Source organism: Perognathus longimembris, unplaced genomic scaffold (assembly GCF_023159225.1).
Source record: "Perognathus longimembris pacificus isolate PPM17 unplaced genomic scaffold, ASM2315922v1 HiC_scaffold_200, whole genome shotgun sequence".
Classification (NCBI taxonomy): Eukaryota; Metazoa; Chordata; class Mammalia; order Rodentia; family Heteromyidae; genus Perognathus; species Perognathus longimembris.
Window position 1 is genome coordinate 7,705 of NW_025957057.1, and position 144,179 is coordinate 151,883.

Consider the following 144,179-nt stretch of genomic DNA (forward strand, 5'->3'; position numbering starts at 1 on the left):
CCAGACTTTGATTCCTCAGTACCAAATACAGAGAAGAAGTCAGAAGTGGTGCTGTGGCTCAAGTGGTAGAGTGTTAGTCTTGAGAAAAATAAGCCAGGGACAGTACTCAGGCCTTGAGTTCAGCCCCAGGACTAACAAAAAACCAAAACAAACAAAAAACACAACAGGAACTGGATAAATGTCACTGCTATGGGGAATACCTCTCCTTTTTCTTCCAGTGTGAGTAACTGAAGGGCAGCGACATCAGATGTCATCCTGCTACCTGCTGTGGAGCTCTCTAAAAGACCATTATAAAGGGTTGTACTCAGTATATAAGTCCAAACTACTAGAACAGCTTGTGGTCATTAGATAATTGTTCCAGGAGGACTACTGGTCATCTCTTTGGCAGACATTGCTTTTCCTTTGAGTAGCCATGATGCACCCTGGAGCACAGTTTGCTCCAAGATTTATCTGAATCTGGATGTGTGGAGGTGTGAAATGATCCTAATGTACATGGCAAGCACCTTAGATTGAGGAATAGACAAATGTCAGGCAACTGTCATCTGCAGTGAAGGAATCCCTTCTCCGTAGGCATACACATTACACAACTGCTAACTCCAAAGTCAGGAGAAACTGAGTATGGAATATTCCCTCTATACATTTTTCTCTTTACATATTCCAAATGGCATGTTTCTGGTTTCATCGGAGGCCCAGATTTGGCCATCTTCTCCAAGTTGTCATTGTACAACTTTGAAATTTAATCCTTGCAGAATATCCTGAATCTACACATACTCCAATGAATAACTTGCTGTTTTCTCTATTAGTGGACTTTCCTCTGTCAAGCAGAGTAATGATCCCTAGAGAGTCAATATTTGGGAATGTGGATGAAGATGGACAACAAAATACATGAGGTGGTTCAGATGGACAGGAAAACATTCACATGGGCTGTTTCCTTGACATTTGCCTTTGAACTACTGCATAAAGCCCATAACTGCAAGTTCTCAAGAAGGAGATATAAGCAGGAGGGCATGTGCATACCCAGATTCTTCTGGCACATAGCTAGAGACTTTTGAGCACTTAGTGGACTTCTGAAAATGAACAGTCAATACAGTCTAGGAAATGTTGGTGGCTATGTTTGTGAGAATATGCAGCTGAATATCAATATGTTATCCCTTTTTCCTGGTCAACCTGGCACCTTTTCACACCCTCCCCTGGTCAACCTGACACCTCCTCAAAATGATTTTTCCTGTGTTCCACTGGTACAATGGAGTCCTAACACAATGATGTCAAGCTCTACTTCCAATCCATAACAACAAATATTAATGAACAGCAAAAAGAATTTATGTCCATTTATTTCACTTGATAAGGCAATGACATATAGTCAGATTCACTCTGGCATTGTGGCAACATGAAATTCTTCCTATGCTTTTCCTGTGAGAACCAACAAGATGATTATTGTACATGGCAGATTCTGGAAAATCATTTCTTGAGAGGGGTGTGCTCTCTTATTTTTTCCTTTTTTAAAAATTAATATATTTTCAGGGATACACAGAAGGGCTACAGTTTCATACATAAGGTCATAAGTATATTTACTTTATTAAAAAATTGTCACTTATAAGTACATTTGTTATTCAACTTGAAACCTATCACACAACATATCACATTCAAATTTTTCTGTGGTCATTATTATTCACTAAACACTAAATTCTAAGGGCATCCATTGATTCAGCTTTATTTTCAGACAATAATAATTATATTTGGATATTAGTGTTAAGGGATGTGCTCTGTTTTTCATACCTAGAGTCAGCATTTATTCTGGTGAGGGGCCATTCCCCACATATATATATATATATATACATATATATATTTATATATATATATGTTTTCATATGTACATATATATGGGGTGGAATGTTTATCTACTGACATACACACATGTGTGTACCTGTACACATGCATACATAATGAAACAAGTTTCTGACCATATATGTATGTACATAAGAATATATGTTATCTGTGCTAGTGTGCGTTTTCTCAATGGATTTGGAACACAGGACTAATGAAATTATTGGTAGTATACTATAGGGAATGGGTGAAGCCCATGGGAAAGTGAGTCATTTGACCTGAGTTAGGACAAAAAGGCAAATAAGAAGCAAAGTCATTGCACCCCACATATCTTACTTCTTTGAGCCTTAAATCACTAGGGCACTCAGAAGTTCTGTTTTTAAGTGCCTATTCCTGTTTGTGGAAGGAATAAATACCCATCACATCGGCTTATCCACTATGGCCAGAGGAAGTGAAGAAGGTGGATTTCAGTATTTTTCTCCTGGATAACCTGGAAAAATATCTGTTTTCCTCCTGAACATTATTTCATTATTTTGGAGAATATGTAATTGAGCCATAGGTTCTGGATAATGATCTGGAAAGAAAAGCTAGAAAGCACAGATGAGGTGCTTGCTTCATGTTCCATGACTGATAAAACCAAAACATATCATAAACAATCCAGATAGAAACTGGAAATTTGTGGACATTTGAACAGTTGAAAAATCTCTGCACATTTAAGCAGTTGAATTCCTGCCAACTGCTGGAAATGTTGCATACACATTTCACACACCATGCATGGCATTCCTCTAGATCCAGCCTTTCCCTGTCACTGTGAGCTTGGGTAGGTTCATTGTATTCATGGCAGAAAGACAGGGCTTGATGTCAAGTTTGAACGATAGGTCTGCCAAGGTCTTAAGTGCTCTATGAAAAACACACTGCGTAGGAGCAGATTAACTCAGGACTACCTCACCTCTACTTCAGTATTGGCATGAATTGATAATGCAGGTAAGGCCTTACCTGCATAACGCTTGTGCCCTTGTGGTAAGGGTAGATGCTGAAAAGGAATCCCAGAAAAATTTTACAACACAATACATGTAGGCAAATACTAATTTTCCAATTTCCCTGAGCACAACATAGTTTTCTGAAAGTTGCCTCTTGACACAAGGCAATTTTACAAGGCCAGGGAAGAGATGTGATGGGTCACCACTGCAGAAACTCTGGTATTCCTATAGTTTTCTGCATTTAAATTCACTAGTGCAATTAGAGAAGAGAAACTTTGATAATTCTCCTTATGGGTTTCACAGGGAGAAAAGAGAGATCAAAGTCATACACGTAATGGCTACATGAACTGTAGCTTTGCAGAACACCCTTACCATGATAGAAATTCTGTTTAGAATTCCGTTCTCTAAAAGGTAAGAATCAACGTAAGGGGAACCTTTTGGGTGAGATAAGTTTCCCATCTACTCAGTCTATTCTTCCTCTCTTCAGATATCTTGTAATGATTCCTTAGGGAGATCCATCATGGACTGACACAAAATTTCCATATTTTTAATAAACCAATCTGCAGGGATTGAGCAGGTCTTTGTATGGTATCCAGGTCTGAAATGGAAGACAATAAGCAACTCACTGTTCCCATAGTTGCTGTAATTCCTCACAAGACATGACAGTTATGAATCCATATATTATATCCCCATCAGCAATAAGAATTTTCAGATTGGAAGTGGTCATGGATGCAGGATTTTCTGAGAAAGGATGATTGAGGAGCACACACCTTGGTGAAAAAGATCCCCTGGTGTTGGGGTTTTTTCTCTGACCCGGCTCGGATGCTTATTTCTTTCTCTCTTGTTACCCTCCGTATCGTCCTCCTCCCCTAACCCTCGGCCCTGCAGGTAAGTTAGGGTGAGACGTAGGGGTCACTCCGGCCTGGTGTGCGCGTGACCTACGTGGTAATGTGGCCGCTATCCTTCCCTGGGAGCTAGCGTACATAGACCACGGAGTTGGCTTCTGAGAGCGAACTAACTTTATTGAGAGAAGGACAAGGGGAGATGATTCTGAAGGAAGGGGGTTGGCCAGGATTCCGATAGGCCAAGAGCTGTCACTTGACCTCCAAGGGCTATTGTCACTCTGAGCGCACCGAACCAGGGCGGGGCTGGTAGGCGCCGGGCTGGCTGCCGGCTGAGTCGGGGGGCTTTTTAAGCCCAACCGGTTTCTCCGGATTCCAATGTAGAGAGGGTAGAAGGGCCACATTCCCCAGCTGGGGGAGGTGCATCAAGCCCCTTCCATCTAGGGGGGAAGATGGACCCCAACACCCTGGGATCTGCTTATGAGTATTCATACATACACTCATCAATGCCTTCAGGAATAAAGGCAGGAAAACAAGGTAAAGGCCAGACAGGTAATCTCACAAGGATCTCTTTGCTTTGAGAAGGTAGCGCCTGGCTATTCACAAAGTGAGGAAAGTGCGAATACTTTGATGGTTTCTCAATACTGGTAATGACATGGACCTGGATGTGAACATGTTTCATGGTCAACCCTTATGCATCCAGATTCTGATCACACATAGCTTTCCTAAGAAGGAAGATATTTTCAAAGGAATGAACAAATAATTGATTTGTTCTGTCCTTTCTACCTATTTCACACACACACACACACACACACACAAACACACACACAGAATTCCCAACAAAGTCCAATGTATTTATAAATAGGTATGTCACATTACATGTCACAGAAATACCAAGAACCTATTACATTATTCTGCACTATCATTTTTAACTTTACCTTTATGTATTCCCATATGTCAATGCTATGATTTTGTTTGCCCGTGTGTGTGTGTATTTCTTTCAGTAAATTTTAACATTTAGCCAACTCCTTCCAATGTCAGTTTCATGTCTCACATGGAGTCTTTGATCTATTTTACAAAGTGACAGATAGGAATGCAGTTACAGATGAGTATCGAATTTTCCCATAGTCATTTATTGAAAAGGGTGTCCTTTCTCCATACTATATTTTTGATTCCCTGTCAAATTTTAGATAACTGTAGTTGGGTGCATTTATACTAGAGTGTTCTATTCTGTTCTACTGGTCTCTGGGCCTACTTTTCTCCATTGTTGTGTTATGATTTTTTTTAAACTTAAGCTCTGTAGTTCCCACACTACTTCTGCCTTTCTTTTTTTTTTTTTTTTTTTTTTTTTTTGGCCAGTCCTGGGCCTTGGACTCAGGGCCTGAGCACTGTCCCTGGCTTCTTCCCGCTCAAGGCTAGCACTCCGCCACTTGAGCCACAGCGCCGCTTCTGGCCGTTTTCTGTATATGTGGTGCTGGGGAATCGAACCTAGGGCCTCGTGTATCCGAGGCAGGCACTATTGCCACTAGGCTATATCCCCAGCCCATTTCTGCCTTTCTTAACCTTCAGAGTTTTTTTTTTGAATTTTCAGGTAAACTTTTATGATTCCATGTGAATTTTACCATTAATATTTCTAAATCTCTGAGAATGATATTGGAGTGTTGATGAATATGTTACTAATGGGAATAGCAGAAGACTTTTATGAGCTCTAAATGAATTAGGTGTTAGAAGTTACATGGTGGTATCAGCTAACATCATAACAAAAAAGGCAAAGAAAATTATCAGTCTAATCTGAAATATGTCAATAATTCTCATTTACCCTATTGTTATTCAATAGTGTCCTCAAAGTCATAGCCAAAGGCACTAAACAAGAGGAAAAAGTAACTTTCCTCAGGAACTAGAAAGATGTCAGGTCATCAAAGTTTGCAGGAATCTGGTTTTATATTGCAACAGGTAGAATAATCATCCTGAATACTTTTACAACAGCAAAAAGAAATGCAATAAATTTTCAGAATGACATTCCGGGAAGGCAACAGTAATTGTCTCCAACAGCAAGCTGGACAGATCATATCATGATTGCAAATTCCTTGTACACTCAAGGCACCTTCCGCTGCTCTGGTGATGACCACACAGCCATTCCATTGATAAAATAGCTGTGTAGACCAGAAATATACAATGAGAAATCCTGTTCCAGCTTGAGCTGTTGTGGTCAGACAACTCTGAAGAATGCAGATTGGTAGCACTACCTCTATAACCCAAGCTTTCATCTTCTCTTCTCAAAACAAGTAAACAGTGGAATGAGGCACATTATTTCTTGAAGGAAGTCAAAGGACAAAATTCTCTGCATTAACTCAAACAGAACCCCAAGTGAAGATCTACTCCTGTGGAAGTGTATCACATCCTACTTATGTTTCCTTGTTGGTAGCTTACTTCTAGCCCTTAATCTAGACCATGAGACCTCCAGAAAAACTGGGAAACATAGATGATGGAGGTGAAGAAGGGAGGTTTAAAATATCCCTTTTGTCCATTGTATTTGGGTACAGCATTGTGCTATATAAAGAAAAGAACTGGACCAATTCAGGGACATGATTCCTTACTTTTGGTGTGTCTCCATGGCCCCATCATTTGAGTAGAGATACTGTTTTCTGCAAAGCACGCAGTGAGTGTTCTTGGAATACCTTACACGGAGATTCTCCTAGCATTTAAATAACCTTATATATTTTTTGCTGTAGTTGTGGTTCCCTTGAGAGTCTGTCCCATTTGAGGAACAACACACAGAGGAGAAAAATTAGTGTCCACATGGAATTATCCAAAGCAGGGGTGCCAAGCATTACCTACCTATGAGTAATTGTCATCCAGAACTCTTTCTACAGTTTCCCTTGGGGCACCACAACCCGGGTGCAACCAGCAGACAGTATGGAAGGGAAATGAAGCATTCTCTATGCAGTGATATTCCATACCCGTATCTATATTTAATATCACCATGGAAGGTGAGGAATATGTTTAATCGGCCGACAGAATTCAATAGCCTCTTGCTAGAGTGCAGTTTCCTAGGTGCAGGCTTGGTTACAGATCACAAGATACTCTCCAAGAGGCAGTAAGCAGGATTTCAGAAAGCAGTAAGATAAATTCACACAGGCCTCTGTCCTATCTTTACACAAGATTACTGCAGGAAGTCAAACATGCAGTACTCAATGTGTTTAATCAATCAGAAGATAAGCAATTACAAAACCATCCGTTTTCCACTGTCTTGAGGCATTGTCCATGGACAGTACACACTCAGCTTTCCTGGACATAGTCATAGTTCTCATGAGGCTATCTCATTCCTACCCCAGGGTGTTCAGGAAAGGGAGAGGTATTACCTTCATGGACACTCGGGTGTGCCATCACCACACACTTGCTTCTTCTACTCTGCCTCAGTTCCCCCATCTCTCTTTTGCCTCAGGTTTACTGTGGGTTTCAAGTGATATCACTCAGCTTGACTTGTGATAGAGGGCACAGGCAGGAAAGGACTAAGGGGACATATGAGCCACTAGAATTCTCCAAGCGTGGTAATGAAGGTGGAGAGGGGGAATGGACATAGGCCCCACAGGCAAAGGCTGCAAGTGGAAAGTGTTCACGGTGTGGAGAGGAAGTGAGAGTGGGTTGGGGTAGCATGGGAAGCAAGGCCTGGGACCCAATTTCTGATGGTGGCTACAGAGAGGATAAAGGGTGGCTGGGAGCCCTCTGGTTTGTTAGCAGAGGGCAGAAGAAGGGGAGGCTGGGAGCTGCCCAGGGATGGAAGGGTGGAGAACCTGTGGGGCAACAAATCCATCCCTCCCCTGGGGACCACCTGGGGAGAGGGCAACAGGATATAATAGGGCAGCTGTTCCAAAAGGAGAGGGAGAGACCTGGAAAGGAAGGCTGCAAGACAAGCCAGCAAGAGGGGCACAGCAGTGCCCTTCCCTCTGCAGGCTGGAGGTGAGGCCAGCCCTGTGGACAGAAGAGCCCAGTCCCAGCCTGAGGTTCAGCGCAGAAGCCCAAGAGCAGGTCTGTGGAGCTCCAATATGTTTGGGGAGCACCAAGGCCTGCGGAAGGTCTACTCCAAAAGCAGAGCCCAGAGACCAATGGAAAAGAGAGGGCTGCAGAAAGCCAAGAAGCCTGCTAAACAAAGACCTATTAAAGCACTAAGGGGCATTCAGAAAGGAGAGGTCTGTGGAGAGGAAGAGAGAAAGAAAACAAAAACAAATGTCACACCATTGGTTCCTGCATCTGTGCCTAGTTCTGTGGTAGCCCAGGAAAAGGCAGTTGCAGGCTAACTAATAAAACTCCTTTGTCCCCTTTAATGTTGCCTCCCAGGTCATTTTTAGGGGAGAGGAAGGAAAGGACAGGGAAAAGAAGAAGGGAAGATCATAGGGAGCTGGGGCTCCACCCTAGGAAGGTAAGAGAGGTCAAGGGAGGGGGAGGAGAGCGAGAGGACAAAATGCATCCTGAGAAGGGACTGGAGGAGAGAAATGGAATTTCGGAGTCATCTTGGAACGTTTCAAGCCAGTAGGTGGGTGGGAAGGGTATTAGAATCCCCAGGTCGGTGAGGATGGGAGGAGAGGGTAAGGATGAGAACTGTCCTGGGAAAGTATGCCAGGCCACTGGGAAGTTGGGAGCCCTCATGGGAAGACAGAGGACAGGAGGGGAGAAGAACAGAGTTCTGGGAGCCTTCCATGGTGTGGAGGTGATGGAGAGGCTGGGAGCAGCATAGGGAAAGAAGGGAAGCCTGGGAATCCCCCCAGGAATGATGGGCAGTGGGTTTCTTGGATCTACTGGGGTGTGGAGGGATATGGAGATTGTGAGAAACCCTGGGAAGCAAGGAGAAGAGGTGGGGTGGAGGCTGTCTGGGAGGGCCTCTCTCCTCTTGGCTGGGGAAGAAAGGGGGAAATATTCAGGGTAGGCTTGAGAAGGGAGTGAAGCTGAATGCACAGGGGTATTTGACTTGTCTTCCAGGTCTTGGGTGCAGAGGATGAGGGCACCCTCCGTGTGGATAGCGATTCCCTGGGGCAGCCTGGGTGCCAAGGGAGGGTGCTGGCCGGGGAAGGCATGGGATGTGGCAAGGGAGGGATGGGCACATGGGCCACCTCCATCACAGGAGATCCTGGCAAGGGGGAGGGGTGGACTCTGGAGGATGCACAGCGCTGGGTGGCAAGAGTGTGGTGCCTGGCCACATGTGGGCTCTGCAAGATCATGACACATGAGGAAGCAGATACCCGTCCATCTGCTCGGATTGGCTTCTGTCCAGCCTCATTGGCTCCCGTACAGCCTCCATTGCCTTCTGTGTCTTACAAGCACGCTGTCCATCAGACAGAAGCATTAACTGCCTTGGTCTTGGGAGAGCTGAGGACTTTCAGCCTGGATTGGCAGTCCAAGTGGGAAAAGAGTCACAGCCATGGTCCAAGAGCATTTCCAGTCTCCCCCCACCTTGTTTGCTCTTAGCACCATGCCAAAGAATAAAGGTAATGCTGCTAGCTCCAGACCATGACTCTGAAGTCTGGCGTCCGGGTCTTTAGACCCCTTCTTACGACAGACAATTCTTCCTTCCTGCTGGCAAATGTTTGTGACCCAGGGCCTTATAGAGGTCCGGAGCGCAAGCCGGTTTCCCAGTTAGGTAGTTAGGGTGCGGTTGATGTCCTCTTTTGGGTGTCTCCTGGAGAAGCACGTGGATGGGTTTGGCCTCCTCCTGGGGCCCGACTGCTCATTAGGCAGCTTGGGGCGATCTCCTTCGGAGCCTCCTGGGCATGGGTCCTGGGGGGCCGGGCCTTGCTGGCACTCTTCTGGAACTCATTCTCAACCTTCAGCCCTGCTGTAGGGCTTCACCTCATATGCTGAAATGTCTTTCTCTAGATGGTTAAGAGTATAGTTGAAAACTCCTATTGGAACCATGGGTGGGACCATAAATGGAGTTTTCCTGTCCATGTTCATCTCTAGCGACTTTTTCTGATGTCAGCCCTTCATGGAGTACAGTAAGGTTTTCACATTCAGAGGACTTGTTGCACACTTCCCCAAGATTCCCCTTGCTTTCCCACCAGTGGGTGTTGTCCGACTCAAAAACATCGTCGTTTTTGTGCACTGACATGTCTACAGATTAGATTTAAGCATTTCTAAGACTAAACGCCTGACCTCTGTCCCTGAAAGCAGTGACATGGGAAAGCAATGATGTTCTGCCTGTAGACGGACAGACCTAAGGCGTTGTCTTTAAATATCGTCATACTTTCTAGAACAAACCCATGCACTTAAATAGAGAAAAAGGTTTTACTTTTTTTACCGGCAGAATCACATTTCATTCTTCCTCTCAGAGCTGTGTCCCCCTTTTTGGTATTTGACAGCTGGTTGCAGAAATAACTCCTGTTAAGGCAATGCCTCCCACCCATAGTGCTCTTGGTTCAATGCCTCCTCATACACACTGCAGAATCCAGAAGGCATGCCACTGTGCTGTTTACACAACCAGATTGCAAATTAAAGTTATACTTATGGCACATAATAAAATGAATGCCTGCTACTGTAAACTAACAATTATGCTCTAGTCTTTGTATACACAGTCCAAATCATTTCCTATTTCTTTCTTTACATAGATCCCTCCTGAATTTTTTCCTAAATGGCGTAATATAGTTTGGAGAACATTATCTAATTTTCCCATTTACTTTCACTAATTAGGATTAGGGGGCTGGGGATATAGCCTAGTGGCAAGAGTGCCTGCCTCGGATACACGAGGCCCTAGGTTCGATTCCCCAACACCACATATACAGAAAACGGCCAGAAGCGGCGCTGTGGCTCAAGTGGCGGAGTGCTAGCCTTGAGCGGGAAGAAGCCAGGGACAGTGCTCAGGCCCTGAGTCCAAGGCCCAGGACTGGCCAAAAAAAAAAAAAAAAAAAAAGGATTAGGAGGTAATAAAAACAGGTGAAAATGTAAGAATGAGAATGAATCTCAGAAGAGAGAGTTGCAATTGTGTCGGGAGCTGAGCTAGCAGCTAAGTTCATCCTGACCTCTGGCTGTGCCAATGTCACCAAGATGTCGGGAGCCAAACTTGCAGCTAGATTCATTCTTACTTCTGGCTGTGCTGTTATCGCTAGGATGTACCAGATGCAAGGACCTTTGCTCACGGCCACTATCTGGAATTGCTTTGCCATTGTCTGCACCTTGCTATGTCCGCTGGAGTAGATTCCTATGTTAATCTACCTTTTCCTGTGTTTACTATAATCAAATGTTTGTGAACTTCAAAGCCCCTGTGTGTTCTTAAATTTTAACAACCCTATGCTATTCTCTGGTTCCAAAACTGCATATAAGCTGGAAGTTAAGAATAAACTGTTGCTGCAGTCTTGAGGTTCAACCTTACGGCTGCAGACCTCCCGTACCCCATCTTTGTCTCTTGTCTTTTTTCTCTTGCCTTATTTTTCCTTTTCCTTATCCCCGCCGCCCCTCAGTCAGGATTCCTGTTTCCCTGCCAGCTGGCCCAGCAGGCAATTGAAAGAACAAGGCAAGTTAAGTAGGACTTAGAATTAGCTTCATTTATTAATGGTATTTTTCTTGATATTCATGTCAACTTTCAGTTTTAGCCTAAAATAAATTATAAAAATAGAGTACTCCCTTATTGGGAATAATTAGTACAGGTTTAGGCAAGTCATAGAAGAGCATCACAAGAGCCCAATAGCTATACCCTTATGATCACCTAAGATAATGCTGAGTGAAATGAACTCCATGTTATGGAGACAATTGTTATATCACAGTTGTAACTACTTTCAACGTCCCATGTGTATTTGTAGCTTCTATTATTGATGATATTCTTGTATCACCTTCCTGTGGTTTTACCTACAGTATCTCTGTAATCTTATCTGAGTACATTGGAAACCACGTATACTGGTATTAGAACTAGGAAATTGGAAAGGAATACCAAAATTGAGAGACACAGGGTAAAAAAAAAACCAAACAACTACAAAAGCAATACTTTCAAAACTGTTTAGTGTAAGTGAACTGAACACCTCATGGGGGGGAAGAGAAAAGAGGAAGAGGGGGGAATATGAGGGACGAGGTAACAAACAGTACAAGAAATGTATCCAATGCCTAACGTATGAAACTGTAACCTCTCTGTACATCAGTTTGATAATAAAAATTTGAAAGACAACAACAACAAAGGATGATTATTGAATTTACATAGATCAAGGCACTGGTTAACAAAATAGTGTGTATATGTATGTGGGATGTTTGTGCATTTCTTTGAAGATTCATTGATTTAGGTTTAGAGTGTGAAATAGCAAAATTACACAATATTGAATGGTAACCATCAGAGAGTATGACATAGTTCCTAGCATGGGTGCCTTATAATCAAATATATTGGCTGAGATCTCAACTGCAGTTCTTTCCTGCTAGATGACAGTGAGTATATGCTTCAGCTACAAAAGCTGTCATTTGTTGCTGCACTAGATTTACCTCCCCTGGTTTGGGGATGTTAAGTTTGCTCCCTTATCAGTGCTCCCCTTTTCACCCTCTCTTCTGGGCACCTGACCAGCGGGCAGCCAAGGTGGAGCAAAGGGACACAGGCTAGCCTCAGGTGCACATGGCTGAACGAGATCCCCTTTTCCTCCCTCCTTACCCACCAAGGAAGCCAGGCACAGACGGATCTCGGAGACGCTTCGGAGAGGAATCCAATTTAATCGGGAGGGGCTCACAGTAATATAGTAGTGATGATGAGTATTGAGCCTGAGCTGGCGATAGGCTGGCGAGCTTGTTCATCCAAGAGAAGCTCCCAAGGACCTCCCTCATGGGCTAACGTCACATCCCATAGTACTGCCCTCTGGGCAAAGCCCACAAAAAGAGAGCACAGGTGCTCACTGGCACGAGGTGGGGGATGGTCTCAAAGCTACCCCATCTGGTTCCGGACCCAGAAGGAGATAGGGGTGGCTCGCTTCCCCACTGTCCCAGGGCTGGAGGAAGGGCGGTGTCTCGGGAGCCCTCTCCTCGCCCTTCTACCATTAAGGCCAAGATGAATCCCCAACAATTTATCCTTTCGGAGCTAGTTGATATGGATACGGTGGATATTGACTGAGAACAGGGATGTGACAAGGTGATCCCTTACCGAGGAAATTTGGCCTTGATTTGATCAAACAATGGTTGATGATGTATTGATCAAATATTCCTTGAGAGATGCTGGCTTTACTACTATTACTAAATGTTTTATCTAAAGGTCTTCTCTAAATCAGCTAACGTATTAAATGAAATAAATTTATGGTGTACATTTCATTTCAAAATCCTGATCAAACTTGCAAATATTATACATAAAACATGCATTCTATAACTGCTAGTGTGAGCACAACTCCATTTTTTTTTTTTTTTTTTTGGCCAGTACTAGGCCGGGAACGCAGGGCCTGAGCACTGCCCCTGGCTTCTTTTTGCTCAAGGCCAGCACTCTGCCACTTGAGCCATAGCGCCCTTTCTGGCCATTTTCTGTATATGTGGTGCTGAGGAATCGACCCCAGGGACCTCATGTATACAAGTCAAGCACTCTTGCCACTAGGCCATATCACCAGCCCCACAACTCCATTTTGATCAAGAAAAAAGGGAAGATAACCTGGGAAAAGGTTTGTGAGACATTGACTCACACAGTGGTATGGTGGCATATGACTCACGTATTTATGATGCTTACAAACAATACTTGAAATTTTACTTTTTCTCAGCCTTGTTCATTTCCTCGTGGTTCTTGGCTACACTTGTTAAGTTAATGGAGGAGATAGAGTATTTTGTTTTAAGTATGTATCCTGGTTTAGAGGCAGTTAGAAAAACTGGAGATCACACATGTTTAAATTTTCAAACTGCATCCTAGAGGATGTAGTTATCAAGATGCTTATCCAGAGGCACTGAGTTTAAAGAAATTTTGTATAAAGTAGCAGTTAATAAATTTGTATAAATCACCATGCCATTTTTCTATCCACCAAAATGCATCCTGATATTTATATGTGATCTTTTTTTGTGTACATATGGCAGACTTGGGCCTTGAACTCAACATCTGTGTGCTGTTTCTGAACTTTTGTGCTCAAGGCTAATGCTCTCCCACTTGAGTCACAGGTCTCCTTATGGCTTGTTTTTGGTGCTTACCCCGAAATGAGTCTCAGGGACAAAACAACCATAAACCACAGCAAAAGCATTGCTAATTTCTGTGGCTCTCTTGTGTCACCCAGTGGAAAACGAGGTCATAACTTCCTAGCAATAGCTTAGCACTCTGGGAAACAAACTCTGCCGCTGCAATCTTGTGGACATGAGCAGGAGTCTGCTCTGGAGCCATTCCCCTGTCAACTTCCTCTGTTGTGAGTGTGTGTTGAGAATATTGCTGTTGTTTCAGTTATTTTGCCAGGCAGTCTTACACTGGTGAGCTGGTAGATCATAACTGGGATGAAAAACACAGCAAGAGGTACGCCTGCCCCCCTGCAGATCTGCAGCTGAGCTGGATGTAGGAGTTTCTAAATGTTAAAATAAAATAAAAAGCAGAGAGTAGCTCCTAGCGAGCTGAAAACGCACCTCTGCAAACAGACTGGGAGAAAGCACGGTTCCCAGACAGACTGACTAGGAACACCCAGTTACAGAGAACAACCAACTCCTACCTGAAAACCACAGCAACTACATAAACTAGCTTGGATGGAGGGTGACAGCAGACTCCCACCTGCAAATTATAAGACACTTAATCCAGCAAAGGCACAGATAAACTGACCAACCCAAGGAAAGCAGGGGAAACCAGGACATGAAAGACACAAGGAAGACTTCTTTTTAACTATTATAACCTCAATTTTTGTCTATTTTTCATCATTTTTATTTCTTCCTATATTGAATTTTTAATCATTTTTTTACCTTGGTTCTCACTTCCCAACTTTTTCTTTCTTTTTCTTCTGTCTCCTCTTACATTTTCATTTATCATTCTTTTTTTCATATGATTTTCCTTTTAATTCAGATATTTTATTTCTTTAAATTCTGCTATTTATTCCTCATCCTTAGTTACATGGACAACAGTACTAACTAGGCTTCCATTCCTATTAGATACTGACCAAATTCACCCTCAGCATACCAGAAACCTCTGCTTCTCACAATTAGAACACTCAAATTTAGTAGTATTCTTCTATAGCTACATAGGTCTTCATTTGTTTGTCTTTTTGTTTTTATTGCCTTTTTGACTGTAACCTTTTTGTTTTTACTGTTGCTTTATGGCTGTTTTTTGGTTAATGTTTTTTCTGTTTTATTCTTTTCCACTTTTTCATTACACTTCATTAAAATCTAAATCCCTCTGTTCCTTTTACTCCCTTCATTATGCTGCTCTTAACTTCTCATCCTAAATTTACTTCTAGCACCTTCATAGTCCATTGCTCCCTGGTTTTTGTTCAATTTGAGTGAGTCAAAAGGCTTCAGAACAATCCTATCAATTCAGATAGAACATAAGAAAAATAAGAAAAGACTTCTTGATGGTTATAACTCTATATAATCCAACTGCTAAATACAGGGATAAGGATTGGTTTTTTCCCTAAAATAGTTGTCTGCACGGACACTACATCTGTTTCTACATACCGAAAAGGAGCAAGGGAATTTGCCTATCTATGATTGTTTACCTCTAAGATCTATACTATAGGATCTGATCAAGTTTCGTTCAGGTCTTAAATCATGTTCTGGTGTGCTTTGGGATTTGCTTTCCTACCCAAATGGGCAGAAAAACACAAGAAAAATGGAAATCAATCAGGGAATCTCAACTCACCACTCAAAATAAGAGGAAATAGAGCAGTCAATCAAATTCCTAGAGCCCTCAAGATGCTCTACAAACTCTGCTATAGAAATGATAAATGAAAAGTATGAATTGCTTCAGACAAGTATTCTAGAGCATGAGGAGGCAAACCAAAGAGCAGGAGGAGCCTAACCAAAGATTAATATGTGAATCAGGTGAAGCCAAGCAAAAATTAATAGAGGAACTCGTGTCTTCCACAAACAGAAAGCTAAACAAACTCCAACAGAAGGAAAAGGATTCCTATGAAAGGAGAGCTACTCAGCTAAAGGAATGCGAGACAGCACTCAACCAAGTTAATGAAGAAGACCATATAGGATGTAAAAGACAAACCACAGCAGAGTGATGAAAGCCATGAAGAATGTCCAGTCAGAAGGAAGGGAGATGGAAAACATAGAAGAGAGCCTACAGAGCAGACTGGATGATGCGGAGGATCCAAACTCAGGTATTTAGGACAGTCTAGATTTTATGGAGAAAAAGTAATACAAACAAGAAAGCAAGACAGACTGCTTCAGGGACTCCAATATGCAATGAAGAAGCCCAATTTAAGGCTCCCCTGCATACTTTCAAAGAGATCCTGCATAGGAAACGATTTGAAACTTCTGCATAGGGAACCATTTGTTTCCCAAGAACCAGATGCTGGTGCCTGGCAGCAAAGCACTCTTGGGACTACCTGTAGCATCAACCAATACAGGCAGCAGGTCCTGGCCAGCAACTTAAACCATGATGGTTTGCCCTCCCTAAAGGAGCCTCTGAGGAAAGCAAAGGGAACATTGATGCAAAGTACTAAAAACTACTAGGACTTCACAAGTGCTACAGGTAAGTCCAGGTGCCATTCGACCTGAATTCATTAAACTGTATTGAGCGTTTCATTTAATAATTGTTACTGACCTGGAGGTGCCAGGAGCTGGCAAGGTGTGAGCAAAGGCACCACCTCCGTTGACTCCAACCCTCAGGACTGCATATGTTTGCCCATTTGTCTTGGGGAAGGGATTTGATCAACTTCTGGGCCTGGGGGCTTGTCGGGGAAGGCATGGAAGACAAGGATTGGTAGAAATAGAATGAGGAAGGATCTGCTGTCTGTACTTTACCCAGCAGTGGATCCTAGGAGAGCATTATGCAAACTTATGAGAAATATAGAAGGTGTATGAAACTAAAGGGTTTGCTGAAATAAACAGAGTTGTGTCATCAGCCTCTCTGTGTCTCCTGCATCCCTTGCCGCTTGGAATCCTTGTTCAAGCTATGGCTGACGCGCAGCAACTGTTGCCCGAACAGGGACCAGAGGAAATCATTGGAAGGACTTCTCGCACAGAGAAGCAAGCAGGTAAAGGGACCAAGAAGTGTAGTAGCGGTGGGAGGGTGGGGGGGCTGAAGTGAAGGAAATAGAAAGAGAAAAAGAATAAGAAAAAGAAAAAAGGAAGGAGATGTAAAATGAGTGCGAAACACGAGTGTTTCTGAGGGCACATAGGACCATCCTGAGGAAAAAGCTGTAAGATTAGTTCAAAGGGGCTAGAGGAAGTTTTTGGGGTTGTACAGAATCTCTGCCCCTGGTTCCTGGAGGAGGGAACAGTGGACTTGGGGTATGGCAAAAGTTATCCAAGAATTAAAAAAAAACAGATAAAAATTAGAGTAAAACATGACATTTTCTGTTTGGAAAATGATTAGAAAGAGTCTGGATACTGATCATCAGACTGAAATTGCTTCTATAAAATTATTGTCTGAGAAGAACAATAAACCCTCTGTGTATCAATGGCAGAGGAACAGGGATGTCCATCAGAGTGTGAGAGTGTTAGAAGTATAAAAATTCTGTGTTAGTCTTTTGACACTCTGTAACAAAGACAAAGACCCTCCAGGGCACCGACCCTTCCCCATGCCCAGCTCTGTGATAAATGGGGAAGGTAAATGCCCACTGCTCCTAATTCAGACTCCTCCAACTATGTCTGCAGTTCAAAAGGCTATATTGACTGCAACGGAGCAGAGGGAGGGGATTTCCAACTTTTTCCTGTCTTAGAAAACAAAGGCAACCAGTAGTATGGTAATCCACGTTTTAAGGAATTGAAAGAAATTACGAGTTCTACTACGAAATATGGGGCAACTGCTCCTTTCACGTTATCCTTGATTGATAGTTTGGCTCACCAGACATTGTGCCCAGAGGATTGGAAGACAATTGCTCAGGCTTGCCTCAATGGGGGATATTATTTGTTATAGACTGCAGAATGGACGGAAAGTTCTGATGAGGTGGCAAAATACAATAACCGCAGCAACATATCTCTAGCCTATGACATGCTGGTGGTTGCAGGTAGATATTCTGATGTTCAACAACAAATTAATTGCCCAGAAATTGCTTATGGACAAATTAATGAATGTCCAACTAAATCCTGCAGGAAGCTTCCTACTTCTGGGGCAAGGACAGATAAGTTATTTGAGATCAGACAGGGGCTAAATGATAGTTTGTCAAGCCTTTGCCTCATGGGACAGCAGGGTTGGTGTTGAGCAGGTCCAGCTTGACTATGAAAGGAATGATTGTTTATCCAGGTGTTATTGATAATGATTATATGGGAGAAATTAAAATTATGGCTGAACATCTGGCTTCTGTTTTGTGTTGTCTTCTTTGTTATGTGCTATTTGGTTTTAGTGCATTTATTGTCTTCTGCTTTCAGCTTCCCTGTGCTAAGTCAATTTCCATGTTTTTCTTTCTTTTCAACTGGCCTTCTTTGTTTTGCTTTACTCATTCTTCCTGTTGACCAGTACTGGTGCCTGCCTTTGCCTACCAATTCATGTCTCTTCATCTCACATTCATGATGAAGCATGAGAGACCAATTTCCTATATGAATTTGTATTTCCATACATTTATAAACTCAAAGTACTCTACTAGTAGGAAGTGGTAGAAACTAGAAGTTTAGGCCTAAAGGAAAGAATTTTGTGACTGGAGATATGCCCATGAGGAAATTTTATGTTCTTCACTAGCCACATAGAAACACACATTTATCTCCTCTCTCTCTCTCTTTCTCTCTCTCTCTCTCCTTCTGTGTATGTATGTCCTAATATTTTGTCCTTGCAGGCCACATGAATATCTTATCTTGACCAATGGCTTCTCCATTATCCCATTAGGATGTTCTTTTTCACCACAGGCCTATAAACAATGAGGACAGTGAACCATGGCCTGGTCTATGCATCCCACTCTTCAACAACATGACTGAAGTCAGCAGCAGGACAATAATTGGTTCCTCTTGACCAGACAAGGAGTTTTCATTCATCATATAACCTTTCTCAGTTGGTTTTGCAGACAAATATTAAGTTATTGCATTCATGTTTGGTATTCTGAAAAGATTGAGGGGTACTATTCCAGTTATTCCAGATATGAATTCAGATAATCTGTAGACACTTACAATCTTGAAACATTTTTTCTCTATCATGATGAAATTTCTTTGTCTTGTCTAGTGGCTCTGACTATGCCATCTGTGACAATATGTATGAAAGTGGGAATGATTGACATGTTCCAGATTACAGAATGAAAGCCTTTTGTTTTCCTTATTATGAGGTTAGGTAGTGGTTTAATACAACCAGACACATTTTACCACCATGAAATAAATGTCCAGCAACACTTTATTGAGTGTCTTAAAAAATCCTGTACATTGGCTGGGAAAATCCCCAGTGGTAGATTGCTTGCCTGGTATTTATGAAACCACAACAATAGAAAAACCCAGAAGTGGCACTATTGCTCAAGTGGTAGAGTGCTAGTAGCCTTGAGCACGAAGAAGTCAGGGACAGTGCTCAGGCCCTGAGTTTACGCACCAGGACTGGCAAAAAGAAGAAAAGGAAGAAAAAATCCTATGCATATGCAGAAACTAATCAGACAACTTTCCTACATCTACTGAAGGACAATGGGCATTAGAGTATCTTTGAGCATTATAAAACAGGATTAAAGGGAATGTTAGCACTTTGCTGTCAGGATAAAACACAACTTAGCGGAAACTAGATCCAGATGAGTCTGCAGCTACCAACCACTGTAAATACAGTGTGCATCAATCCATACTGGACATCAACGACATAGGGCATGCAATAACAGTCAAAACGACACAGGATTCAAGCCAGATGGAGGCAATAGCAGTGGCAGGCCCATGTGCAACATTTGATGAGTGTTTGGCTAATATTCTTCACTACTGTAGTTGCAAGGAATCACTAGGTTGTTACACTCATTCATGCACACAAACATGCATAGTCATACATGCATCAAGAACACTGGTAATACCAGAGAGGTTTACACACCTCCATGAAAATGTGTCCTTCTGGTTGACTCTACACACTATACTGTGCTTTGACACAGAAAAATATTCTGACAGCAAAGTCAAAGACACATACAAATATCCAAAAAATCTGCAAACCAACATTTGGTACCTGAGCTCAGAATATGTCCAATGTGCTGCAGGCATGGAAGCATATTACCAAAGCACATAAATGGCACAAAAATCTTCACCATAACTTTCCATACACATCCACACTCAGAGAATAGTTAAGATTTACCTAAAGTCATGTGGGAATGTTATCTCTAGTATGGGAATCTGAAATCGCTAAGATTAATGAGAACACAATACAAGAGAAAAGACTCTGCTGCTAATTGCTATTGTTGCATTGAGGTGTACCATCAGCAAAATTGGGATAGAACGTGCGATTATTTTAAGAGCATACATGCATGGGAATATGCTTGGTTCTACAGGTTTTTGTGATGTTTGTGATGGACATTCAGTTTATGTAGATGATCTGAAATTTCACAAGGGCACTAAGGTTAAAACCAAAAAGCAAAAGTATTTATAAATTGGAATATCTCTAGAAAAATGTGTAGAAATTACTTAACAGAAAGGGAATAGGGAGTGAAAGTATACAGGAAACTATCCATGTTTGAGTAATCTATACTATGAACAAATTTAAATCACATGCTAATCCTATGAGGCAAAAAGTAAGAAAGCCAGTGAAGGAGGGCAGGGATTCCCCTTAGGTCCAGGAATTTTTGTAAGTTATGAAACAAATGCCAGAGGTCTTTATACTGTGTCCTGGGTGGTGTTAATTTCCTGTGACCGTATTCAGCAGCCACAGGTGTTGTAGGCAGAAAGGCAGGAGCCATTGACCACACAGAAAAACAACTGAAGTCGAATATAAAGGAGCTGTTGGAGCCCATGAACAGGACACGCAGCAGAAAGAATGACAAAAAGATCATACCAATGAGCAGCCTTAGGAAACCAAGCTGGAACAATCAAGGTGTTATGTATGAAAATCCTTGAATGGAACTCAGCGAGTGAATGCCCAGCTCACGAGTGCCTAAGGATGTCTACTGATAAGGCTGGCATCCAAGTCCCCATTGCACCTGAAGCACACGGAGGCCACCATGTTGGGAATTACTGGTGTGTGGGCCCTGGATAGAACAAAATGTATACTTCAGGATGCAGGAGACAAGGAAGATGAGGTGTCTCCAAAGATCGCAAGATGAGAACAGGCCATTATAACAAAAACATGGAAACAAAAACTTATGTGGGTCTTACTGGCCCCTACCATATGCAGTATGTGTAGTGATAAAGGTTCTGTTAGCAAAGCAGATAAGGAAGAGCCACAACAAACCCTCATTAAGAGCATATATTGGATGCACATGTGTCCTATGGGGCGAATTGCAAGGAAAAATAGTATGCTTAGCCAGAACACGTTACAAATTCACACCAGTTCAACAAAGCAAGGTGGTCAAGTCTGGGGGTCTCATTGCCCACTGCTAGTGTCAACTGCAATACATGAGTTCCTAAGTATGTTGGCTATAATAAACATTTAAAAATGTGTGACCAGGTCATGTCTCTGTGGCACAGTGTGACCCTAGGCTAATTTCACAGTATCCTTGTATTACCCACAGGGATAAATATGTCCAGCCACGATGTAGGAGCAGAACACACTTTGCGCCCCTGTGCAGAGCCATCACAGGAAGTCCTGGTAAGCATCTGGAGTCATAGGGGATTCATTTTCTTCCTAAGGCCAACAGAGAGTATATTAGAGATGTCTCTGTATCTGAATAAGAGCCAAATCCAAAGAGCACTAGAGTGGGAAGGGTACAGTTCCCAACCATCCCGCGATACTCCTGACATATTATCATTCCTGTGAAGAGTATTTGCAGACTCTCCTATAGCATCTGTGAGTAGGGAAATCTCCTTGGCCATCCTCACTGGCTCGCAAAACCTCAGGGAATGAGTGAATTTTGTACAGGGTCACATCTAGAGGTTAATGCTGCATCCAAGCATGCAGGTTTTCTCAGAATAACTAGGAAATTTTTCTTTTGCTTCCTTGCCAGCCTGGAAAGAAGAATATTTGGTCCATCACTCCAGTACAATGATTCTACATTTACCTTTTGGCACAGTTACAAACTTCCAGAGATTAGTGATGCCTAGAGAATCAGCTCTTTGTCATGGACAACAAGTGTTTCCCCAGCCACAAAGTGTGCTTTGAAAGGTCATTTGGTTTGGCAGGGAATGTGATCCTACTATCATTACTTCCTTCACCTTGTAGTTTGTTTCTGGTATTATTCTACAGTTTCTTCTGGGAGTATGAGAATGTAGACACCATGTACTTACAGCATTTTATACCATCGATACAATCTTCACAAGTTCTCTTGGCAGCACTCATGGAGACTGAAATTCTGATCTCGGGTCTCTTTGTGAATCACCAATAATAAGGTTGGTGTTCATACCTTAACAGTTGGGGTATCTAAAGCATCCCCTGATCTGAACACCCATCTGAGATCACCAGGGTGCCACAGCACTACTAAAGAAGGGATGAAAACAGAAAAAGGAATGAAACAGTGAGGTGGGGAAGAAGCCAGAGGTGGAACATGACCAGCCCTGTTGATCTCATAAACAGGACATATCAGGCCATATGACAGAAAGAATAGATATGAACACAGGGACACTGTAATGTAACATGGTTGGCATAAGGAAGCATGGCCAGCGTGAGTAAGGAGACTGGTATTGGGAAAGAGACAAACACAAACCTTTATGGACTTACTCTTTATTGCCATTACACCCATACTGCCTGTTCCCCTATCCACTCTTACCTGTCTCACCTAGGTCATTCTTACTCCTCACAGGTATACAAGGCATTGTTTGCAGTTCTTACTTATTTCTGAAATGATAATAAAAATCTTCATTGAAGATCTGTATAACTCCAGAGGCTGTTGATGCCATGAAGGAAACAGAGACAGTGCTCTATGTAGCCCGGAAATGTTTCAGGACATACATGTGTATTTCAGACACTAGAGAGAATGGAGAATGAGGAAGGAGGCTAAGCTTCTGGAGCATACTATCCAACTATGGGAGAACTCTACAGATAACACTGAGGTGGAGCAATTGGTATAACTTCACATAAGCAATGTTGATTTTAGGTTCAAGTGCAATAGGTGGAATTTAGGGCCTAGCCTGAAATGTCTCTCCAATGTCAACAACCTCCACCCTCCTTAACTACTGTCACCAACCTTGCCAATTCTTTCCTAAAAGGGGAAAAATGTGTGTTCTAATGCTGAGCTTCAGCTGGAGATATGTCTCCCTCTTCTCATTAAACTGTAGAGGCAGACTCTCCAACTGACTTTTAGAAACAATCATTGCAAACTCACAAACAGAACCGAGTTGTTTATTTTCCCATTCAAATCCTACATATATTTGCACAGAGTCAGACACACATGACCATGTGGATTTGTCCTGAATTATCAGTTCACATTTAATCACCTGTCTGGCTCTCTGCATCCTGTCTTAGTACCTGAAGTGAGTTCCAGGGTTTTTCTGTGTTGACCTAGCTTGTCTCCTAATTCTAAAGTAGTGCTTGTGATGAACACATGTCCCAATGAATTTAGGCAAAGTTTGATGCTCCAGCATCTTCCAGTCAAAGTCCAGAATTACCCTAAGGAACACGAAAAATACATATTCATTACAAGTATATAATATAAAGTTGTTTTGATACTTCTGGATGCTGGTTAAGACACACTAATTCCCTTCTAAGTCTAGATCTTCTGATCTCAAGTCTCCAGTCCATGAGTTAAAGTCCATTGTCTATCACCCCTTCCCCACTATCATGTCGAGGATTACACAAGAAATCTCACAAGTCATGATTTACCACAAGCAATACTATTCAGAGACAATGGAGGAAATAAATTTGGGAGAGCCAAAACTTAGGAGATGGGAGGAGGGTAAGAAATGGGTTTACCTCTCTTGGAACTCTGAGAAGGACAGGGTATTAAAGATTCAGCTTGGCATCTATCTGAGTGTCTCTGTATGTTACCCATGCTTCAGCAGAATTAGTTCAGCCTTAACCAGTTTTGCACAGCTGTCCTTCCAATTTGTTGTCTCTTCCAGAGGCCCTGGAGGAACTGTGTTTGGCCATCCTCTTTTAGTCACAAGCCTCAAATGTACAGGTGTGAAGTTAGCATTGAGGTACCTAACAAGATGGACAGCATGTACTAGCTACCCACCTATATATCCTTCCTCTTTACCCCCTCTTCATGTGCTTTCATCATCTTGTAGTAGTACAATGGATTGAGCCACAGGTCTTTTCTGATGATCTGGTAAAGTAAGTAGGTAAGGTAAGTAGGTAAGCTCAAGGTTCACACTCAGCACTCAGCAAGCCAGTGAACCAACCAACGTCACAGATGGCTTGCTTTGGCCTTTTGTAGTACCTCAGTGATCCTGTTTGAGCCTGCAAAATTGTGGTTTGTAAACCAGTTGAAGAAGTTTGGGCTCTTGTTGTGGTTTCTGTGACTGTCAGCTTCAATTTTATAATCCTGACGCCACTGAATGGGAGTGGAATGGCACAACCTATACCCTGCAAGAAGACATGATAAAAGAATCCAAGTCCTGTTGGCCATTATCAATTCACAAACTCCAAAAAACACACTGTGAGCAAATTCTTACCAGTGATATCCACGAGGAATTCCTTAACAACCACTGCATTCTGGAAGTATGGGTTATTTCTAAAGTAAAAGGTGATTTTGCAGGAACTCTTGGGATGCCTGAGTTCTTGTACCTACCAGAAGAAAAGGTAGAAAGCTAAAAGCCCTTTACAAGTAACCGGCAAGTTCCTGTTTGGAAGTGAGTTCTGTTCGTGACACTGTATAGCCCACCAAGATAAATGCCTTGGGTACTCACTTCCAAATTGATCATGTAGCTAAGCATGTCTTCATCTTGGTCACTGATCATTGCTGACAGCTGGGGATGGTTCACAAACTGCCTGGGTCAAAGAGCCTTCAGATGCTGTGGATGTGCTAGGTATAACCACTTGCATTGAAAGCAGCAAGTGATGTGTGAGGCTAGTGTCTTCCTAGGTACTCCAAACTGCATCTTATTCTAGGCCAAGGAATATCCTAAATAATAAGGTAAGCTTAGGATTTGCAAATTGAAGACGACCTGAAAGTGAGCTCTGTTGTATTCTGTTCTCTGAGTGATGGGGGCCAGATTTTACAATCTCTTTGTCTTATGTCTTCTTTCCCACCTCTTACTGACCATGGCGTAACTCACACCCCTTTCCCATAGCACCATTACAAAACTCTTCTCCAATTAGCAGCCTATGTGGCAACTTCCTTGTGCTACTCATTGTTTCTATGACTCATTGTCCCTACAACTCCTGCCTATACCAATCTCTAGCCTAGATTATCCATAGTCCTCTTCTCTAGGGACCCTAGCAGTGTGATGTTCCAGATCCTGTGAATGCAAATGCCTCATAAAAGGTCCACTACTCGAAAACACAGGCTGCAAGGCAGTAACAAGTAAGATGCCTAAGGATACAGTTTGGGCCCAGAAGCCAGGGATGCCCCGGATGTTGCTGCTTCTGGAATCCAGGAGAGTCTTTTGCCTCTTGCTCAGATTCTGTTTTAGGCGTTCATGAGCCTTGGTGGCTTGGTTATTCACTGGTCCCAGATCTAACTGAAGAGCCTGCAATTCCTTCAGTGGTGGCTGTTGAGAAATAGGTTTACCGTTGGCTAACCATTGCTTCCTCCGTGCTTGTGATACAAATTGTCTGAAAGGTGCCTCTAAATCACCCCCACCAGCTTTTTTGTCTCCTACTCAGCCATTTTATTCTCCTGCTGCACCGGCCCCACAGCCTTGCTGTCCAACAGTGGCAGCACAGCCGACTCTCCAGTGCTCCATGTAGTCTCCACGTGCCCTGTACCTTTCACAGGGATCCTTAGCCTGGCCCAACTGGACCTCCATGAGCAGCACGCAGGTTCTCAGAAGGCGTTAGCAATGCAGCAGTTTGCCGTGCATTGCCTTCCCGGAGTCTGTGCATTCCCATTCCCGAGGGCAACCTCTCCTCTACCCGTGGGACTTGCCCACTCTCCTTCCCTTCTGCCTATTCTGCCTCCTTTTCCAGTGCCCTTGCTTCTCCCTCCCTGTGTGCCAGCCGGGGAAACCATCTCCCCTCCCGTGAGCCATTGTTCCTCTTACCTCCCTCTCTTCCACCCCACGAGCCTACTCCCCTTCTCTCGTAGCACATGCCCCCCCTCATCCTGGCATGGTCACTTCCTTCTTGGCCTGCTCTGCCCCCATACCCCTACCCTAGGTGCCAAGGGCTTTCTCTTCTTGCCTGCCACGACCTTTTGCCCCCCATCCTCCTCTATCCTCTCGGCTAGCCTCCCCCTCCCCGGACACTGGCCCCCTCCCCATCCTCCATTCCCTGTGCCCATATTCTCTCACCGCTGGCCCGCCGCCTCCCCACAGGAAGCGCCCCCTAGATTACCTCTTCCGCAGAGGGAGGAGTCCCACATTCCCTTCTACTCGCCATGTCGTCCTGCTCGTCCTCAACCCAAGCTTGCTCCTGCAGAGCCACAAAGCAGCTCGGCCTCGAGGAACCCCCCAACCACGGACTGTGCTGGAGTAGGGACAATCGCCCTGCACCGGAAAGCAATTAGCTACTTCCGCCTGGGTCGTGCTCCCAGCCAAGTCACGGATGGCACCTAGTTCCGTGTCATTCCTCCAGAGGCGGAAGTTGAAGGGGTGCCAGGTGCGGTGGGTCCCCCTGTAATCCTAGCTACCCCGGAATCCTGGCCCGGATGGCGGGCGATTGAAACCCCGGTGGGAAAGCAAACGCCGCTCCTGAGACCACTGGCAGTAAACGACTCCCAAAACACCCCTAGGTGACCAGCTTTGATCCAAAGACCGCGGGGACACCCCTGGGCCCTGGGTTCAATCCCCAGGGTAGACGCAGGAAAGAGAAAAATCAACAGCAGGGAAAGAAAAGGGAGTAGAGGGAAGGGGAAGAAAGAGTGGGCACAAGACGTGGGAACACTGACCCTGGGGAGAAACTTGGAGCAGACTACAGATTGGAATTTAATTAATAGTGCGGATACATTGTTACTTCTTAGTTGGGTGACTGCATCCCGGTTGTATAACCATACATTATCAAAACCTGAATGTAGGGCCTAACTCAGCATCATTTATACTCAGGGCAAAGCCTTGTGTGTTAAGGGCACCTATTATCCTGTGACATACAGACTCATTTCAGATCCCAAGTACAAGGCCAGGAAATTCTCAGCCAATCTCTGCCTCCCTGTCTCCCTTCCTCTCTCTCTCCTTTCCTCCCTCTCTCTCTCCTTCCTTCTCTCTCTCCCTGCCGCTCTCTCACCCTCCTTCACTCTCTCCCTAACCCTTCCCTCTCTTTCTCTATCCCTCTCTCCTCCTCTTTCTCCCCATTGACAACTAAATCATTTCTTCACACTGCCATATTGTAAACAAATTGAAAAGTATAGGCAAATAGGAGTCCTTGCATTCTACTCAAGAGCCAAACTTCATTTGAGATTGGCTCACATTTCAGGCACTGTGTCACCTTGGTCACTTTGAAGGTGTGTTCTCAATTTAGGTCCAGCCTGTCTGGGCTTTTATGGCCCTTCCTATGCTTTCCCTGTGGCTGGAGATGACTGGTACATTTCCAATGAGTTGACAGAATAGATAACCACTACTTTCCTCGGTTAATTGAAATATTTTTACCCACATCTATTACCCTCAAGTAGAAAGAAAGGAAACCAAAATATTCTAAAGTCCACTGTGAGGTAAATACATAATGAAACTGATTTATATTTTTAATGACTAAGAAAGAGACACATGCAAATTGACAAGCAAGGGTTATTAAACATCCATGAAGAAATTTGAACTCTGGCAGCAGTGGCAGCAGAGCACCACCACTGCCCTGGCAAAGTCCCCGGTTCTCCACTCACCTCCAGTGCTCATTGGTGACTAGGAGAGGAAACCTTCAGCCCACAGGCAGCAGACAGACGCGGACTGCGGAAAAGTCCAACAATCCAGGGAAAACATTTTTGCCCCTCATGTCACTGTGACTGATTTCAGTTCCCTAGGTATTATGTATATATTTATTGGAACTAGGAAGGGAAGGGGAACATCAAAATGGAGACACAAAGAAACAATGAACAAACACCACAGCAGTAGTTACAAAATTATATGCTATAACTCCATGTACCACTCATGTGAGATGGGAAAGGGGAGTGGGATGGTTGGGAAAAAATGAGGAAGAGGTAATAATTTTATAAGAAATGTACTCCCTGCCTTACATGTGAAACTGTAACCCCTTTGCACATCACTTGGACAGTAAATAAGTTAATAAATAAAAATAGATTAATTTTTTTTCTCAGTCTGGGATCTGAACTCAGTGCAGGGTGCTGTCCCTGAGCTTTTGTGTGCAGGGCTATTATTCTTGCCAATGTGTTATTTATTAACTTTTTGACTTGAACATTAGACCAAAGGGCCTTGTGGACATTTCTGCCTCAGCTGGCTTCAAGACATAATCGTCAGACCTCAGGTTCCTGAGTAGCTAGGATTACAGGAATGAGCTACCTAGCCCAGCTAAAGTATTAAAACAGTTTAAGAATTTTTCTCTCTATCCATCTTGTTTCTCCTTCTGTATATTTGTGCTGGTGTTGTTGCATGAGCTCAGGTCCTATGTTTAGATTCTCACACTTTGGGTTCTAAAGCAAGTATTGTGTAACCCACGGCCTGTGGCTCACATAATGCTAGAGATCAGCAGAACACTGTTGTCAAAGGCACAGCCATATGGACAGTAACAGAGAGCATCACAGATATTGGGGACTTTGTCTCACAGTGCAACATGTGACCAGGGCACTCAGGTAAAGTGTCTTCTCTGGGACTTACTGCATGGAGCCCCCAGTTCTGAGGGTGGCAGTTGGGTCTCCGTAAGTGGTGCTTCTGGCCATGGAGCATCAGATGACTCTTCATTCTGTACAGGTAGCTGCTCAGGTAAGAAGCTAGAAAGCTGCCCCAGAAAAACGCTCTCAGGATGGGCCTGAATTGAACTTGAGCAGCGCTTCTGGGCCAACAGCCAGGTATCCAGCCGGGTGTGTGCCTAGGTAACATTCCCAGGTAGGTCTCCATGAGCCCTCAGCTGTTAGCAAACATCAGTCTCCTTCCCAGAACCAGGATGGCAGCTCCGTCTTCAGCATGACCAGGTACCTGTCCAGGTTGCTGCTCATTTTGCTGACCATAAGATAGAGCATTGTGATAGGTAATCTGGAGTATGGGTAGGACAATTAAGCCTCCCAATGAGGAAATCTGTGCCTGTGACCAGACAACGACTCCAGTGATGGATGGTTCCCAGGATCCCAGCCAGAGTGTGGGTTCTGGGAAATAGACTGAGTATTGGCCATGCAGGTTCATCTACATGGATCTGCTGCACAAAGCCAGCTTTTGTTGTCTGTGGAGAACATCATGGGGTGCAGAGGAAACCAGATGGCCCCATGCTCAACCACAAAAACAAGCTGGTGACCCAGTGCCCAAAGCACACACACAACCCGTGCATTAAATAAGTAAAATCTTAGGTCCATGGGCACCCATGTCCTACACGCTATTTCAGGAGTATTGTGCATGAATGCTAGCACACTGTTGTGCACCAGGAGGCCCACATCGATAAGCAGGCTCAGGAACACCAAGAATACATATGGACAATAGAAGGACCACATGCACCAAGAAATGCATGTGAATCAGGAGGAACATACAAACACTGAGGCTCACATGAACTAGGACATACCTGCCCACCAGAGGTGTAAAACCTGCCAGCAGTCTCTCTTGGACCACGATGGGGATGCACAGCTATATTGGCATATGTCAGATGATATGCAGAGGCACCAATAGGCTGGTGTGTACTAGAAGGTATTTCATTTCAGGAAATGCATGCATAATAGTAGTTTCACTGAGTACCTATGACACATTTGCAGCGGAAAGCTCATGCACATCAGCAGGTTCACATGCATTAGGAGGCTCATATGCACCAGCAGAGACAATTCCAGTGGGCATGCACAACAAGTGTCCTCCATGCATCAGACACACAGGATGAGGAAGTTTTTGTGCACAAAGAGGACCATAGGAAAGCAGGTGAATGCACACAAAAAGCCCTCCCCTGCTATCCAAAGCACACATGGAGGAGGCTAACATGCACCATCTGGTGGACATGACTGAATGCCCTGAATTACCAGCAGAATTACCAGCATCCCTGTACAGGACATGTACCACCAGGCACATGTACATCAGCATACCAGTCTGGGCAGCCTAAGTTGCCGAAACCACACACAACATGGACCATGCACCATAGAAATAGGAAGGAAGCAAAACTGTTTATAGGTCAGGAGTATGTGGTACAGAATCTATGGGAACTGATGCTACTGGCCTCTGTCCCCCAGATTCACGGAACAATATGGGGATCTGCATGACTCTGTGTACCTCAATTTTCAGCACAAAAAGTAAACTGGACTGCCCTAAATAACAACACACAAGCACAATAAAAACAAAATATCAGATGCATGCCCACAGAAATGGAAAGCACATTTGCAGCAGCATGCCTGCACAAAGGAGCAGGTGTACAGAGAATAGCATTCACACACACAATCCAAGGTACTTGTGCACCAGAAAGCAAACTAATGGACACAAGGAGGACCTCGAGTCACATTTAACAGCCAACACGTGGACACGTGCAGGAGCAGACACATACAAACAACATGCACAAGAACACCGTTGAACAGCTGAGTGTCACGTTTACCAAACACATATTGGCAGGGGCACAGGCACCAAGAATCTCATGTGCACCAACCGGTTAAGCTGAATGAGTAGGTGTATGCACACCAGAGGGCCTTTGCATTCTATTAGATGCATGGAATTTAGTTGGCACATGGACTGCAGTTGCCCACGTGCTTCAGTGGGCACACACGCACCAGAAATTTCTCACACACTGTCAAGTGCATAAACTGCATAAGGCAAAAGAAGTCTAGGTGGTGCATGATTAAAGTAGGATCGTATATACCAATAAGCATACGTACAAATGGAAACAGCTGGATTGTGAGGAAGCACGACCCTGCCTATGTGTTTCAACAGGCCCCCAAGCACAATGGCATGGATACACTTAGAAAGAAAGCCAACATACTGTAGGCCAAGCCTGTGGAGTGTAGGATGTGCAGGATTCTTTTCCCTGCAGTACTGGGTAGGCTTGGCGTCCACCCTGTGGACACTTATGGCACAGCAAGTGTGCCGCATATATCGAAGGCTTCTGCACAAAACATAAACAGGACTGCCCTAATACCAGCTAAACGCCACCCCCTCCATGCACACGGACTAAAGGAATATAAATAAATGAAAATTAGATGAAAACCCACACTCAAACAAAAAGTTAAACTATCATGTGCATGAACACCAGCAAGCTATGTACACCATGAGGCCCACAAACAACAGCATGCCTTCTTGCACACAGAGGCCCATGACATGAGGATATACACGTGAATGTGTACAAGAAGGCCCACATACACTAGGAGGCCAATCCTTACCCAACGATGCATAAATAGGTGCATGTGCAGCATTCTGTACATGCACACCAGCATGGACCACAGTAGGGCGCAAATTCTAGCAGTAACACCTGTAAGTTTATATGGAGCAGCATGCACAACAATAGGTGAACATGATTCAAAAAGTGTTTACAGAAACTGGTTACAGAGTGCTTACAGAAACTTGGAATTCAATTCCAGGGCACAAATGATTTAGTGCTTGAATCAAACATGAATCCCTCTTTCCTTTGTTCATTTTGAAGGTAGATTTTGAATTTAGACCAGGCTGGTCCAGGCTGTTACCTCCCTGCTTATGCTTTCGTTGTGGCTGGAGATGACTGGTGTATTCCAATGCACCCAGCCATTGTTCTTCTCTGGATCCTGGAGAATAGGTACCCACACTTTACTCAGTCTTTAATTGGAATATTGTCTCAGGAACTTTCATGTCCACACTGGGCATGAAACTTCTTCCTTCATCTCTGCCTCTCAAGTAGCAGAGGGTCCTGACAGGGTCTCAGGACCATGCTGATATGACCACACTCCTACAGTCCCTGTGGGGCCCAGAGTTTACCCCCAAGCTTGGCATCAAGATCCATGTTTCTGAACAGGAGCTGCAGAGCACTTATGCCTCTATTGGAGAAAATGTTTCTACATTTGTCTGGAAGTCATCATGCTACCTGTTCCCTGTCTTGTCTAAGTCTCCTTGTGTGTCTCTGCCATTTATGGTGCTCTGTGACCCTATGGCAAAGATTTTCTCACACACATTTCACTTGAGTCCCCTTCTTCTATATATTATAGGAATGTATAGTGTATGCAACTAAGAATCTAGTTTGGTGGAGGAAAACTGTGATTGTTATCGTCTTTCTTTGTAAATTTCCTGAGAACTGACATTCCATCACTTGACTCTGAAGTTGCATACTGACTCAAACCTAGAACACCCCATTTTTAGCGTTTCAAGTGCTGGAATTAAATTAATTGTGCAGACCTCTCTAGCATATTCTTTGCTTTTCATATGGGTATTTCCTACTGAGGACTCCTTTCCTGTGCTTTTCCTTGATTTTTTTTTTTCTGAGAAGGAAAATAACATGTTTCTCATAGGGCTTTTTTTCCTCTTGATTCTTTGCTTGCTGTATGTCATCACAGATCACTCCCCTATTCCTATCTGCATATCTTCCTCAAATTTGCTCTTCTGTATCCTACACACATGGTAATATTCTCCATCTCATTTTTCAATGCTATATCCTTCTTTCCCTATCATTATGTATAATGGAACCTCCTCCCTTTCTTTTTTTTGGCTTTTCTTATCACTTATTCTTTTCTCTGACCTTCATACTTTCAATATTTCCTCTTCCAATCATCTATTCCTCTGATATTCCTTCCTCTGTTACTTCAATACATACATCTTCAGCTGTTTCCTTTTCTATATATTTTGACTGAGCAATTATTCATATTCATTCTTTAATTCTGCTCTTCTTCTACTCTACCTTTGTCATCAGAAATTTTCCCATCTAACCTATTCCAATTTTTGACTTGTGTATTCTGTAAATTTGTTTGTAAATCTTCCCATTCCCATAGCCTTGTCTCATTTCTTTCTTAACTTACTCTGTCTTGTTATTTTGTAAATTTCTCTTTCAAGGTCTCCCATCGTGTTATTCTATCCTTTATGTATTTCGGCTATTTTTCCTTCTCTATATGCTGACTCCAGTCAAAACACCTAGGATTTATCATCTGAATCTTAATTCTAAGTGTTTCTGTTCACTACTGTTAAATGTATTAACACTTTCTGTGCAATGTGTTCCTTGGCTTTTCTCACAATCCCTGGCAACATTCATCTGCCTTTTGTGTCTCCCAGTTCCATTAAAAAGTTAAACCACATCAGTGAAATTGTACAGGATTTTTCCTATGTGTGTTTTTTATGTAGTAAAATAGCACCAGTTGGAAATTCACAGACAAGCAGATACACACTCTCTATTGACTTTGTCCATGCCATTATTCTTGGTATAGGAAGTTCCTTCCCTGGTTAGGCCGCGTAGTATCCCACTGTAAGTATACAATCTATTTGATGTGTTCTTGAGTACTTGCATTGTTTTGTCCTCCTCACAACTTTGAATAATTCTACATGATTTTTTCATCTGTGTTCTTTAGAGCCCCAGAGTTGCCATCTGTTTGTGATTCTGACAGGTAACCATCTCTTGCACTTCTTTTGGTTGGCTGTTTTCTCTTTGCTCTTGATTCTTTTCAAGAATGTCTGTCTTTAGATCTCCCTTACACCCTACCAGCCCCACTTTCGGGCACTAACCAAAAGATCACAAGCAAGACCACACAAAAGCCACCAGCACAACTATTTTTGTCACAGCACAATTTGTCATTACTGAAATAGGGAACAAAACCAGATTCCCCTCAGCTGATGTCCGTGGATCAAGGAATTGTGGTGCATATACACAATGGAATTCTATGCATCTATCAGAAATAATGATATTGCTGCACTCATATTGAACTGGAAGGACTTAGAAAAAAATCATACTAAGTGAACTAACCCATATCTAAAGAAACATAAACCCAATGGTTTCCCTCATAGGGCATGATTGGTATATATGTGATAGACATAACAGAAGAGCACACAGCACAATAGCTATGCCCTATGAATGCATAAGATAATGTTAAATGAAATGAACTCCGTGTTATGGAAATAAGTGGTATATGAAAAGCTCATGGTGACCCTTCCAAGTCCAGTTATGCTCCCTGGGTTCAAAATGTACCATAATTACTTTGAAGAACTTGAAAAGAGCAAGAAGGTGGTAAAACGCTGGGCTCTTTTTCAAGATTTGAGGCCTGTGGTGAAGTCTAGTTTTTCAGTGTGTTTGCATATAATTTGGGTGGGTAACAGGTTTCTTCCCAAGAGAAGTCTTCCTCCTCTGACTCTTCCATTGCCAACAGGATGATGACTGTAACCTTTATGTGGATTACATTTTGGCTGCATCCAGCCTCCATGCAGGGAAGTATGACATTTCCCCAGCACACTGGCCTAAGGTGAAGGCAGTTCACATCCCATCTTGCCAACTTTGGGTTTCCCACATTTTATGCCTCCCGCAGACCCTGTCCCCTCTGAACACAATCTCTGATGGTTCTGATTTTTCTCACACAGCAAGCTGATTTCAAGGGAAACATTGACTTTTTATTTTTCAAACCAGTTTTGAATATTTCTCTGTAGTAGGAAAATGCTGAATTATTTGAACCAACATATTAACTGTTAAGCCGGTGAACAAAGGAACTAGTCTGAATAAATGGAAAAGTGAAGTAAAGCTTTATTTTGTGCCAAGCATCAAGAAACAACTGATAGGCCGGCCAGGGCTACTCCTGAGTAGTAGCGTGCTGACCCAATCTCTTACAGGTTAATTTTATAGGGAAATCCCACAAAGCACAGGGCTAGGCCTGACCTTTGGTCACAATTGGCTCATACTAGGAGAATTTCACCAAGGCTCTGTTTGCTGTCACTTAGTTGACTGTTAATTAGTTTAGAAATTACCTATTTTTACTCTGCAGTGAAGAGCCAGCCCAGTTGTCAGCCAGCTCTGCCCAGGACAATGCCCCCTGCCCAGGTGAGAGGCATGTTCTGGGCCTCGGCCCCGCTAGAGGTGCCTGCCCTGCTCACCGGAATTCCTAAATTAAAAAGCAAAATCGGCAAGGAGCTATCGGCGGCATGGATCTGCCAAATGGGAGAACTAACTTCCCGAGACAGATAATCGGTCCCATTTAGATGCCCATTCCCAGCTCGAAACAGAGCTGAATTTCATACCCAGCTCTCCCCAGAAGGCTGCCCATCCCAGGATGGTGGAACCTCCCCAAGACTCAGCGCAGTATACCAGGCCAGAGTCGCCCAGCCCTGCTGAGTCCATAGCCTATTCAAAGCCAGGCGCTAAAGGCAGTGGCCCCACAGCAGACAGGAGGAGCCAAGGCTTCCGAGACCGCTCACATCCCCAACTACAGAGCATGCTCAAGATTTATCTGCAACCTATGGGAACCACAGAGACCGAAGATTGCACCAACAGGTGAGGAGGGTCAGAAAAGATCCACCCCTACAAACTGAAGGCACGTCAAACCAGCCAAGTGGCAAAAGAGACTGCAGACCATCTCAAGGAAACCAAAAGCAGTAGAAAGTCCATCCAAACAAGGAAGACTTTTTTTTTGTCCTAAAAGATTTGTAGGCTTTCATTTTTATTTTTTTTCTTATATTTACATTTCTGAAACATCATTGGTTTGTTTTTGTTTCTCATTTTCACCTGTTGCTTCTATCATTTTGTTGGTGTTGTTGTAGTTGATCATTTTTTTCTTCTTTCTTTTTCTGGTTTTCCTTTTTCTTTTATTGTTTAAATAACTTTTCTCAGTTATGTGCATCTGTCTTCCAGGATTCTCTCTTTATTTCTCTGTTTGTATTCTCTTTCTTTAAAAATTACTTTCCTATGAATAACATCTCCAATCTTTACTGCTAATTCTCCCCTGTCTACCATTTTAACCTTGTTGTTTCTACTCTCCTCCACATTTCCACATCACTTAAACTAAACCAAAATCATCACCCCCCAATACATTTTACTCTAGTTTCTTTATTACATCTAACTTACCCTCCTGACTTAATACTAGGTCCTCCAGATCCCATTGACGCCTGGTTATTGGATCGAGGGTATCCCTGCTTAATTCGAGTGAAACAAAGTGGTTCATAGAGAAAGCCAGTACAAAAGGAACTTCATATAAGAACAAGAATTGCTCATAGGGTTGTAACAGTAAATAAGTAACTACTGAATACAGGGCTCAGGATTGGTTGTTATATTGAAATTGTAGTCTTTAGGAATGCCTAATCTAGTTTTATACACAGGGTTGAAAGGTATGTGTATTTAATTGTGAACTTCAAAGATTTACCCAATTGTGCCTGGTAAGGTCTGCTTGGGTCTTAAACGGTGCTCACAGTTGCCGGTAGACTGGCATTCCCAATCCAATTGGGCAGAAGGAACACAAGAAGAATGGCAAACAATGAAGTCTTAGCCCCCACTCAAAGCAAGCAGGAAGCAGAGCAGTCAATTAAAGACATAGAAGAGAACCCCCAAAATTCTCTACAAAGTCTACTGATAAACATGGTAAATGAAAAGTTTGAATCTCTTCAGTCAATTATTCTAGAGCGTGAGGAGGCAAAGCAAAAATTAATGTAGAATGTCACAGTATCCACAAACAGAAAGATAAATGAACTTCAAGAGCTACCCATCATAAAAATGTGAGAGACAACACTAAAACCAAATTAATAAAGTTAATGAAGTAAAGAAGTCTATACTGGGCCTAAGAAATGACATGGAAATTATCAGGAAAGACCAGTCAGAACAAAAAGAGATTCGAAATCAAGGAGCTAGCCTACAGTCCCGAATAACCAAAGCAGAGGATAAAATCTCAGGAGCTGAAGATTCCCTAGAATCTTCAGAAAGATCAAATATCAATACAAATCCAGTCCAATCAACAAAACAGATCACTACAGATCACTGCAGGAGATTGAAGACACGATCAGGAAGCCCAATTTAAGGATAATAGGTATTGGGGAAAACTTGGAGAAAGAAGTTAGTGGGATAGGCAACCTATTTAACAGAATATTAGTTGAAAACTTCCCAAATATCCAGAAGGAAAGGCCTATACAGACACAAGAAGCATTTAGAACCTCAAACCGAGCGGACCAGAATAGGACATCCCACCGACACATTGTGATCAAAACAGGATCAGTAGAGTCAAAGGAAAGAATCCTTAAAGCTGTTAGGCAGACGAAAACAATCACATATAAATGAAAAGCAATCAGAATTACCCCAGGCTTTTCAGCAGAGACCATGAAAACAAGGAGAGCCTGGAATGAGGGCTACCAAACACAAAATAAAGATAACCACCGACCAAGGATACTGTACCCAGCCAAATTCTCATTCATAGCCGAAGGTCAAATAAAAGTCTTCCATAGTACGGAAAAACTGAAACAATATATCTCCACCAAACCAGCTTTGCAAAAAATCCTTAAAGATGTACTATACAGGGAAAATAATCAAGATCCCAATACAGACAGAGAAATGCACCCTAAATAGTAAACATCACATCAAGAAATGGGAAGACACAGCTTTCAACAAGATAGTGACAATGAAAGGAACAAACGATCATCTCCAATTCTAACTCTCAACATTAATGGACTTTATCCTCCAATCAAACAACATAGGCTCATAAGTTGGATCAAAAATCAAGATCCATCTTTGTGCTGCCTCCAAGAGACACATCTATCCAGCAAAAGTAAACATCTTCTAAGAGTGAAAGGCTGGAAACTAATCTATCAAGCAAATGGCCCCCATAAGCAGGCTGGAGTTGCAATCCTACTTTCAGAGAAAATTGATTTCAAAATAAAAAAGGTAAGAAGAGAGAAAGAAAGTTACTACATACTAGTAAATTGATATCTCCTACAGGAAGATATAACCATTCAAAATATCTACAATTAGGCAAGAAGGAAATATAAAGGGGATCCAAAAAGGAAAAGATGAAGTTAAACTTTCTCTCTTCGCAGATGATATGATCCATGATCCTATACCTAAAGAATCCCATAGATTCTAACCCCAAGCTCCTAGAGCTCATCCAAAACTTTGGCAGAGTTGCAGGGTATAAAATAAATCCTCAAGAATCAACGGCCTTTCTCTGTGCTAATGACCTGAAGACCAACGCGGAAATCAGGAAAGCAACTCCTTTTGCAATAGCCCCCCAAAACAAAAAATACCTAGAAATAACCTTAACCAAAGAAGTGAAAGACCTCTTTGAGGAGAATTTTAAAAGCTTGAGAAACGAAATTACGTCCGAACTAAGGAAATGGAAAAACTTCCTATGCTCCTGGAACGGGAGGATTAATATAATGAAAATGGCAATATTGCCAAAGGCTATCTACAACTTCAAGGCAATACCCATTAATATCCCAACACCACTTTTTAATGAAATAGAAGAAGCAATCCAGAAATTCATATGGAACAATAAAAGACCTACTGTAGCAAAAACAATCCTAATCAGAAAGAACAGTGCTGGAGGAATTACAATACCCAACTTCAAGCTGTATTATAAAGCTATAGTAATAAAAAAAAAAAAAAAACCTTGGTATTGGCACCGAACTGCCCTGAAGACCAATGGAACAGAATTGAAGACCCAGAAATGAACCCACAGAACTATGCCTACTTAATCTTTGATAAAGGGGCTAAAACAATAGTTTGGAAGAAAGATAGCCTCTTTAACAAATGGTGATGGCAAAAGTGGCTCAACACATGCAACAAACTAAAACTAGATCCTTATATATCACCCTGCACCAAAATCAATTCTAAATGGACTAAAGACGTCGAAACAAATCAGACACCCTGAAAACACTAAAGGAAGGACTAGGAGAAACACTTGGGCTCCTTGGCGCAGGACGGTACTTCCTTTACAAAGTCCCAGAAAGGCTACAAATCAAAGAAAGGTTGGGCAAATGAGACTGCATCAAACTGCAGAGCTTCTGCACGGCAAAGTTCACAGCTCACAAGATAAACAGAAAGCGCACAGACTGGGAGAAGATCTTTACCGGCCATTTAACAGACAAAGGCCTCATATCTCAAATAAATGCAGAACTAAAAAACTTACCTTCCTCCAAAACAAAACCGCAAAGAACCAATAGCCCCCTCATCAAGTGGGCTAAAGATTTACAAAGAGGCTTCTCTGATGAGGATTTGAGAATGGCCAAGAGACATATGCAAAAGTGCTCTACATCACTGGCCATAAAAGAAATGCAAATCAAAGCAACATAGAGCTTTCATCTCACCCCAGGAAGAATGTCATATATCAAGAAAACTAACAATAGCAATTGTTGGAGGGGATGTGGCCAAAAGGGAACCCTACTTCATTGTTGGTGGGAATGTAAACTGGGTCAGCCACTCTGGCAAGCAGTATGGAGATTCCACAGAAGGCGAAATATAGAGCTCGCCCACGACCCAGCAGCCCCAAAAGACCAAACAAAATCACATTAAGGCCACCAGCACAACAATGTTCATCACAGCCCAATTTGTCATAGCTAGAATGTGGAACCAACCCAGATGCCCCTCAGTAGACGAATGGATCAGGAAAATGTGGTACATATACGCAATGGAATTGTATGCCTGTTTCAGAAAGAATGACATTGTCCCATGTGTAAGGAAATGGAAGGACTTGGAAAAACCATTATACTAAGTGAAGTGAGCCAGACCCAAAGAAACATGGAGTCTATGGTCTCCCTTATTGGGAATAATTAGTACAGGTTTAGGCAAGTCATAGCAGAGGATCACAAGAGCCCAATAGCTATACCCTTATGAACACATAAGATGATGCTAAGTGAAATGAACTCCATGTTACAGAAATGATTGTTATATCACAGTTGTAACTACTTTCAACGTCCCTACCATATCTGCACCTTTGATTGTTGATGATGTTCTCGTATCACCTTCCTGTGGTTGTACCTACAGTATCTCTGTAATCTTATCTGAGTACAATGGAAACCACGTATACTGGCATTAGAACTAGGAAATTGGAAAGGAATACCAAAATTGAGAGACACAGGGTAAAAAAATAAACCAACTACAAAAGCAATACTTGCAAAACTGTTTGGTGTAAGTAAACTGATCACCTCATGGTGGGGAAGGGAAGAGAGAAAGGGGGAAAGTATGAGGGACAAGGTAACAAACAACTCAAGAAATGTAACCAATGCCTAACGTATGAAACTGTAACCACTCTGTATATCATTTTGATAATAAAAATTTGAAAAACAACAACAACAAAGGATGATTATTGAATTTGCATATATCAAGGCACTGGTTAACAAAATAGTGTGTATATGTATGAGGGACGTTTGTGTATTTCTTTGAAGATTCATTGATTTAGGTTTAGAGTGTGAAATAGCAAAATTACACAATATTGAATGGTAACCATCGGAGAGTATGGCGTAGTTCCTAGCACGGGTGACTTATAATCAAATATATTGGCTGAGATCTCAACTGCAGTTCTTTGCTGCTAGATGACAGTGAGTATATGCTTCAGCTACAAAAGCTGTCATTTGTTGCTGCACTAGATTTACCCCCCATTCCCGTGTGGGGAGCTTGCTCCCTTATCAGTGCTCCCCTTTTCACCCTCTCCTCTGGGCTCCTGACCAGCGGCCAGCCAAGGTGGAGCAAAGGGACACGGGCTAGCCTAAGGTGCACGTGGCTGAACGAGATCCCCTTGTCCTCCCTCCTTACCCACCAAGGAAGCCAGGTGCAGACGGATCTCGGAAATGCTTCAGAGAGCAATCCAATTTAATCGGGAGGGGCTCAGTAATATAGTAGTGATGAAAAGGATTGAGCCTGAGCTGGCGATAGGCTGGCGAGCTTGTCCATCCAAGGGCAGCTCCCAAGGACCTCCCTCATGGACTAGTGTCATTTCCCATAGTACTGTCCTCTGCAAAGAGCCCGCAAAAGGAGAGCACAGGTGCTCACTGGAACGAGGTGGGGGATGGTCTCAAAGCTACCCATTCTGGTTCCAGACCCAGAAGGAGATAGGTGTGGTTCACTTCCACACTGTCTCAGGGCTGGAGGAAGGGCGGCGTCTCGGGAGCGCTCTCCTCTCCCTTCCCCCCATAAGGCCAAGATGAATCCCCAACAATTTGTCCTTTCAGATCTAGTTGATATGGATAGGTTAGACATTGACTGAGATCAGGGATGTGACAAGGTGATCCCTTACCGAGGAAATTTGGCCTTGATTTGATCAAACAATGGTTGATGATCTATTGATCAAATATTCTTTGAGAGATGCTAGCTTTACTACTATTACTAAATGTTTTATCTAAAGGTCTTCTCTAAATCAGCTAACGTATTAAATGAAATAAATTTATGGTGTACTTTTCATTTCAAAATCCTGATCAAACTTGCAAATATTATACATGAAACATGCCTTCTACAATTGCTAGTATGAGCACAACTCCATTTTAGTTTTTTTTTTTTTGGGGGGGCCAATACTAGGCTGTGAACACAGGGCCTGAGCACTGCCCCTGGCTTCTTTTTGCTCAAGGCTAGCACTCTGCCACTGGAGCCATAGCGACCCTTCTGGCCATTTTCTGTATATGTCGTGCTGAGGAATTGACCCTAGGGCCTCATGTATACAAGGCAAGCACTCTTGCCACTAGGCCATATACCCAGCCCCCACAACTCCATTTTGATCAAGAAAAAAGTGGAAGATAACCTGGGAAAAGGTTTGTGAGACATTGACTCACATACTGGTGTGGTGGCATATGACTCACGTACTTATGATGCTTACAAACAATACTTGAAAATTTGCTTTTTCTCAGCCTTGTTCATTTCCTCGTGGTTCTTGGCTACACTTGTTAAGTTATTGGAGGAGATAGAGTATTTTGTTGTAAGTATCTGTTCTGGTTAGAGACAGTTAGAAAAACTGGAGATCACACATGTTTAAAATTTCAAACTGCATCCTAAAGGATGTAGTTATCAAGATGCTTATCCAGAGGCACTGAGTTTAAAGAAATTTTGTATAAAGTAGCAGTTAATAAATTTGTATAAATCACCATGCCATTTTTCTATCCACTAAAATGCATCCTGATATTTATTTGTGATCTTTTTTTGTGTACATCAGGCAGACTTGGGGCTTGAATTCAACATCTGTGTGGTGTTTCTGAACTTTTGTGCTCAAGGCTAATGCTCTCCCACTTGAGCCACAGCTCTCCTTATGGCTTGTTTTTGGTGCTTACCCTGAAATGAGTCTCAGGGACAAAACAACCATAAACCACAGCAAAAGCATTGCTAATTTCTTTGGCTCTCTTGTGTCACCCAGTGGAAAACGAGGTCATAACTTCCTAACAATAGCTTAGCACTCTGGGAAACAAACTCTGCCGCTGCAATCTTGTGGACATGAGCAGGAGTCTGCTCTGGATCAATTCTCCTTCAACTTCCTCTGTTGTGAGTTTGTGTTGAGCTTTATTGCTGTTGTTTCAGTTATTTTGCCAGGCAGTCTTACACTGGTGAGCTGGTAGATCATAACTGGGATGAAAAACACAGCAAGAGGTAGGCCTGCCCCCCTGCAGATCTACAGCTGAGCTGGATGTAGGAGTTCCTAAAAGATAAAAATAAAATAAAAAGCAGAGAGAAGCTCTTAGCGAGCCGAAAACGCACCTCTGCAAACAGACTGGGAGAAAGCACGGTTCCCAGACAGACTGACTAGCAACACCCAGTTACAGAGAAAAACCAACTCCTACCTGAAAACCAGAGTAACTACCTAAACTACCTTGGATGGAGGGTGCAGCAGACCCACCACCTGCAAACTATAACACACTTATGCAAACTTATGAGAAATATAGATGTATGAAACTAAAGGGTTTGTGATATAAACAGAGTTGTGTCATCAGCCTCTCTGTGTCTCCTTCATCATCAATCCCCTTGCCACTTGGAATCCTTGTTCACCCTGTGGCTGATGCGTGGCACGGCAACTGTTGCCCAAACAGGGACCAGAGGAAATCATCGGAAGTACTTCTCCCACAGAGAAGCAGGAAGGTAAAGGGACCAAGAAGTGTAGTAGCAGTGGTGGGGGGCAGGGGCGCTGAAGTGAAGGAAATAGAAAGAGAAAAAGAATAAGAAAAAGAAAAAAGGAAGGAGATGTAAAATGAGTGCGAAACACGAGTGTTTCTGAGGGCACATAGGACCATCCTGAGGAAAAAGAGCTGTAAGATTAGTTCAAAGGGGCTAGAGGAAGTTGTACAGAATCTCTGCCCCTGGTTCCTGGAGGAGGGAACAGTGGACTTGGGGTATGGCAAAAGTTTAGCCAATAATTTAAAAAAAACACAGATAAATATTACAGGAAAACATTGACATTTTCTGTTTGGAAAATGATTAGAAAGAGTCTGGATACTGATCACCAGATTGAAATTGTTTCTATAAAATTATTGTGTGAGAAGAACAATAAACAAACCCTCTGTGTATCAATGGCAGAGGAACAGGGCTGTCCATCAGAGTGTGAGAGTGTTAGAAGTATAAAAATTCAGTGTTAGTCTTTTGACACTCTGTGTAACAAAGACAAAGACCCTCCTGGGCACCAAGCCATGCCCAGCCCTGTGATAAATGGGGAAGGTAAATGCCCACTGCTCCTAATTCAGACTCCTCCACCTATGTCTGCAGGTCAAAAGGCTATATTGACTGCAACGGAGAAGAGGGAGGGTATTTCCAACTTTTTCCTGTCTTAGAAAACGAAACCAACCGGTAATATGGTATTTCACGTTTTAAGGAATTGAAAGAAATTATGAGTTCTACTATGATATATGGGGCAACTGCTCCTTTCACGTTATCCTTGATTGATAGTTTAGCTCACCAGACATTGTGCCCAGAGGATTGGAAGACAATTGCTCAGGCTTGCCTCAATGGGGGATATTATTTGTTATAGACTGCAGAATGGATGGAAAGGTCTGATGAGGTGGCAAAATACAATAACCGCAGCAACATATCTCTAGCCTATGACATGCTGGTGGTTGCAGGTAGATATTCTGATGTTCAACAACAAATTAATTGCCCAGAAATTGCTTATGGAAAATTAATGAATGTGCAAATAAAGCCTGTAGGAAGCTTCCTACTAATGGGGCAAGGACAGGTAAGTTATTTAAGATCAGACAGGGGCTAAATGATAGTTTGTCAAGCCTTTGCCTCATGGGACAGTAGGGTTGGTGTTGAGCAGGTCCAGCTGGACTATGAAAGGCATGGTTGTTTATCCAGGTGTTATTGCTAATGATTACATGGGAGAAATTAAAATTATGGCTGAACATCTGGTTTCTGTTTTGTGTTGTCTTCTTTGTTATGTGCTATTTGGTTTTAGTGCATTTATTGTCTTCTGCTTTCAGCTTCCCTGTGCCCTCTAAGTCAATTTCCATGTTTCTCTTTCTTTTCAACTGGCCTTCTTTGTTTTGCTTTACTCATTCTTCCTGTTGACCAGTACTGGTGCCTGCCTTTGCCTACCAATTCATGTCTCTTCATCTCACCTTCATGATGAAGCATGAGAGCCCAATTTCCTATATGAATTTGTATTTCCATACATTTATAAATCAAAGTACTCTACTAGTAGGAAGTGGTAGAAACTATAAGTTCAGGCCTAACTGAAAGAATTTTGGGAGTGGAGATGTGCCCATGAGGAGATTTTATGTTCTTGACTAGCCACATAGAAACACACATTTATCTCCTCTCTCTCTCCCTTTCTGTGTATGTATCTCCTAATATTTTGTCCTTGCAGGCCACATGAATATCTTATCTTGACAAATGGCTTCTCCATTATCCTTTAGGATGTTCTTTTTCACCACAGACCTATAAAAAGCGAGGACAATGAACCATGGCCTGGTCTATGCATCCCACTCTTCAAAAACATGACTGAAGTCAGCAGCAGGACAATAATTGGTTCCTCTTGACCAGACAAGGAGTTTTCATTCATCATATAACCTTTCTCAGTTGGTTTTGCAGACAAATATTAAGTTATTGCATTCATGTTTGGTATTCTGAAAAGATTGAGGGGGATTATTCCAGTTATTCCAGATATGAATTCAGATAATCTGTAGACACTTACAACCTTGAAAAAATTGTTTCTCTCTCATGATGAAATTTCTTTGTCTTGTCTAGTGAGCATGAGGCAATAGCAGTGGCAGGCCCATGTGCAACATTTGATGAGTGTTTGGCTAACATTCTTCACTACTGTAGTTGCAAGGAATCACTCGGTTGTTACACTCATTCATACACACAAACATGCATAGTCATACACGCATCAAGAACACTGGTAATACCAGAGAGGTTTACACACCTCCATGAAAATGTGTCCTACTGGTTGACTCTACACACTATACTGTGCTTTGACACAGAAAAATATTCTGACAGCAAAGTCAAAGACACATACAAATATTCAAAAAATCTGCAAACCAACATTTGGTACCTGAGCTCAGAATACGTCCCATATGCTGCAGACATGGAAGCGTATTACCAAAGCACATAAATGGCACAAAAATCTTCACCATAACTTTCCATACACATCCACACTCAGAGAATAGTTAAGATTTACATAAAGTCATGTGGGAATATTAACTCTAGTATGGGATTCTGAAATCGCTAAGATAAATGAGAGCACAATACAAGAGAAAAGACTCTGCTGCTAATTGCTATTGTTGCATTGAGGTGTACCATCAGCAAAATTGGGATAGAACGTGCGATTATTTTAAGAGCATACATGCATGGAAATATGCTTGGTTCTACAGGTTTTTGTGATGTTTGTGATGGACATTCAGTTTATGTAGATGATCTGAAATTTCACAAGGGCACTAAGGTTAAAACCAAACAGCAAAAGTATTTATAAATTGGAATATCTCTGGGAAAATGTGTAGAAATCACTTAACAGAAAGAGAATAAGGACTGAAAGTATACAGGAAACTATCCATGTTTGAGTAATCTATACTAGGAACAAATTTAAATCACATGCTAATCCCATGATCCAAAAAGCAAGAAAGCCAATGGAGGAGGGCAGGGATTCCCCTTAGGTCCAGTAATTTTTGTAAGTTATGAAACAAATGCCAGAGGCCTTTATACTGTGTCATGTGTGGTGTTAATTTCCTGTGACCATATTCAGCAGCCACAGGTGTTGTAGGCAGAAAGGCAGGAGCCATTGACCACACAGAAAACCAACTGAAGCCGAATTTAAAGGAGCTGTTGGAGCCCATGAACAGGACACACAGCAGAAAGAATGACAAAAAGACCATACCAATGAGCAGCCTTAGGAGACCAAGCTGGAACAATCAAGGTGTTATGTATGAAAATCCTTGAACGGAACTCAGCGAGTGAATGCCCAGCTTATGACTGCCTAAGGATGTCTACTGATAAGGCTGGCATCCAAGTCCCCATTGCACCTGAAGCACACGGAGGCCACCATGTTGGGAATTACTGGTGTGTGGGCCCTGGATAGAACAAAATGTATACTTCAGGATGCAGGAGACAAGGAAGATGAGGTGTCTCCAAAGATCGCAAGATGAGATCAGGCCATTATAAGAAAAACATGGAAACAAAAACTTGTGTGGGTCTTACTGGCCCCTACCATATGCAGTATGTGCAGTGATGACGGTTCTGTTAGCAAAGCAGATAAGGAAGAGCCACAACAAACCCTCATTAAGAGCATATATTGGATGCACATGTGTCCTATGGGGCGAATTGCAAGGACAAATAGTACGCTTAGCCAGAAGACCTAACAAATTCACACCAGTTCATCAAAGCAAGGTGGTCAAGTCTGGGGGTCACATTGCCCACTGCTAGTGTCAACTGCAATACATGAGTTCCTAAGTATGTTGGCTATAATAAACATTTAAAAATGTGTGACCAGGTTATGTCTCTGTGGCACAGTGTGACCCTAGGCTAATTTCACAGTATCCTTGTATTACCCACAGGGATAAATATGTCCAGCCATGATGTAGGAGCAGAACACACTTTGCGCCCCTGTGCAGAGCCATCACAGGAAGTCCTGGTAAACATCTGGATTCATAGGGATTCATTTTCTTCCTAAGGCCAACAGAGATTATATTAGTGATGTCTCTGTATCTGAATAAGAGCCAAAGCCGAAGAGCACTAGAGTGGGAAGGGTACAGTTCCCAATTATCCCGCGATACTCCTGACTTACTATCCTTCCTCTGAAGAGTATTTGCAGACTCTCTTATAGCATCTGTGAGTAGGGAAATCTCCTTGGCCATCCTCACTGGCTCGCAAAACCTCAGGGAATGAGTGAATTTTGTACAGGGTCACATCTAGAGGTTAATGCTGCATCCAAGCATGCAGGTTTTCTCAGAATAACTAGGAAAATTTTCTTTTGCTACCTTGCCAGCCTGGAAAGCAGAATATTAGGTCCATCACTCCAGGACAATGATTCTACATTTACCTTTTGCCACCGTTACAAACTTCCAGAGATTAGTGATGCCTAGAGAATCAGCTCTTTGTCATGGACAACAAGTGTTTCCCCAGCCACAAAGTGTGCTTTGAAAGGTCATTTGGTTTGGTAGGGAATGTGATCCTACTATCACTACTTCCTTCACCTTGTAGTTTGTTTCTGGTATTATTCTACAGTTTCTTCTGGGAGTCTGAGAATGTAGACACCATGTACCTATAGCATTTTATACCATCGATACAATCTTCACAAGTTCTCTTGGAAGCACTCATGGAGACTGAAATTCTCATCTCGGGTCTCTCTGTGAATCATCACTAATGAGGTTGGTGTTCATACCTTAACAGTTGGGGTACCGGATCTAAAGCATCCCCTGATCTGAACACCCATCTGAGATCACCAGGGTGCCACAGCACTACTAAAGTAGGGAAGAAAACAGAAAAAGGAATGAAACAGTGAGGTGGGGAAGAAGCCAGAGGTGGAACATGACCAGCCTGTTGATCTCAGAAACAGGAGGTATCAGGCCATATGACAGAAAGAATAGATATGAGCACAGGGACACTGTAATGTAACATGGCTGGCATGAGGAAGCATGGCCAGCATGAGTAAGGAGACTGGTATTGGGAAAGAGACAAACACAAACCTTTATAGCCTTACTCTTTATTGCCATTACACCCATACTGCCTGTTCCCCTATCCACTCTTGCCTGTCTCACCTAGGTCATTCTTACTCCTCACAGGTATACAAGGCATTGTTTGCAGTTCTTACTTATTTCTGAAATGATAATACAAATCTTCATTGAAGATCTGAATAACTCCAGAGGCTGTTGATGCCATGAAGGAAACAGGGACAGTGCTCTATGTAGCCCTGAAATGTTTCAGGACGTACATGTGTATTTCAGACAGTAGAGAGAATGGAGAGTGGGGAAGGAGGCTAAGCTTCTGGACCATACTATCCAACTATGGGAGAACCTCTACAGATAACATTGAGGTGGAGCAATTGGCATAACTTCACATAAGCAATGTTGATTTTAGGTTCAAGTGCAATAGGCAGAATTCGGGGCCTAGCCTGAAATGTCTCTCCAATGTCAACAACCTCCACCCTCCTTAACTACTGTCACCAACCTTGCCAATTCTTTCCTAAAAGGGGAAAAAAGTGTGTTCTAATGCTGAGCTTCAGCTGGAGATATGTCTCCCTCCTCTCATTAAACTGTAGAGGCAGACTCTCCAACTGACTTTTAGAAACAATCATTGCAAACTCACAAACAGAACCGAGTTGTTTATTTTCCCATTCAAATCCTACATATATTTGCACAGAGTCAGACACATATGACCGTGTGGATTTGTCCCGAATTATCAATTCACATTTTATCACCTGTCTGGCCCTCTGCATCCTGTCTTAGTACCTGAAGTGAGTTCCAGGGTTTTTCTGTGTTGACCTAGCTTGTCTCCTAATTCTAAAGTAGTGCTTGTGATGAACACATGTCCCAATGAATTTAGGTAAAGTTGGATGCTCCATCATCTTCCAGTCAAAGTCCAGAATTACCCTAAGGAACACGAAAAATACATACTGATTACAAGTATATAATATAAAGTTGTTTTGATACTTCTGGATGCTGGCTAAGACACAATAACTCCCTTCTAACTCTAGATCTTCTGATCTCAAGTCTCCAGTCCATGAGGTAAAGTCCATTCTCTATCACCCCTTCCCCACTATCATGTCGAGGATTACACAAGAAATCTCACAAGTCATGATTTACCACAAGCAAAATTATTCGACAATGGTGGAAATAAATTTGGGAGAGCCAAAACTTAGGAGATGGGAAGAGGGTAAGAAATGGGTTTACTTCTCTTGGAACTCTGAGAAGGACAGGGTATTAAAGATTCAGCTTGGCATCTACCTGAGTGTCTCTGTACGTTACCCATGCTTCAGCAGAATTAGTTCAGCCTTAACCAGTTTTGCACAGCTGTCCTTCCAATTTGTTGTCTCTTCCAGAGGCCCTGGAGGAACTGCGTTTGGCCATCCTCTTTTAGTCACAAGCCTCAAATGTACAGGTGTGAAGTTAGCATTTAGGTACCTGACAAGATGGACAGCATGTACTAGCTACCCACCTATATATCCTTCCTCTTTACCCCCTCTTCATGTGCTTTCATCATCTTGTAGTAGTGCAATGGATTGAGCCACAGGTCTTTTCTGATGATCTGGTAAAGTAAGTAGGTAAGGTAAGTAGGTAAGGCAATTAGCTCAAGGTTCACACTCAGCACTCAGCAAGCCAGTGAACCAACCAACGTCACAGATGGCTTGCTTTGGCCTTTTGTAGTACCTCAGTGATCCTGTTTGAGCCTGCAAAATTGTGGTCTGTAAACCAGTTGAAGAAGTTTGGGCTCTTGTTATGGTTTCTGTGACTGTCAGCTTCAATTTTATAATCCTGACGCCACAGAATGGGAGTGGAATGGCACAACCTATATCCTGCAAGAAGACATGATAAGAGAATCCAAGTCCTGTTGGCCATTATCAATTCACAAACTCCAAAAAACACACTGTGAGCAAATTCTTACCAGTGATATCCACGACGAATTCCTTAACAACCACTGCATTCTGGAAGTATGGGTTATTTCTAAAGTAAAAGGTGATTTTGCAGGAACTCTTGGGATGCCTGAGTTCTTGTACCTACCAGAAGAAAAGGTAGAAAGCTAAAAGCCCTTTACAGGTAACCGGCAAGTTCCTGTTTGGAAGTGAGTTCTGTTCGTGACACTGTATAGCCCACCAAGATAAATGCCTTGGGTACTCACTTCCAAATTGATCATGTAGCTAAGCATGTCTTCATCTTGGTCACTGATCATTGCTGACAGCTGGGGATGGTTCACAAACTGCCTGGGTCAAGGAGCCTTCAGATGCTGTGGATGTGCTAGGTATAACCACTTGCATTGAAAGCAGCAAGTGATGTGTGAGGCTAGTGTCTTCCTAGGTACTCCAATCTCCATCTTATTCTAGGCCAAGGAATATCCTAAATAATAAGGTAAGCTTAGGATTTGCAAATTGAAGACGACCTGAACTGAGCTCTGTTGTATTCTGTTCTCTGAGTGATGGGGGCCAGATTTTACAATCTCTTTGTCTAAATGTCTTCTTTCCCACCTCTTACTGACCGTGGCGTAACTCACACCCCTTTCCCATAGCACCATTACAAAACTCTTCTCCAATTAGCAGCCTATGTGGCAACTTCCTTGTGCTACTCATTGTTTCTATGACTCATTGTCCCTACAACTCCTGCCTATACCAATCTCTAGCCTAGATTATCCATAGTCCTCTTCTCTAGGGACCCTAGCAGTGTGATGTTCCAGATCCTGTGCATGCAAATGCCTCATAAAAGGTCCACTACTCGAAAACACAGGCTGCAAGGCAGTAACAAGTAAGATGCCTAAGGATACAGTTTGGGCCCAGAAGCCAGGGATGCCCCGGATGTTGCTGCTTCTGGAATCCAGGAGAGTCTTTTGCCTCTTGCTCAGATTCTGTTTTAGGCGTTCATGAGCCTTGGTGGCTTGGTTATTCACTGGTCCCAGATCTAACTGAAGAGCCTGCAATTCCTTCAGTGGTGGCTGTTGAGAAATAGGTTTACCGTTGGCTAACCATTGCTTCCTCCGTGCTTGTGATACAAATTGTCTGAAAGGTGCCTCTAAATCACCCCCACCAGCTTTTTTGTCTCCTACTCAGCCATTTTATTCTCCTGCTGCACCGGCCCCACAGCCTTGCTGTCCAACAGTGGCAGCACAGCCGACTCTCCAGTGCTCCATGTAGTCTCCACGTGCCTGTACCTTTCACAGGGATCCTTAGCCTGGCCCAACTGGACCTCCATGAGCAGCACGCAGGTTCTCAGAAGGCGTTAGCAATGCAGCAGTTTGCCGTGCATTGCCTTCCCGGAGTCTGTGCATTCCCATTCCCGAGGGCAACCTCTCCTCTACCCGTGGGACTTGCCCACTCTCCTTCCCTTCTGCCTATTCTGCCTCCTTTTCCAGTGCCCTTGCTTCTCCCTCCCTGTGTGCCATCCCGGGAAACCATCTCCCCTCCCTGTGAGCCATTGTTCTGCTTACCTCCCTCTCTTCCACCCCACGAGCCTACTCCACCCCTTCTCTCGTAGCACATGCCCCCCCTCATCCTGGCATGGTCACTTCTTTCTTGGCCTGCTCTGCACCCATAACCCTACCCTGGGTGCCAAGGGCTTTCTCTTCTTGCCTGCCACGAGCTTTTCCCCCCGTCCTCCTCTATCCTCTAGGCTAGGCCTCCCCTCCCCGGAACTCGGCTCCCTCCCCCTCCTCCATTCCATTGCCAATATTCTCTCACCACTGGCCCGCCGCCTCCCCACAGGAAGCGCCCCCTAGATTACCTCTTCCGCAGGTGGAGGAGTCCCACATTCCTGTCTACTCGCCATGTCGTCCTGCTCGTCCTCACCCAAGCTTGCTCCTGCAGAGAGCCACAAAGCAGCTCGGCCTCGGGAACCGCCCAACCACGGACTGTGCTGGGGGCGGGACAAGCGCCCTGCACCGGAAAGCAATTAGCTACTTCCGCCTGGGTCGGGCTCCCAGCCAAGACATGGATGGCACCTAGTTCCGCGTCATTCCTCCAGAGGCGGAAGTTGAAGGGGTGCCAGGTGCGGTGGGTCCGCCTGTAATCCTAGCTACCCCGGAAGCCTGGCCCGGATGGCGGGCGATTGAAGCCCGGCGGGAAAGCAAAGTCCGCTCCTGACACCATCGGCAGTAAACGACTCCCAAAACACCCTAGGTGACCAGCTTTGATCCAAAGACCGCGGGGACACCCCTGGGCCCTGGGTTCAAACCCCTGGACAGACGCAGGAAAGAGAAAAATCAACGGCAGGGAAAGAAAAGGGAGTGGAGGGAAGGGGAAGAAAGAGTGGGCACGAGACGTGGGAACACTGACCCTGGGGAGAAAGCTGGAGCAGACTACAGATTGGCAATTTACTTAATAGTGCGGATACATTGTTACTTCTTAGTTGGGTGACTGCATCCCGGTTGTATAACCATACATTATCAGAACCTGAATGAAGGGCCTAACTCAGCATCATTGATACTCAGGGCAAAGCCTTGTGTGTTAAGGGCACCTATTATCCTGTGACATACAGACTCATTTCAGATCCCAAGTACAAGGCCAGGAAATTCTCAGCCAATCTCTGCCTCCCTGTCTCCCTTCCTCTCTCTCTCTCCTTTCCTCCCTCTCTCTCTCCTTCCTTCTCTCTCTCCCTGCCGCTCTCTCACCCTCCTTCACTCTCTCCCTAACCCTTCCCTCTCTTTCTCTATCCCTCTCTCCCCCCTATTTCTCCCCCTTGACAACTAAATCATTTCTTCACACTGCCATATTGTAAACAAATTGAAAAACATAGGCGAATAGGAGTCCTTGCATTCTACTCAAGACCCAAACTTCATTTGAGATTGGCTCACATTTCAGGCACTGTGTCACCTTGGTCACTTTGAAGGTGTGTTCTCAATTTAGGTCCAGCCTGTCTGGGCTTTTATGGCCCTTCCTATGCTTTCCCTGTGGCTGGAGATGACTGGTACATTTCCAATGAGTTGACAGAATAGATAACCACTACTTTCCTCGGTTAATTGAAATATTTTTACCCACATCTATTACCCTCAAGTAGAAAGAAAGGAAACCAAAATATTCTAAAGTCCACTGTGAGGTAAATACATAATGAAACTGATTTATATTTTTAATGACTAAGAAAGAGACACATGCAAATTGACAAGCAAGGGTTATTAAACATCCATGAAGAAATTTGAACTCTGGCAGCAGTGGCAGCAGAGCACCACCACTGCCCTGGCAAAGTCCCCGGTTCTCCACTCACCTCCAGTGCTCATTGGTGACTAGGAGAGGAAACCTTCAGCCCACAGGCAGCAGACAGACGCGGACTGCGGAAAAGTCCAACAATCCAGAGAAAACATTTTTGCCCCTCATGTCACTGTGACTGATTTCAGTTCCCTAGGTATTATGTATATATTTATTGGAACTAGGAAGGGAAGGGGAACATCAAAATGGAGACACAAAGAAACAATGAACAAACACCACAGCAGTAGTTACAAAATTATATGCTATAACTCCATGTACCACTCATGTGAGATGGGAAAGGGGAGTGGGATGGTTGGGAAAAAATGAGGAAGAGGTAATAATTTTATAAGAAATGTACTCCCTGCCTTACATGTGAAACTGTAACCCCTTTGCACATCACTTGGACAATAAATAAGTTAATAAATAAAAATAGATTAATTTTTTTTCTCAGTCTGGGATCTGAACTCAGTGCAGGGTGCTGTCCCTGAGCTTTTGTGTGCAGGGCTATTATTCTTGCCAATGTGTTATTTATTAACTTTTTGACTTGAACATTAGACCAAAGGGCCTTGTGGACATTTCTGCCTCAGCTGGCTTCAAGACATAATCGTCAGACCTCAGGTTCCTGAGTAGCTAGGATTACAGGAATGAGCTATCTAGCCCAGCTAAAGTATTAAAACAGTTTAAGAATTTTTCTCTCTATCCATCTTGTTTCTCCTTCTGTATATTTGTGCTGGTGTTGTTGCATGAGCTCAGGTCCTATGTTTAGATTCTCACACTTTGGGTTCTAAAGCAAGTATTGTGTAACCCACGGCCTGTGGCTCACATAATGCTAGAGATCAGCAGAACACTGTTGTCAAAGGCACAGCCATATGGACAGTAACAGAGAGCATCACAGATATTGGGGACTTTGTCTCACAGTGCAACATGTGACCAGGGCACTCAGGTAAAGTGTCTTCTCTGGGACTTACTGCATGGAGCCCCCAGTTCTGAGGGTGGCAGTTGGGTCTCCGTAAGTGGTGCTTCTGGCCATGGAGCATCAGATGACTCTTCATTCTGTACAGGTAGCTGCTCAGGTAAGAAGCTAGAAAGCTGCCCCAGAAAAACGCTCTCAGGATGGGCCTGAATTGAACTTGAGCAGCGCTTCTGGGCCAACAGCCAGGTATCCAGCCGGGTGTGTGCCTAGGTAACATTCCCAGGTAGGTCTCCATGAGCCCTCAGCTGTTAGCAAACATCAGTCTCCTTCCCAGAACCAGGATGGCAGCTCCGTCTTCAGCATGACCAGGTACCTGTCCAGGTTGCTGCTCATTTTGCTGACCATAAGATAGAGCATTGTGATAGGTAATCTGGAGTATGGGTAGGACAATTAAGCCTCCCAATGAGGAAATCTGTGCCTGTGACCAGACAACGACTCCAGTGATGGATGGTTCCCAGGATCCCAGCCAGAGTGTGGGTTCTGGGAAATAGACAGAGTATTGGCCATGCAGGTTCATCTACATGGATCTGCTGCACAAAGCCAGCTTTTGTTGTCTGTGGAGAACATCATGGGGTGCAGAGGAAACCAGATGGCCCCATGCTCAACCACAAAAACAAGCTGGTGACCCAGTGCCCAAAGCACACACACAACCCGTGCATTAAATAAGTAAAATCTTAGGTCCATGGGCACCCATGTCCTACACGCTATTTCAGGAGTATTGTGCATGAATGCTAGCACACTGTTGTGCACCAGGAGGCCCACATCGATAAGCAGGCTCAGGAACACCAAGAATACATATGGACAATAGAAGGACCACATGCACCAAGAAATGCATGTGAGTCAGGAGGAACATACAAACACTGAGGCTCACATGAACTAGGACATACCTGCCCACCAGAGGTCTAAAACTGCCAGCAGTCTCTCTTGGACCAGGATGGGAATGCACAGCTATATTGGCATATGTCAGATGATATGCAGAGGCACCAATAGGCTGGTGTGTACTAGAAGGTATTTCATTTCAGGAAATGCATGCATAATAGTAGTTTCACTGAGTACCTATGAAACATTTGCAGCGGAAGGCTCATGCACATCAGCAGGTGCACATGCATTAGGAGGCTCATATGCACCAGCAGAGACAACTCCAGTGGGCATGCACAACAAATGTCCTCCATGAATCAGACACACAGGATGAGGAAGTTTCTGTGCACAAAGAGGACCATAGCAAAGCTGGTGGATGCACAAAAGAAGCCCTCCCCTGCTATCCAAAGCACACATGGAGGAGGCTAACATGCACCATCTGGTGGACATGCCGGAATGCCCTGAATTACCAGCAGATTTACCAGCATCCCTGTACAGGACATGTACGACCAGGCACATATACATCAGCATACCAGTCTGGGCAGCCTAAGTTGCCGAAACCACACACAACATGGACCATGCACCATAGGAATAGGAAGGAAGCAAAACTGTTTATAGGGCAGGAGTATGTGGTACAGAATCCATGGGACCTGATGCTACTGGCCTCTGTCCCCCAGATTCACGGAACAATATGGGGATCAGCATGACTCTGTGTACCTCAATTTTCAGCACAATAAGTAAACTGGACTGCCCTAAATAACAACACACAAGCACAATAAAAAACAAAATATCAGATGCATGCCCAACAGAAATGGAAAGCACATTTGCAGCAGCATGCCTGCACAAAGGAGCAGGTGCACAGAGAATAGCATTCACACACACAATCCAAGGTACTTGTGCACCAGAAAGCAAACTAATGGACACAAGGAGGACCTCGAGTCACATTTAACAGCCAACACATGAACACGTGCAGGAGCAGACACATACAAAGAACATGCACTAGAACACCGTTGAAAAGCTGAGGGTCACGTTTACCAAACACATACTGGCAGGGGCACAGGCACTAAGAATCTCATGTGCACCAACCGGTTAAGCTGAATGAGTAGGTGTATGCACACCAGAGGGCCATTGCATTCTATTAGATGCATGGAATTTAGGTGGCACATGCACAGCAGTTGCCCACATGCTTCAGTGGTCACATACGCACCAGAAATTTCTCACACACTGTCAAGTGCACATACTGCATAAGGCAAAAGAAGTCTAGGTGGTGCATGATTAAAGTAGGATCGTATATACCAATAAGCATACATACAAATAGAAGCAGCTGGCCTGTGAGGATGCACGACCCTGCCTATGTGTTTCCACAGGTCCCCAAGCACAATGGCATGGGTACACTTAGAAAGAAAGCCAATATATTGTAGGCCAAGCCTGTGCAGTGTAGGATGTGCAGGATTCTTTGTCCTGCAGTACTGGGTAGGCTTGGCCTCCACCCTGTGGACACATATGGCACAGCAAGTGTGCCACATATATCGAAGGCTTCTGCAAAAACATGAACAGGACTGCCCTAATACCAGCTAAGTGCCCCAACTCCATGCACACGGACTAAAGGAATATAAATAAATGAAAATTAGATGAAAACCCACACTCAAACAAAAAGTTAAACTATCATGTGCATGAACACCAGCAAGCTATGTACACCATGAGGCCCACAAACAACAGCATGCCTTCTTGCACACAGAGGCCCATGACATGAGGATATACACGTGAATGTGTACAAGAAGGCCCACATGCACTAGGAGGCCAATCCTTACCCAAAGATGCATTAATAGGTGCATGTGCAGCATTCTGTACATGCACACCAGCATGGACCACAGTAGGGCGCAAATTCTAGCAATAATACCTGTAAGTTTATATAGAGCAGCATGCACAACAATAGGTGTACATGATTCAAAAAGTGTGTTTACGGAAACTGGTTACAGAGTGGTTACAGAAACTTGGAATTCAACTCCAGGGCACAAATGATTTAGTGCTTGAATCAAACATGAAGCCCTCTTTCCTTTGTTCATTTTGAAGGTAGATTTTGAATTTAGACCTGGCTGGTTCAGGCTGTTACCTCCCTGCTTATGCTTTCGTTGTGGCTGGAGATGACTGGTGTATTCCAATGCACCCAGCCATTGTCCTTCTCTGGATCCTGGAGAATAGGTGCCCACACTTTACTCAGTCTTTAATTGGAATATTGTCTCAGGAACTTTCATGTCCATCCTGGGCATGAAACTTCTTCCCTCTTCTCTGCCTCTCAAGTAGCAAAGGGTCCTGACATGGTCTCGGGACTATGCTGATATGACCATACTCCTACAGTTCCTGTGGGTCCCAGAATTTACCCCCAAGCTTGGCAACAAGATCCATGTTTCTGAACAGGAGCTGCAGAGCACTTGTGCCTCTATTGGAGAAAATGTTTCTACATTTGTCTGGAAGTCATCATGCTACCTGTTCCCTGTCTTGTCTAAGTCTCCTTGTGAGTCTCTGCCATTTATGGTGCTCTGTGACCCTATGGCAAAGATTTTCTCACACACATTTCACTTAGGTCCCCTTCTTCTATATATTGTAGGAATGTATAATGTATGAAAATAAGAATCAAGTTTGGTGCAGGAAAACTGTGATTGTTATCGTCTTTCTTTGTAAATTTCCTGATAACTGATATTCCATCACTTGATTCTGAAGATGCATACTGACTCAAACCTAGAACACCCCATATTTAGGGTTTCAAATGCTGGAATTAAATTAATTGTGCAGACTTCTCTAGCATATTCTTTGCTTTTCATATGGGTATTGCCTACTGAGAACTCCTTTCTTGTGTTTTTCCTTGATTTTTTTTCTGAGAAGGAAAATAACATGTTTTCTCATAGGGCTTTTTTTCCTCTTGATTCTTTGCTTGGTGTATGTCATCACAGATCACTCCCCTATTGCTATCTGCATATCTTCCTCAAATTTGCTCTTCTGTATCCTACACACATGGTAATATTCTCCATCTCATGTTTCAATGCTATATCCCTCTTTCCATATCATTATATATAATGGTACCTCCTCCCTTTCTTTTTTTGTCTTTTCTTATCTCCTATTCTTTTCTCTGACCTTCATACTTTCAATATTTCCTCTTCCAATTATCTATTCCTCTGATATTCCTTGCTCTGTTACTTCAATACATACATCTTCAGCTGTTTCCTTTTCTATATATTTTCACTGAGCAATTATTCATATTCATTCCTTAATTCTGCTCTTCTTCTACTCTACCTTTGTCATCAGAAATTTTCCCATCTAACCTATTCCAATTTTTGACTTGTGTATTCTGTAAATTTGTTTGTAAATCTTCCCATTCCCATAGCCTTGTCTCATTTCTTTCTTAACTTACTCTGTCTTGTTATTTTGTAAATTTCTCTTTCAAGGTCTCCCATCGTGTTATTCTATCCTTTATGTATTTCGGCTATTTTTCCTTCTCTATATGCTGACTCCAGTCAAAACACCTAGGATTTATCATCTGAATCTTAATTCTAAGTGTTTCTGTTCACTACTGTTAAATGTATTAACACTTTCTGTGCAATGTGTTCCTTGGCTTTTCTCACAATCCCTGGCAACATGCATCTGCCTCATGTGTCTGCCAGTTCCATTAAAAAGTTATACCACGTCACTGAAACTGTAGAGGATTTTTCCTATGTGTGTCTTTTATGTAGCAAAATAGCACCAGTTGTAAATTCACAGACAAGCAGATACACACTCTCTTTTGACTTTGTCCATGCCATTATTCTTGGTATAGGAAGTTCCTTCCCTGGTTAGGCCGCGTAGTATCCCACTGTAAGTATACAATCTATTTGATGTGTTCTTGAGTACTTGCATTGTTTTGTCCTCCTCACAACTTTGAATAATTCTACATGATTTTTTTCATCTGTGTTCTTTAGAGCCCCAGAGGTGCCATCTGTTTGTGATTCTGACAAGTGGCAAAATAGACTGCAGAACATCACAAGGAAACCAAAGGCAGTAGAAAGTCCATCCAAACAAGGAACACTTTTCTTTTGTCTCAAAAGATTTGTAGGCTTTCATTTTTATTTTTTTCTTATATTTACATTTCTGAAACATCATTGGTTTGTTTTTGTTTCTCATTTTCACCTGTTGCTTCTATCATTTTGTTGGTGTTGTTGTAGTTGATCATTTACTTCTTCTTTCTTTCTCTGTTTCTTTTTTCTGTTTTTCCTTTTTATTTTATTTTTTAAATAACTTTTCTCCGTTATGTGCATCTTTCTTCCAGTATTCTCTCTTTATTTCTCTCTATGTATTCTCTTTCTTTAAAAATTACTTTCCTATGAATAACATCTCCACTCTTTACTGCTAACTCTCCACTGTCTACCAATTTAACCTTGTTGTTTATACTGATTCTACTCTCCTCCACATTTCCACATCACTTAAACTAAACCAAAATCATCACCCCCCCCATACATTTTACTCTAGTTTCTTTATTACCTCTAACTTGCTCTCCTGACTTACTACTAGGTCCTCCAGATCCCATTGACGCCTGGTTATTGGATCGAGGGTATCCCCGGTTAATTCGAGTGAAACAAAGTGGTTCATAGAGAAAGCCAGTACAAAAAGAACTTCATGGGCTGGGGATATAGCCTAGTGGAAGAGTGCCTGCCTCGGATACACGAGGCCCTAGGTGCGATTGCCAGCACCACATATACAGAAAACGGCAAGAAGCGGCGCTGTGGCTCAAGTGGCAGAGTGCTAGCCTTGAGCGGGAAGAAGCCAGGGACAGTGCTCAGGCCCTGAGTCCAAGGCCCAGGACTGGCCAAAAAAAAAAAAAGAACTTCATATAAGAACAAGAATTTCTCATAGGGTTGTAACAGTAAATAAGTAACTACTGAATACAGGGCTCAGGATTGGTTGTTATATTGAAATTGTAGTCTTTAGGAATGCCTAATCTAATTTTATACACAGGTATAAAAGGTATGTGTATTTAATTGTGAACTTCAAAGATTTACACAACTGTGCCTGGTAAGGTCTGCTTTGGGTCTTAAACAGTGCTCACAGTTGCTAGTAGACTGGCATTCCCAATCCAATTCGGCAGAAGGAACACAAGAAAAATGGCAAACAATGAAGTCTTAGCCCCCACTCAAAGCAAGCAGGAAGCAGAGCAGTCAATTAAAGACATAGAAGAGAACCCCCAAAATTCTCTACAAAGTCTACTGATAAACATGATAAATGAAAAGTTTGAATCTCTTCAGTCAATTATTCTAGAGCGTGAGGAGGCAAAGCAAAAATTAATGGAGAATGTCATGGTATCCGCAAATAGAAAGATAAATGAACTTTAAGAGCTACCCATCTTAAAGATGTGAGAGACAACACTAAAACCAAATTAATGAAGTTAATAACGTAAAGAAGTCCATACAGGACCTAAGAAATGACATGGAAATTATCAGGAAAGACCAGTCAGAACAAAAAGAGATTCAAATCAAGTAGCTAGCCTACAGTCCCGAATAACCAAAGCAGAGGATCAAATCTCAGGAGCTGAAGATTCCCTAGAATCTATGGAGAAAGATCAAAATCAATACAAGTCCAGTCCAATCAACAAAACAGATCACAACAGATCACTACAGGAGATTGAAGACATGATCAGGAAGCCCAATTTAAGGATAGTAGGTATTGGGGAAAACTTGGAGAAAGAAGTTAGTGGAATAGTTAACCTATTTAACAGAATATTAGCTGAAAACTTCCCAAATATCCAGAATGAAAGGCCTATACAGATACAAGAAGCATTTAGAACCCCAATCCGAGCAGACCAGAATAGGACATGCCACCGACACATTGTGATCAAAACAGGTTCAGTAGAGTCAAAGGAAAGAATCCTGAAAGCTGTTAGGGAGACGAAAACAATCACATATAAATGAAAAGCCATCAGAATTACCCCAGGCTTCTCAGCAGAAACCACGAAAGCAAGGAGAGCCTGGAATGAGGTATAGCAGACACAAAATAAAAATGACCACAGACCAAGGATACTGTACCCAGCCAAATTCTCATTCATAGCCGAAGGTCAAATAAAAGTCTTCCATAGTAAGGAAAAACTGAAACAATATATCTCCACCAAACCAGCTTTGCAAAAACTCCTTAAAGATGTACTATAAAGGGAAAATAATCAAGATCTCAATACAGACAGAGAAATGCACCCTAAATAGTAAACATCAGATCAAGAAATGGGAAGACACATCTTTTAACAAGATAGTGACAATGAAAGGAACAAACAATCATCTCTCAATTCTAACTCTCAACATTAATGGACTTTATCCTCCAATCAAACAACATAGACTCATAAGTTGGATCAAAAATCAAGATCCATCTTTGTGCTGCCTCCAAGAGACATATCTATCCAGCAAAAGTAAACATCTTCTAAGAGTGAAAGGCTGGAAACTAATCTATCAAGCAAAATGGCCCCCATAAGCAGGCTGGAGTTGCAATCCTACTATCAGAGAAAATTGATTTCAAATTAAAAAAGGTAAGAAGAGACAAAGAAAGTTACTACATACTAGTAAAGGGATATCTCCTACAGGAAGATATAACCATTCTAAATATCTACAATTAGGCAAGAAGGAAATATAAAGGGGATCCAAAAAGGAAAAGATGAAGTTAAACTTTCTCTCTTTGCAGATGATATGATCCATGATCCTATACCTAAAGAATCCCATAGATTCTACCCCAAGCTACTAGAGCTGATCCAAAACTTTGGCAGAGTTGCAGGGTATAAAATAAATCCTCAAGAATCAACGGCCTTTCTCTGCGCTAATGACCTGAAAACCTAGGCGGAAATCAGGAAAGCAACTACTTTTGCAATAGCCCCCCAAAACATAAAATACCTAGAAATAACCTTAACCAAAGAAGTGAAAGACCTCTTTGAGGAGAATTTTAAAAGCTTGAAAAACGAAATTACGTCCAAACTAAGGAAATGGAAAAACCTCCCATGCTCCTGGATTGGGAGGATTAATATAATCAAAATGGCAATATTGCCAAAGGCTATCGACAAATTCAAGGCAATACCCATTAATATCCCAACACCATTTTTTTAATGAAATAGAGGAAGCAATCCAGAAATTTATATGGAAACATAAAAGACCTACAATAGCACAAACAATCCTAATCAGAAAGAACAGTGCTGGAGGAATTACAATACCCAACTTCCAGTTGTATTATAAAGCTATAGTAATGAAAAAAAGCTTGGTATTGGCACCGAACTGCCCTGAAGACCAATGGTACAGAATTGAAGACCCAGAAATGAACCCACAGAACTATGCCTACTTAATCTTTGATAAAGGGGCTAAAACAATAGTTTGGAAGAAAGATAGCCTCTTTAACAAATGGTGATGGCAAAAGTGGCTCAACACATGCAACAAACTAAAACTAGATCCTTATATATCACCCTGCACCAAAATCAATTCTAAATGGACTAAAGACGTCGAAACAAATCAGACACCCTGAAAACACTAAAGGAAGGACTAGGAGAAACACTTGGGCTCCTTGGCGCAGGACGGTACTTCCTTTACAAAGTCCCAGAAAGGCTACAAATCAAAGAAAGGTTGGGCAAATGAGACTGCATCAAACTGCAGAGCTTCTGCACGGCAAAGTTCATAGCTCACAAGATAAACAGAAAGCGCACAGACTGGGAGAAGATCTTTACCGGCCATTTAACAGACAAAGGCCTCATATCTCAAATAAATGCAGAACTAAAAAACTTACCTTCCTCCAAAACAAAACCGCAAAGAACCAATAGCCCCCTCATCAAGTGGGCTAAAGATTTACAAAGAGGCTTCTCTGATGAGGATTTGAGAATGGCCAAGAGACATATGAAAAAGTGCTCTACATCACTGGCCATAAAAGAAATGCAAATCAAAGCAAAATAGAGATTCCATCTCACCCCAGTAAGAATGTCATATATCAAGAAAACTAACAATAACAATTGTTGGAGGGGATGTGGCCAAAAGGGAACCCTACTTCATTGTTGGTGGGAATGTAAACTGGGTCAGCCACTCGGGCAAGCAGTATGGAGATTCCTCAGAAGGCGAAATATAGAGCTCCCCCATGACCCAGCAGCAACAAAAGACCAAACAAAAATCCAAAAGACCACAAACAAAATCACATTAAGGCCACCAGCACAACAATGTTCATCACAGCGCAATTTGTCATAGCTAGACTCTGGAACCAACCCAGATGCCCCTCAGTAGACGATTGGATCAGGAAAATGTGGGTACATATACGCAATGGAATTGTATGCCTGCATCAGAAAGAATGACATTGTCCCATTAGTAAGGAAATGGAAGGACTTGGAAAAATCATTATACTAAGTGAAGTGAGCCAGACCCAAAGAAACATGGACGCTATGGTCTCCCTTATTGGGAATAATTAATACAGGTTTAGGCAAGTCATAGCGAGGATCACAAGACCCCAATAGCTATACCCTTATGAACACATAAGATGATGGTAAGTGAAATGAAGTCCATGTTACGGAAACGATTGTTATATCACAGTTGTAACTACTTTAAACGTCCCATCTGTAACTGCACCTTTGATTATTGATGATGTTGTTGTATCACCTTCCTGTGGTTGTACCTACAGTATCTCTGTAATCTTATCTGAGTACATTGGAAACCACATATTCTGGCATTAGAACTAGGAAATTGGAAAGTAATACCAAAATTGAGAGACACAGGGTAAAAATAACCAAACAACTACAAAAGCAATACTTGCAAAACTGTTTGGCATAAGTGAACTGATGACCTCATGGGGGGGAAAGGAAAGGAGAAGAGGGGGAAGTATGAAGGACAAGGTAACAAACAGTACAAGAAATGTATCCAATGCCTAACGTATGAAACTGTAACCACTCTGTACATCCGTTTGATAATAAAAATTTGAAAAACAACAACAACAAAGGATGATTATTGAATTTACATAGATCAAGGCACTGGTTAACAAAATAGTGTGTATATGTATATGGGATGTTTTGTGTATTTCTTTGAAGATTCATTGATTTAGGTTTAGAGTGTGAAATAGCAAAATTACACAATATTGAATGGTAACCATCGGAGAGTATAGCGTAGTTCCTACCACGGGTGCCTTATAATCAAATATATTGGCTGAGATCTCAACTGCAGTTCTTTCCTGCTAGATGACAGTGAGTATATGCTTCAGCTACAAAAGCTATCACTTGTTGCTGCACTAGATTTACCTCCCCTGGTTTGGGGAGCTTGCTCCCTTATCAGTGCTCCCCTTTTCACCCTCTCCTCTGGGCTCCTGACCAGGGGCAGCCAAGGTGGAGCAAAGGGACACTGGCTAGCCTAAGGTGCATATGGCTAAATGAGATCTCCTTTTCCTCCCTCCTTACCCACCAAGGAAGCCAGGTGCAGACGGATCTCGGAAACGCTTCAGAGAGCAATCCAATTTAATCGGGTGGGGCTCACAGTAATATAGTAGTGATGATGAGGATTGAGCCTCAGCTGGCGATAGGCTGGCGAGCTTGTCCAACCAAGGGCAGCTCCCAAAGACCTCCCTCATGGACTAGTGTCACTTCCCATAGCACTGCCCTCTGCGCAAAGTCCGCAAAAGGAGAGCACACGTGCTCACTGGCACGAGGTGGGGGATGGTCTCAAAGCTACCCATTCTGGTTCCAGACCCAGAAGGAGATAGGTGTGGCTCACTTCCACACTGTCCCAGGGCTGGAGGAAGGGTGGCGTCTCGGGAGCGCTCTCCTCACCTTTCCCCCCTTAGGCCAAGATGAATCCCCAATAATTTGTCCTTTTGGAGCTAGTTGATATGGATAGTGTGCATATTGACTGAGATCAGGGATGTGACAAGGTGATCCCTTACCGAGGAAATTTGGCCTTGATTTGATCAAACAATGGTTGATGATCTATTAATCAAATATTCTTTGAGAGATGCTAGCTTTACTACTATTACTAAATGTTTTATCTAAAGGTCTTCTCTAAATCAGCTAACGTATTAAATGAAATAAATTTATGGTGTACTTTTCATTTCAAAATCCTGATCAAACTTGCAAATATTATTCATGAAACATGCCTTCTATAATTGCTAGTATGAGCACAACTCCATTTTAGTTGTTTTTTTTTTTTTTTTTTTTTTTTTTTTGGCCAGTACTAGGCTGTGAAAGCAGGGCCTGAGCACTGCCCCTGGCTTCCTTTTGCTCAAGGCTAGCACTCTGCCACTTGAGCCATAGCACCCCTTCTGGCCATTTTCTGTATGTGTGGTGATGGGGAATTGACCCCAGGGCCCCATGTATACAAGGCAAGCACTCTTGCCACTAGGCCATATACCCAGCCCCCACAACTCCATTTTGATCAAGAAAAAAGTAGAATATATCCTGGGAAAATGTTTGTGAGACATTGACTCATACAGTGGTGTGGTGGCATATGACTCACGTATTTATGATGCTTACAAACAATACTTGAAAATTTGCTTTTTCTCAGCCTTGTTCATTTCCTCGTGGTTCCTGCCTTCACTTGTTAAATTAATGGAGGAGATAGAGGATTTTGTTGTAAGTATGTGTCCTGGTTAGAGACAGTCAGAAAAACTGGAGATCACACATGTTTAAAATTTCAAACTGCATCCTAAAGGATGTAGTTATCAAGATGCTTATCCAGAGGCACTGAGTTTAAAGAAATTTTGTATAAAGTAGCAGTTCATAAATTTGTATAAATCACCATGCCATTGTTCTATCCACTAAAATGCATCCTGATAATTATTTGTGATCTTTTTTGTGTACATATGGCAGACTTGGGGCTTGAATTCAACATCTGTGTGGTGTTTCTGAACTTTTGTGCTCAAGGCTAATGCTCTCCCACTTGAGCCACAGCTCTCCTTATGGCTTGTTTTTGGTGTTACTCGGGAATGAGTCTCAGGGACAAAACAACCATAAACCACAGCAAAAGCATTGCTAATTTATGTGGCTCTCTTGTGTCACCCAGTGGAAAACGAGGTCATAACTTCCTAGCAATAGCTTAGCACTCTGGGAAACAAACTCTGCCACTGCAATCTTGTGGACATGAGCAGGAGTCTGCTCTGGAGCCATTCCCCTGTCAACTTCCTCTGTTGTGAGTGTGTGTTGAGCTTTATTGCTGTTGTTTCAGTTATTTTGCCAGGCAGTCTTACACTGGTGAGCTGGTACATCATAACTGGAATGAAAAACACAGCAAGAGGTAAGCCTGCCCCCCTGCAGATCTTCAGCTTAGCTGTATGTAGGAGTTTCTAAAAGATAAAATAAAATAAAAAGCAGAGAGAAGCTCCTAGCGAGCCGAAAACGCACTTCTGCAAACAGACTGGGAGAAAGCACGGGTCCCAGACAGACTGACTAGCAACACCCAGTTACAGAGAACAACCAACTCCTACCTGAAAACCAGAGCAACTACCTAAACTAGCTTGGATTGAGGGTGACAGAGGCTCCAACACCTGCAAACTATAAGACACTTATGCAAACTTATGAGAAATATAGAAGATGTATGAAACTTAAGTGTTTGCTGAAATAAACAGAGTTGTGTCTTCAGTCTCTCTGTGTCTCCTTCATCATCAATCCCCTTGCCACTTGGAATCCTTGTTGACGCTGTGGCTGACAAGTGGCGCAGCAACCGTTGCCCAAACAGGAACCAGAGGAAATCATCGGAAGGACTTCTCGCACAGAGAAGCAAGCAGGTAAAGGGACCAAGAAGTGTAGTAGGGGTGGTGGGGGGGCGGGGGAGCTGAATTGAAGGAAATAGAAAGAGAAAAAGAATAAGAAAAAGGAAAAAGGAAGGAGATGTAAAATGAGTGCGAAACACGAGTGTTTCTGAGGGCACATAGGACCATCCTGAGGAAAAAGAGCTGTATGATTAGTTCAAAGGGCCTAGAGGAAGTTGTACAGAATCTCTGCCCCTGGTTCCTGGAGGAGGGAACAGTGGACTTGGGGTATGGCAAAAGTTTAGCCAAGAATTAAAAAAAACAGATAAAAATTAGAGGAAAACATTGACATTTTCTGTTTGGAAAATGATTAGAAAGAGTCTGGATACAGATCACCAGATTGAAATTGTTTTTTTAAAATTATTGTGTGAGAAGAACAATAAACAAACCCTCCGTGTATCAATGGCAGAGGAACAGGGCTGTTTATCAGAGTGTGACAGTGTTAGAAGTATAAAAATTCGGTGCTAGTCTTTTGACGCCCTCTGTAACAAAGACAGAGACCCTCCAGGGCACCGACCCTTCCCCATGCCCAGCCCTGTGATAAATGGGGAAGGTAAATGCCCACTGCTCCTAATTCAGACTCCTCCACCTATGTCTGCAGTTCAAAAGGCTATATTGACTGCAACGGAGAAGAGGGAGGGGATTTCCAACTTTTTCCTGTCTTAGAAAACAAAGGCAACCAGTAGTATGGTATTCCACGTTTTACGGAATTGAAAGAAATTATGAGTTCTACTTCGAAATACGGGGCAACTGCTCCTTTCACGTTTTGCTTGATTGATAGTTTGGCTCACCAGACATTGTGCCCAGAGGATTGGAAGACAATTGCTCAGGCTTGCCTCAATGGGGGATATTATTTGTTATAGACTGCAGAATGGATGGAAAGGTATGATGAGGTGGCAAAATACAATAACCGCAGCAACATATCTCTATCCTATGACATGCTGGTGGGTGCAGGTAAATATTCTGATGTTCAACAACAAATTAAGTGCCCAGAAATTGCTTATGGACAAATTAATGAATGTGCAACTAAATCCTGGAGGAAGCTTCCTATTTCTGGGACAAGGACAGATAAGTTATTTAAGATCAGACAGGGGCTAAATGATAGTTTGTCAAATCCACTGATCTGAACCCCCATCTGAGATCACCAGAGTACCACAGCACTTACTAATGTAAGGAAGAAAACAGAAAAAGGAATGAAACAGTGAGGTGGGGAAGAAGCCAGAGGTGGAACATGACCAGCCTGTTGATCTCAGAAACAGGAGGTATCAGGCCATATGACAGAAAGAATAGATATGAACACAGGGACACTGTAATGTAACATGGTTGGCATGAGGAAACATGGCCAGCGTGAGTAAGGAGACTGGTATTGGGAAAGAGACAAACACAAACCTTTATGGACTTACTCTTTATTGCCATTACACCCATACTGCCTGTTCCCCTATCCACTCTGGCCTGTCTCACCTAGGTCATTCTTACTCCTCACAGGTATACAAGGCATTGTTTGCAGTTCTTACTTATTTCTGAAATGATAATACAAATCTTCATTGAAGATCTGTATAACTCCAGAGGCTGTTGATGCCATGAAGGAAACAGGGACAGTGCTCTATGTAGCCCTGAAATGTTTCAGGACGTACATGTGTTTTTCAGACAGTAGAGAGAATGGAAAGTGGGGAAGGAGGCTAAGCTTCTGGACCATAATATCCAAGGATGGGAGAACTTCTACAGATAACATTGTGGTGGAGCAATTGGTATAAACTTCACATAAGCAATGTTGATTTTAGGTTCAAGTGCAATAGTTAGAATTTGGGGCCTAGCCTGAAATGTCTCTCCAATGTCAACAACCTCCACCCTCCTTAACTATTGTCACCTACCTTTGCCACTTCTTTCCTCAAAGAGGAAAAAAAGTGTGTTCTAATGCTGAGCTTCAGCTGAAGATATGTCTCCCTCCTCTCATTAAACTGTAGAGGCAGACTCTCCAACTGACGTTTAGAAACAATCATTGCAAACTCACAAACAGAACCGAGTTGTTTATTTTCCCATTCAAATCCTACATATATTTGCACAGAGTCAGACACATATGACCCTGTGGATTTGTCCTGAATTATCAATTCACATTTCATCACCTGTCTGGCTCTCTGCATCTTGTCTTAGTACCTGAAGTGAGTTCCAGGGTTTTTCTGTGTTGACCTAGCTTGTCTCCTAATTCTAAAGTAGTGCTTGTGATGAACACATGTCCCAATGAATTTAGGTAAAGTTGGATGCTCCATCATCTTCCAGTCAAAGTCCAGAATTACCCTAAGGAACATGAAAAATACATATTCATTACAAGTATATAATATAAAGTTGTTTTGATACTTCTGGATGCTGGCTAAGTCACACTAACTCCCTTCTAAGTGTAGATATTCTGATCTCAAGTCTCCAGTCCATGAGGTAAAGTCCATTCTCTATCACCCCTTCCCCACTACCATGTCGAGGACTACACAAGAAACCTCACAAGCCATGATTTACCACAAGCAAAATTATTCAGAGACAATGGTGGAAATAAATTTGGGCGAGCCAAAACTTAGGAGATGGGAGGAGGGTAAGAAATGGGTTTACCTCTCTTGGAACTCTGAGAAGGACAGGGTATTAAAGATTCAGCTTGGCATCTATCTGAGTGTCTCTGTACATTACCCATGCTTCAGTAGAATTAGTTCAGCCTTAACCAGTTTTGCACAGCTGTCCTTGCAATTTGTTGTCTCTTCCAGAGGCCCTGGAGGAACTGCGTTTGGCCATCATCTTTTAGTCACAAGCCTCAAATGTACAGGTGTGAAGTTAGCATTTAGGTACCTGACAAGATGGACAGCATGTACTAGCTACCCACCTATATATCCTACCTCTTTACCCCCTCTTCATGTGCTTTCATCATCTTGTAGTAATACAATGGATTGAGCCACATGTCTTTTCTGATGATCTGGTAAAGTAAGTAGGTAAGGTAAGTAGGTAAGGCAATTAGCTCAAGGTTCACACTGAGCACTCAGCAAGCCAGTGAACCAACCAACGTCACAGATGGCTTGCTTTGGCCTTTTGTAGTACCTCAGTGATCCTGTTTGAGCCTGCAAAATTGTGGTCTGTAAACCAGTTGAAGAAGTTTGGGCTCTTGTTGTGGTTTCTGTGACTGTCAGCTTCAATTTTTTAATCCTGACGCCACTGAATGGGAGTGGAATGGCACAACCTATACTCTGCAAGAAGACATGATAAGAGAATCCAAGTCCTGTTGGCCATTATCAATTCACAAACTCCAAAAAACACACTGTGAGCAAATTCTTACCAGTGATATCCACGAGGAATTCCTTAACAACCACTGCATTCTGGAAGTATGGGTTATTTCTAAAGTAAAAGGTGATTTTGCAGGAACACTTGGGATGCCTGAGTTCTTGTACCTACCAGAAGAAAAGGTAGAAAGCTAAAAGCCCTTTACAGGTAACCGGCAAGTTCCTGTTTGGAAGTGAGTTCTGTTCGTGACACTGTATAGCCCACCAAGATAAATGCCTTGGGTACTCACTTCCAAATTGATCATGTAGCTAAGCATGTCTTCATCTTGGTCACTGATCATTGCTGACAGCTGGGGATGGTTCACAAACTGCTTGGGTCAAGGAGCCTTCAGATGCTGTGGATGTGCTAGGTATAACCACTTGCATTGAAAGCAGCAAGTGATGTGTGAGGCTAGTGTCTTCCTAGGTACTCCAATCTCCATCTTGTTCTAGGCCAAGGAATATCCTAACTAATATGGTAAGCTTAGGATTTGCAAAGTGAAGACGACCTGAACTGAGCTCTGTTGTATTCTGTTCTCTGAGTGATGGGGGCCAGATTTTACAATCTCTTTGTCTAAATGTCTTCTTTCCCACCTCTTACTGACCGTGGCATAACTCACACCCCTTTCCCATAGCACCATTACAAAACTCTTCTCCAATTAGCAGCCTATGTGGCAACTTCCTTGTGCTACTCATTGTTTCTATGACTCATTGTCCCTACAACTCCTGCCTACACCAATCTGTAGCCTAGATTATCCATAGTCCTCTTCTCTAGGGACCCTAGCAGTGTGATGTTCCAGATCCTGTGCATGCAAATGCCTCATAAAAGGTCCACTACTCGAAAACACAGGCTGCAAGGCAACAAGTAAGATGCCTAAGGATACAGGTTGGGCCCAGAAGCCAGGGATGCCCCGGATGTTGCTGCTTCTGGAATCCAGGAGAGTCTTTTGCCTCTTGCTCAGATTCTGTTTAGGCGTTCATGAGCCTTGGTGGCTTGGTTATTCACTGGTCCCAGATCTAACTGAAGAGCCTGCAATTCCTTCAGTGGTGGCTGTTGAGAAATAGGTTTACCGTTGGCTAACCATTGCTTCCTCCGTGCTTGTGATACAAATTGTCTGAAAGGTGCCTCTAAATCACCCCCACCAGCTTTTTTGTCTCCTACTCCGCCATTTTATTCTCCTGCTGCACCGGCCCCACAGCCTTGCTGTACAACAGTGGCAGCACAGCCTGCTCTCCAGTGCTCCACGTAGTCTCCACGTGGCCTGTACCTTTCACAGGGATCCTTAGCCTGGCCCAACTGGACCTCCATGAGCAGCATGCAGGTTCTCAGAAGACGTTAGCAATGCAGCAGTTTGCCGTGCATTGCCTTCCCGGAGTCTGTGCTTTCCCATTCCCGAGGGCAACCTCTCCTCTACCCGTGGGACTTGCCCACTCTCCTTCCCTTCTGCCTATTCTGCCTCCTTTTCCAGTGCCCATGCTTGTCCCTCCCTGTGTGCCATCCCGGGCAACCATCTCCCCTCCCCGTGAGCCATTGTTCTGCTTACCTCCCTCTCTTCCACCCCACGAGCCTACTCCCCTTCTCTCTTAGCACATGCCCCCCACTCCCTGCCATCCTGGCATGGTCACTTCCCTCTTGGCCTGCTCTGCTCCCCTACCCTTACCCTGGGTGCCAAGGGCTTTCTCTTCTTGCCTGCCACGAGCTTTTGCCCCCCGTCCTCCTCTATCTCTGTAATCTTATCTGAATATATTGGAAACCATGTATACTGGTATTGGAACTAGGAAATTGAAAGGGAATTCCAAAATTGAGAGACACAGGGTATAAAAAGACAAACAACTACAAAAGCAATACTTGCAAAACTGTTTGGTGTAAGTGAACTGAACGCCTTATGGGGGGGGCAAGGGTAAGGGTGGTGAAGGAGGGTATGAGGGACAAGGTATCAAACAGTACAAGAAATGTATCCAATGCCTAAGGTATGAAACTGTAACCTCTCTGCACATCACTTTGATAATTAAAATTTAAAAAAAAGAAAAACGAGGGAAGAGATGAGTAGGGAAGGAATAAATGAGAATGTTGAAAGGGGAAAAAATAGAGTACTCAGTGAGTAGTATTTGAATTCAGTTAGTAAGTTTGAGGAGAAACACTGTTCTTCTGGGAACCATACCCCTAGCCCTTTACTTTTGTTAGTTTGGATCTTTCTGTACTTTTTCTGTTTTATTCTTTACTTGTTATTGTCATTATTCTTATTATTACTAGGGATCCTCCTTATTATCTCCCGTGCAATTGGATCACATAGAGAAACACCTATTTTTCTTGAGATGGAACATTTTGTCATTCTGAGGTCTGCATCTCCATTGTTTTGATATCTAGTTTATGAGAAAATTCTTACCACAACCATATATTAAATAGATATTAGTCACAATTCTGAGCAATTGCCCATGTCTCGATATTGAATTTCTTCAGTTTTAATCATTTATAATTTTCCACAAATTTTAAATGAAACTGTTTTACACTCTCTTTATGTCTCTTGCTTCCTTTCCCCTCTCTCCCCTCTACCTTCTTTTATTTTCTTGCCATTGCTGTTGCTTGAACTCAGTGTAAAATCACAGACAGGAAAAATCATTGATTCTTAAAAATAGGGCCAAATTTGGAGACAGATCATCTCTGTGAAGAGAATTTTATTTCAAGGCCAAGGGGGAAATTCCAAGAAGTACAATGTGACTTCATGTTTTAAATAAGGAATTTACACTCCCAACCATGGCAGTGAGTCCCCAATATTTTAACATGTGAACACAGCACTCCTGCTCAAGGCCCCTGCTCAAACCTATATTTCTCTTAAGGCTTTCTTTTGGGTTTTATAAAATAACTATCGTTCACGCTGACCAAGCTCCACACTATATTTTGCATCTCTAGCTCAAGGCTAAGCTACGCTTCTGTAAATCCTCTTGTGTGGACAAACATCACTTGTTTCTCCTCTTTAATAATCCTGCTAAAAACAAAGCCAGCCCTGTGCTCTATTTTCTGGTTCATGGCATGTAGTTGTCATGGCTAATATAAACTTTCTTGTTGAGTTTGTGGTCATATTTACATGCATCAGGATAATGCACTCAGGGCTTAGATTCTTTCCCTGAGCATTTTTTCTCAAGGTGACCACTCTACCAATTTGAGCTATACCTCTCTGTCTGGATTTTTGGTAGCAAATTGGTGCTGAGAGTCTCAGAGGTTTTTCTGTCAAGACTGGCCTAGATGCTAAGATCGCATCATTCTGAGTTACCAATATGATCCTCTTGAGTTACTAGGATTACTGGCATGAGCTACCTGTCTAATTTCTCTAAAACATTTCAGTCTAGAGCATGATTTGTTGGTGTCAGTTCTGTTTATTGCCTTCTGTGGAAAAAAGTGATTAATGGATGTGATGCAAAAGCAATTTTAGCATCAGATTTTCTTCTTTGATACCCTATTCTTTATCACTTAGAGATCCTTAGTGTGCAATTTTACACTCAGTAACTATTTAGCATTTTTTTTTTTTGGCCAGTCCTGGGGCTTGGACTCTGGGCCTGAGCACTGTCCCTGGCTTCTTTTTGCTCAAGGCTAGCACTCTGCCACTTGAGCCACAGCGCCACTTCTGGCCATTTTCTGTATATGTGGTGCTGGGGAATCGAACCCGGGGCCTCATGTATATGAGGCAGGCACTCTTGCCACTAGGCCATATCCCCAGCCCCAAGCATTTTTATAAGGGATAAATCTTACTTGCAGGTCATCATAGAAAGAACCAGTAATTGTCAGGTGTAAAGCTGCATATCAGAAATTGCAACACCTTTATAATTAAGGCAGGAAGATTTAAAGTTCCACACCAACCTTCGCTACATTGAATGCTTCATTTTTAAAATGACAAAAATAGATTAACCTCAACCAGGAATGTTTGACTTACGATGTTGTTGACCCTGGGGTGAACAGCTGGTAAGGTGTAAGCAAAGGCTCTGCCACCATTGACTCCAACCCTCAGAGCTGCAAGTACTTGAAGAAGTTCTTCTTTCTGCTTCTGGGCCTGGGTGCTTATCTAGGGGAGTATAGTGGACAAATATTATTTGATATAGAATGAGGAAGGGTGCGAGCAGTCTGCACATTTTGGTGCAATGGGTCCTAGGACAAGAGTATGTAAGCATGTGACAGATATGGTAGGTGTGTATAGCTAAAGCTTTTGCTGGAATAAAGAGAATTGTGCCACCAGTCTTCTCTCTTTCATCATCAATGCTTGGAATCCTTGTTCATGCTACAGATGGCCCTGGTTGTTGGAGGAAAATTTGAAAAAAATGATTGTTTTCTTGTTCTGCAGTTTTTGCATATTGCCTGTTCTTCTGTTTTTATGCCTGTGTATGATTACTATTATATGTTGTATGTACGATTATTATATGCTTATATGCCCATGCATGGTCATTATATGCCTGTGTATGATTGTTATAACTAAAGTATAACAATTATAATTTAACATTCAATGTGATAATCTTCATTCTACAAATTTTACCATTCCTTAATATTCTTCTTCCTAATAGTAACGACCTGAACTACATATTGATCAGTACGTGAATTGAAACTAAACAATAATGGATTAATTAATTAAATGCCATGTATTATTAAAATATATAATATCATCCACATGTAAGTGCAATTGAATGGCACTGGAATAGAATATTTCATAATCTAATGACATATATACTCAAATTTCCATGGGTGTTTTAACAATTGATAGTATTAACTGAAAAACTATATTTCCTTGCACATTTTTGGTAACAATTGGCATCCATAGGAGAGACTGAAATGTGCACTTTTTTTTTATTTCTTATTTGTATAACATGTTGAACTTAACAGCAAAATTTCTTACTTTTCTTTCTTATTTCCCCATGTTACAGACCTTTGAGTCTTTGTGTCTTTTCAGGTTGATCTGTTGGTAACTATCAGCAGATCTTCTCTTGGGATTAGTTATGCTATTTAGTGTTATATATGTTGTATAATATTTCCCTTCCTTCTCCTACACTTTTGTTCTTATCATTCTCAACTCTTGCAGGATGGCCACTGCTTAGCAGTCTGTTAAGAATATTGGGATGGTTTGTTCCTACTTTTTTAAGAATTATAGACTATTTCATAGTGTAAAATAGACAAAAGAATGAATAATTTTCAAGCCATTTGCTTTCGCTTTCTCTGAGGCCAGGGAGATCTATATGTGTACATGTGTGTATGCATATATGTATTTTGCTTGTCCTGGGTCTTAAACTCAGGGTCTGATAATTATCCCTGAGCATTCATGCTCAGGGTCCATTCATGCTTAGGGGTCCCTGGAATATAACCTGGGCTCCCTAAGATCCTGGCCCATTGCCCAAGAAAAGGCTATGAACTGTAGGTATTTCACCGACATTTCAATACCCGCCCGTTTATTCACTTCTTCCATAAAATATCACCCCTCCAACCACCTAGTTTAAGTTTTACTCTGTGAGTGTATTTCTAAGATTCCAGAAAATCTCCACCAAAGATTCCAGACACCCCTCATACCGTTCTAATTTTTTTCAATCACTCATTGTTGTATCCTGGTCACCCAGGACTCAAACTCATGTCCATCAACTCACTAGCACTCAGTCTGTCACTGTAGGAGTCTTCATTTTGCTGTAACCAGAGTCTGCTCTCCACCATTGGGATGGTAAAGGATAGCAATGAGCCACTGCAGGGCTGGGCGTTTAGAAGCTATGCATTCTACAGCACATGGTCATGTAGCACAGATGCAGGGGTTTAATGCAGTGGGTAGAGCAAGTCACAAATGGGTTAAGCAAGTCATTTACAGAAGCAGAATTTTGTGGTCATGGTGAACTAATTTCAACTTTTTTAAGCAATTGCTCCCATGTTTCCCTAATATCAACCCTGCAAGCATGAGTGGACTAAAATAATCCAGTACTGAATCATAAGTGGGCCAACCTGAGTCACCATGGCATTTCTGTAACTACTACTATGGTTGCTACCTAGATACAGTGAGGAACAAGGAACTATGTATATTTCAAAGTGTCAAACTACAAGGAAGTATTCTCATGGGTGGGGGTGCAGCCAGCTAGTATGCAGTCACCAAAATGGAGTTATAGAAACATAAGAGTAAACACTTAAGACAGTGAAATTTACAAGCCCAGTTGTTTCTAGAAGCTCGGGGAGCTGCACTCTTCCTTGCTGCCTGCCATGAAATCCCTACCACCTCCCTTACACATCCATGTTAGGAGCAGACATGGTTCAAGAATGCGTTGCATGCCTTGGCTTTGTTAAGTCCCTACAACTGAGGAGGGATTGGTTCTAGCAGGTGGGCAGCTCAGCATTTTAAGGCCTGTGCCCTTCAGACTGTTTCTGAAGTCATTCTCAGAGCTGCCAAAGTGTCTCAGCCTGAATCAATGCATCTCTACTCCAAATGTCACATTAAAATGGTGGCCTCTGTATGGTAGGCAGGCCATGTCAATACCAGCTACAAACAGCAACCACGGGACCAGTAAGACAACTACCAAGAACATAACATGATCATGGTGTAATACCAGGTCTGTCTCTCTAGGATATCTGGGTTTCTGTGTGTGCCAGTATTCCTTCCTAAAAAGCCTTTTCCATGTGTCAACCACAGCATCAACAACTTTGCACATAGGAATCTATATCAGAAATTCTTCTGATTCAAACCCATATGGTGAAATGACATGTCCCTTCCAGAGCATGCATTTTAACAGTGAGGCACAAAACACAACCTGAATATTATTAGTAGGTAATGATAATTTACACTGCCAATTTTCCAACCTGGCAGAAATATACAGAACACAATGTATCGGGCTGGGGATATAGCCTAGTGGCAAGAGTGCCTGCCTCATATACACGAGGCCCTAGGTTCGATTCCCCAGCACCACATATACAGAAAACGGCCAGAAGCGGCAATGTGGCTCAAGTGGCAGAGTGCTAGCCTTGAGCGGGAAGAAGCCAGGGACAGTGCTCAGGCTCTGAGTCCAAGGCCCATGACTGGCCAAAAAAAAAAAAAAAAGAACACAATGTATCCACAGTAGAAGGAATGTTGTTTATTTACCCTTAATCATGTGAAACATAGGCTATGTTGATAGGCATTTCAATATTAAACTAAAAATACAGATTAAGAATAAGTATTTAAAGTACGATTCCATGGTTGTTTCTTCAGAGGAAGGCATACATGTGCCATAGACGATCAGGCATAGAACAATGGAGAACTTCAGTGCCTAGTCCTGCATTGGGATTCTATGTGATGTTTACCCTTTCTGCCTTATTTATTACCTTGATTTTCTTTATACACTTATTCCAAGAATAACATCCACTTCTATTCTGAACAAGAAAAAATGGACCAACTATAATTCTTGTTTACCACAGTGCCTGTGTGTTACAGTGCTGCACAGAGGGTAGACTTGTAGCATACACATTCTCCTTCTTCAGCTCTACTTCAGGTGACTTTATCCCCTGTAGCTGAGACTGAGGCTGAGGGTGTCCCCATGTAATAGCCACCCACTATATCCAGGTGAGCAGGTCAGAAAACTCCCACTGATTCCAGGTAATGATGCTGAGGCAGGCAGGTGGACTTCTGACAGACACTGCTCAGTAGTGGAGGATGAATGGAGGGAAGGACACTTCTGTTGGATCGGTGGGGTTAATTTCTCTGAGGAGTAGGGAGGATGGCAATTATCATAAACTGTCCCACGTCTTGAGCTGAGGATTAATCCTGGCGACAAGATCTCATTAACTCTTTCATCCTTCCTTGCAGGTGCATGACCAGAGAAGCATCTAAGAAGGGCTCCAGTGCAGACACTGAGAGCCACTGATAAGTGTTGGGGCTGACAAGAAGGGGACAATGATGACTTCTTTCAGAAGGCCTCTGTTGATAGTTTGGTGTGGAGATCTGGCACTGAAAGGATGTTGATGGGACCTAAGCAAATAAGAGTCCAGACATTTACTGGAAAAGTGTGGTGGCAAGTTAAGAGCAGTTGCCAAAGGGCCCCAGGGCCAGGGATGGGTGTGGAGGCAAACTGGCCATCAATGTCCATATGTTAAGTTCGGTGCCACTCTGCCAGCATGCTGAGGCCTTATGCTAGCATTGGCGGGTGAGGAGGCATCTGGGAGTTCAGACTTGTAGCAAATTCCTGGGAGGCCACCTGGGAAGGACAAAGGAGAGAGGAGAGAATGGGGAATGAGGACTGCCTGGCCTGGACTCAGGACCAGCACTGCCTCCAACCCTACAAGGGCCAGGGAATTCCTAGACTGGATTTTCAGCACAAGAACCCAGAGGAGACAGTACCAGAGGACCCAGCCTCTGGCCCTACTCTGCCACCTGTCCTGCCCATGTGGGTAGACTCCCATACTCCAACACAGCCCCACAGACCCACGGTCCTAGCCTCATCCCTCCCTCTCCTCCCTTAACACCGCCCCCTCCCCCAAGTTTCCTCCTGCAGATGCCAAGGTCACAAGTCTGCATGGTGAGGAAAACATGCCAGGCAGTGTGCCAGCCTCCACCATCCCTGGTTTGGGTCAGAATTGCAAACCTGTCACATCACTTGTGGCTGCAGACCCTGTGCTTACATCTGCAGGCATGCCCCTAGAGTACAAGCCAAGGCCCTTGCTGGTACACCACCTCTACAAACCCAAAGCATGTCTTGAGGATGCCCATGAACCTGGTGCCCTGGGCTTGTGTGTGCCTGCTCTAAAGTGAGGCCTGTGATTCAGGTGCTCAAGCATTTTCATTGGTGCAGAGCTACTTCAGGGCCTTGGCTTGGATGCACACCTGAGTGTGTTTTCAGAGTCTTGGGTACCACCACTGAGACTCACACCTAGGCTGAGCTTGCATGGGCTTTGAAAACCTTTGGCAGCCTTGATGACTTGTGTGTGTGCTGCTCCAGTTTCATCCTCCTTCCTCCTGCCATAGGCATATGGGGACAGATCTGAGCAGCTGAAGAGGCCTTGTTGAGGCAGTGTTTCTGCCTCACCTCTCGATACGGGAATCAGAGACAGATGTAAGCAGTAGAGCACAACAGATGTACTTAAAAGGCCTGATGGAATTTGGTGGTATCTAGAACCAAAAGCAGAGGTTAGATTTCTAGGTGGAGAGAAGCTGAAGAAAACAGAAGTTGATATTTTTAATGTGCTATATGAAACAATTTCTTTTTTCTTTAGTTTCTCTCTCCTATGGCTTATCTGTGGTTGTCACTGTATTTGATTTTGGTGCTCTCAGTATTTTAAGTGTGTTTATCTAAATTGAGCAAGGAAAAGGGAACATCAAAATGGTGAGAGAAAGGATCAAGGGCAAACTAATGCAACAGCAAAACTCACTTCTATTATAGCAGGGATCACAGGTAATAACCACCATGCTCAGCTTTTTGTATTGAGATAGTCTCAAAGACATTTGGCCCAGGATGATCACTGTGATCCTTGAATCTCAGCCTCCTATTATCAAGAACTACAGTCATGAGCTCCCACCTCCCAGCTCTAAAATGTTAATTTTTAAATATGTGACATTTAGGGAACAGGTAACAAGTTCACTAAGAAATATACCCACTGCCTTACAAATGAAACTGTAACCCCTCTGTACTTCACATTGACAATAAAGAAAAAAAAAATAAGTACAACAAATGTTACTATCACTGACAAGCAATCTAACTTAAAAGGATTTCTAGATTTTGTGGTTTTTTTTCCTTTGGTGATACGTATAGACCTCTGCATGTATTTAGATAGATTAAGGACAAAGAGAAACCAGATTAAAGAACATCTCAGGGAAGGAAAATTCTTCTATATTCTTTATACACATAAAGCCATTCCTGAGGGTAATTGTTACATGGATGTTTTTCACTGTATAATTCATTGAATAGTTGGTTTTGGCCAATTTCTCTGTATTGTTATTAATAACAACACAGGTTAAATGTTTATGTCAGAGTCTACAGTAAAGGGATGACATAGCAACAATATCCTATGCTGAATCTAATTTTGCTTATTTTCTACTCTGGGTACTGGGATTGAATATGGCCACCAATTTACCATGGAAATCTTATCCTCACTGTGCTTGTATTGTGTTTGGGGCTCTGAGATACAGTGACTCTTGAGACAGGGGTCCTCAGAATTGGAATCAGTGTACTTCCAGCCCGCAAATAAATATTGACTTCAATGAAATGGACACAGGACCTGACCCAGTAGTACCTGACACCTTGGACTTGCTGTTCTGGAATTGTGGGAAATGTATGCATTGCTGCTGTCACTTAGTCTCCCAATTCCTGCTAAAGCTCCCTGAGCTGAACCAAGTGAAATTTTTCAATGACAAGTGGTTCTAGTCCTTAATTTCATTTATCTCTCATGGTAGAGCACCAGACTTTAACCAAAAAGCTCAAGGTCTTGGTTCAGGCCCCAAGTTTAAGGACAGGCATACGTGCAAGTGTGTGTGTGTGTGTGTGTGTGTGTGTGTGTGTGTGTGTGCATGTGCCACACATAAAAACATGTGGGAATCTTGCCCTGACCTCCAGGATCACCCTGTGAGGGTATGTTCTCCTGTTTATGAAACACAGGCAAAGGCTTCTTTATGCTATAGTTCCAGAAATGCCCAAAGCTCTGGAAAAAGAGCTTGTTTGGATTTTGTTTCTCCCCTTACTGTAGACTGTCATAGTTTCAAATCTGCAAGATCCCTGCCTTTCTTTAGAAACCAATGAACCTCCTATAAGCCAGCCAAAGTGAAGGTCTCTGCCTCTTGAATCCAGAACTGTAAGAACAAAGGTTTTCAGAGGGATGTTCCAACATCCCTCCAGTCACAGGAGGCCTGGAACCAGTTTTGTCTGGTTTCTTCAGGCTCCATTCCCTCCACATGAATCTCAGTCACTTTATTTGCTAAGTAATTGGTGGCACTTATCTGGTTTGAATTGCTCTCTGGCGAGTAGGAGCCCATAATCACTTTATTTAATGAGTATTCAGTGGCTGATCTAGGGATCTGGTAATTGTTTACATCTCCTTCCCTAACTCCCTCCTACATCATTTCCTGTACCTTGTCCTCTCTTCCTTCCCAAGTTTGTTCTAGCTAGTGCAAACATAATCACAGAGATCAAGCAGACATTTGGAATGGCTTCTGCCTTGAGAAGATTATGGCAAGCAGCCAAATCTCACCTATTTTCCCCCATTCAAATTTAAATTGCCTTCATATGAGCTCCCTGGGGAGGAATTGCTTCCTTGCTAAACCATGTGTAAGTTGCCATCAGGAGAACTGGCATTGCAATGCTAGTCACTCACCTTTGGGTGTTCTCTCATGTCTAATGGATTGTGATAGTAAGAATCTGTAATAAAAAGTCCATGCCTGAGGGCCTGTCCCTGCAAGTACCCTTGCAAAATATAAACAAGTGCCAAAGCTGGGCACTGGTGGTTCATGCTTTTACTCAGGCGTCTGAGATCTAGGGGTGGCAGTTCAAAAACAATTGAAGCAGGAATGTCTATAAGTCTCTTACATCCAATTAACCACTAAAAAGCCAGAAGTAAAGCTGTGGCTCAAGTGGTAGTTACAAGCTTTGAGAAAGAGGAGTTCAAAAACAGCACCCAGGTGAATTTCAAGCCACAGGACAATTCCACAACAAATACTAAGGACATGTCTTATCTATTAGGCTGATAATGATCCTACAGAGCACATCTTTGGAAATATTCTATAGTTGTAAATGAGGTAGGCAGATCAGGATCCCCAACACTGTATACTACGGAGTACGTTATGACATACTGATGTGCCTCATGACATGATGATGTGCCTCATAGTCCCATAATGTAAAAGACCTCTCCTTTGATGAAGAACGCAGTGGAATCAGGCATAGTGGTTCACACATCTAACCATAGCTTTTCAAGTGCCTGATGCAGTAGAATTTGAAGTCTGGGGCCAGACTGGAATGCAAAGAAAAGCTTTGTTTGGAAAAAAATAGGTAAGAAATGGAAGTAATTAAGTGTCCACTCTCTCTTGCCTGTGATTTGGTGATTGCACCCAGGGCACTGAGTGGCTTGTTGCTTGGGTCCCCAGGGTACTGAGTGCCTTGTTGCTTAGTTCCACATATTTTTTTCTGGATACCATAGTGTCCACTGTACTTCTTGACTGTGCCAAGATGCAAGTCTGGTGCAGAGCCTCACCTCTTGCTCACAGCAGCAGGAAAGGTTCGCTGCCAGAGAATAAAGTGTATGGGAGTATTTCCTGGCTCCATGGAAGCTCTCAGGCAGAGCCTCATACCCTATTCCACAGCAGTTTTGAGAGGTGGCACAGTTGAAATCTGACATGTATTTCAGCTTCCCAGCATCACTGCTACTTTCCACCTGCAGTTCTGTGCCCATATGGCTCATGTGCAGTGGAGACAGTAGAAATCAACTTGGTGTTCGCCACTTCCAACTCATAGCCAGACTTGCCTCAGGGCAGGTCAAGTCATAAAATCCCCATATCACCAAAGACACCACAGTCAGAAAAATTTTAACTGTTGGATAGGAAGATAATTCAGGAATAAGAAAGATCAAAAGGGATGGCTCTTTCCATCCTGTTCAAGCCAATTACAGCTGGACATAAAAGAAAATTAAAACACTGCATGAAAATAAATAGGATAAAGTAACGTAAGGTGCAATGCAAGCAGTGATATTGATGGTGTGAAGATTTAAAGCTCATTATCAGAATTTTCTGTGTTTATTATTTCCCAGATAATAAATGGTACTTTGGAGAAGACACACACGTAAAATCCCACACCCCAATCAAGCTAAGGTAATGCTGCCTGGGGACTGCATCCTACCAGCTGCCATGTGTCTTCAGCTGTGACTATGTCTTCTTGACCAGAACCCACAGAACCAGAGGTGGAGAAGTCTGCTTCAATTCCTCCTCATATGGCCACATCTGGTCTGAAGGGAAGTTTTCCACTACATGCTCCATGACCATGACCAAGTTAGAAAACAGCCATTCAACAAGGCGATGTGGGCCGATGCTTTATCAAGGAAGAAAGATTCAGCTTGGATGCAGTCTTCATGTATTAACACGTGAAGGCTGTGATTATGGTGTAGTACGGTGATACTAGTGACATCTCACTTACAGTGGCAGCATCTGGCTCATTTGCCTGCCTTGTCAGTGTGATTCTTCTCTGCAGTATCCTGGCCTTCAGGGCTTGCTTAGGGAACACAAGCTCCTGAGATACTCCCCTGTGGTACCCCAATGATACCCATTTTTCCAAGAAGATTTTACAAGACAGATTGAGTTCTGCAGTGGTTTCTGGACTGAAGCATTTGAACATCTGTGTAGGTTTATGAGAAGAGAATTACGTTTAAGCCTGAAATCCTTTTTTGTAAACTGAAAACATTACTCATCTACCTCATGGTCTCTCCTGTAATTAAAAAGCAAGAACATATAATGAATGCGTTTCTGGCTTTCTTGAAAACCTGTTTGGTTAAATTGTAAACATGGACTGTACACATAATGTCTGTCCATTAGGTCTTGCAAATGAATGGTGGTTAGCTTGTCCAAACACACTATTTTAAGTTACAGAGAGAGAGAGAGACACAGACAGAGACAGAGATAGAGACAGAGAGATAATTAGTCTATTTTCTTATCATGTTTACAGAAGTCAAATTTATGTCCTTTGAAGCTCAGAGTTGCTTTGCTGATGCCCTACCTTGGGGCTTGAGGAGAAGGTTTCACCTGATATGGGGCTTTTGCTATCTATGTCACTGTACTTTCCATGAGGGAAGCAGAGGCTTCTAATTTTAGTGAAATTTTGTCTGTTCTGAATTGGGGTCTAAGCAGTACCTCAATTGGCCACAGAGTAAAGTTACTGAGAAAGGCACTCTAAAATAAAGGGCACCTGCCAGGGTCTTTCATTGGCAATGGACAGTTGTGATGTTTCCAGTAGAGTGATTACTAACACTAAACAAAACTCTGCTTTAAGCATTTATGTACCTGTCTGCTTGCATGATCATGTTTATTGTTACCTAGTAAATTCTTAGTCTAAGATATATCGTGAATATATGTATGTTAACTTTATAAGACATTTCCCAAGTGACACTGTGTTTAATCATTTGGAAATATATGAGTAGCTCTATTGTTACTTTGCTATTTGTGTAATGTTCTGTGGATTGAACCCATAGCTGTGCACTTGCCTTATATTCATATTTGAGGCACCACCTCAGGCCTTATGCAAGTTTTGACTGTTTGCCAACCTGCTAATAATAAGTATCATCAGATTTGGCCCTGTGCACTTTAACCACTAAATGATTGGCCTCTTGTCTAGTTAATTGCTCTTCCTGATAACTAATGCAATTGAACATTTGCACATATCTTCTATGAGCCATTTGTTTATCTTTGTTTTTCTTTTTGGAGAACTGTTTGGATTTTCACCCAAGTTTTCATTGGATTCTCTGGTTTCTAGTGGCTGGTTTAGTATAATAGTTATCCATTCCGGATACACATCCTTTGTTAGACACACAGCAAACATTGGCTCTGGCACTTATTAGCTGAAATAGAATTGCAAATGAGCAGGGTTGACATTCTGGAAACTTGTTAACATTTTCATGAATTAAACATTCATAGGTATAAGATGACAACATCCAGAGGGTGTCCTGGAGGTGACGCCTCCGAGGTACCTTCACAGAGCCACAACTATGACATGAGTAGACAGATAAAGGGCATGGCCCCTGGCTGGTGAGGAGAAGCTTGGATTCCAGACTTCTCTCACACAATTTTGCTGAGTGACATTGTGGAGAGAGCTGTGGCAGGAGGCTGAGTCCTAAGTGAAAGCATGTGGGTATGCAGGAAATATGCACCTCATGTGGAAAAGGCTGGTTGGTGGGACAAAACACACAGACAAAACATAACCCTGTGAGTTCTGACCTGTGGGGACCTGGTCAGCACAAATGTTAAAAGGTAAAAATGAAAGAAAATACCAGTGACTGCATTTGGTGTTGTGAAGGTGTAGCCACACTCTACTAGCCCTGAGAGCCACTGAGCAGAGGGGTCTCCCCAGAACCCAACTTGCCTCTTGGTTGTTGTCAGCCCTGACCTGTAGGGGCTCTCCTGATTTCTGTGAAAACCAAGGAAGATTTTTAAGGATAAATTTGTCCAGACATCTTTGCTTCCTCGTACACTGAGTTTAAATGTTGAGAACTTCTTCAAAAGCCTGAACAGTCCCATCTGTTTTTTTATTTCTTTAGCAAATCTGGTGTCAAGGAGAAATGGGGCCTGATAACCTATGTTTATCATGTTGATATGTCATTCAAAGAGTAGCCTTTCCAGTGGTAAATGGCTTTTGTTTTCTTCATTGTAAATATTACTCAAATACCTCACATCTCAGAGAATTATTTAATATTGCTCATTTAATTAAAGTATAAGGAATACAACTTGGAATTAGTTATTTTTAGGCAGCACCTACATACTCCTTGCTCTTCACATTGGATACAATCTGTCAGAGGCTATTCCATCTTCCGTGGTTGTGTCTAAGAGTCCACACCAGAACCCAGATTGCTGTGTGGCTTTCTCTACTATCCCCAAGACCATGTCTTTCTGTGGCTGTGAGTTGTCCTTCTGTGCTCTGGGGGGGGAGGGCATTGTTGAACACCTGCTTGCGTTCTGGGAGACCCAGGCCAGTGTCCCCTCACTCAGCATGGCTCCACCATGTTCCCTCCATGAGGGCTGCAAGATGATAAGGAAGGTCTGCTTTTAAATGATTCCCACCACCATATTCCTCAAGCTGATAAGCTGATGCCCCAGTATCCAGGGATTAGTAAGGCCCCATAGCAGTACTTTGTCCCTGGGGACAAACATCATGGTCTGCCTGGGCCTGCATTTTGGCACGCTGGCTTCTGTGCAGGTCTGTGTACCACAGTGCCTCTTTCTCATGACATACTGCTGGATGGCATGGATCCTAATCTGCTCTATTTTATGAACAGTAGAGGAGATTTTTGGAGCATGACTTCAAAGCAATGACATTCAGTATGAACCAACTACTACAATAATTCCTGATTAAGCTTCAATTTTTATTTCAAGGAGTCCTTCACAGAAATTATAGTGTCCATTTTCTAGGTTCTGTGTGGCCTGGGCCCTGTGTGCCCTTCCCTCCTTTCAGATTTCCCTATGGCTTAGCTTGCACTGGTGGCCCCTTTCTTTTTTATCTTGGTCTGGGAACACTATGCATCATAGTTCTCTTGACCTGTGAAATGAGTAAGCTCTACTTTCCTACTAAGCTATAAATGCTACCTCAGGACTCAGTCCTTTCCTGAGGTGTCAGGAAGCCTTGTGTCGGGCCTGAGTGTCAGGAAGCGAATGGCCCCTGGCTTGTCATCAGATGCTAACTTGTCACCACTTTCTAGCTCATCACCAGGCCCTATCTTGTCATTGCCCTCTATGTTGACACCAGTCTCCAGCTCCTCACCAGACCCTAGCTTTTCCCCAGTCCCTAGTTTTCAATGCTCTCTAGTTTGTCACCAGTCTCTAGCTTGTCCCCAGCATCTGACTTGTCCCCAGCACGTAGCCTTTCATTGCCCCCTAGCTTGTCACTGGCCCTATAGCTTTTCACTGATCTTTAGCTTGTTACCACCCACTTCATCACCAGCCACTAGTTTATTGTCTTCTAATATGTCACTGTTCCACTGATTAACAGATCATAACTTGTCACCAACCCCGAGCTTGTCCTTAGCCACCTTGTCATCAGCCCCTATCTTGTCACTTGCTTCTGACTTGTCATCTCCTCTGTATCCTTTGTACTTTATGTTTACAGAGTAGTTAATTGACTAATTTTCAAATATCCAGGGACATGATCTAGGAGCCACTCCCATCCACAGTTGAAGCAGTTTCAACCTACTTTCTCTCCACCCTGACCTCAATGTTCCTTCTTGGAAGGAGATAAAGGAGAACAGTAGCAGAATATTAAACATAAGTCCCACTGCACCTAGCTCATGTTCCTCTCTGTATTATGTAGATGGTCTGTGGGCTCAATTTGCCCACAGAGACCTTACGAGGCATAGAACATGTCCCCTAGGACTCCCTCTGCTTGTTCACATGGAATGGTGAAGGAATCCTCTGGGGGATAAAATTCTGCTTCTTTATTTTAGGATCTAAGCATAACTTTCTCATGAATAAAAGGAGAACAATATATCAAGCACTGAAGCCCTGTTGTGATGACTGAAATTAATGTGCCTAAATAGAAGGAAACCAAGCCAGAATTCAGCCAGCACCAACTGTCAATGATTTCATTCTTACTATTTTTGGAGGTGCCTATATAAGCCAAACATTACTAATCTCCATGATTTTTTTCTTATTCATTGTCAAAGTGAGGTACCAGGAGGTTACAGTTTCATACTTTAGGCCTTGGGTACATTTCTTGTACTGTTTCTTACCTCCACTGGTTTTGGTGTTGTTGTTTTTTTCAAAATTTATTATCAAACTGATGTACAGGAGAGGTTACAGTTTCATACGTTAGGCATTAGATACATTTCTTATACTGTTTGTTATCTTGACCCTCATACCCCCTTTCCCCCTCCCCCTATCCCTTTCCCCCCCACACCCCCCCCCCGAGGTGCTCAGTTCACTTGCACCAAACAATTTTCAAGTATTGCTTTTGTCGTTGTTTATCTTTTTTTTACCCTGTGTCTCTCAATTTTGGTATACCCTTTCAATTTCCCAGTTCCAATACCAGTATTCACGGTGTCCAATATACTCATAAGATTACAGAGATAGTATACGTACAACAACAGGAAGGTGATACAAGAACATCATCAATAATAGAAGCTACAGATACACATGGGATGTTAAAAGTAGTTACAACTGTGATAAAACAATAGTTTCCATAACATGGAATTCATTTCAATTACCATCATCTTATGTGTTCATAGGGTATAGCTACTGGGACTTGTGATGCTCTGCTATGACTTGCCTAAACCTGTACTAATTATTCCCAATAAGGGAGACTATAGAGTCCATGTTTCTTTGGGTCTGGCTCACTTCACTTAGTATAATTTTTTCCAAGTCCTTCCATTTCCTTACAAATGGGACAATGTCATTCTTTCTGATACAGGCATAAAATTCCATTGTGTATATGTACCACATTTTCCTGATCCATTCATCTACTGTGGGGCATCTAGGTTGGTTCCAGATTCTAGCTATGACAAATTGTCCTGCGATGAACATTGTTGTGCTGGTGGCAGTACTGTGATTTTTTTTCTGGTCTTTTGGATAGATACCCAAAAGTGGGGCTGCTGGGTCATAGGGGAGTTCTATATTTAGCCTTTTGAGGAATCTCCGTCCTGCTTGCCAGAGTGGCTGAACCAGTTTACATTCCCACCAACAATGAAGTAGGGTTCCCTTTTGGCCACATCCCCTCCAACAATTGTTATTGGTAGTTTTCTTTATATAAGACATTCTTACTGGGTTGAGATGGAATCTCAATGTTGTTTTGATTTGCATTTCTTTTATGGCCAGTGATGTAGAGTATATGTCTCTTGGCCATTCTTATTTCCTCATCAGAGAAGTCTCTTTATAAGTCTTTAGCACACTAGATGAGGGGGCTATTGGTTTTTTGCAGTTTTGTTTTGGAAAAAGGTAATTTTTTTAGTTCTGTATATATTTTAGGTATGAGTCCTTTGTCTGTTGAATGGCCGGTAAAGATCTTCTCCCCTACCTTGGAATCTTACCTAGGCAGACACCCAGCTGGATACCTGGCTCTTGGCCCAGAAGCGCTGCTCTAGTTCAATTCAGGCCCATGATGAGAGGGTTTTTCTGGGGCAGCTTCCTAGCTTCTTACCTGAGCAGCTACCTGTACAGAATGAAGAGTCATCTGAGGCTCCATGGCCAGAAGCACCACTTACGGAGACCCAACTGCCACCCTCAGAACTGGGGGCTCCATGCAGTAAGTCCCAGAGAAGACACTTAACCTGAGTGCTCTGGTCACATGTTCCACTGTGAGACAAAGACCCCAATATCTGTTATGCTCTCTTTTACTGTCCATATGGCTGTGCCTTTGACAAGAGTGTTCTGCTGATCTCTAGTATTATGTGAGCCACAGGCCGTGGGTTACACAAAACTTGCTTTAGAACCCAAAGTGTGAGAATCCAAACATAGGACCGGAGATCATGCAACCACACCAGCACAAATATACAGAAGGAGATATAAGATGGATAGAGAGAAAAATTATTAAACTGTTTTAATACTTTAGCTGGGCTAGGTAGCTCATTCTTGTAATCCTAGCTACTCAGGAACCTGAGGTCTGACGAATATGTCTTGAAGCCAGCTGAGGCAGAAATGTCCACAAGGCCCTTTGGTCTAATGTTCAAGTCAAAAAGTTAATAAATAACACATTGCCAAGAATAATAGCCCTGCACACAAAAGCTCAGAGACAGCACCCTGCACTGAGTTCAGATCCCAGACTGAGAAAAAAATTAATCTATTTTTATTTATTAACTTATTTATTGTCCAAGTGATGTGCAGAGGGGTTACAGTATCACATGTAAGGCAGGGAGTACATTTCTTATAAAATTATTACCTCTTCCTCATTTTTTCCCAACCATCCCCACTCCCCATTCACCATCTCACATGAGTGGTACATGGAGTTATAGCATATAATTTTGTAACTAATGCTGTGGTGTTTGTTCATTGTTTCTTTGTGTTTCCATTTTGATGTTCCCCTTCCCTTCCTAGTTCCAATAAATATATACACAATACCTAGGGAACTGAAATCAGTCACAGTGACATGAGGGGCAAAAATGTTTTCTCTGGATTGTTGGACTATTCCGCGGTCCACGTCTGTCTGCTGCCTGTGGGCTGAAGTTTTCCTCTCCTAGTCATCAATGAGCACTGGAGGTGAGTGGAGAACCGGGGACTTTGCCAGGGCAGAAGGGGTGCTCTGGTGCCACTGCTGCCAGAGTTCAAATTTCTTCATGGATATTTAATAACCCTTGCTTGTCAATTTGCATGTGTCTCTTTCTTAGTTATTAAAAATATAAGTCAGTTTCATTATGTATTTAGCTCACAGTGGACTTTAGAATATTTTGGTTTCCTTTCTTTCTACTTGAGGGTAGATAGATGTGGGTAAAAATATTTCAATTAACCGAGGAAAGTAGTGGTTATCTATTCTGTCAACTTATTGGAAATGCACCAGTGATCTCCAGCCACAGGGAAAGCATAGTAAGGGCCACAAAAGCCCAGACAGGCTGGACCTAAATTGAGAACACACCTTCAAAGTGACCAAGGTGACACAGTGCCTGAAATGTGAGCCAATCTCAAATGAAGTTTGGGTCTTGAGTAGAATGCAAGGACTACTATTCGCCTATGTTTTTCGATTTGTTTACAATAAGGCAGTGTGCAGAAATGATTTAGTTGTCAAGGGGGAGAAAGAGGGGGGGAGAGAGGGATAGAGAAAGAGAGGGAAGCGGGAGGGAGAGAGAGCGGCAGGGAGAGAGAGAAGGAAGGAGAGAGAGAGGGAGGAAAGGAGAGAGAGAGGAAGGGAGACAGGGAGGGAGAGATTGGCGGAGATATTTCCTGGCCTTGTACTTGGGATCTGGAATGAGTCTGTATGTCACAGGATAATAGGTGACTTTAACACACAAGGCTTTGCCCTGAGTATCAATGATGCTGAGTTAGGCCCTTCATTCAGGTTCTGATAATGTATGGTTATACAACCGGGATGCAGTCACCCAACTAAGAAGTAACAATGTATCCGCAGTATTAAGTAAATTCCAATCAGTGGTCTGTTCCGGGTTTCTCCCCAGGGTCAGTGTTCCCACGTCTCGTGCCCACTCTTTCTTCCCCTTCTCTCCACTCCCTTTTCTTTCCCTGCCGTTGATTTTTCTCTTTCCTGCGTCTGTCCTGGGGCTTGAACCTAGGACCCAGGGGTGTCCGCGCGGTCTTTGGATCAAAGCTGGTCACCTAGGGGTGTTTTGGGAGTCGTTTACTGCCGATGGTCTCAGGAGCGGACTTTGCTTTCCCGCCGGGCTTCAATCGCCCGCCATCCGGGCCAGGCTTTTGGGGTGGCTAGGATTACAGGGGGACCCACCGCACCTGGCACCCCTTCAACTTCCGCCTCTGGAGGAATGACGCGGAATTAGGTGCCATCCCTGTCTTGGCTGGGAGCCTGACCCAGTCGGAAGTAGCTAATTGCTTTCCAGTGCAGGGCGCTTGTCCCGCATCCAGGACTGTCCGTGGTTGGGCGGTTCCCCGAGGCCGAGCTGCTTTGTGGCTCTCTGCAGGAGCAAGCTTGGGGTAGGACTAGCAGGACGACAGGGCGAGGACACAGGAATGTGGGACTCCTCCCACTGCGGAAGAGGTAATCTAGGGGGCGCTTCCTGTGGGGAGGTGGCAGGCCAGAGGTGAGAGAATATGGGCACCAGGAATGGAGGAGGGGGAGGGAGCCGAGTATCCGGGTGGGGGTGGCTTAGCAGAGAGGATAGAGGAGGAGGACTGGGAACAAAAGCTCGTGGCAGGCAAGAAGAGAAAGCCCTTGGCACCCAGGGTAGGGGTAGGGGTCAGAGCAGGCCAAGAGGGAAATGACTATGCCAGGAGGAGGGGGAGGGTGGAGGGCATGTGCTATGAGAGAAGGGGAGTAGGTTCCTGGGGTGGAAGAGAGGGAGGTAAGCAGAACAATGGCTCACGGGGAGGGGAGATGGTTTCCCGGGATGGCACACAGGGAGGGACAAGCAAGGGCACTGGAAAAGGAGGCAGAATAGGCAGAAGGGAAGGAGAGTGGGCAAGTCCCACGGGTAGAGCAGAGGTTGCCCTCGGGAATGGGAAGGCACAGACTCGGGGAAGGCAATGCACGGCAAACTGCTGCATTGCTAACGCCTTCTGAGAACCTGCGTGCTGCTCATGGAGGTCCAGTTGGGCCAGGCTAAGGATCCCTGTGAAAGGTACAGGCCACGTGGAGACTACATGGAGCACTGGAGAGTAGCTGTGCTGCCACTGTTGGACAGCAAGGCTGTGGGGCCGGTGCAGCAGAAGAATAAAATGGCTGAGTAGGAGACAAAAAAGCTGGTGGGGGTGATTTAGAGGCACCTTTCAGACAAATTGTATCACAAGCACGGAGGAAGCAATGGTTAGCCAACGGTAAACCTATTTCTCAACAGCCACCACTGAAGGAATTGCAGGCTCTTCAGTTAGATCTGGGACCAGTGAATAACCAAGCCACCAAGGCTCATGAACGCCTAAAACAGAATCTGAGCAAGAGGCAAAAGACTCTCCTGGATTCCAGAAGCAGCAACATCCAGGGCATCCCTGGCTTCTGGGCCCAAACTGTATCCTTAGGCATCTTACTTGTTACTGCCTTACAGCCTGTGTTTTCGAGTAGTGGACCTTTTATGAGGCATTTGCATGCACAGGATCTGGAACATCACACTGCTAGGGTCCCTAGAGAAGAGGACTATGGATAATCTAGGCTACACATTGGTGTAGGCAGGAGTTGTAGGGACAATGATTCATAGAAACAATGAGTAGCACAAGGAAGTTGCCACATAGGCTGCTAATTAGAAAAGAGTTTTGTAATGGTGCTATGGGAAAGGGGTCTGAGTTACACCACAGTCAGTAAGAGGTGGGAAAGAAGACATTTAGACAAAGAGATTGTAAAATCTGGCCCCCATCACTCAGAGAACAGAATACAACAGAGCTCAGTTCAGGTCGTCTTCACTTTGCAAATCCTAAGCTTACCTTATTAGTTAGGATATTCCTTGGCCTAGAATAAGATGGAGATTGGAGTACCTAGGAAGACACTAGCCTCACACATCACTTGCTGCTTTCAATGCAAGTGGTTATACCTAGCACATCCACAGCATCTGAAGGCTCCTTGACCCAGGCAGTTTGTGAACCATCCCCAGCTGTCAGCAATGATCAGTGACCAAGATGAAGACATGCTTAGCTACATGATCAATTTGGAAGTGAGTACCCAAGGCATTTACCTTGGTGGGCTATACAGTGTCATGAACAGAACTCACTTCCAAACAGGAACTTGCCGGTTACCTGTAAAGGGCTTTTAGCTTTCTACCTTTTCTTCTGGTAGGTACAAGAACTCAGGCATCCCAAGAGTTCCGGCAAAATCAACTTTTACTTTAAAAAATAACCCATACTTCCAGAATGCAGTGGTTGTTAAGGAATTCCTCGTGGATATCACTGGTAAGAATTTGATCACAGTGTGTTTTTTGGAGTTTGTGAATTGATAAAGGCCAACAGGACTTGGATTCTCTTATCATGTCTTCTTGCAGGATATAGGTTGTGCCATTCCACTCCCATTCTGTGGCGTCAGGATTATAAAATTGAAGCTGACAGTCACAGAAAGCACAACAAGAGCCCAAACTACTTCAACTGGTTTACAGACCACAATTTTGCAGGCTCAAACAGGATCACTGAGGTACTACAAAAGGCCAAAGCAAGCCATCTGTGACGTTGGTTGGTTCACTGGCTTGCTGAGTGCTGAGTGTGAACCTTGAGCTAATTGCCTTACCTACTAACCTTACCTACTTACTTTACCAGATATTCAGACCAGACCTGTGGCTCAATCCATTGTACTACTACAAGATGATGAAAGCACATGAAGAGGGGGTAAAGAGGAAGGATATATAGGAGGGTAGCTAGTACATGCTGTCCATCTTGTCAGGTACCTAAATGCTAACTTCACACCTGTACATTTGAGGCTTGTGACTAAAAGAGGATGGCCAAACACAGTTCGTCCAGGGCCTCTGGAAGAGAAAACAAATTGGAAGGACAGATGTGCAAAACTGGTTAAGGCTGAACTAATTCTGCTGAAGCATGGGTAACGTACAGAGACACTCAGAGAGATGCCAAGCTGAATCTTTAATACACTGTTCCTCTCAGAGTTCCAAGAGAGGTAAACCCATTTCTTACCCTCCTCTCATCTCCTAAGTTTTGGCTTTCCCAAATTTATTTCCACCATTGTCTCTGAATAATTTTGCTTGTGGTAAATCATGATTTGTGAGACTTATTGTGTAATCCTCGACATGGTAGTGGGGAAGGGGTGATAGAGAATGGACTTTACCTCATGGACTGGGGACTTAAGATCAGAAGATCTAGACTTAGAAGGGAATTAGTGTGTCTTAGCCAGCATCCAGAAGTATCAAAACAACTTTATATTATATACTTGTAATGAATATGTATTTTTCGTGTTCCTTAGGGTAATCCTGGACTTTGACTGGAAGATGATGGAGCATCCAACTTTACCTAAATTCATTGGGACATGTGTTCATCACGAGCACTAATTTAGAATTAGGAGACAAGCTAGGTCAACACAGAAAAACCCTGGAACTCAGTTCAGGTATTAAGACAGGATGCAGAGAGCCAGACAGGTGATGAAATGTGAATTGATAATTCAGGACAAATCCACAGGGTCATATGTGTCTGACTCTGTGCAAATATATGTAGGATTTGAATGGGAAAATAAACAACTCGGTTCTGTTTGTGAGTTTGCAATGATTGTTTCTAAAAGTCAGTAGGAGAGTCTGCCTCTACAGTTTAATGAGAGGAGGGAGACATATCTTCAGCTGAAGCTCACCATTATAACACACTTTTTTCCACTTTTAGGAAAGAATTGGCAAAGTTGGTGACAGTAGTTAAGGAGGGTGGAGGCTGTTGACATTGGAGAGACATTTCAGGCTAGGCCCCAAATTCCACCTATTGCACTTGAACCTAAAATCAACATTGCTTATGTGAAGTTATACCAATTGCTCCACCTCAATGTTATCTGTAGAGGTTCTGCCATAGTTGGATAGAATGGTCCAGAAGCTTAGCCTCCTGCCCCACTCTCCATTCTCTCTACTGTCTGAAATACACATGTACATCCAGAAACATTTCAGGGCTACATAGAGCACTGTCCCTGTTTGCTTCATGGCATCAACAGCCTCTGGAGTTATTCAGATCTTCAATGAAGATTTGTATTATCATTTCAGAAATAAGTAAGAACTGCAAACAATGCCTTGTATACCTGTGAGGAGTAAGAATGACCTAGGTGAGACAGGCAAGAGTGGATAGGGGAACAGGCAGTATGGGTGAAATGGCAATAAATAGTAAGTCCATAAAGCTTTGTGTTTGTCTCATTCCCAATACCAGTCTCCTTACTCACGCTGGCCATGCTTCCTCATGCTAAGCATGTTACATTACAGTGTCCCTGTGCTCATATCTATTCTTTCTGTCATATGGCCTGATATGTCCTGTTTCTGAGATCAAGAGGCTGGTCATGTTCCACCTCTGGCTTCTTCCCCACCTCACTTTTTCATTCCTTTTTCTGTTTTCTTCCCTACTTTAGTAGTGCTGTGGCACCCTGGTGATCTCAGATGGGTGTTCAGATCAGGGGATGCTTTAGATCCGGTACCCCAACTGTTAAGGTATGAACACCAACCTTATTAGTGGTGATTCACAGAGAGACCCGAGATCAGAATTTCAGTCTCCATGAGTGCTGCCAAGAGACCTTGTGAAGATTGTATCGATGGTATAAAATGCTATAGGTACATGGTGTCTACATTCTCATACTCCCAGAAGAAACTGTAGAATAATACCAGAAACAAACTACAAGGTGAAGGAAGTAGTGATAGTAGGATCACAAACCAAATGACCTTTCAAAGCACACTTTGTGGCTGGGGAAACACTTGTTGTCCATGACAAAGAGCTGATTCTCTAGGCATCACTAATCTCTGGAAGTTTGTAACGGTGGCAAAAGGTAAATGTAGAATCATTGTCCTGGAGTGATGGACCTAATATTCTGCTTTCCAGGCTGGCAAAGAAGCAAAAGAAAATTTTCCTAGTTATTCTGAGAAAACCTGCATGCTTGGATGCAGCATTAACCTCTAGATGTGACCCTGTACAAAATTCACTCATTCCCTGAGGTTTTGCGAGCCAGTGAGGATGGCCAAGGAGATTTCCCTACTCACAGATGCTATAAGAGAGTCTGCAAATACTTTTCAGAGGAAGGATAGTATGTCAGGAGTATGGCAGGATGGTCGGGAACAGTACCCTTCCCACTCTAGTGCTCTTCGGCTTTGGTTCTTATTCAGATACAGAGACATCTCTAATATACTGTCTGTTGGCCTTAGGAAGAAAATGAATCCCCTATGACTCCACATGCTTACCAGGACTTCCTGTGATGTCTCTGCACAGGGGCGCAAAGTGTGTTCTGCTCCTACATCATGGCTGGACATATTTATCCTGTGGGTAATACAAGGATACTGTGAAATTAGCCTAGGGTCACACTGTGCCACAGAGACATAACCTGGTCACACATTTTTAAATGTTTATTATAGCCAGCATACTTAGGAACTCATGTACTGCAGTTGACACTAGCAGTGTGCAATGTGACCCCCAGACTTGACCACCTTGCTTTGTTGAACTGGTGTGAATTTGTAACGTGTTCTGGCTACACGTACTATTTTTCCTTGCAATTCGCCCCATAGGACACATGTGCATCCAATATATGCTCTTAATGAGGGTTTGTTGTGGCTCTTCCTTATCTGCTTTGCTAACAGAACCTTCATCACTACACATACTGCATATGGTAGGGGCCAGTAAGACCCACACATGTTTTTGTTTCCATGTTTTTCTTATAATGGCCTGATCTCATCTTGCGATCTTTGGAGACACCTCATCTTCCTTGTCTCCTGCATCCTGAAGTATACATTTTGTTCTATCCAGGGCCCACACACCAGTAATTCCCAACATGGTGTCCTCCGTGTGCTTCAGGTGCATGGGGACTTGGATGCCAGCCTTATCAGTAGACATCCTTAGGCACTCGTAAGCTGGGCATTCACTCGCTGAGCTCCATTCAAGGATTTTCATACATAACACCTTGATTGTTCCAGCTTGTTCTCTTAAGGCTGTTCATTTGTATGGTCTTTTTGTCTTTCTTTCTGCTGCGTGTCCTGTTCATGGGCTCCAACTGCTCCTTTATATTCGGCTTCAGTTGTTTTTCTGTGTGGTCAATGGCTCCTGCCTTTCTGCCGACAACACCTGTGGTTGCTGAATATGGTCACCGGAAATTAACACCAGCCAGGACACAGTAAAAATGCCTCTGGCATTTGTTTCATAACGTACAAAAATTCCTGGACCTAAGGGGAATCCCTGCGCTCCTTCACTGGCTTTTTGCTTTTTGGATCAAGGGATTAGCATGTGATTTAAATTTTTCCTAGTATAGATTACTCAAACATGGATAGTTTCCTGTATACTTTCACTCCTTATTCTATTTCTGTTAAGTGATTTCTACACATTTTCCCAAAGATATTCCAATTTATAAATACTTTTGCTTTTTGGTTTTAACCTTAGTGCCCTTGTGATATTTCATATCATCAACATAAACTGAATGCCCATCACAAACTTCACAAAAACCAAGCATATTCCCATGCATGTATGCTCTTAAAATAATCGCACGTTCTATCCCAATTATGCTGATGGTACACCTCAATGCAACAATAGCAATTAGCAGCAGAGTCTTTTCTCTTGAATTGTGCTCTCATTTATCTTAGCGATTTCAGATTCCCATACTAGAGATAATATTCCCACTTGAATTTATGTAAATCTTAACTATTCTCTGAGTGTGTATGTGTATGGAAAGTTATGGTGAAGATTTTTGTGCCATTTATGTGCTTTGGTAATACGCTTCCATGTCTGCAGCATATGGGACGTATTCTGAGCTCAGGTACCAAATGTTGGTTTGCAGATTTTTTGAATATTTGTATGTGTCTTTGACTTTACTGTCAGAATATTTTTCTGTGTCAAAGCACAGTGTAGTGTGTAGAGTCAACCAGAAGGACACATTTTCATGAGGTGTGTAAACCTCTCTGGTATTACCAGTGTTCTTGATGCGTGTATGACTATGCATGTTTGTTTGTATGAATGAGTGTAACAACTGAGTGATTCCTTGCAACTACAGTAGTGAAGAATGTTAGCCACACACTCATCAAATGTTGCACATGGGCCTGCCACTGCTATTGCCTCATTCTTACTAGACAAGACAAATTTCATCATGAGAGAGAAACAGTTTCAAGGTTGTAAGTGTCTACAGATTATCTGAATTTATATCTGGAATAACTAGAATACTCCCCCTCAATCATTTCAGAATACCAAACATGAATGCAATAACTTAATATTTGTCTGCAAAACCAACTGAGAAAGGTTATATGATGAATGAAAACTCCTTGTGTGATCAAGAGGAACTAATTATTGTCCTGCTGCTGACTTCAGTCATGTTGTTGAAGAGTGGGATGCATAGACCAGGCCATGGTTCATTGTCCTCACTGTTTATAGGCCTGTGGTGAAAAAGAACATCCTAATGGGATAATGGAGAAGCCATTGGTCAAGATAAGATATTCATGTGGCCTTCAAGGACAAACTATTAGGAGATACATACACAGAAAGAGAGAGAGAAAGAGAAAGAGAGAGAGAGAGGAGATAAATGTGTGTTTCTATGTGGCTAGTCAAGAACTTAAAATCTCATCATGGGCACATCTCCAGTCACAAATTTCTTTCAGTTAGACCTTAACTTCTAGTTTCTACCACTTCCTACTAGTAGAGTACTTTGAGTTATAAATGTATGGAAATACAAACTCATATAGGAAATTGGGCTCTCATGCTTCATCATGAAGGTGAGGTGAAGAGACATGAATTGGTAGGCAAAGGCAGGCACCAGTAGTGGTCAACAGGAAGAATGAGTAAAGCAAAACAAAGAAGGCCATTTGAAAAGAAAGAGAAACATGGAATTTGACTTAGAGAGCACAGTGAAGCTGAAAGCAGAAGACAATAAATGCACTAAAACCAAATAGCACGTAACAAAGTAGACAACACAAAACAGAAACCAGATGTTCAGCCACAATTTTAATTTCTCCCATATAATCATTATCAATAACACCTGGAAAAACAATCATGACTTTCATAGTCCAGCTGGACCTGCTCAACACCAACCCTACTGTCCCATGAGGCAAAGGCTTGACGAACTATCATTTAGCCCCTGTCTGATCTTAAATAACTTATCTGTCCTTGCCCAGAAGTAGGAAGCTTCCTCCAGGCTTTAGTTGCACATTCATTAATTTGTCCATAAGCAATTTCTGGGCAATTAATTTGTTGTTGAACATCAGAATATCTACCTGCACCCACCAGCATGTCATAGGATAGAGATATGTTGCTGCAGTTATTGTATTTTGCCACCTCATCAGACCTTTCCATCCATTCTGCAGTCTATAACAAATAATATCCCCCATTGAGGCAAGCCTGAGCAATTGTCTTCCAATCCTCTGGGCACAATGTCTGGTGAGCTAAACTATCAATCAAGGATAACGTGAAAGGAGCAGTTGCCCCATACTTCGTAGTAGAACTCGTAATTTCTTTCAATTCCTTAAAACGTGGAATACCATACTACCGGTTGCCTTCGTTTTCTAAGACAGGAAAAAGTTGGAAATCCCTCCCTCTTCTCCGTTGCAGTCAATATAGCCTTTTGAACTGCAGACATAGGTGGAGGAGTCTGAATTAGGAGCAGTGGGCATTTACCTTCCCCATTTATCACAGGGCTGGGCATGAGGAAGGGTCGGTGCCCTGGAGGGTCTTTGTCGTTGTTACAGAGAGTGTCAAAAGACTAACACCGAATTTTATACTTCTAACACTCTCACACTCTGATGGACAGCCCTGTTCCTCTGCATTGATACACAGAGGGTTTGTTTATTGTTCTTCTCAGACAATAATTTTATAGAAACAATTTCAATCTGGTGATCAGTATCCAGATCTTTCTAATCATTTTCCAAACAGAAAATGTCAATGTTTTCCTCTAATTTTTATCTGTTTTTTTTAATTATTGGCTAAACTTTTGCCATACCCCAAGTCCACTGTTCCCTCCTCCAGGAACCAGGGGCAGAGATTCTGTACAACTTCCTCTAGCCCCTTTGAACTAATTTTACAGCTCTTTTTCCTCAGGATGGTCATATGTGCCCTCAGAAACACTCGTGTTTCACACTCATTTTACATCTCCTTCCTTTTTCCTTTTTCTTATTCTTTTTCTCTTTCTATTTCCTTCACTTTAGTCAGCCCCCCCCCCCCCCGCCCCACCACTCCACCACCGCTACTACACTTCTTGGTCCCTTTACCTGCTTGCTTCTCTGTGAGAAGTCCTTGCGATGATTTCCTCTGGTCCATGTTCGGGCAACAGTTGCCGCGCGTCAGCCACAGCTTGAACAAGGATTCCAAGTGGCAAGGGGATTGATGATGAAGGAGACACAGAGAGACTGATGACACAACTCTGTTTATTTCAGCAAACCCTTTAGTTTCATACATCTTCTATATTTCTCATAAGTTTGCATAAGTGTCTTATAGTTTGCAGGTGGTGGGTCTGCTGTCACCCTCCATCCAAGCTAGTTTAGGTAGTTGCTGTGGTTTTCAGGTAGGAGTTGGTTGTTCTCTGTAACTGGGTGTTGCTAGTCAGTCTGTCTGGGAACCTTGCTTTCTCCCAGTCTGTTTGCAGAGGTGCGTTTTTGGCTCTCTAGGAGCTACTCTCTGCTCTTTATTTTATTTTATCTTTTAGAAACTCCTACATCCAGCTAAGCGGCAGATCTGCAGGGGGGCAGGCCTACCTCTTGCTGTGTTTTTCATCCCAGTTATGATCTACCAGCTCACCAGTGTAAGACTGCCTGGCAAAATAACTGAAACAACAGCAATAAAGCTGAACACACAATCACAACAGAGGAAGTTGACAGGGGAATGGCTCCAGAGCTGACTCCTGCTCTTCTCCACAAGACTGCAGGCAGAGTTTGTTTCCCAGAGTGCTAAGCTATTGCTAGGAAGTTATGACCTCGTTTTCCACTGGGTGACACAAGAGAGCCACAGAAATTAGCAATGCTTTTGCTGTGGTTTATGGTTGTTTTGTCCCTGAGACTCATTTCAGGGTAAGCACCAAAATCAAGCCATAAGGAGAGCTGTGGCTCAAGTGGGAGAGCATTAGCCTTGAGCACAAAAGTTCAGAAACAGCACACAGATGTTGAGTTCAAGCCCCAAGTCTGCCATATGTACACAAAAGAAGATCACAAATAAATATCAGGATGCATTTTAGTGGATAGAAAATGGCATGGTGATTTATACAAATTTATTAACTGCTACTTTATAGAAAATTTCTTTAAACTCAGTGCCTCTGGATAAGCATCTTGATAACTACATCCTTAGGATGCAGTTTGAAATTTTAAACATGTGTGATCTCCAGTTTTTCTAACTGTCTCTAACCAGGACACATACTTACAACAAAATACTCTATCTCCTCCATTAACTTAACAAGTGTAGCCAAGAACCACGAGGAAATGAACAAGGCTGAGAAAAAGCAAATTTTCAAGTATTGTTTGTAAGCATCATAAATACGTGAGTCATATGCCACCATACCACTGTATGAGTCAATGTCTCACAAACCTTTTCCCAGGTTATCTTCCACTTTTTTCTTGATCAAAATGGAGTTGTGGGGGCTGGGGATATGGCCCAGTGGCAAGAGTGCTTGCCTTGTATACATGAGGCCCTGGGGTCGATTCCTCAGCACCACATATACAGAAAATGGCCAGAAGGAGCGCTATGGCTCAAGTGGCAGAGTGCTAGCCTTGAGCAAAAAGAAGCCGGGGCAGTGCTCAGGCCCTGTGTTCACTGCCTAATACTAGCCAAAAGAAAAAAGCCCAAAATGGAGTTGTGCTCACACTAGCAATTATAGAACGCATGTTTCATGTATAATATTTGCAAGTTTGGTCAGGATTTTGAAATGAAAAGTACACCATAAATTTATTTCATTTAATGAGTTAGCTGATTTAGAGAAGACCTTTAGATAAAACATTTAGTAATAGTATTTAAGCCAGCATCTCTCAAAGAATATTTGATCAATAGATCATCAACCATTGTTTGATCAAATCAAGGCCAAATTTCCTCGGTAAGGGATCACCTTGTCACATCCCTGATCTCAGTCAATATCCACCCTATCCATATCAACTAGCTCCGAAAGGAAAATTGTTGGGGATTCATCTTGGCCTTAAGGGGGGAAGGGCGAGGAGAGCGCTCCCGAGACGCCGCCTTCCTCCAGCCCTGGGACAGTGTGGAAGTGAGCCACACCAATCTCCTTCTGGGTCCGGAACCAGAATGGGTAGCTTTGAGACCATCCCCCACCTCGTGCCTGTGAGCACGTGTGCTCTCCTTTTGCGGGCTTTGCACAGAGGGCAGTACTATGGGAAGTGACGCTAGCCCATGAGGGAGGTCCTTGGGAGCTGCCCGTGGATGGACAAGTTCGCCAGCCTATCGCCAGCTCAGGCTCAATCCTCGTCATCACTACTATATTACTGTGACCCCTCCCGATTAAATTGGATTCCTCTCTGAAGCGTCTCTGAGATCCGTCTGTACCTGGTATTCCTTGGTGGGTAAGGAAGGAGGAAAAGGGGATCTGGTTCAGCCACATGCACCTTAGACTAGCCCTTTGCTCCCCCTTGGCTGCCCGCTGGTCAGGTGCCCAGAGGAGAGGGTGAAAAGGGGAGCACTGATAAGGGAGCCAGCTTAGCATCCCACCCCAGGCGAGGTAAATCTAGTGCAGCAACAAATGACAGCTTTTGTAGCTGAAGCATATACTCACTGTCATCTAGCAGGAAAGAACTGCAGTTGAGATCTCAGCCAATATATTTGATTATAAGGCACCCGTGCTAGGAACTACGCCATACTCTCCGATGGTTACCATTCAATATTGTGTAATTTTGCTATTTCACACTCTAAACCTAAATCAATGAATCTTCAAAGAAATATACAAACATCCCACATAAATATACACACTTTTGTTAACCAGTGCCTTGATCTATGTAAATTCAATAATCATCCTTTCTTGTTGTTGTTTTTCAAATTTTTATTATCAAACTGATATACAGAGTGGTTACAGTTTCATACGTTAGGCATTGGATACATTTCTTGTACTGTTTATTACCTTGTACCTCATACTTTCCCCCTTTCTCCTTTCCCTTCCTCCCCCCCCCATGAGGTGATCAGTTCACTTACACAAACAGTTTTCCAAGTATTGCTTTTGTAGTTGTTTGTATTTTTTTTACCCTGTGTCTCTCAATTTTGGTATTCCTTTCCAATTTCCTAGTTCTAATGCCCGTATACGTGGTTTCCAATATACTCAGATAAGATTACAGAGATACTGTAGGTACAACCACAGGAAGGTGATACAAGAACATCATCAATAATCAAAGGTTCAGATACAGATGGGACGTTGAAAGTAGTTACAACTGTGATATAACAATAGTTTCCGTAACATGAGGGTATAGCTATTGGGCTCTTGTGATCCTTTGCTATGACTTGCCTAAACCTGTACTAATTATTCCCAATAAGGGAGACCATAGAGTCCATGTTTCTTTGGGTCTGGCTCACTTCACTTAGTATAATTGTTTTTCCAAGTCCTTCCATTTCCTTACAAATTGGACAATGTCATTCTTTCTGATACAGGCATACAATTCCATTGTGTATATGTACCACATTTTCCTGATCCATTCGTCTACTGAGGGGCATCTGGGTTGGTTCCAGATTCTAGCTATGACAAATTGCGCTGTGATGAACATTGTTGTGCTGGTGGCCTTAATGTGATTTTGTTTGTGGTCTTTTGGATTTCGTTTGGTCTTTTGGGGCTGCTGGGTCATGGGGGAGCTCTATATTTCGCCTTCTGAGGAATCTCCATACTGCTTGCCAGAGTGGCTGACCCAGTTTACATTCCCACCAACAATGAAGTAGGCTTCCCTTTTGGCCACATCCCCTCCAACAATTGTTATTGTTAGTTTTCTTGATATATGACATTCTTGCTGGGGTGAGATGGAATCTCTATGTTGCTTTGATTTGCATTTCTTTTATGGCCAGTGATGTAGAGCACTTTTGCATATGTCTCTTGGCCATTCTCAAATCCTCATCAGAGAAGCCTCTTTGTAAATCTTTGGCCCACTTGATGAGGGGGCTATTGGTTCTTTGCGGTTTTGTTTTGGAGGAAGGTAATTTTTTTAGTTCTGCATTTATTTGAGATATGAGGCCTTTGTCTGTTAAATGGCTGGTAAAGAACTTCTCCCGTTCTGTGGGCTTTCTGTTTATCTTGCGAGCTATGAACTTTGCCATGCAGAAGCTCTGCAGTTTGATGCAGTCTCATTTGCCCAACCTTTCTTTGATTTGTAGCCTTTCTGGGTCTTTGTAAAGGAAGTACCGTCCTGCGCCAAGGAGCCCAAGTGTTTCTCCTACTCCTTCCTTTAGTGTTTTCAGGGTGTCTGATTTGTTTCGAGGTCTTTAATCCAATTAGAATTGATTTTGGTGCAGGGTGATATATAAGGACTAGTTTTAGTTTGTTGCATGTGTTGAGCCAGTTTTGCCAGCACCATTTGTTAAAGAGGCTATCTTTCTTCCAAACTATTGTTTTAGCCCCTTTATCAAAGATTAAGTAGGCATAGTTCTGTGGGTTCATTTCTGGGTCTTCAATTCTGTTCCATTGGTCTTCAGGCTGGTTCCGGTGACAATACCAAGCTGATTTATTACATAGCTTTATAAAACAGCTTGAAGTTGGGTATTGTAATTCCTCCAGCACTGTTCTTTCTGCTTAGGATTGTTTTTGCTACTGTAGGTCTTTTATTGTTCCATATGAATTTCTGGATTGCTTCCTCTATTTCATTAAAAAGTGGTGTTGGGATACTGATGGGTATTGCCTTGAATTTGTAGATAGCCTTTGGCAATATTGCCATTTTGATTATATTAATCCTCCCAATCCAGGAGCATGGGAGGTTTTTCCATTTCCTTAGTTCGGACGTAATTTCGTTTTTCAAGCTTTTAAAATTCTCCTCAAAGAGGTCTTTCACTTCTTTGGTTAAGGTTATTTCTAGGTATTTTTTGTTTTGGGGGGCTATTGCAAAAGGAGTTGCTTTCCTGATTTCCACCTCGGTTTTCAGGTCATTAGCACAGAGAAAGGCCGTTGATTCTTGAGGATTTATTTTATACCCTGCAACTCTGCCAAAGTTTTGGATCAGCTCTAGTAGCTTGGGGGTAGAATCTATGGGATTCTTTAGGTATAGGATCATGGATCATATCATCTGCGAAGAGAGAAAGGTTTAACTTCATCTTTTCCTTTTTGGATCCCCTTTATATTTCCTTCTTGCCTAATTGTAGATATTTTGAATGGTTATATCTTCCTGTAGGAGATATCCCTTTACTAGTATGTAGTAACCTTCTTTGTCTCTTCTTACCTTTTTTAATTTGAAATCAATTTTCTCTGATAGTAGGATTGCACTCCAGCCTGCTTATGGGGGCCATTTGCTTGATAGATTAGTTTCCAGCCTTTCACTTTTAGAAGATGTTTACTTTTGCTGGATAGATGTGTCTCTTGGAGGCAGCACAAAGGTGGATCATGATTTGATCCGACTTATGAGCCTATGTTGTTTGATTGGAGGATAAAGTCCATTAATGTTGAGAGTTAGAATTGGAGATGATCGTTTGTTCCTTTCATTGTCACTATCTTGTTAAAAGCTGTGTCTTCCCATTTCTTGATCTGATGTTTACTATTTAGGGTGCATTTCTCTGTCTGTATTGGGATCTTGATTATTTTCCCTGTATAGTACATCTTTAAGGATTTTTTGCAAAGCTGGTTTGGTGGAGATACATTGTTTCAGTTTTTCCTTACTATGTAAGACTTTTATTTGATCTTCGGTATGAACGAGAGTTTGGCTGGTAAAGTATCCTTGGTCGGTGGTTATTTTTATTTTGTGTTTGGTAGACCTCATTCCAGGCTCTCCTTGCTTTCATGGTCTCTGCTGAGAAGCCTGGGGTAATTCTGATTGCTTTTCATTTATATGTGAGTGTTTTCGTCTCCCTAACAGCTTTAAGGGATTCTTTCCTTTGACTCTACTGATCCTGTTTTGATCACAATGTGTCGTGGGATGTCCTATTCTGGTCTGGTCGGTTTGGGGTTCTAAATGCTTCTTGTGTCTGTATAGGCCTTTCCTTCTGGATATTTGGGAAGTTTACAGCAAATATTCTGTTAAATAGTTTGCCTATCCCACTAACTTCTTTCTCCAAGTTTTCCCCAATACCTATTATCCTTAAATTGGGCTTCCTGATCGTGTCTTGAATCTCCTGTAGTGATCTGTAGTGATCTGTTTTGTTGATTGGACTAGACTTGTATTGATTTTTGATCTTTCTCCATAGATTCTAGGGAATCTTCAGCTCCTGAGATTTGATCCTCTGCTTTGGTTATTCGGGACTGTAGGCTAGCTCCTTGATTTCGAATCTCTTTTTGTTCTGACTGGTCTTTCCTGATAATTTCCATGTCATTTCTTAGGTCCTGTATGGACTTCTTTACTTCATTAACTTCATTAATTTGGTTTTAGTGTTGTCTCTCACATCTTTAAGATGGGTAGCTCTTGAAGTTCATTTATCTTTCTATTTGCAGATACCATGACATTCTCCATTAATTTTTGCTTTGCCTCCTCATGCTCTAGAATAATTGACTGAAGAGATTCAAACTTTTCATTTATCATGTTTATCAGTAGACTTTGTAGAGAATTTTGGGGGTTCTCTTCTATGTCTTTAATTGACTGCTCTGCTTCCTGCTTGCTTTGAGTGGGGGCTAAGACTTCATTGTTTGCCATTTTTCTTGTGTTCCTTCTGCCCAATTGGATTGGGAATGCCAGTCTACCAGCAACTGTGAGCACCGTTTAAGACCCAAAGCAGACCTTACCAGGCACGGTTGTGTAATCTTTGAAGTTCACAATTAAATACACATACCTTTTATACCTGTGTATAAAATTAGATTAGACATTCCTAAAGACTACAATTTCAATATAACAACCAATCCTGAGCCCTGTATTCAGTAGTTACTTATTTACTTTTACAACCCTATGAGCAATTCTTGTTCTTATATGAAGTTCCTTTTGTACTGGCTTTCTCTATGAACCACTTTGTTTCACTCGAATTAAGCAGGGATACCCTGGATCCACTAACAAGGCGTCAATAGGATCTGGAGGTCCTAGTAGTAAGTCAGGAGGGTAAGTTAGAGGTAATAAAGAAACTAGAGTAAAATGTGTGTGTGGGGGGGTGATGATTTTGGTTTAGTTTAAGTGATGTGGAAATGAGGAGGAGAGTAGAATCAGTAGAAACAACAAGGTTAAAATGGTAGACAGTGGAGAGTTAGCGTAAAGAGTGGAGATATTATTCATAGGAAAGTAATTTTTAAAGAAAGAGAATACATAGAGAGAAATAAAGAGAGAATACTGGAAGACAGATGCACATAACTGAGAAAAGTTATTTAAAAAATAAAGTTAAAGGCAAAACAGAAAAAAATACAGATAAAGAAAGAAGAAATAAATGATCAACTACAACAACACCAACAAAATGATAGAAGCAACAGGTGAAAATGAGAAACAAAAACAAACCAATGATGTTTCAGAAATGTAAATATAAGAAAAAAATAAAAATGAAAGCCTACAAATCTTTTGAGACCAAAAAAAAGTCTTCTTTGTTTGGATGGACTTTCTACTGCCTTTGGTTTCCTTGTGATGGTCTGCAGTCTATTTTGCTACTTGGCTGGTTTGACGTGCCTTCAGTTTGCGGGGGTGGATCTTTTCTGACCCTCCTCCCCTGTTGGTGCAATCCTGGTCCTCTGTGGTTCCCACAGGTTCCAGGTAAAACTTGGGCGTGTTCTGTAGGTGGGGACGTGAGTGGTCTCGGAAGCCTTGGCTCCTCCTGTCTGCTGTGGGGCCACTGCCTTTAGTGCCTGGCTTTGAATAGGCTATGGACTCAGCATGGAAGGGCGACTCTGGCATGCTTGACTGGGCTGAGTCACTTGCCTTGGGGAGGTTCCACCATCCTGGGCAGGGCAGCCTTCTGGGCAGAGCTGGGTATGGAATTCAGCTCTGTTTCGGGCTGTGAATGGGCATCTAAATGGTATTGATTATCTGTCTCGGGAAGTTAGTTCTCCCATTTGGCAGATCTGTGCCGCCGATAGCTGCTTGCCGATTTTGCTTTTTAATTTAGGAATTCCGGTGAGCAGTGCAGGCACCTCTAGCTGGGCTGAGGCCCTGGACATGCCTCTCACCTGGGCAGGGGGCATTGTCCTGGGCAGAGCTGGTTCTCACTAATTGGTCCCTCTTGCCCTTCTCAAAGATGGCTGCTTTTTCCTCGCTTTCCCCAGGCAGGCTCTAGCTCCAGTCTGGTCTGACGCTTTGTCAGTGTCAATGATGGTGCTTTGCTCTCGAAGAGCTGCTCTTTGGGCGTGAGGGAGCCTGATTTCGTGGGAGTACTCACACTGTCTCTGAGATTTCAGCCCGTCTGTGCTCAGCCTGCGATCTGTATGTATGGTGCCCCCTGGAGAATTTCTCCCTGGTCTCCATTGAGCTGCGCGGGGTGCGCAGTGTGGTGCTGGCGCCTGCACTAATGTGGCATTGGGACTCCGCCCGGAGCTCCAATCTGTGATTTCAGACCACCTAAGTTGATTTTTTCCTTCCTGGCTGGAATCCCTGTACTGTTAGAAGTTATTTGAGCTATCTATCTAGCGGTAAAAGTTTCTCTGGGGTGGAAAAACTGCGCTGTTGAAAGCAGCTTAGCTAGGGCACTGTTGCTTCTCCGCCATCTTCTCCCAATCTCACACTTTTGATTACTCATTAACTCTGCCATTTTGTCAACTCCTCCAATATGCTTACAAGTATCAAGTGCCTACTTCCTGGTCTCCTTTTCATCTCAGTGCCAGAGTTTCATAAAACAAAAACTATATATAGTGTAAGTACATTATGCACTTTTATGTCTTCTTAACTTTAGTAATGCAACTAATATGTCCCTCATTATTTGAACATTGGCTTTTTAAAAATAAAAATTTACTGTTTTTTATTGTCAAACTGATGTACAGGGAGGTTACAGTTTCATATGTTAGGCATTGGATACATTTCTTTATTTTAAAAAAGAATAAGGAAAAGATTTAACAGTGATCAATGTAATGCAACCACCTCACACTATATGTTAAAATATCTTATGTTAGGGATTGCCTCAGAAAACTTAAATTACGGTCAATTATTTATCAAGATTTCTCATGTCAAGTTAGAGGGATAGATTCATGTTCAGTTTTTGCAGCTATTGACTTTAAAATTGCTATTTATTTTTATACTTTTTAGGATGAAAGTTATATAGTTGATAAAAAGAATGTACATCCAGTGTGTACATAAATAAACGTTGCTATGTAAATATTCATAACAAAACCTGTATTCTCTAACTCCATGTGCAAATTTATGTCACCTTTAAATTGAATAAAAGGGAACATTTAGATAATTAGAACACAAAGATTCGAGAACAAATTTTTTTTTTAACTAAGGCATCCTTGATGATTACATGGCAAGTAATAGAGACAAAATTTCATTTATAAGATTTGAATGATTGCCCTAATAGTAAACATTTCCGTGTTTTATTCATACATTTCATTTGACCGCAAAAAATGTCAATGATGGGGCCAGTCTAAAAGCCCAGGTGACTCCATCTTGACCCCAACTTAGAATGAACTCGGAGTGACCCTGGCTGATGTCGTTTTGCTGGAATTTATCACAAACCAGAAAACCAAGCACGAGGAACTGTCTGAATTGGGAATGACAATCATTTCCCGACAACTGGGCTGGCTCTTCGCTGCAGAGTAACAATAGGTAATTTCTAAACTAATTAACAGTCAACTAAGTGACAGCAAACAGAGCCTTGGTGAAATTCTCCTAGTATGAGCCAATTGTGACCAAAGGTCAGGCCTAGCCCTGTGCTTTGTGGGATTTCCCTATAAAATTAGCCTGTAAGAGATTGGGTCAGCACGCTACTACTCAGGAGTAGCCCTGGCCGGCCTATCAGTTGTTTCTTGATGCTTGGCACAAAATAAAGCTTTACTTCACTTTTCCATTTATTCAGACTCGTTCCTTTGTTCACCGGCTTAACAGTTAATATGTTGGTTAAAATAATTCAGCATTTTCCTACTACAGAGAAATATTCAAAACTGGTTTGAAAAATAAAAAGTCAATGTTTCCCTTGACATCAGCTTACTATGTGAGAAAAATCAGAACCATCAGAGATTGTGTTCAGAGGGGACAGGGTCTGCGGGAGGCATGAAATGTGGGAAACCCAAAGTTGGCAAGATGGGATGTGAACTGCTTCACCTTAGGCCAGTGTGCTGGGGAAATGTCATAGTTCTCTGCATGGAGGCTGGATGCAGCCAAAATGTAATCCACATGAAGGTTACTGTCATCATCCTGTTGGCAGTGGAAGAGTCAGAGGAGGAAGACTTCTCTTGGGAAGAAACCTGTTGCCCACCCAAATTATATGCAAACACACTGAAAAACTAGACTTCACCACAGGCCTCAAATCTTGAAAAAAGCCCAGCGTTTTACCACCTTCCTGCTCATTTCAAGTTCTTCAAAGTAATTATGGTACATTTTGCACCCAGGGAGCATAACTGGACTTGGAAGGGTCACCATGAGCTTTTCATATACCACTTATTTCCATAACACGGAGTTCATTTCATTTAACATTATCTTATGCATTCATAGGGCATAGCTATTGTGCTGTGTGCTCTTCTGTTATGTCTATCACATATATACAAATCATTCCCTATGAGGGAAACCATAGGGTTTATGTTTCTTTAGGTCTGGGTTAGTTCACTTAGTATGATTTTTTTCTAAGTCCTTCCAGTTCCATATGAGTGCAGCAATATCATTATTTCTGATAGATGCATAGAATTCCATTGTGTATATGCACCACAATTCCTTGATCCACAGACATCAGCTGAGGGGCATCTGGTTTGGTTCCCTATTTCAGCAATGACAAATTGTGCTGTGACAAAAATAGTTGTGCTGGTGGCTTTTGTGTGGTCTTGCTTGTGATCTTTTGGTTAGTGCCCGAAAGTGGGGCTGGTAGGGTGTAAGGGAGATCTAAAGACAGACATTCTTGAAAAGAATCAAGAGCAAAGAGAAAACAGCCCACCAAAAGAACTGCAAGAGATGGTTACTTGTCAGAATCACAAACAGATGGCAACTCTGGGGCTCTAAAGAACACAGATGAAAAAATCATGTAGAATTATTCAAAGTTGTGAGGAGGACAAAACAATGCAAGTACTCAAGAACACATCAAATAGATTGTATACTTACAGTGGGATACTATGCAGCCTAACCAGGGAAGGAACTTCCTATACCAAGAATAATGGCATGGACAATGTCAATAGAAAGTGTATCTGCTTGTCTGTGAATTTACAACTGGTGCTATTTTGCTACATAAAAGACACACATAGGAAAAATCCTGTACAGTTTCACTGACGTGGTATAACTTTTTAATGGAACTGGCAGACACAGAAGGCAGATGAATGTTGCCAGGGATTGTGAGAAAAGCCAAGGAACACATTGCACAGAAAGTGTTAATACATTTAACAGTGGTGAACAGAAACACTTAGAATTAAGATTCAGATGATAAATCCTAGGTGTTTTGACTGGAGTCAGCATATAGAGAAGGAAAAATAGCCGAAATACATAAAGGATAGAATAACACGATGGGAGAACTTGAAAGAGAAATTTACAAAATAACAAGAGTAAGTTAAGAAAGAAATGAGACAAGGCTATGGGAATGGGAAGATTTACAAACAAATTTACAGAATACACAAGTGAAAACTTGGAATAGGTTAGATGGGAAAATTTCTGATGACAAAGGTAGAGTAGAAGAAGAGCAGAATTAAGGAATGAATATGAATAATTGCTCAGTCAAAATATATAGAAAAGGAAACAGCTGAAGATGTATGTATTGAAGTAACAGAGGAAGGAATATCAGAGGAATAGATAATTGGAAGAGGAAATATTGAAAGTATGAAGGTCAGAGAAAAGAATAAGTGATAAGAAAAGCCAAAAAGAAGAAAGGGAGCAGGTACCATTATACATAATGATAGGGAAAGAGGGATATAGCATTGAAAAATGAGATGGAGAATATTACCATGTGTGTAGGATACAGAAGAGCAAATTTGAGGAAGATATGCAGATAGGAATAGGGGAGTGATCTGTGATGACATACAGCAAGCAAAGAATCAAGAGGAAAAAAAGCCCTATGAGAAACATGTTATTTTCCTTCTCAGAAAAAAAAATCAAGGAAAAGCACAGGAAAGGAGTCCTCAGTAGGCAATACCCATATGAAAAGCAAAGAATATGCTAGAGAGGTCTGCACAATTAATTTAATTCCAGCACTTGAAACGCTAAAAATGGGGTGTTCTAGGTTTGAGTCAGTATGCAACTTCAGAATCAAGTGATGGAATATCAGTTCTCAGGAAATTTACAAAGAAAGACGATAACAATCACAGTTTTCCTCCACCAAACTAGATTCTTATTTTGCATACACTATACATTCCTATAATATATAGAAGAAGGGGACTCAAGTGAAATGTGTGTGAGAAAATCTTTGCCATAGGGTCACAGAGCACCATAAATGGCAGAGACTCACAAGGAGACTTAGACAAGACAGGGAACAGGTAGCATGATGACTTCCAGACAAATGTAGAAACATTTTCTCCAATAGAGGCACAAGTGCTCTGCAGCTCCTGTTCAGAAACATGGATCTTGATGCCAAGCTTGGGGGTAAACTCTGGGACCCACAGGGACTGTAGGAGTGTGGTCATATCAGCATGGTCCCGAGACCCTGTCAGGACCCTTTGCTACTTGAGAGGCAGAGATGAGGGAAGAAGTTTCATGCCCAGGTTGGACATGAAAGTTCCTGAGACAATATTCCAATTAAAGACTGAGTAAAGTGTGGGTACCTATTCTCCAGGATCCAGAGAAGAACAATGGCTGGGTGCATTGGAATACACCAGTCATCTCCAGCCACAACGAAAGCATAAGTAGGGAGGTAACAGCCTGGACCAGCCTGGTCTATATTCAAAATCTACCTTCAAAATGAACAAAGGAAAGAGGGCTTCATGTTTGATTCAAGCACTAAATCATTTGTGCCCTGGAGTTGAATTCCAAGTTTCTGTAAGCACTCTGTAACCAGTTTCTGTAAACACTCTTTTTGAATCATGTACACCTATTGTTGTGCATGCTGCTCTATATAAACTTACAGGTGTTATGCTAGAATTTGCGCCCTACTGTGGTCCATGCTGGTGTGCATGTACAGAATGCTGCACATGCACCTATTTATGCATCTTTGGGTAAGGATTGGCCTCCTAGTGCATGTGGGCCTTCTTGTACACATTCACGTGTATATCCTCATGTCATGGGCCTCTGTGTGCAAGAAGGCATGCTGTTGTTTGTGGGCCTCATGGTGTACATAGCTTGCTGGTGTTCATGCACATGATAGCTTAACTTTTTGTTTGAGTGTGGGTTTTCATCTAATTTTCATTTATTTATATTCCTTTAGTCCGTGTGCATGGAGGGGGGGCGTTTAGCTGGTATTAGGGCAGTCCTGTTCATGTTTTGTGCAGAAGCCTTCGATATATGCGGCACACTTGCTGTGCCATAAGTGTCCACAGGGTGGACTCCAAGCCTACCCAGTACTGCAGGGCAAAGAATCCTGCACATCCTACAGTCCACAGGCTTGGCCTACAGTATGTTGGCTTTCTTTCTAAGTGTACCCATGCCATTGTGCTTGGGGGCCTTTTGAAACACATAGGCAGGGTCGTGCATCCTCACAGGCCAGCTGCTTCCATTTGTACGTATGCTTATTGGTATATACGATCCTACTTTAATCATGCACCACCTAGACTTCTTTTGCCTTATGCAGTTTATGCACTTGACAGTGTGTGAGAAATTTCTGGTGCGTGTGTGCCCACTGAAGCACATGGGCAACTGCAGTGCATGTGCCAACTAAATTCCATGCATCTAATAGAATGCAAAGGCCCTCTGGTGTGCATACACCTACTCATTCAGCTTAACCGGTTGGTGCACATGAGATTCTTGGTGCCTGTGCCCCTGCCAATATGTGTTTGGTAAACGTGACCCTCAGCTGTTCAACGGTGTTCTAGTGCGTGTTGTTTGTATGTGTCTGCTCCTGCACGTGTCCACGTGTTGGCTGTTAAATGTGACTCGAGGTCCTCCTTGTGTCCATTAGTTTGCTTTCTGGTGCACAAGTACCTTGGATTGTGTGTGTGAATGCTATTCTCTGTACACCTGCTCCTTTGTGCAGGCATGCTGCTGCAAATGTGCTTTCCATTTCTGGTGGGCATGCATCTGATATTTTGTTTTTTATTGTGCTTGTGTGTTGTTATTTAGGGCAGTCCAGTTTACTTTTTGTGCTGAAAATTGAGGTACACAGAGTCATGCTGATCCCCATATTGTTCCGTGAATCTGGGGGACAGAGGCCAGTAGCATCAGGTCCCATAGATTCTGTACCACATACTCCTGGCCTATAAACAGTTTTGCTTCCTTCCTATTCCTATGGTGCATGGTCCATGTTGTGTGTGGTTTCGGCAACTTAGGCTGCCCAGACTGGTATGCTGATGTATATGTGCCTGGTACATGTCCTGTACAGGGATGCTGGTAATTCTGCTGGTAATTCAGGGCATTCAGTCATGTCCACCAGATGGTGCATGTTAGCCTCCTCCATGTGTGCTTTGGATAGCAGGGGAGGGCTTTTTGTGTGCATCCACCAGCTTTGCTATGGTCCTCTTTGTGCACAAAAACTTCCTCATCCTGTGTGTCTGATGCATGGAGGACACTTTTTGTGCATGCCCACTGGAGTTGTCTCTGCTGGTGCATATGAGCCTCCTAATGCATGTGCACCTGCTGATGTGCATGAGCCTTCCGCTGTAAATGTGTCATAGGTACTCAGTGAAACTACTATTATGCATGCATTTCCTGAAATGAAATACCTTCTAGTACACACCAGCCTATTGGTGCCTCTGCATATCATCTGACATATGCCAATATAGCTGTGCATTCCCATCCTGGTCCAAGAGAGACTGCTGGCATGTTTTAGAACTCTGGTGGGCAGGTATGTCCTAGTTCATGTGAGCCTCAGTGTTTGTATGTTCCTCCTGATTCACATGCATTTCTTGGTGCATGTGGACTTCTATTGTCCATATGTATTCTTGGTGTTCCTGAGCCTGCTTATCGATGTGGGCCTCCTGGTGCACAACAGTGTGCTAGCATTCATGCACAATACTCCTGAAATAGCGTGTAGGACATGGGTGCCCATGGACCTAAGATTTTACTTATTTAATGCACGGGTTGTGTGTGTGCTTTGGGCACTGGGTCACCAGCTTGTTTTTGTGGTTGAGCATGGGGCCATCTGGTTTCCTCTGCACCCCATGATGTTCTCCACAGACAACAAAAGCTGGCTTTGTGCAGCAGATCCATGTAGATGAACCTGCATGGCCAATACTCAGTATTTCCCAGAACCCACACTCTGGCTGGGATCCTGGGAACCATCCATCACTGGAGTCGTTGTCTGGTCACAGGCACAGATTTCCTCATTGGGAGGCTTAATTGTCCTACCCATACTCCAGATTACCTATCACAATGCTCTATCTTATGGTCAGCAAAATGAGCAGCAACCTGGACAGGTACCTGGTCATGCTGAAGACGGAGCTGCCATCCTGGTTCTGGGAAGGAGACTGATGTTTGCTAACAGCTGAGGGCTCATGGAGACCTACCTGGGAATGTTACCTAGGCACACACCCGGCTGGATACCTGGCTGTTGGCCCAGAAGCGCTGCTCAAGTTCAATTCAGGCCCATCCTGAGAGCGTTTTTCTGGGGCAGCTTTCTAGCTTCTTACCTGAGCAGCTACCTGTACAGAATGAAGAGTCATCTGATGCTCCATGGCCAGAAGCACCACTTACGGAGACCCAACTGCCACCCTCAGAACTGGGGGCTCCATGCAGTAAGTCCCAGAGAAGACACTTTACCTGAGTGCCCTGGTCACATGTTGCACTGTGAGACAAAGTCCCCAATATCTGTGATGCTCTCTGTTACTGTCCATATGGCTGTGCCTTTGACAACAGTGTTCTGCTGATCTCTAGCATTATGTGAGCCACAGGCCGTGGGTTACACAATACTTGCTTTAGAACCCAAAGTGTGAGAATCTAAACATAGGACCTGAGCTCATGCAACAACACCAGCACAAATATACAGAAGGAGAAACAAGATGGATAGAGAGAAAAATTCTTAAACTGTTTTAATACTTTAGCTGGGCTAGGTAGCTCATTCCTGTAATCCTAGCTACTCAGGAACCTGAGGTCTGACGATTATGTCTTGAAGCCAGCTGAGGCAGAAATGTCCACAAGGCCCTTTGGTCTAATGTTCAAGTCAAAAAGTTAATAAATAACACATTGGCAAGAATAATAGCCCTGCACACAAAAGCTCAGGGACAGCACCCTGCACTGAGTTCAGATCCCAGACTGAGAAAAAAAATTAATCTATTTTTATTTATTAACTTATTTATTGTCCAAGTGATGTGCAAAGGGGTTACAGTTTCACATGTAAGGCAGGGAGTACATTTCTTATAAAATTATTACCTCTTCCTCATTTTTTCCCAACCATCCCACTCCCCTTTCCCATCTCACATGAGTGGTACATGGAGTTATAGCATATAATTTTGTAACTACTGCTGTGGTGTTTGTTCATTGTTTCTTTGTGTCTCCATTTTGATGTTCCCCTTCCCTTCCTAGTTCCAATAAATATATACATAATACCTAGGGAACTGAAATCAGTCACAGTGACATGAGGGGCAAAAATGTTTTCTCTGGATTGTTGGACTTTTCCGCAGTCCGCGTCTGTCTGCTGCCTGTGGGCTGAAGGTTTCCTCTCCTAGTCACCAATGAGCACTGGAGGTGAGTGGAGAACCGGGGACTTTGCCAGGGCAGTGGTGGTGCTCTGCTGCCACTGCTGCCAGAGTTCAAATTTCTTCATGGATGTTTAATAACCCTTGCTTGTCAATTTGCATGTGTCTCTTTCTTAGTCATTAAAAATATAAATCAGTTTCATTATGTATTTACCTCACAGTGGACTTTAGAATATTTTGGTTTCCTTTCTTTCTACTTGAGGGTAATAGATGTGGGTAAAAATATTTCAATTAACCGAGGAAAGTAGTGGTTATCTATTCTGTCAACTCATTGGAAATGTACCAGTCATCTCCAGCCACAGGGAAAGCATAGGAAGGGCCATAAAAGCCCAGACAGGCTGGACCTAAATTGAGAACACACCTTCAAAGTGACCAAGGTGACACAGTGCCTGAAATGTGAGCCAATCTCAAATGAAGTTTGGGTCTTGAGTAGAATGCAAGGACTCCTATTCGCCTATGTTTTTCAATTTGTTTACAATATGGCAGTGTGAAGAAATGATTTAGTTGTCAAGGGGGAGAAAGGGGGGGAGAGAGGGATAGAGAAAGAGAGGGAAGGGTTAGGGAGAGAGTGAAGGAGGGTGAGAGAGCGGCAGGGAGAGAGAGAAGGAAGGAGAGAGAGAGGGAGGAAAGGAGAGAGAGAGAGGAAGGGAGACAGGGAGGCAGAGATTGGCTGAGAATTTCCTGGCCTTGTACTTGGGATCTGAAATGAGTCTGTATGTCACAGGATAATAGGTGCCCTTAACACACAAGGCTTTGCCCTGAGTATCAATGATGCTGAGTTAGGCCCTTCATTCAGGTTCTGATGATGTATGGTTATACAACCGGGATGCAGTCACCCAACTAAGAAGTAACAATGTATCCGCACTATTAAGTAAATTCCAATCTGTAGTCTGCTCCAGCTTTCTCCCCAGGGTCAGTGTTCCCACGTCTCGTGCCCACTCTTTCTTCCCCTTCCCTCCACTCCCTTTTCTTTCCCTGCCGTTGATTTTTCTCTTTCCTGCGTCTGTCCAGGGGTTTGAACCCAGGGCCCAGGGGTGTCCCCGCGGTCTTTGGATCAAAGCTGGTCACCTAGGGGTGTTTTGGGAGTCGTTTACTGCCGATGGTGTCAGGAGCGGACTTTGCTTTCCCGCCGGGCTTCAATCGCCCGCCATCCGGGCCAGGCTTCCGGGGTAGCTAGGATTACAGGCGGACCCACCGCACCTGGCACCCCTTCAACTTCCGCCTCTGGAGGAATGACGCGGAACTAGGTGCCATCCGTGTCTTGGCTGGGAGCCCGACCCAGGCGGAAGTAGCTAATTGCTTTCCGGTGCAGGGCGCTTGTCCCGCCCCCAGCACAGTCCGTGGTTGGGCGGTTCCCCGAGGCCGAGCTGCTTTGTGGCTCTCTGCAGGAGCAAGCTTGGGGTGAGGACGAGCAGGACGACATGGCGAGTAGACAGGAATGTGGGACTCCTCCACCTGCGGAAGAGGTAATCTAGGGGGCGCTTCCTGTGGGGAGGCGGCGGGCCAGTGGTGAGAGAATATTGGCAATGGGAATGGAGGAGGGGGAGGGAGCCGAGTTCCGGGGAGGGGAGGCCTAGCCTAGAGGATAGAGGAGGACAGGGGGCAAAAGCTCGTGGCAGGCAAGAAGAGAAAGCCCTTGGCACCCAGGGTAGGGTTATGGGGCAGAGCAGGCCAAGAAGGAAGTGACCATGCCAGGATGAGGGGGGGCATGTGCTACGAGAGAAGGGGAGTAGGCTCGTGGGGTGGAAGAGAGGGAGGTAAGCAGAACAATGGCTCACGGGGAGGGGAGATGGTTTCCCGGGATGGCACACAGGGAGGGAGAAGCAAGGGCACTGGAAAAGGAGGCAGAATAGGCAGAAGGGAAGGAGAGTGGGCAAGTCCCACGGGTAGAGGAGAGGTTGCCCTCGGGAATGGGAAAGCACAGACTGCGCGGGAAGGCAATGCACGGCAAACTGCTGCATTGCTAACGCCTTCTGAGAACCTGCGTGCTGCTCATGGAGGTCCAGTTGGGCCAGGCTAAGGATCCCTGTGAAAGGTACAGGCACGTGGAGACTACATGGAGCACTGGAGAGTCGGCTGTGCTGCCACTGTTGGACAGCAAGGCTGTGGGGCCGGTGCAGCAGGAGAATAAAATGGCTGAGTAGGAGACAAAAAAGCTGGTGGGGGTGATTTAGAGGCACCTTTCAGACAATTTGTATCACAAGCACGGAGGAAGCAATGGTTAGCCAACGGTAAACCTATTTCTCAACAGCCACCACTGAAGGAATTGCAGGCTCTTCAGTTAGATCTGGGACCAGTGAATAACCAAGCCACCAAGGCTCATGAACGCCTAAAACAGAATCTGAGCAAGAGGCAAAAGACTCTCCTGGATTCCAGAAGCAGCAACATCCGGGGCATCCCTGGCTTCTGGGCCCAAACTGTATCCTTAGGCATCTTACTTGTTACTGCCTTGCAGCCTGTGTTTTCGAGTAGTGGACCTTTTATGAGGCATTTGCATGCACAGGATCTGGAACATCACACTGCTAGGGTCCCTAGAGAAGAGGACTATGGATAATGTAGGCTAGAGATTGGTATAGGCAGGAGTTGTAGGGACAATGAGTCATAGAAACAATGAGTAGCACAAGGAAGTTGCCACATAGGCTGCTAATTGGAGAAGAGTTTTGTAATGGTGCTATGGGAAAGGGGTGTGAGTTATGCCACGGTCAGAAAGAGGTGGGAAAGAAGACATTTAGACAAAGAGATTGTAAAATCTGGTCCCCATCACTCAGAGAACAGAATACAACAGAGCTCACTTCAGGTCGTCTTCAATTTGCAAATCCTAAGCTTACCTTATTATTTAGGATATTCCTTGGCCTAGAATAAGATGGAGATTGGAGTACCTAGGAAGACACTAGCCTCACACATCACTTGCTGCTTTCAATGCAAGTGGTTATACCTAGCACATCCACAGCATCTGAAGGCTCCTTGACCCAGGCAGTTTGTGAACCATCCCCAGCTGTCAGCAATGATCAGTGACCAAGATGAAGACATGCTTAGCTACATGATCAATTTGGAAGTGAGTACCCAAGGCATTTATCTTGGTGGGCTATACAGTGTCACGAACAGAACTCACTTCCAAACAGGAACTTGCCGGTTACCTGTAAAGGGCTTTTAGCTTTCTACCTTTTCTTCTGGTAGGTACAAGAACTCAGGCATCCCAAGAGTTCCTGCAAAATCACCTTTTACTTTAGAAATAACCCATACTTCCAGAATGCAGTGGTTGTTAAGGAATTCGTCGTGGATATCACTGGTAAGAATTTGCTCACAGTGTGTTTTTTGGAGTTTGTGAATTGATAATGGCCAACAGGACTTGGATTCTCTTATCATGTCTTCTTGCAGGATATAGGTTGTGCCATTCCACTCCCATTCTGTGGCGTCAGTATTATAAAATTGAAGCTGACAGTCACAGAAACCACAACAAGAGCCCAAACTTCTTCAACTGGTTTACAGACCACAATTTTGCAGGCTCAAACAGGATCACTGAGGTACTACAAAAGGCCAAAGCAAGCCATCTGTGACGTTGGTTGGTTCACTGGCTTGCTGAGTGCTGAGTGTGAACCTTGAGCTAATTGCCTTACCTACTTACCTTACCTACTTACTTTACCAGATCATCAGAAAAGACCTGTGGCTCAATCCATTGCACTACTACAAGATGATGAAAGCACATGAAGAGGGGGTAAAGAAGAAGGATATATAGGTGGGTAGCTAGTACATGCTGTCCATCTTGTCAGGTACCTAAATGCTAACTTCACACCTGTACATTTGAGGCTTGTGACTAAAAGAGGATGGCCAAACGCAGTTCCTCCAGGGCCTCTGGAAGAGACAACAAATTGGAAGGACAGCTGTGCAAAACTGGTTAAGGCTGAACTAATTCTGCTGAAGCATGGGTAACGTACAGAGACACTCAGGTAGATGCCAAGCTGAATCTTTAATACCCTGTCCTTCTCAGAGTTCCAAGAGAAGTAAACCCATTTCTTACCCTCTTCCCATCTCCTAAGTTTTGGCTCTCCCAAATTTATTTCCACCATTGTCTGAATAATTTTGCTTGTGGTAAATCATGACTTGTGAGATTTCTTGTGTAATCCTCGACATGATAGTGGGGAAGGGGTGATAGAGAATGGACTTTACCTCATGGACTGGAGACTTGAGATCAGAAGATCTAGAGTTAGAAGGGAGTTATTGTGTCTTAGCCAGCATCCAGAAGTATCAAAACAACTTTATATTATATACTTGTAATCAGTATGTATTTTTCGTGTTCCTTAGGGTAATTCTGGACTTTGACTGGAAGATGATGGAGCATCCAACTTTACCTAAATTCATTGGGACATGTGTTCATCACAAGCACTACTTCAGAATTAGGAGACAAGCTAGGTCAACACAGAAAAACCCTGGAACTCACTTCAGGTACTAAGACAGGATGCAGAGGGCCAGACAGGTGATAAAATGTGAATTGATAATTCGGGACAAATCCACACGGTCATATGTGTCTGACTCTGTGCAAATATATGTAGGATTTGAATGGGAAAATAAACAACTCGGTTCTGATTGTGAGTTTGCAATGATTGTTTCTAAAAGTCAGTTGGAGAGTCTGCCTCTACAGTTTAATGAGAGGAGGGAGACATATCTCCAGCTGAAGCTCAGCATTAGAACACACTTTTCCCCTTTTAGGAAAGAATTGGCAAGGTTGGTGACAGTAGTTAAGGAGGGTGGAGGTTGTTGACATTGGAGAGACATTTCAGGCTAGGCCCCGAATTCTGCCTATTGCACTTGAACCTAAAATCAACATTGCTTATGTGAAGTTATGCCAATTGCTCCACCTCAATGTTATCTGTAGAGGTTCTCCCATAGTTGGATAGTATGGTCCAGAAGCTTAGCCTCCTTCCCCACTCTCCATTCTCTCTACTGTCTGAAATACACATGTACGTCCTGAAACATTTCAGGGCTACATAGAGCACTGTCCCTGTTTCCTTCATGGCATCAACAGCCTCTGGAGTTATTCAGATCTTCAATGAAGATTTGTATTATCATTTCAGAAATAAGTAAGAACTGCAAACAATGCCTTGTATACCTGTGAGGAGTAAGAATGACCTAGGTGAGACAGGCAAGAGTGGATAGGGGAACAGGCAGTATGGGTGTAATGGCAATAAAGAGTAAGTCCATAAAGGTTTGTGTTTGTCTCTTTCCCAATACCAGTCTCCTTACTCACGCTGGCCATGCTTCCTCATGCCAGCCATGTTACATTACAGTGTCCCTGTGCTCATATCTATTCTTTCTGTCATATGGCCTGATACCTCCTGTTTCTGAGATCAACAGGCTGGTCATGTTCCACCTCTGGCTTCTTCCCCACCTCACTGTTTCATTCCTTTTTCTGTTTTCTTCCCTACTTTAGTAGTGCTGTGGCACCCTGGTGATCTCAGATGGGTGTTCAGATCAGGGGATGCTTTAGATCCGGTACCCCAACTGTTAAGGTATGAACACCAACCTCATTAGTGATGATTCACAGAGAGACCCGAGATCAGAATTTCAGTCTCCATGAGTGCTGCCAAGAGAACTTGTGAAGATTGTATCGATGGTATAAAATGCTATAGGTACATGGTGTCTACATTCTCAGACTCCCAGAAGAAACTGTAGAATAATACCAGAAACAAACTACAAGGTGAAGGAAGTAGTGATAGTAGGATCACATTCCCTACCAAACCAAATGACCTTTCAAAGCACACTTTGTGGCTGGGGAAACACTTGTTGTCCATGACAAAGAGCTGATTCTCTAGGCATCACTAATCTCTGGAAGTTTGTAACGGTGGCAAAAGGTAAATGTAGAATCATTGTCCTGGAGTGATGGACCTAATATTCTGCTTTCCAGGCTGGCAAGGTAGCAAAAGAAAATTTTCCTAGTTATTCTGAGAAAACCTGCATGCTTGGATGCAGCATTAACCTCTAGATGTGACCCTGTACAAAATTCACTCATTCCCTGAGGTTTTGCGAGCCAGTGAGGATGGCCAAGGAGATTTCCCTACTCACAGATGCTATAAGAGAGTCTGCAAATACTCTTCAGAGGAAGGATAGTATGTCAGGAGTATCGCGGGATAATTGGGAACTGTACCCTTCCCACTCTAGTGCTCTTCGGCTTTGGCTCTTATTCAGATACAGAGACATCTCTAATATACTCTCTGTTGGCCTTAGGAAGAAAATGAATCCCCTATGAATCCAGATGCTTACCAGGACTTCCTGTGATGGCTCTGCACAGGGGCGCAAAGTGTGTTCTGCTCCTACATCATGGCTGGACATATTTATCCCTGTGGGTAATACAAGGATACTGTGAAATTAGCCTAGGGTCACACTGTGCCACAGAGACATAACCTGGTCACACATTTTTAAATGTTTATTATAGCCAACATACTTAGGAACTCATGTATTGCAGTTGACACTAGCAGTGGGCAATGTGACCCCCAGACTTGACCACCTTGCTTTGATGAACTGGTGTGAATTCGTTAGGTCTTCTGGCTAAGCGTACTATTTGTCCTTGCAATTCGCCCCATAGGACACATGTGCATCCAATATATGCTCTTAATGAGGGTTTGTTGTGGCTCTTCCTTATCTGCTTTGCTAACAGAACCTTCATCACTGCACTTACTGCATATGGTAGGGGCCAGTAAGACCCACACAAGTTTTTGTTTCCATGTTTTTCTTATAATGGCCTGATCTCATCTTGCGATCTTTGGAGACACCTCATCTTCCTTGTCTCCTGCATCCTGAAGTATACATTTTGTTCTATCCAGGGCCCACACACCAGTAATTCCCAACATGGTGGCCTCCGTGTGCTTCAGGTGCAATGGGGACTTGGATGCCAGCCTTATCAGTAGACATCCTTAGGCACTCGTAAGCTGGGCATTCACTCGCTGAGTTCCGTTCAAGGATTTTCATACATAACACCTTGATTGTTCCAGCTTGGTCTCCTAAGGCTGCTCATTGGTATGGTCTTTTTGTCATTCTTTCTGCTGTGTGTCCTGTTCATGGGCTCCAACAGATCCTTTAAATTCGGCTTCAGTTGTTTTTCTGTGTGGTCAATGGCTCCTGCCTTTCTGCCTACAACACCTGTGGCTGCTGAATATGGTCACAGGAAATTAACACCACCCATGACACAGTATAAAGGCCTCTGGCATTTGTTTCATAACTTACAAAAATTCCTGGACCTAAGGGGAATCCCTGCCCTCCTTCACTGGCTTTCTTGCTTTTTGGATCATGGGATTAGCATGTGATTTAAATTTGTTCCTAGTATAGATTACTCAAACATGGATAGTTTCCTGTATACTTTCACTCCTTATTCTCTTTCTGTTAAGTGATTTCTACACATTTTCCCAGAGATATTCCAATTTATAAATACTTTTGCTGTTTGGTTTTAACCTTAGTGCCCTTGTGAAATTTCAGATCATCTACATAAACTGAATGTCCATCACAAACATCACAAAAACCTGTAGAACCAAGCATATTCCCATGCATGTATGCTCTTAAAATAATCGCACGTTCTATCCCAATTTTGCTGATGGTACACCTCAATGCAACAATAGCAATTAGCAGCAGAGTCTTTTCTCTTGTATTGTGCTCTCATTTATCTTAGCGATTTCAGATTCCCATACTAGAGTTAATATTCCCACATGACTTTATGTAAATCTTAACTATTCTCTGAGTGTGGATGTGTATGGAAAGTTATGGTGAAGATTTTTGTGCCATTTATGTGCTTTGGTAATACGCTTCCATGTCTGCAGCATATGGGACGTATTCTGAGCTCAGGTACCAAATGTTGGTTTGCAGATTTTTTGGATATTTGTATGTGTCTTTGACTTTGCTGTCAGAATATTTTTCTATGTCAAAGCACAGTATAGTGTGTAGAGTCAACCAGAAGGACACATTTTCATGGAGGTGTGTAAACCTCTCTGGTATTACCAGTGTTCTTGATGCGTGTATGACTATGCATGTTTGTGTGTATGAATGAGTGTAACAACCGAGTGATTCCTTGCAACTACAGTAGTGAAGAATGTTAGCCAAACACTCATCAAATGTTGCACATGGGCCTGCCACTGCTATTGCCTCATTCTCACTAGACAAGACAAAGAAATTTCATCATGAGAGAGAAACAATGTTTCAAGGTTGTAAGTGTCTACAGATTATCTGAATTCATATCTGGAATAACTGGAATAATCCCCCTCAATCTTTTCAGAATACCAAACATGAATGCAATAACTTAATATGTGTCTGCAAAACCAACTGAGAAAGGTTATATGATGAATGAAAACTCCTTGTCTGGTCAAGAGGAACCAATTATTGTCCTGCTGCTGACTTCAGTCATGTTGTTGAAGAGTGGGATGCATAGACCAGGCCATGGTTCATTGTCCTCGCTGTTTATAGGTCTGTGGTGAAAAAGAACATCCTAAAGGGATAATGGAGAAGCCATTGGTCAAGATAAGATATTCATGTGGCCTTCAAGGACAAAATATTAGGAGATATATACACAGAAAGAGAGAGAGAGAAAGAGAGAGAGAGGAGATAAATGTGTGTTTCTATGTGGCTAGTCAAGAACATAAAATCTCCTCGTGGGCATATCTCCAGTCACAAAATTCTTTCCGTTAGGCCTAAACTTCTAGTTTCTACCACTTCCTACTAGTAGAGTACTTTGAGTTATAAATGTATGGAAATACAAATTCATATAGGAAATTGGGCTCTCATGCTTCATCATGAAGGTGAGATGAAGAGACATGAATTGGTAGGCAAAGGCAGGCACCAGTAGTGGTCAACAGGAAGAATGAGTAAAGCAAAACAAAGAAGGCCAGTTGAAAAGAAAGAGAAACATGGAAATTGACTTAGAGAGCACAGGGAAGCTGAAAGCAGAAGACAATAAATGCACTAAAACCAAATAGCACATAACAAAGAAGACAACACAAAACAGAAACCAGATGTTCAGCCATAATTTTAATTTCTCCCATGTAATCATTAGCAATAACACCTGGATAAACAACCATGCCTTTCATAGTCCAGCTGGACCTGCTCAACACCAACCCTACTGTCCCATGAGGCAAAGGCTTGACAAACTATCATTTAGCCCCTGTCTGATCTTAAATAACTTATCTGTCCTTGCCCCAGAAGTAGGAAGCTTCCTCCAGGCTTTAGTTGCACATTCATTAATTTGTCCATAAGCAATTTCTGGGCAATTAATTTGTTGTTGAACATCAGAATATCTACCTGCAACCACCAGCATGTCATAGGCTAGAGATATGTTGCTGCGGTTATTGTATTTTGCCACCTCATCAGACCTTTCCATCCATTCTGCAGTCTATAACAAATAATATCCCCCATTGAGGCAAGCCTGAGCAATTGTCTTCCAATCCTCTGGGCACAATATCTGGTGAGCCAAACTATCAATCAAGGATAACGTGAAAGGAGCAGTTGCCCCATATATCATAGTAGAACTCATAATTTCTTTCAATTCCTTAAAACGTGAAATACCATATTACCGGTTGCTTTCGTTTTCTAAGACAGGAAAAAGTTGGAAATACCCTCCCCTTCTCCGTTGCAGTCAATATAGCCTTTTGACCTGCAGACATAGGTGGAGGAGTCTGAATTAGGAGCAGTGGGCATTTACCTTCCCCATTTATCACAGGGCTGGGCATGGCTCGGTGCCCTGGAGGGTCTTTGTCTTTGTTACACAGAGTGTCAAAAGACTAACACTGAATTTTTATACTTCTAACACTCTCACACTCTGATGGACAGCCCTGTTCCACTGCAATTGATACACAGAGGTTTGCTTATTGTTCTTCTCACACAATAATTTTATAGAAACAATTTCAATCTGGTGATCAGTATCCAGACTCTTTCTAATCATTTTCCAAACAGAAAATGTCAATGTTTTCCTCTAATTTTTATGTTTCTTTTTAATTCTCGGGTAAACTTTTGCCATACCCCAAGTCCACTGTTCCTTCCTCCAGGAACCAGGGGCAGAGATTCTGTACAACTTCCTCTAGCCCCTTTGAACTAATCTTACAGCTCTTTTTCCTCAGGATGGTCCTATGTGCCCTCAGAAACACTCGTGTTTCGCACTCATTTTACATCTCCTTCCTTTTTCCTTTTACTTATTCTTTTTCTCTTTCTATTTCCTTCACTTCAGCCCCCCCACCCCCACCACCGCTACTACACTTCTTGGTCCCTTTACCTGCTTGCTTCTCTGTGCGAGAAGTCCTTGCGATGATTTCCTCTGGTCCTTGTTCGGGCAACAGTTGCCGGGCGTCAGCCACAGCTTAAGCAAGGATTCCAAGTGGCAAGGGGATTGATGATGAAGGAGACACAGAGAGGCTGATGACACAACTCTGTTTATATCAGCAAACCCTTTAGTTTCATACATCTTCTATATTTCTCATAAGTTTGCATAAGTGTCTTATATTTTGCAGGTGGTGGGTCTGCTGTCACCCTCCATCCAAGCTAGTTTAGGTACTTGCTGTGGTTTTCAGGTAGGAGTTGGTTGTTCTCTGTAACTGGGTGTTGCTAGTCAGTCTGTCTGGGAACCGTGCTTTCTCCCAGTCTGTTTGCAGAGGTGCGTTTTCGGCTCACTAGGAGCTTCTCTCTGCTTTTTATTTTATTTTTATCTTTTAGAAACTCCTACATCCACCTAAGCTGCAGATCTGCAGGGGGGCAGGCCTACCTCTTGCTGTGTTTTTCATCCCAGTTATGATCTACCAGCTCACCAGTGTAAGACTGCCTGGCAAAATAACTGAAACAACAGCAATAAAGCTCAACACAAACTCACAACAGAGGAAGTTGACAGGGGAATGGCTCCAGAGCAGACATTCCTGCTCATGTCCACAAGATTGCAGTGGCAGAGTTTGTTTCCCAGAGTGCTAAGCTATTGTTAGGAAGTTATGACCTCGTTTTCCACTGGGTGACACAAGAGAGCCACAGAAATTAGCAATGCTTTTGCTGTGGTTTATGGTTGTTTTGTCCCTGAGACTCATTTCAGGGTAAGCACCAAAAACAAGCCATAAGGAGAACTGTGGCTCAAGTGGGAGAGCATTAGCCTTGAGCACAAAAGTTCAGAAACAGCACACAGATGTTGAATTCAAGCCCCAAGTCTGCCATATGTACACAAAAAAAGATCACAAATAAATATCAGGATGCATTTTAGTGGATAGAAAATGGCATGGTGATACAAATTTATTAACTGCTACTTTATACAAAATTTCTTTAAACTCAGTGCCTCTGGATAAGCATCTTGATAACTACATCCTTTAGGATGCAGTTTGAAATTTTAAACATGTGTGATCTCCAGTTTTTCTAACTGTCTCTAACCAGGACACATACTTACAACAAAATACTCTATCTCCTCCATTAACTTAACAAGTGTAGCCAAGAACCACGAGGATATGAACAAGGCTGAGAAAAAGCAAATTTTCAAGTATTGTTTGTAAGCATCATAAATACGTGAGTCATATGCCACCACACCACTGTATGAGTCAATGTCTCACAAACCTTTTCCCAGGTTATCTTCCATTTTTTTCTTGATCAAAACGGAGTTGTGGGGACTGGGGATATGGCCTGGTGGCAAGAGTGCTTGCCTTGTATACATGAGGCCTTGGGGTCGATTCCTCAGCACCACATATACAGAAAATGGCCAGAAGGGGCGCTATGGCTCAAGTGGCAGAGTGCTAGCCTTGAGCAAAAAGAAGCCAGGGGCAGTGCTCAGGCCCTGCGTTCACGGCCTATTACTGGCCAAAAAAAAAAAAAAACCAAAATGGAGTTGTGCTCACACTAGCAGTTATAGAACGCATGTTTCTTGTATAATATTTGCAAGTTTGATCAGGATTTTGAAATGAAAAGTACACCATAAATTTATTTCATTTAATACGTTAGCTGATTTAGAGAAGACCTTTAGATAAAACATTTAGTAATAGTAGTAAAGCCAGCACCTCTCAAAGAATATTTGATCAATAGATCATCAACCATTGTTTGATCAAATCAAGGCCAAATTTCCTCGGTAAGGGATCACCTTGTCACATCCCTGATCTCAGTCAATATCCATCCTATCCATATCAACTAGCTCCGAAAGGATAAATTGTTGGGGATTCATTTTGGCCTTAAGGGGGAAGGGCGAGGAGAACGCTCCCGAGACGCCGCCTTCCTCCAGCCCTGGGACAGTGTGGAAGTGAGCCACACCTATCTCCTTCTGGGTCCGGAACTAGAATGGGTAGCTTTGAGACCATCCCCCACCTCGTGCCAGTGAGCACGTGTGCTCTCCTTTTGCGTGCTTTGCTCAGAGGGCAGTACTATGGGAAGTGACGCTAGTCCATGAGGGAGGTCCTTGGGAGCTGCCCTTGGATGGACAAGCTCGCCATCCTATCGCCAGCTCAGGCTCAATCCTTGTCATCACTACTATATTACTGTGAGCCCCTCCTGATTAAATTGGATTGCTCTCTGAAGCGTCTCCGAGGTCCGTCTGCACCTGGCTTCCTTGGTGGGTAAGGAGGGAGGAAAAGGGGATATCGTTCAGCCACATGCACCTTAGTCTAGCCCGTATCCCTTTGCTCCACCTTGGCTGCCCGCTGGTCAGGTGCCCAGAGGAGAGAGTGAAAAGGGGAGCACTGATAAGGGAGCAAGCTCCCCACACCAGGGGAGGTAAATCTAGTGCAGCAACAAATGACAGCTTTTGTAGCTGAAGCATATACTCATTGTCATCTAGCAGGAAAGAACTGCAGTTGAGATCTCAGCCAATATATTTGATTATATGGCACCCGTGCTAGGAACTACGCCATACTCTCCGATGGTTACCATTCAATATTGTGTAATTTTGCTATTTCACACTCTAAACCTAAATCAATGAATCTTCAAAGAAATACACAAACATCCCACATACATATACACACTATTTTGTTAACCAGTGCCTTGATCTATGTAAATTCAATAATCATCCTTTGTTGTTGTTGTTTTTCAAATTTTTATTATCAAAATGATATATAGAGTGGTTACAGTTTCATAAGTTAGGCATTGGATACATTTCTTGTACTGTTTGTTACCTTGGCCCTCATACTTTCCCCCTTTCTCCTTTCCCTCCCCCCCCAATGAGGTGATCAGTTCACTTACACCAAACAGTTTGCCAAGTATTGCTTTTGCAGTTGTTTGATTTTTTTTTACCCTGTGTCTCTCAATTTTGGTATTCCTTTCCAATTTCCTAGTTCTAATGCCAGTATACGTGGTTTCCATTGTACTCAGATAAGATTACAGAGATACTGTAGGTACAACCAAGGAACGTGATACAAGAACATCATCAATAATCAAAGGTACATATACAGATGGGACGTTGAAAGTAGTTACAACTGTGATATAACAATCGTTTCCGTAAGATGGAGTTCAATTCACTTAGCATCATCTTATGTGTTCATAAGGGTATAGCTATTGGGCTCTTGTGATCCTCTGCTATGACTTGCCTAAACCTGTACTAATTATTCCCAATAAGGGAGACCATAGAGTCCATGTTTCTTAAGGTCTGGCTCACTTCACTTAGTATAATTGTTTTTCCAAGTCCTTCCATTTCCTTACAAATGGGACAATGTCATTCTTTCTGATACAGGCATACAATTCCATTGCGTATATGTACCACATTTTCCTGATCCATTCGTCTACTGAGGGGCATCTGGGTTGGTTCCAGATTCTAGCTATGACAAATTGCGCTGTGATGAACATTGTTGTGCTGGTGGCCTTAATGTGATTTTGTTTGGTTTTTGGGGCTGCTGGGTCATGGGGGAGCTCTATATTTCGCCTTCTGAGGAATCTCCATACTTCTTGCCAGAGTGGCTGACCCAGTTTACATTCCCACCAACAATGAAGTAGGCTTCCCTTTTGGCCACATCCCCTCCAACAATTGTTATTGTTAGTTTTCTTGATATATGACATTCTTACTGGGGTGAGATGGAATCTCTATGTTGCTTTGATTTGCATTTCTTTTATGGCCAGTGATGTAGAGCACTTTTGCATATGTCTCTTGGCCATTCTCAAATCCTCATCAGAGAAGCCTCTTTGTAAATCTTTAACCCACTTGATGAGGGGGCTATTGGTTCTTTGCGGTTTTGTTTTGGAGGAAGGTAATTTTTTTAGTTCTGCATTTATTTGAGATATGAGGCCTTTGTCTGTTAAATGGCCGGTAAAGATCTTCTCCCAGTCTGTGGGCTTTCTGTTTATCTTGCGAGCTATGAACTTTGCCGTGCAGAAGCTCTGCAGTTTGATGCAGTCTCATTTGCCCAACCTTTCTTTGATTTGTAGCCTTTCTGGGTCTTTGTAAAGGAAGTACCGTCCTGCGCCAAGGAGCCCAAGTGTTTCTCCTAGTCCTTCCTTTAGTGTTTTCAGGGTGTTGATTTGTTTCGACGTCTTTAATCCATTTAGAATTGATTTTGGTGCAGGGTGATATATAAGGATCTAGTTTTAGTTTGTTGCATGTGTTGAGCCAGTTTTGCCAGCACCATTTGTTAAAGAGGCTATCTTTCTTCCAAACTATTGTTTTAGCCCCTTTATCAAAGATTAAGTAGGCATAGTTCTGTGGGTTCATTTCTGGGTATTCAATTCTGTTCCATTGGTCTTCAGGGCAATTCGGTGCCAATACCAAGCTTTTTTTTATTACTATAGCTTTATAATACAGCTTGAAGTTGGGTATTGTAATTCCTCCAGCACTGTTCTTTCTGCTTAGGATTTTTTTTTTTTGCTATTGTTGGTCTTTTATGGTTCCATATGAATTTCTGGATTGCTTCCTCTATTTCATTAAAAAGTGGTGTTGGGATATTAATGGGTATTGCCTTGAATTTGTAGATAGCCTTTGGCAATATTGCCATTTTCATTATATTAATCCTCCCAATCCAGGAGCATGGGAGGTTTTTCCATTTCCTTAGTTCGGACGTAATTTCGTTTTTCAAGCTTTTAAAATTCTCCTCAAAGAGGTCTTTCACTTCTTTGGTTAACGTTATTTCTAGGTATTTTTTGTTTTGGGGGGCTATTGCAATAGGAGTTGCTTTCCTGATTTCCGCCTAGGTTTTCAGGTCATTAGCACAGAGAAAGGCCGTTGATTCCTGAGGATTTATTTTATACCCTGCAACTCTGCCAAAGTTTTGGATCAGCTCTAGTAGCTTGGGGGTAGAATCTATGGGATTCTTTAGGTATAGGATCATGGATCATATCATCTGCGAAGAGAGAAGGTTTAACTTCATCTTTTCCTTTGTGGATCCCCTTTATATTTCCTTCTTGCCTAATGGTAGATATTTTGAATGGTTATATCTTCCTGTAGGAGATATCCCTTTACTAGTATGTAGTAACCTTCTTTGTCTCTTCTTACCTTTTTTAATTTGAAATCAATTTTCTCTGATACTAGGATTGCAACTCCAGCCTGCTTATGGGGGCCATTTGCTTGATAGATTAGTTTCCAGCCTTTCACTCTTAGAAGATGTTTACTTTTGCTGGATAGATGTGTCTCTTGGAGGCAGCACAAAGATGGATCTTGATTTTTGATCCAACTTATGAGCCTATGTTGTTTGATTGGAGGATAAAGTCCATTAATGTTGAGAGTTAGAATTGGAGATGATCGTTTGTTCCTTTCATTGTCACTATCTTGTTAAAAGCTGTGTCTTCCCATTTCTTGATCTGATGTTTACTATTTAGGGTGCATTTCTCTGTCTGTATTGGGATCTTGATTATTTTCCCCGTATAGTACATCTTTAAGGATTTTTTGCAAAGCTCGTTTGGTGGAGATATATTGTTTCAGTTTTTCCTTACTATGGAAGACTTTTATTTGACCTTCGGCTATGAATGAGAATTTGGCTGGGTACAGTATCCTTGGTCGGTGGTTATTTTTATTTTGTGTTTGGTAGACCTCATTCCAGGCTCTCCTTGTTTTCATGGTCTCTGCTGAGAAGCCTGGGGTAATTCTGATTGCTTTTCATTTATATGTGATTGTTTTCGTCTCCCTAACAGCTTTAAGGATTCTTTCCTTTGACTCTACTGATCCTGTTTTGATCACAATGTGTCGGTGGGATGTCGTATTCTGGTCCGCTCGGTTTGGGGTTCTAAATGCTTCTTGTGTCTGTATAGGCCTTTCCTTCTTGATATTTGGGAAGTTTTCAGCTAATATTCTGTTAAATAGGTTGCCTATCCCACTAACTTCTTTCTCCAAGTTTTCCCCAATACCTACTATCCTTAAATTGGGCTTCCTGATCGTGTCTTCAATCTCCTGCAGTGATCTGTAGTGATCTGTTTTGTTGATTGGACTAGACTTGTATTGATTTTTGATCTTTCTCCATAGATTCTAGGGAATCTTCAGCTCCTGAGATTTGATCCTCTGCTTTGGTTATTCGGGACTGTAGGCTAGCTACTTGATTTCGAATCTCTTTTTGTTCTGACTGGTCTTTCCTGATAATTTCCATGTCATTTCTTAGGCCCAGTATGGACTTCTTTACTTCATTAACTTCATTAATTTGGTTTTAGTGTTGTCTCTCACATCTTTAAGATGGGTAGCTCTTGAAGTTCATTTATCTTTCTGTTTGCGGATACTATGACATTCTCCATTTATTTTTGCTTTGCCTCCTCATGCTCTAGAATAATTGACTGAAGAGATTCAAACTTTTCATTTATCATGTTTATCAGTAGACTTTGTAGAGAATTTTGGGGGTTCTCTTCTATGTCTTTAATTGACTGCTCTGCTTCCTGCTTGCTTTGAGTGGGGGCTAAGACTTCATTGTTTGCCATTTTTCTTGTGTTCCTTCTGCCCAATTGGATTGGGAATGCCAGCCTACCGGCAACTGTGAGCACCGTTTAAGACCCAAGCAGACCTTACCAGGCACGGTTGTGTAAATCTTTGAAGTTCACAATTAAATACACATACCTTTCAAACCTGTGTATAAAATTAGATTAGGCATTCCTAAAGACTACAATTTCAATATAACAACCAATCCTGAGCCCTGTATTCAGTAGTTACTTATTTACTGTTACAACCCTATGAGCAATTCTTGTTCTTATATGAAGTTCCTTTTGTACTGGCTTTCTCTATGAACCACTTTGTTTCACTCGAATTAAGCAGGGATACCCTCGATCCAATAACCAGGCGTCAATGGGATCTGGAGGACCTAGTATTAAGTCAGGAGGGTAAGTTAGAGGTAATAAAGAAACTAGAGTAAAATGTATGGGGGGGTGATGATTTTGGTTTAGTTTAAGTGATGTGGAAATGTGGAGGAGAGTAGAATCAGTAGAAACAACAAGGTTAAAATGGTAGACAGGGGAGAATTAGCAGTAAAGAGTGGAGATGTTATTCATAGGAAAGTAATTTTTAAAGAAAGAGAATACATACAGAGAAATAAAGAGAGAATACTGGAAGACAGATGCACATAACTGAGAAAAGTTATTTAAAAAATAAAATAAAAAGGAAAACCAGAAAAAGAAAGAAGAAAAAAATGATCAACTACAACAACACCAACAAAATGATAGAAGCAACAGGTGAAAATGAGAAACAAAAACAAACCAATGATGTTTCAGAAATGTAAATATAAGAAAAAAAATAAAAATGAAAGCCTACAAATCTTTTAGGACAAAAAACAAGTGTTCCTTGTTTGGATGGACTTTCTACTGCCTTTGGTTTCCTTGAGATGGTCTGCAGTCTCTTTTGCCACTTGGCTGGTTTGACATGCCTTCAGTTTTTAGGGGTGGATCTTTTCTGACCCTCCTCCCCTGTTGGTGCAATCTTGGGTCTCTGTGGTTCCCACAGGTTGCAGATAAATCTTGAGCGTGCTCTGTAGGTGGGGATGTGAGCGGTCTCGGAAGCCTTGGCTCCTCCTGTCTGCTGTGGGGCCACTGCCTTTAGTGCCTGGCTTTGAATAGGCTATGGACTCAGCAGGGCGGGGCGACTCTGGCCTGGTTTACTGGGCTGAGTCTTGGGGAGGTTCCACCATCCTGGGTGGGGCAGCCTTCTGGGCAGAGCTGGTTATGGAATTCAGCTCTGTTTCGGGCTGGGAATGGGCATCTAAATGGGACCGATTATCTGTCTCGGGAAGTTAGTTCTCCCATTTGGCAGATCCATGCCGCCGATAGCTGCTTGCCGATTTTGCTTTTTAATTTAGGAATTCCGGTGAGCAGGGCAGGCACCTCTAGCCGGGCCGAGGCCCAGGACATGCCTCTCACCGGGGCAGGGGGCATTGTCCTGGGCGGAGCTGGCTCTCACTAATTGGTCCCTCTTGCCCTTCTCAAAGATGGCTGCTTTTTCCTCGCTTTCCCCAGGCAGGCTCTAGCTCCAGTCTGGTCTGACGCTTTGCCAGTGTCAAAGATGGTGCTTTGCTCTCGAAGAGCTGCTCTTTGGGCGCGAGGGAGCCTGTCTTTCGTGGGAGTACTCACACTGTCTCTGAGATTTCAGCCCGTCTGTGCTCAGCCTGCGATCTGTATGTATGGTGCCCCCTGGAGAATTTCTCCCTGGTCTCCATTGAGCTGCGCGGGGTGCGCAGCGTGGTGCCGGTGCCCGCACTATTGTGGCATTGGGACTCCGCCCAGAGCTCCAATCTGTGATTTCAGACCAGCTAAGTTGATTTTTTCCTTCCTGGCTGGAATCCCTGTATTGTTAGAAGTTATTTGAGCTATCTATCTAGCGGTAAAAGTTTCTCTGGGGTGGGAAAACTGCGCTGTTTGAAGGAGCTTAGCTAGGGCACTGTTGCTTCTCCGCCATCTTCTCCCAATCTCACATTGGAACTTTGATTACTCATTAACTCTGCCATTTTGTCAACTCCTCCAATATGCTTACAAGTATCAAGTGCCTACTTCCTGGTCTCCTTTTCATCTCAGTGCCAGAGTTTCATAAAACAAAAACTATATATAGTGTAAGTACATTATGCACATTTATGTCTTCTTAACTTTAGTAATGCAACTAATATGGCCCTCATTATTTGAACATTGGCTTTTTAAAAATAAAAATTTATTATTTTTTTATTGTCAAACAGAAGTACAGAGAGGTTTCGGTTTCATATGTTAGGCATTGGATACATTTCTTTTTTTAAAAAAGAATAAGGAAAAGATTTAACAGTGATCAATGTAATGCAACCACCTCACACCTATATGTTAAAATATCTTATGTTAGGGATTGCCTCAGAAAACTTAAATTACGGTCAATTATTTATCAAGATTTCTCATGTCAAGTTAGAGGGATAGATTCATATTCAGGTTTTGCAGCTATTGACTGTAAAATTGCTATTTATTTTTATACTTTTTAGGATGAAAGTTATATAGTTGATAAAAAGAATGTTCATCCAGTGTGTACATAAATAAACGTTGCTATGTAAATATTCATAACAACCTGTATTCTCTAATTCCATGTGCAAATTTATGTCACCTTTAAATTGAATAAAAAGGAACATTTAGATAATTAGAACACAAAGATTCTGAGAAAAAAATTTTCTTTAACTAACACATCCTTGATGATTACATGGCAAGTAATAGAGACAAAATTTCATTTATAAGATTTGAATGATTGCCCTAATAGTAAACATTTCTGTGCTTTATTCATACATTTCATTTGACCGCAAAAAATGTCAATGATGGGGCCAGTCTAAAAGCCCAGGTGACTCTATCTTGACCCCAACTTAGAATGAACTCGGAGTGACCCTGGCTGATGTCGTTTTGCTGGAATTCATCACAAACCAGAAAACCAAGCACGAGGAACTGTCTGAATTGGGAATGACAATCATTTCCCGACACCTGGGCTGGCTCTTCGCTGCAGAGTAACAATAGGTAATTTCTAAACTAATTAACAGTCAACTAAGTGACAGCAAACAGAGCCTTGGTGAAATTCTCCTAGTATGAGCCAATTGTGACCAAAGGTCAGGCCTAGCCCTGTGCTTTGTGGGATTTCCCTATAAAATTAGCCTGTAAGAGATTGGGTCAGCACGCTACTACTCAGGAGTAGCCCTGGCCGGCCTATCAGTTGTTTCTTGATGCTTGGCACAAAATAAAGCTTTACTTCACTTTTCCATTTATTCAGACTCGTTCCTTTGTTCACCGGCTTAACAGTTAATATGTTGGTTAAAATAATTCAGCATTTTTCTACTACAGAGAAATATTCAAAACTGGTTTGAAAAATAAAAAGTCAATGTTTCCCTTGAAATCAGCTGACTGTGTGAGAAAAATCAGAACCATCAGAGATTGTGTTCAGAGGGGACAGGGTCTGCGGGAGGCATGAAATGGGGGAAACCCAAAGTTGGCAACATGGGATGTGAACTGCCTTCACCTTAGGCCAGTGTGCTGGGTAAATGTCATAGTTCTCTGCATGGAGGCTGGATGCAGCCAAAATGTAATCCACATAAAGGTTACTGTCATCATCCTGTTGGCAGTGGAAGAGTCAGAGGAGGAAGACTTCTCTTGGGAAGAAACCTGTTGCCCACCCAAATTATATGCAAACACACTGAAAAACTAGACTTCACCACAGGCCTCAAATCTTGAAAAAAGCCCAGCGTTTTACCACCTTCCTGCTCATTTCAAGTTCTTCAAAGTAATTATGGTACATTTTGCACCCAGGGAGCATAACTGGACTTGGAAGGGTCACCATGAGCTTTTCATATACCACTTATTTCCATAACACGGAGTTCATTTCATTTAACATTATCTTATGCATTCATAGGGCATAGCTATTGTGCTGTGTGCTCTTCTGTTATGTCTATCACATATATACAAATCATTCCCTATGAGGGAAACCATAGGGTTTATGTTTCTTTAGGTCTGGGTTAGTTCACTTAGTATGATTTTTTTCTAAGTCCTTCCAGTTCCATATGAGTGCAGCAATATCATTATTTCTGATAGATGCATAGAATTCCATTGTGTATATGCACCACAATTCCTTGATCCACAGACATCAGCTGAGGGGCATCTGGTTTGGTTCCCTATTTCAGCAATGACAAATTGTGCTGTGACAAAAATAGTTGTGCTGGTGGCTTTTGTGTGGTCTTGCTTGTGATCTTTTGGTTAGTGCCCGAAAGTGGGGCTGGTAGGGTGTAAGGGAGATCTAAAGACAGACATTCTTGAAAAGAATCAAGAGCAAAGAGAAAACAGCCCACCAAAAGAACTGCAAGAGATGGTTACTTGTCAGAATCACAAACAGATGGCAACTCTGGGGCTCTAAAGAACACAGATGAAAAAATCATGTAGAATTATTCAAAGTTGTGAGGAGGACAAAACAATGCAAGTACTCAAGAACACATCAAATAGATTGTATACTTACAGTGGGATACTATGCAGCCTAACCAGGGAAGGAACTTCCTATACCAAGAATAATGGCATGGACAATGTCAATAGAAAGTGTATCTGCTTGTCTGTGAATTTACAACTGGTGCTATTTTGCTACATAAAAGACACACATAGGAAAAATCCTGTACAGTTTCACTGACGTGGTATAACTTTTTAATGGAACTGGCAGACACAGAAGGCAGATGAATGTTGCCAGGGATTGTGAGAAAAGCCAAGGAACACATTGCACAGAAAGTGTTAATACATTTAACAGTGGTGAACAGAAACACTTAGAATTAAGATTCAGATGATAAATCCTAGGTGTTTTGACTGGAGTCAGCATATAGAGAAGGAAAAATAGCCGAAATACATAAAGGATAGAATAACACGATGGGAGAACTTGAAAGAGAAATTTACAAAATAACAAGAGTAAGTTAAGAAAGAAATGAGACAAGGCTATGGGAATGGGAAGATTTACAAACAAATTTACAGAATACACAAGTGAAAACTTGGAATAGGTTAGATGGGAAAATTTCTGATGACAAAGGTAGAGTAGAAGAAGAGCAGAATTAAGGAATGAATATGAATAATTGCTCAGTCAAAATATATAGAAAAGGAAACAGCTGAAGATGTATGTATTGAAGTAACAGAGGAAGGAATATCAGAGGAATAGATAATTGGAAGAGGAAATATTGAAAGTATGAAGGTCAGAGAAAAGAATAAGTGATAAGAAAAGCCAAAAAGAAGAAAGGGAGCAGGTACCATTATACATAATGATAGGGAAAGAGGGATATAGCATTGAAAAATGAGATGGAGAATATTACCATGTGTGTAGGATACAGAAGAGCAAATTTGAGGAAGATATGCAGATAGGAATAGGGGAGTGATCTGTGATGACATACAGCAAGCAAAGAATCAAGAGGAAAAAAGCCCTATGAGAAACATGTTATTTTCCTTCTCAGAAAAAAAAATCAAGGAAAAGCACAGGAAAGGAGTCCTCAGTAGGCAATACCCATATGAAAAGCAAAGAATATGCTAGAGAGGTCTGCACAATTAATTTAATTCCAGCACTTGAAACGCTAAAAATGGGGTGTTCTAGGTTTGAGTCAGTATGCAACTTCAGAATCAAGTGATGGAATATCAGTTCTCAGGAAATTTACAAAGAAAGACGATAACAATCACAGTTTTCCTCCACCAAACTAGATTCTTATTTTGCATACACTATACATTCCTATAATATATAGAAGAAGGGGACTCAAGTGAAATGTGTGTGAGAAAATCTTTGCCATAGGGTCACAGAGCACCATAAATGGCAGAGACTCACAAGGAGACTTAGACAAGACAGGGAACAGGTAGCATGATGACTTCCAGACAAATGTAGAAACATTTTCTCCAATAGAGGCACAAGTGCTCTGCAGCTCCTGTTCAGAAACATGGATCTTGATGCCAAGCTTGGGGGTAAACTCTGGGACCCACAGGGACTGTAGGAGTGTGGTCATATCAGCATGGTCCCGAGACCCTGTCAGGACCCTTTGCTACTTGAGAGGCAGAGATGAGGGAAGAAGTTTCATGCCCAGGTTGGACATGAAAGTTCCTGAGACAATATTCCAATTAAAGACTGAGTAAAGTGTGGGTACCTATTCTCCAGGATCCAGAGAAGAACAATGGCTGGGTGCATTGGAATACACCAGTCATCTCCAGCCACAACGAAAGCATAAGTAGGGAGGTAACAGCCTGGACCAGCCTGGTCTATATTCAAAATCTACCTTCAAAATGAACAAAGGAAAGAGGGCTTCATGTTTGATTCAAGCACTAAATCATTTGTGCCCTGGAGTTGAATTCCAAGTTTCTGTAAGCACTCTGTAACCAGTTTCTGTAAACACTCTTTTTGAATCATGTACACCTATTGTTGTGCATGCTGCTCACTGCTAGAATTTGCGCCCTACTGTGGTCCATGCTGGTGTGCATGTACAGAATGCTGCACATGCACCTATTTATGCATCTTTGGGTAAGGATTGGCCTCCTAGTGCATGTGGGCCTTCTTGTACACATTCACGTGTATATCCTCATGTCATGGGCCTCTGTGTGCAAGAAGGCATGCTGTTGTTTGTGGGCCTCATGGTGTACATAGCTTGCTGGTGTTCATGCACATGATAGCTTAACTTTTTGTTTGAGTGTGGGTTTTCATCTAATTTTCATTTATTTATATTCCTTTAGTCCGTGTGCATGGAGGGGGGTCGTTAGCTGGTATTAGGGCAGTCCTGTTCATGTTTTGTGCAGAAGCCTTCGATATATGCGGCACACTTGCTGTGCCATAAGTGTCCACAGGGTGGACTCCAAGCCTACCCAGTACTGCAGGGCAAAGAATCCTGCACATCCTACAGTCCACAGGCTTGGCCTACAGTATGTTGGCTTTCTTTCTAAGTGTCCCCATGCCATTGTGCTTGGGGGCCTTTTGAAACACATAGGCAGGGTCGTGCATCCTCACAGGCCAGCTGCTTCCATTTGTACGTATGCTTATTGGTATATACGATCCTACTTTAATCATGCACCACCTAGACTTCTTTTGCCTTATGCAGTTTATGCACTTGACAGTGTGTGAGAAATTTCTGGTGCGTGTGTGCCCACTGAAGCACATGGGCAACTGCAGTGCATGTGCCAACTAAATTCCATGCATCTAATAGAATGCAAAGGCCCTCTGGTGTGCATACACCTACTCATTCAGCTTAACCGGTTGGTGCACATGAGATTCTTGGTGCCTGTGCCCCTGCCAGTATGTGTTTGGTAAACGTGACCCTCAGCTGTTCAACGGTGTTCTTAGTGCGTGTTGTTTGTATGTGTCTGCTCCTGCACGTGTCCACGTGTTGGCTGTTAAATGTGACTCGAGGTCCTCCTTGTGTCCATTAGTTTGCTTTCTGGTGCACAAGTACCTTGGATTGTGTGTGTGAATGCTATTCTCTGTACACCTGCTCCTTTGTGCAGGCATGCTGCTGCAAATGTGCTTTCCATTTCTGGTGGGCATGCATCTGATATTTTGTTTTTTATTGTGCTTGTGTGTTGTTATTTAGGGCAGTCCAGTTTACTTTTTGTGCTGAAAATTGAGGTACACAGAGTCATGCTGATCCCCATATTGTTCCGTGAATCTGGGGGACAGAGGCCAGTAGCATCAGGTCCCATAGATTCTGTACCACATACTCCTGGCCTATAAACAGTTTTGCTTCCTTCCTATTCCTATGGTGCATGGTCCATGTTGTGTGTGGTTTCGGCAACTTAGGCTGCCCAGACTGGTATGCTGATGTATATGTGCCTGGTGGTACATGTCCTGTACAGGGATGCTGGTAATTCTGCTGGTAATTCAGGGCATTCAGTCATGTCCACCAGATGGTGCATGTTAGCCTCCTCCATGTGTGCTTTGGATAGCAGGGGAGGGCTTTTTGTGTGCATCCACCAGCTTTGCTATGGTCCTCTTTGTGCACAAAAACTTCCTCATCCTGTGTGTCTGATGCATGGAGGACACTTTTTGTGCATGCCCACTGGAGTTGTCTCTGCTGGTGCATATGAGCCTCCTAATGCATGTGCACCTGCTGATGTGCATGAGCCTTCCGCTGTAAATGTGTCATAGGTACTCAGTGAAACTACTATTATGCATGCATTTCCTGAAATGAAGTACCTTCTAGTACACACCAGCCTATTGGTGCCTCTGCATATCATCTGACATATGCCAATATAGCTGTGCATTCCCATCCTGGTCCAAGAGAGACTGCTGGCATGTTTTAGAACTCTGGTGGGCAGGTATGTCCTAGTTCATGTGAGCCTCAGTGTTTGTATGTTCCTCCTGACTCACATGCATTTCTTGGTGCATGTGGTCCTTCTATTGTCCATATGTATTCTTGGTGTTCCTGAGCCTGCTTATCGATGTGGGCCTCCTGGTGCACAACAGTGTGCTAGCATTCATGCACAATACTCCTGAAATAGCGTGTAGGACATGGGTGCCCATGGACCTAAGATTTTACTTATTTAATGCACGGGTTGTGTGTGTGCTTTGGGCACTGGGTCACCAGCTTGTTTTTGTGGTTGAGCATGGGGCCATCTGGTTTCCTCTGCACCCCATGATGTTCTCCACAGACAACAAAAGCTGGCTTTGTGCAGCAGATCCATGTAGATGAACCTGCATGGCCAATACTCAGTCTATTGTCCCAGAACCCACACTCTGGCTGGGATCCTGGGAACCATCCATCACTGGAGTCGTTGTCTGGTCACAGGCACAGATTTCCTCATTGGGAGGCTTAATTGTCCTACCCATACTGCAGATTACCTATCACAATGCTCTATCTTATGGTCAGCAAAATGAGCAGCAACCTGGACAGGTACCTGGTCATGCTGAAGACGGAGCTGCCATCCTGGTTCTGGGAAGGAGACTGATGTTTGCTAACAGCTGAGGGCTCATGGAGACCTACCTGGGAATCTTACCTAGGCAGACACCCGGCTGGATACCTGGCTGTTGGCCCAGAAGCGCTGCTCAAGTTCAATTCAGGCCCATCCTGAGAGCGTTTTTCTGGGGCAGCTTTCTAGCTTCTTACCTGAGCAGCTACCTGTACAGAATGAAGAGTCATCTGATGCTCCATGGCCAGAAGCACCACTTACGGAGACCCAACTGCCACCCTCAGAACTGGGGTGCTCCATGCAGTAAGTCCCAGAGAAGACACTTTACCTGAGTGCCCTGGTCACATGTTGCACTGTGAGACAAAGTCCCCAATATCTGTGATGCTCTCTGTTACTGTCCATATGGCTGTGCCTTTGACAACAGTGTTCTGCTGATCTCTAGCATTATGTGAGCCACAGGCCGTGGGTTACACAATACTTGCTTTAGAACCCAAAGTGTGAGAATCTAAACATAGGACCTGAGCTCATGCAACAACACCAGCACAAATATACAGAAGGAGAAACAAGATGGATAGAGAGAAAAATTCTTAAACTGTTTTAATACTTTAGCTGGGCTAGGTAGCTCATTCCTGTAATCCTAGCTACTCAGGAACCTGAGGTCTGACGATTATGTCTTGAAGCCAGCTGAGGCAGAAATGTCCACAAGGCCCTTTGGTCTAATGTTCAAGTAAAAAAGTTAATAAATAACACATTGGCAAGAATAATAGCCCTGCACACAAAAGCTCAGGGACAGCACCCTGCACTGAGTTCAGATCCCAGACTGAGAAAAAAAATTAATCTGTTTTTATTTATTAACTTATTTATTGTCCAAGTGATGTGCAAAGGGGTTACAGTTTCACATGTAAGGCAGGGAGTACATTTCTTATAAAATTATTACCTCTTCCTCATTTTTTCCCAACCATCCCACTCCCCTTTCCCATCTCACATGAGTGGTACATGGAGTTATAGCATATAATTTTGTAACTACTGCTGTGGTGTTTGTTCATTGTTTCTTTGTGTCTCCATTTTGATGTTCCCCTTCCCTTCCTAGTTCCAATAAATATATACATAATACCTAGGGAACTGAAATCAGTCACAGTGACATGAGGGGCAAAAATGTTTTCTCTGGATTGTTGGACTTTTCGCAGTCCGCGTCTGTCTGCTGCCTGTGGGCTGAAGGTTTCCTCTCCTAGTCACCAATGAGCACTGGAGGTGAGTGGAGAACCGGGGACTTTGCCAGGGCAGTGGTGGTGCTCTGCTGCCACTGCTGCCAGAGTTCAAATTTCTTCATGGATGTTTAATAACCCTTGCTTGTCAATTTGCATGTGTCTCTTTCTTAGTCATTAAAAATATAAATCAGTTTCATTATGTATTTACCTCACAGTGGACTTTAGAATATTTTGGTTTCCTTTCTTTCTACTTGAGGGTAATAGATGTGGGTAAAAATATTTCAATTAACCGAGGAAAGTAGTGGTTATCTATTCTGTCAACTCATTGGAAATGTACCAGTCATCTCCAGCCACAGGGAAAGCATAGGAAGGGCCATAAAAGCCCAGACAGGCTGGACCTAAATTGAGAACACACCTTCAAAGTGACCAAGGTGACACAGTGCCTGAAATGTGAGCCAATCTCAAATGAAGTTTGGTCTTGAGTAGAATGCAAGGACTCCTATTCGCCTATGTTTT

The 144,179-nt window shown here is 42.8% G+C and overlaps 3 protein-coding genes and 2 pseudogenes across 3 annotated transcripts; 2 read left to right on the top strand and 3 right to left on the bottom strand.

Annotated features, from left to right (window-relative positions):
* Window positions 1-21,377: 21,377 nt before the first annotated feature.
* On the bottom strand, window positions 21,378-26,219 carry LOC125344653 (testis-specific Y-encoded protein 9-like). The gene is made up of 7 exons (XM_048337081.1): window positions 26,175-26,219; window positions 25,223-25,390; window positions 24,587-24,664; window positions 24,353-24,464; window positions 24,118-24,263; window positions 23,935-24,003; window positions 21,378-21,428 (listed from the first exon to the last, which is right to left on the bottom strand). The coding sequence occupies exons 1-7, from the start codon at window positions 26,217-26,219 to the stop codon at window positions 21,378-21,380; spliced, it is 669 nt and encodes a 222-aa protein (XP_048193038.1).
* Window positions 26,220-28,860: 2,641 nt separating this feature from the next.
* Window positions 28,861-51,670, bottom strand: LOC125344654 (testis-specific Y-encoded protein 9-like). The gene is made up of 8 exons (XM_048337082.1): window positions 51,626-51,670; window positions 50,673-50,840; window positions 50,037-50,114; window positions 49,803-49,914; window positions 49,568-49,713; window positions 49,377-49,445; window positions 29,490-29,551; window positions 28,861-28,972 (listed from the first exon to the last, which is right to left on the bottom strand). Exons 1-8 carry the CDS (start codon window positions 51,668-51,670, stop codon window positions 28,861-28,863), a joined length of 792 nt encoding a protein of 263 aa, XP_048193039.1.
* A 2,643-nt stretch (window positions 51,671-54,313) lies between these two features.
* On the bottom strand, window positions 54,314-82,318 carry LOC125344655 (annotated as a pseudogene).
* A 9,014-nt stretch (window positions 82,319-91,332) lies between these two features.
* Window positions 91,333-96,079, top strand: LOC125344656 (annotated as a pseudogene).
* Window positions 96,080-118,184: 22,105 nt separating this feature from the next.
* LOC125344657 (testis-specific Y-encoded protein 9-like) lies at window positions 118,185-123,036 on the top strand. The gene is made up of 7 exons (XM_048337084.1): window positions 118,185-118,229; window positions 119,015-119,182; window positions 119,741-119,818; window positions 119,941-120,052; window positions 120,142-120,287; window positions 120,410-120,478; window positions 122,986-123,036. The coding sequence occupies exons 1-7, from the start codon at window positions 118,185-118,187 to the stop codon at window positions 123,034-123,036; spliced, it is 669 nt and encodes a 222-aa protein (XP_048193041.1).
* The last annotated feature ends 21,143 nt before the right edge of the window (window positions 123,037-144,179 follow it).

Excerpts from the sequence above, each read along its gene's own strand:
- LOC125344653 (XM_048337081.1), bottom strand. The coding sequence starts at position 26,219 with ATGGCGAGTAGAAGGGAATGTGGGACTCCTCCCTCTGCGGAAGAG. Across the intron at positions 24,004-24,117 it reads GCTCAAACAGGATCACTGAG|ATCATCAGAAAAGACCTGTG; the intron begins GTACTACAAAAG and ends TTACTTTACCAG. Across the intron at positions 21,429-23,934 it reads TGAAAGCACATGAAGAGGGG|GAAGAAAATGAATCCCCTAT; the intron begins GTAAAGAGGAAG and ends TGTTGGCCTTAG.
- LOC125344657 (XM_048337084.1), top strand. The coding sequence starts at position 118,185 with ATGGCGAGTAGACAGGAATGTGGGACTCCTCCACCTGCGGAAGAG. Across the intron at positions 119,819-119,940 it reads GCTACATGATCAATTTGGAA|GTACAAGAACTCAGGCATCC; the intron begins GTGAGTACCCAA and ends TTCTTCTGGTAG. Across the intron at positions 120,479-122,985 it reads TGAAAGCACATGAAGAGGGG|GAAGAAAATGAATCCCCTAT; the intron begins GTAAAGAAGAAG and ends TGTTGGCCTTAG.
- LOC125344654 (XM_048337082.1), bottom strand. The coding sequence starts at position 51,670 with ATGGCGAGTAGACAGGAATGTGGGACTCCTCCACCTGCGGAAGAG. Across the intron at positions 50,841-51,625 it reads CTCCTCCACCTGCGGAAGAG|CCACCACTGAAGGAATTGCA; the intron begins GTAATCTAGGGG and ends ATTTCTCAACAG. Across the intron at positions 49,915-50,036 it reads GCTACATGATCAATTTGGAA|GTACAAGAACTCAGGCATCC; the intron begins GTGAGTACCCAA and ends TTCTTCTGGTAG.